This window comes from Mus caroli, unplaced genomic scaffold (genome assembly GCF_978045245.1).
Source record: "Mus caroli unplaced genomic scaffold, Mus_caroli_1 scaffold_4, whole genome shotgun sequence".
In the NCBI taxonomy this organism is placed as follows: Eukaryota; Metazoa; Chordata; class Mammalia; order Rodentia; family Muridae; genus Mus; species Mus caroli.
Genome location: NW_028227259.1, coordinates 76,144,122 through 76,288,300, shown reverse-complemented (window position 1 = coordinate 76,288,300; position 144,179 = coordinate 76,144,122). Strand labels below are relative to the sequence as shown.

Genomic DNA, 144,179 nt, shown 5'->3' with positions numbered 1-144,179 from the left:
AATCTCGTGGATGTGTGAGGAAGAGGGGATGTGCATGCGCCTGAGGAGGCCAGGAGAGGGTGCCTGATCCACTGGAGCTGGAGTTGCAGATGGATGTGGGTGCTGAGAAACAAAGTCACATGCTCATCAGAGCTCTGACATCTCCAGCCCAGGATGTTCAGGGGGCTTGTTTTTGTAGGTTGTTTTTGTTGGTGGTGGTCTTGGTGTTAGTACTAATGGTTATTTGGTTGGATGATTGGATGGTTGGTTGGTTGGATGGTTAGTTGGTTGCTTGGTTGGTTAGTTGGTTGGATTATTGGTTGCTTGGTTGGTTAGTTGGTTGGATTATTGGTTGGTTGGTTGGTTGGTCGCTTGGTTGCTTGCTTGCTTGCTTGCTTGCTTGGTTGTTTTTCTGAGCCAGTGTCTCATTATGGAAACCACATTGGCCTTGAACTCACAGAGATCCTCCTGCCTCTTCCTCATGAGTGCTATGATTAAAGGAATGCACCAGTGTGCCCAGCCCAGATGCTTAGTTTTAAAAGATTTCATCTCTACCCTAAGTATCCTGCTCTCACTCCCTTGACCAGTAATGTGTAATCACTGTAAATGGTCCCTTAGTGCCCATGGGCGTGTATCAGTCACTATAACTACCTCAGGCTGTCCCCTAGGGCCTATAGCTATGGAACAGTGAGAACAAATACAAATTCTCGGGCCCCATTCACCCTCCCACCAGGCCTGTATGCAAAGTGGTGGCACAGGTTTAAGGAGTCCTCTCTTGGAACTCAAGTTTTAACAGTGTCTGCCTAGGTGTCAATTGTTTGTTCTGTTTTGTTTTTGAAAGTTCATTTATTTATTGATTTTACACAAAAACGGTAGCTTACATATTTCTAAGGTGCAACATGGTGCTTTTATACATGACTGCATTTTATAACTAATAAATCTGAAGTTAGCTTTCACTACCTCATCTATTGTGTTTTTGAAGTGAAACTTTTCAAAACCTTTTCTTCCAGCTACTTTGAGACATAAGATATATCACTGTGAGTGTCAATCCTGCTATACCACAGAACATCTGAACGTATGCCTCACAGCTAGGTAACTTCAGACCCACTGGCCCACCCACAACGGCCACATTCCCCTTCCTGCCCCAGCCTCTGGTCACCACCATCTCACTCTCTACCACTATGTGACCCATTATTCTAGGTTCCACATGTGCTATAGTCCTGCAGTATTTCTCCCTCTGGACCTGACGTGTTTCACCAGCATCTTCCTGGTCCATCTATGTTGCTCACTGGGTGAGCATCAGTGGTGATCCCAGCTGCCATGATAGCCGATGCTTGCCAAAGCATGGATGACTTTAAAAAAGCTTTAAAACTATGTCATAAGTAATTAAAGGAGGTGAAGTCCCTCTAATCCCCTGAGAACCTAGCATCTCCCCTTTGGATTATTAGAGAGCTGTTCTAGTCCTCCTATATATAATGAATGACCTTTCCTGAATTATTCTTGGCCAATCAGGCATTTAGTCTTTACGGAGGGATGCTATAAGATGTGTCCATTAGAAACCCAAGGGCAATGCTGCTGAGGCTGGCTTTCCCTTGTCCACACTGACATTCCTCATCCTCCATCCCAATCTGAAAAGACACCTTGAAAATCTATCTATTTGCTTATCACCCATGCCCCCACCCACCCACTATACTGGAAGATCCAAAATGCAAAAGGAAATCAATGGCACACTGTCTTCTCAGCATTTGTAACAGTGCCTGGCCCCAGTGTGGGTGTAACAATAAAATAGTGCTGAAGGAGACAATGGATCCATGAGTCATTCCACAGTGGCCATGGGTAAGATCACCTCTGCCCAGCCACAGGACCAACAACAGCAGCTTTCCTGTTGTTCTTCCAATCTGTTTTTAATCTTACAAACAGGAGGCATTTTGTAACTGACCAGGTTTCCGTTGAAAGGGCTGACTTACAAATTTAGAATAAACTTTGAAGATAAGGATTTTTGCAGTTTAGAATTTTTAGTCTGTTCCCGAATCCACCCTACAGTGACCTTTGTTTCTCCAGCTGTTCTTGATCTTAGCTGAGGTCCAGTTGCTCTTTGGGGACTTGGAAGGTCAGTACGTCAGCAGCGGCAGTCAAGTCCTCTGCCCATCTTTATGCCCTATGCCCTTGGCCAAATTTTAATGTGACTTGCCTCCAGTTCATCTATAAGTGAAGATCTTGGTAATGTCTGCTCTGTGTGGTAAGGCTGAGAATACCACCGAGTCCTACTAACTGCTCAGTGCCAGCTGCCATGCCATGAATGACGACTGTGAAAGAAACTGACACATAGTGAACATAAATATATATTAATGAATATATTAATATGCCCAAGTGTTTACGGTGGCTCGCTCTAGAGGAAGAGGTTGAAAAATCGTTCCTCTCTTCTTGTATTTCCGAGTTCCAAAACCTCAAACAAAGAGCTTGTAAAACCTACAGCGAAATGGAACACATGGAGTCCAGGACATTTATAGATGAATTTAAAACGTGGGAAAGGAGCTTTTACTCCAGTCAGAGCCTGAGAACAGTCTCCAGAGCCGTCAGAATACCGCATCCCTAGTTTATCCTAGGCTGTGCAGACGGGGCATCTGAAGGGAGAGATGACTCAGCCACAGGCCGAACAAAGTTGGATGTTTCCCTCATGAACTCTTTACATCTGCATGTGGACATGAAGGACATTAATGATGGGCATACATTTCTTGTATGTCTTCTACCATGGTAAATCCTGCTATTTTAGGGTTTTAGGCTGTTTCTAAACTTCTACATTTCTTCCAATGCAGCCTAATTTAGTTTTTGTTTTATTATTTATTCTCGTGTTTATGGGTGTTTTGCCTGAGTTTATGTCTGTGTACCACATGCACAGTGTCCACGGGGGCCAGAAGAGGGTGTTGGATCCTCAGATTGGTGTAATGCATGGCTGGTTGTGAGCCCCTATTATGGATGCTGAGAGTTGAAACCAGGCCCTCCAAGCTATGGTGGTACATGCCTTTAGTCCTAACCCTCGAGAGACAAAGGCAGGTGGATCTTTGTGAGTTCTAAGGCATCCTTGTCTAAATAATGAGTTCCAGGACAGCCAAGACTAAACAGAGAAACTGTATCTTGAAGGACAGCGACGACAAAGGAAACAGTGTTCTTACCTGCTAAGCTATCTCTCCAGCCTGATTTAAAGTATATATAGGAAAATATACAGGACACACACACACAGACACATATAATATTTAAGTATATTGGAAAAGATTGGAGATAGAGCTAGAGCGCACTGATAGAGCGCTTGCCCAGCATGCATGAGGCTCCGGGTTCAACCCCTAGTAACGGAAATAATAATAATGGTAATAGAAACAACAATAGTGATAGATACAAGTAGCAAATGATTAAAAACTGCAATTATAATAAAAACCTACTTACACAAAGCATAAGACTTACTGTCTAATAGAAAGGTGGGGCAAGGTGCCAGATCAGCTCCACCTGCTCTTTCACCTCTAACCTTTAACCCTTAGCTGCAGCCCATAATAAGCTGGACCTCTAAAGCTGGCTTCAGTCGGACTTCTGATTTTTATAGGATCTGGCTAGTGCTTAGTCACAGTAGGTAGCTGAAGCAAGTGTGGTGGTTTGAATGAAGCGTTTGCCGTAAGGCTTAGGCATCTGAGCATTTGGTCCCCAGGTGGTGGCTGTTTGGGAAGGATATGGAGGTTCGGCTCTGCTGGAGGAAGTGAGTCACTAAAGGTGGGCTTGGTTTAAAGAGTCATTTTCTCTCCAACTAGTTCTGCCATGACCCTTTCTGATACAAAGGGACAGGGAAAAGGGCTGAGAGAAGATGTGGAGAGCTAAGGAAACTAAGTCGTGCACACCAAACAGCTGGGAGCCTCCAAGTGGCCGAGTTAAAAGCCTGAGCGCACCAGGTCACAGGATAAGATTGAGTTTTTCCTTTTTACAGAGCTTCAAGTGTGACGTCTATGTCAAGGAATGGCACTGTTAGGAGAAAGTAAAGAAGATGCTTGCTTCTCCTGCAGAATTTTGCATAGATTCCTCTCCCAGACATGCCTCGAGTTTGAGCTCTGGCCCCTCAGACCAGACCCGAGGCTGGGGGCATTTCTACTGTTTCCAGCTCCAGGCTAGCAGTGATTTGCTTAAGCAGTGGTAGGACATGAACATGAAAGTGCGTCTAACGAACGTCAGCAGGACTCCCCACCCTCAGTGAGAAGACAGAGATTCAGAATTCCATAAATACAGTATCTCCTCATCTCCAAACGCTGCCAACTTTATATTTCAACACCCTGAGCTGGCCAAATAATCCAACCCTCTTGGATCTCTGGTACCAGTTTGTCACTCTGCCCTAAGCATCCCCAAATCTGTGTGGTGCTCAGCTGTTCTCCAGTCAGCTTCAATGCGCGTCCCAGGGTTGTATCGCTTCTGAGATTCACTCTGGACACAGTCTCAATAGGAGTGGGAAATAAAACTAACCTCGCTGCAGACAGCTCGACATTTAACATAGTAAACATTTCAGGTCGCCCATTGATTTTTTTTTTTTTCCTGAGCTAAGATTGCTATATTTGATCTGTTTACACATAGACTCCTGATCAGGTCTGACCAGCAAAAACAGCCTGAAAACCAATGTTTTGATGGGGAAAACTCAGCCACGAGCCTTTCCCGGGGCCCCATTCTGAGCTCCCAGAACACCTGGAATGATTGTTGAGAGTCTCACATCCAGGGATTTTCATTTGCCAGTGCCTCATTCAAACTTTTAGATTACAGTCTTTCTGCCTCCATTTCTCAGTATTTTGGAAGAGGGAAGAAACACTAAGTTTCCCTACATCTGGGCCAGGACTGGCGAGCAGGAGCCCTGGGCTTCAATTCCAGTTTAGCCCTAGACAGCTGCATGACCTTGGCCAACCCTCTTCACCTCTCTAGGCCTCAATTTCCTGTAGCTGATCTCTGAATTTCCTTTCAGCTTTAAAAATTATTTTGACGATGTAATTTAATTATCCAATAAAGCCTCAGATGCCTTTCAGCTTTCCTCGGGTTTACCCAAGGGTGGAGAAAGCAGACACAGGCTTTCTTTTATTCACTGATAGCCACCAGGTGCCTGTCGTGTGCCAGGCAGGCTGTCAAAGGCTGGAGGCAGAGCTCGGGCGAGAAGGCACACACCATGTAGCAAGCCGCTTGCAGTCAGTTGGCTATCTGTGACATAGTTCCAACAAAATCAAGGCCATGTAACTCACACAGTCAGAGAAGGATCAGTTAAGGAGGTGAGACTTAATTTGGTTCCTGTAGGGCAGAGAAAAGAAATAACACCCCCTGCGGAGAAAGAGTTTTTAAACTCACTATAAAGTGTATGGACCTCAGAGAATAGCCAAAGCTTATTAGCGAAACGAGTGAAAGTAACCCAGCCTCCTGCCATTTCTGCACATATTGCTTTCTCTCCTAAGCTTCAGGCAGCTCTGCCCACTTCCTCTGCCCTGGGCTTTGCAGCAACTCAGCCAGATCACTCTCAGCTCCATGTTGAAGGGTACCTTGCACAACACCGCCTCCTCAAGACTAGAGGTAAATGCAGCTGAACTGGGCTCTAGCTAGCTTGCAAGCACTGCAACGTGTCCTTTCTCTTTGGCTACTCATCCATCTCACATCCCAGCTCCCTGCTCCCTGCTCCCTGCTTGGTGACCCTCGAGTTCACGCATCATCACAAATGAAGGCAACAGTTTGAGCACAGGACACAAAGATGTATGAGGTGCATACTCAAATATGGGATACAGATGAAACATAAAAACATATTAGAGGTGAGAGGACCACGCTCCTGAAAGCAAGGCCACTCATACTCACTGGTTAAAAGAATAAAAAGGGCCGCCGCCACTCTCCAACGCCAGTGCCGCCTCTCGCTTTGCGGAGCTCCGGCCGAAGGAGAAGGGGGGTAAGTAAGGAGGTGTCCATACCATGGCTCGTACAAAGCAGACTGTCCGCAAATCCACCAGTAGTAAAGCACCCAGGAAACAACTGGCTACAAAAGCCGCTCGCAAGAGTGCTCCCTCTACTGGAGGGGTGAAGAAACCTCATCGTTACAGGCCTGGTACTGTGGCACTCCGTGAAATCAGACGCTATCAGAAGTCCACTGAACTTCTGATCCCCTTTCAGCCTCTGGTGCGAGAAATTGCTCAGGACTTCAAAACAGATCTGCACTTCCAGAGTGCAGCTATTGGTGCTTTGCAGGAGGCAAGTGAGGCCTATCTGGTTGGCCCTTTTGAAGATACCAACCTGTGTGCTATCCATGCCAAACGTAACAAGTATGCCAAAAGATATCCAGCTAGCATGCCGCATATGCGGAGAACGTGCTTAAGAGTCCACTATGAGGGGAAACATTTCATTCTCAAAAAAATTTTTTTTTCCTCTTCTTCCTGTTATCAGTAGTTCTGAATGTTAGATATTTTTTCCATGGGGTCAAAGGTACCTAAGTATATGATTGCGAGTGAAAACATAGGAGACAGAATCAGGTATTGGCATTTTTCCACGTTCATTTGTGTGTGAATTTTTAATATAAATGCAAGATGTAAAGCATTAATGCAAGCAAAATGTTTCAGTGAACACATTTCAACAGTTCAACTTTATAACAATTATAAATAAACCTGTTAAAATTTTCTGGACAATGCCAGCATTTGGATTTTTTTAAAAATAAGTAAATTTCTTATTGACAGCAACTAAATGGTGTTTGTAGCATTTTTATCACACAGTAGATTCCATCCATTCATTATACTTTTCTAACTGAGTTGTCCTACATACAAGTACATGCTTTTAATGTTGTCAGTCTTCTGTGCTGTTCCTGTAAGTTTGCTATTAAAATACATTAAACTATTTTTAAATGGTGTAGGTGGGACTAGGTGGGATGAGGAAGTGGATCCTTGGAAATGGGGGAGGGGACACGAGAATACAATGGAAAGTGAGTATGATTAAAATGTAATTAATATATACACACACACAGGGAAACATCACAATAAACCCATTAAAAGCTTTACAATGACCTAAAAAGAAAGCCAAAATCATTTGTATGTATATATTATTATCTGTCTGTCTGTCTGTCTGTCTGTCTCTCTCTCTCTCTCATAAGAAAGAGAGAAGGAGAATTTTTAGTTGATTGACTCACTATTCTAAGAGGAGTTTGAAGCTCTCCCCAGGACATACAGTTTTCAGGTCATGTTAAATTCTATCCAGATTTTTTTAAAAAAGAAATTCTACCCAGGTTATTTATCAGCAAGCCGTTTTACATGACTTTTTTTTTTGCCAGGAACAATAAAAAGTTAGAGCCATTTCTAATTAATTTCTCAAGGACTCTTAGCTGGCAACTTGTATTAACAATGTCATATTCCACGTGCAAAAAAAAAAAAAAGTTACTTATTCCCAGTGTGAGGTGTTGTTTATCAACTCTTCCCCTGTGGTGCAAAGCCCGGGTCTTCCATACTCCGATTCTTCACCTGTAAAATGGAGCTGCGGAAAAAACAACGCAGCTGTCGTGCTGAGCAAAGGCCTCACAGGCCGCAGGGTTTGCAGTCTTTAATGCCCAATAATTACTCAGCTAAAAGAGACAAGAAAGGAGGTCATGGAGTTTCCCTGAGAGAATGAGAAACGCAGCCGTGCAGACAAATCTGCAACATGAGGCCAGATAGGGGCCCTTTCCATGTTAGTGTAGGAGGGAAACTGAAGAAATAGGGAGACTTCCCACCTTCTTGAGACAGGGTCTTCTGCTTCCAGGGCAAGTCTGTGAACCTCAGGTAGTGAAAGAGAAAGCATCAATTTGTCCTTTTGAAACATAATTGTGTTTTTATATGATAACAACAAAGCATATTTTTGTTTAGAATTTCGATATTTTATGATAAGTGGTGCTAGATATTGGATCAGAAAGAAGTATTAATTTACAACAGTAGAATTCTCACTGCAAACAAATAAACAGTCAAGGGATACAGGCTATAAGACAGAGATAACAATTTGACTACTACAAACTAGCACAACGTGCCCCTGAAGAATTGCATAAATATTATGTCACAACAAAAATAAATAAAACATACTGACTTCTTATAGAAATAAGACTTCAAAACCAGAAACTGAGTTTGCAAAGCACAGAGCTAGTGCCGTCTGGGCTCTGGGACAGCATGTTCTCAAAGGTGACTTGCCACGCCACACCACGCACCTGCATCCTCCCTCCCGCCGCCCCAACGCCGTTCAGTGAAGTTTCTACTGAGGAACATGATGCAATCTTCAGAAGCCAGAGCTTCACGTGGTATTTCTCTTCACAAAGGAGTCTCAGTGAGTTTTGTCCCCGGAGAGAGGAAAAGAGCGTCATTCTACCCAACAAGTTGTACACTCTACTGTTGTCCCAGAGGGAGGGATACAGGAAAGAGGGATTGGTAGTCCTAGGGAAAAAAAGGGCTACCGGAGAAAAGAAATCTCAGAGGAAAAAAACAAAACAAAACAAAACCCCAAATCCAGCAAGGAGTATCAACACAGACTGTGGGGCTACCTGACCCACAGCCTTTATGGACGATGCTCTCCTCATGTGCAGGACAGAGACTCTAGCTGTGGAGAGAGTCGGTTATTTGTGCTTCCGGCTCCTAAGTGTGGCTACCAGATACTCTTTTGTTTGGTTGGTTGGTTGGTTGGTTGGTTGGTTGGTTGGTTTTTTTGAGACAGGGTTTCTCTGTGTAGCCCTGGCTGTCCTGGAACTCACTCTGTAGACCAGGCTGGCCTCGAACTCAGAAATCTGCCTGCCTCTGCCTCCCGAGTGCTGGGATTAAAGGTGTGCGCCACTACTGCCGAGCCAGATACTCTGTTACTCTTGCTGACTGGCTCTGGGGCCCATGTCTGGTGGTCTATATTGATTTCCTCTGGGTTCTCTCAAACCTGGTTCCGGATTGGGCCTTCAAGTTCGAGATTTTCTTTTCAGGAGCAAAGAAGACATTCTGAAAAGGTGCAGGCCATGATGCCGCCTCAGCCAAGGAGAAGCTAGATCGGGCAGTGTGGAGGTTTTTGCTGCTGCTGCTGTTGTTGTTTGTGTAATTGTTTTCCTCTCGGTGGATGTGTCTCAACCGCAGACCAGAAGGAGGCAGGCAGGAGAACTCTTCCCCCACTGTTCTCTGAGATGGGGAAACGAGGTAACATCAACTTAGTTCCCTCACTGTTTTGTTTTTGCTTTTTTTTGGGGGGGGGGGAGGGGTTCTTTCTGTTTGTGTTGTGAGGTAATATCTCACTGTACTCCCTGTCTGGCAGCAAACCCAGATCGCCCTGCTTCAGCCTTTCAAGGGCTGAGCTCACGAGTTGAGAGAACTTCTGCCCCCTTGCCTTATCTCTTGGCTCTTCCACTTATCTTGAAAGCACTTCAGATTTCACAGAACACCAGAGAAACACCAGGACTTGAGGAAATGTTGAATTACGCAGATGGCGTTGATAAAACGGCTCTCTAAAGCCAGCTGTCTGTAGATTTGCCAAAGGTCTGATTACAGCAAATGCTTGCTGCAGATAGATCCAGCAAGGGCTCTGGACACTCCGGAGCACAGACAACCTTCTTTCAGGCAGAGCAAGGAAGCCAGGACAAGAGAGTAGCTAAGCTCAGATCCGGGTCCAGGCCTCTTGAGTAGAGGTGCAAACAATTTCCATGATCCATTTATCCAGTGGCTCTGCGAACCTAGCGATGCTTGCAATCCTAACATTTCATTAATCACATGTATGTAGATATACACATATCTATGCATATGTGTGCACATGGACACACACAAACATACTCTTAAACTGTTGTGTTTTGGCACTATATATGTCTAATCAATTATATATCGAATCTTTCATAACCACACATTGGGATGCTTTCTACAACATCAAAACATGCCCCATTCACTCATTTTAGTCAGTGATGATGTTGAAGCAATCCAAAGAAGCTCACTTCACAGTTACATCCATTAAAATTGTTCACACGTGGTTTTAGGCCTTAGAACTATGGTTAACTTAATTCTTGCCATAGAGAAAACAGGAAATTATGGACTTTTCATTTAAAAATTTATTTGCCTCACATCATTGTATTTTTGCCTTTGAAAGCCTAAGCTCTAGAACTGAATGTTTTATCTGTCGTTACACCTACCAGATAGTTCATCTTTTCTCTAAAATGTCACTTTTAAAATGATAAGCTTTTCAGAATTAGACATAAGACTGGCTAGAAGTCAAAGTGCAGACAGAATCCCCGTTGCTAAGAGCACTCTGACTGGTGCTGGCCTGTTTCTGCTCTCCTCAGTGACAGCTATATTCATCACTGTGTCTCCCACTGTGGGAAATTCATCTCTTCAGCTCCTTACAGAAAACAGACATCATTCTGTGTCACTCGTGAAGGGCCAAACATCGAGCTCACCTCATAGTTTACTGCCACCTTCCCAACTGACAGTTCTAAGGTCAGCTGCCACAAAGGAAGGGCAATGTGTGACTCGCCTCTCTCCCCTTGTCCTAGGAACCTGTATGTAAAGGTGGGTGGACCCATACCTGGAGATGATACTAAGAGCGAGTCAGTGGTCTGAGCTACCAGCAGCCTTCCCTCAGTTTGTACTGTCTACTACTGCTGCCTTTGATTCTTTAAAACTGAAAAGAAAGTTAAGACACTCCCTATCAGTGGGAGTATAGCATTCTTGAATTCTTTAGACTTCCACAAGACTTTATAGACTTCTCACTAATAAAGATACACTCTATATCAAGATTTTTTCACTGGTAACATATCAAGATTTTTCACTTGTAACGATGAACATTTGTGGCCTGTGTGTCTGTGGTCACAGAAGATATAGAACAGTCATAATTCACAAAGCTGGCTATTTGTGTGATCAGTGTTCACTTAAATTGGTCTCCCCCTGCTCATTCTTTCCCTTCTAGCATGCAGAGAGGGGCAGGATATACAGCTAGAATGTATACTTCAAATTAAAACTAGCACATAAATGTTTGTAACCACACTACTCACAATAGCTTAAAGACAGAAGAAGCAACCCAAACCCCATCAGCAAATGAATGGGCAGGTAGTTCTGTGGCACAGCCATGTGATGGAGCCTTTATTCTCCATCACATGGAAAAGGAAAAGGAACTAGGTATGGAGATGAGAAGTGCTACAGCATGGAGGAACTCAAAATGATGGCAGTAAGGGACGGAAGCTAGACACTGAAGGCTGCGTGTGTGATTCCACAGTCACAAGATATCCGGGAGCAGTAAAGACAGAGACAGAGAAAGCCCATTAGTTATCACCAGGGACTCTGAGAAAGAGGATTGCAGGAGAGACTGATTAATGGGCAGAGGGATCACATCCTTTGGGGTTATAAGACATCCTGGACCTAGATAAAGGTAATGGTTGTACAGTACTGTGAATGAACCAGCTGTGTTCTTTGCAGTGGTTAACGTTGCTGTATGAACTGTAAGTCGCAAGGGTCCACAAGCACCAGAGCACACGTGCACACACCACACACCTTCACACCATGGAGGAATGAGGAAGGTCTCAGACCCAGGGTTGCCGTGGCAGCAGATCTGTTTTCCCAGAGCCAACTACTCAGTGACTCCTTTCTCTACCAGTCATGCATTTACCTCCCCTGGCCTCAGCAGCACTGTACCTATGGCCTGACCTTCTTTGTACCTATCCAGACTACATTCCACTCTTCTCTCAGCCTGGACTAGAGAGACTGTCGGATCAATTTTGATCATTTGGGACACTTCTGAGCAGATCCACAGAGGCCACATTGGCCCATGCCTTGTTCCATGAAAATGAACCTGGAAGATGCACGTCCCTGTCCACCTTGCTCAGCGGGTCATGTGGCTTCTTTTGGTCGCACAGATGGGTCACGTCTGGAGAACATGTTGACGAGATCAGTTGCTTCTTCAGAAAAATAGACACGAGCTAAGGACTGCCAGCTCTGCACATGTTATCAGCATTGAAGGGCCTAAAATTGGTCTCTGGATGGAATGAGCTCAACAATCTTTCATGGAAACTTCCAGATGTTCCCCGAAAAGGAAGAGGAAGAATACTAAAGGGACATCTGGGTTCTGAACTGGAGATTCTCCCACCTTTATCTCTGGAAGCCCTACATAAAGCAGATCTAACCCTGAAAACCCTTTGTGAGACACCGTAAGCCCAGGGGAGGGGGATTGGAGCTAACAGAAAGCAAATGTCTTCTTTGGCAATGGCCGAGGCTGATGTCAGTTTGTTTTCCTCTCCATTGTTAGTGGAAAAGAGCTTACAAGGCAGCCCAGTGGAAATGCTCAATACAAAATGTTCTGTTTGACTTTGATCATCTGTGCTTGCTGTGATAAGCAACATATGGCAGACCCTTCACTTGAGGCCGTAGTAAATCAACAATTCAAATATCTTTTCCACAAAAGCTTACCTGCTAGGAAAGAAAATGCCAAAAGACTAAGATGGAAAGGGGAAGAAGAAGAAGAAGAAGAAGAAGAAGAAGAAGAAGAAGAAGAAGAAGAAGAAGAAGAAGAAGAAGAAGAAGAAGAAGAAGAGGAGGAGGAGGAGGAGGAGGAGGAGGAGGAGGAGGAGGAGGAGGAGGAGAAGGAGAAGGAAGGAGGAGAAGGAAGGAGGAGAAGGAAGGAGGAGAAGGAAGGAGGGGAAGGAAGGAGGAGAAGGAAGGAGGAGAAGGAAGGAGGAGAAGGAGGAGGAGGAGAAGGAGAAGGAGAAGGAGAAGGAGAAGGAGAAGGAGAAGGAGAAGGAGAAGGAGAAGGAGAAGGAGAAGGAGAAGGAGAAGGAGAAGGAGAAGGAGAAGGAGAAGGAGAAGGAGAAGGAGAAGGAGAAGGAGAAGGAGAAGGAGAAGGAGAAGGAGAAGGAGAAGGAGAAGGAGAAGGAGAAGGAGAAGGAGAAGGAGAAGAAAAGCCAGCAAGCCTATTGAACATGCTTGAAGTTACAGACTATGGTAGACTTGGTGTGTAAGCCCTGTGTCTCTGGATTTCATAGGTTTCTGGTCCACCCTTCAGCAAGGGCTGAAAAGCCTGCCCTCCTTGTTATGGGACATCTACCTCCAATTGCATGATCTACTGGGGAGGGGACAGGCTGCAGCATTTTTCCCTATCACTTGCAGCTCCACAGGACTGGACCTTCTCTCTTTGAGCCACATTTTAACCCATCTTGCATTTTCCCAACTCCCTAGCTTCAAAACCTTCATGGAAATGTCCAAGTTTCAGAATTTCCACCAGTGACCATCAACTCTGTGTATGTAGTTGAATATGCACAGAACAGCGTTCATCATTTTAGTCTTGCTACCTGTGCAGGTCCACACAACACTGAAAGTGCTAAAGCTTGTTGTGGTGAAACCCTTGCCTCCCCTACCCCCGGTCCACTTCTACATCATTGACTACTCCAGCAATTAACAGTAAGTCCCTTGGGCTCACGTCTCCTCCCTATCCCCTGATAACCACTAGTATACTTCCTATCTCTATCTTATGTGTGTCATATGAGTAGAGTCACACAGCATTTATTCCTTCATGCCTGCTTATTTCACTTAGCATATATCTTTTGGTTTCATCCGTGTTATAGCACCTATGAGAATTCATTATTCTTAAAAGCTGGCCCAGATCCCACTGTGGACCACATTTGATTTACCCATGTATCTACTCATTGTGTGGTGTGTCTTATGGTTGTATGCACACTTGCAGTGGTGTTACTGATGCTGCTGTGAGCAGCTGTTGTACATCTGTGAGTTCAAGTCCTTGTTTTGAGTTTGTTTTTGTGAGTGGAACTGCTGCTTCATACAGGGATTCCATTTAAAAATTGAGAAGCCACTGCCTTCTTCACTGTTCTAGTGTTGTGAAGAGAAACCACGACCAAGGCAACTCTTATGAAAGAAAGCATTTCACTGGGTGCTTGCTTACAGTTTCAGAGGGTTTGTTTGTGATCACTATCGTGGGAAGCAAGCAGGCATGTCAGTGGAGCAGTACCAGAGAGCTTCACATTCTAACCCAGAGGCAGCAGGCAGAAAGAAAGACACTGGGCCTGGGCACGGGCTTTTGAGACTTCAAAGCCCACCCTGGTGATACACCTCCTCCAAAGCCACACCCCCTACTTCTCAAACACTTCCACAAAGTAAAGACCAAACATTTAACATAAGAGCCTGTGGGGACCATTCTCACTCAAACCACCATAACCACCAAACTGTTGTTTTGTTTTGTTTTGGTTTTGTTTGTTTTCTTTTGGGTTGGGTTGGGTTGGGTTTGGTTTGGTTTGGTTTGGTTTGGTTTGGTAGCAGCTGCAGCATTTTGCATTCCCATCAGCGGTAACCAAAGGTTTCAAAGTTTCCATATCCTAGCCAATATTTTGTGGCTTTTTATTTGTTTCTTTGATTTTTGTAATGGCCATGTCGATGTGAAATGTGGTCTCCTGTAATTTTGACTTGCATTTCCTAACGTTGAGCTTTTTTTTTTCATCTGTGTTATCATCTGCTTGTATATTGCCTTTAAAATTTTGTCTACTCATCTTTTCTGTCCACCGTAAAACTGGATTTTTGGTGTTATTGAATTGCAAGAGCTCTTTATATATGCTAGCTATTAACTCATAGCAGACACCTGATTTCCAAGCATTTTTTCTCTTACCATGAGTTTGTCTTCACTCTCTTGATAGTATCATCTTATGTAAACTATTAAAAATTTAACGAAGCACAAGTCACCTCACCTATCTCTTATTTTCCTTTGGTACCTATGCTTTTTGCTATCAATACCAGATCTGAGAAGTGGCTTCTCCATCCTCCATCTTGCCCTCGTAGAGTTTTGGCCATGTTTACTGAGTTTAGGTCTTTGGTTCATTTTGAGTTCATTTCTGTCTGTCATGTAAGGTGAGCACCTAACCTCATTCTTTTGCGTGTGGATGTCCAGTGTTTTCAGTACTAAGTTTTTAAAAGAATGGGCAGACTGTTATTGCCTTGGATCGTCTTGGCAATTCTGTGACAGTCATTTAGTCATATGTATAAAGTTTATTACTGGACTCTCTGATTTATCCACTGACCTGGAATGTGAGGGTAGAAGGTGGGTGGATGACGGGAGCCTGGTAGGACCACACTGTTCTGACTATAGTGCCTTGGCAGTGAGCTTCCCAACTGCCTACTTGTGATTTGAGGCTATTCTGACTCTCCCGGGTTTCTAAGAGTCCCTGAGTTTATGATGTGCTTTTCTATTTCTATAAATAGCACTGGAGTTTGATAAGGGTTTCTTTGAATCAAAGATCTTCAAGGGTTCTACCCTTTTCTAAGCTAAAACTGCTATGGTCTTTCAGGAAAACCTCCAGTTCAAGAGGCTGAAAAATTCAGCCATCCGGTTTCCCTTGCCTGGGAATCCCCTTGGCTCTTCTCTTGGATGTTTGTCCCTACATCAATTTGTCTTATAGTCACAAGCCAATGATTAAAGCCAATGAACAACGCGTGCTTCTCTCTTTAAGTTTAGATACTTGGGGTGCGGGGGGGGTGGAATTAAACAAGCCTCCATCTAGAGGAAAACATTTATTTCTTACAATCTAACTGTTCCAACTAAAATTGACTATCCATTCAATTACCAGGAATGACAAAGGCAGATATGTCTCTCCTTGGTTCTAGAACTCAATAGACAAGGTGACCGAGTTACTGCAACTGACTTAAGTGAATCTGATTTTTCTCTGGTCTTAGGATGGGCTGGCTTCTTCAGGTGTTCAGGGAAAGAGGGGTTAAATGGCTGTTAGCAGAAGAGTACGAGGCCGGATGATGGGTAGCCAACTAGTAGTAGTACCCGTGACTTTCTATCCAGTACTTCTGTAAGTAGGCCAGGGATTGTGCATAATAAAATATTTAGTGTCCTTGCTAAAATAAGTCCAAGTAGTGAGGGTAAAATATTGAGAGAGAATAATAGTATGCATTTGGAGTGATCTGACTCAGTGATAGCTGTAGAGTTTGTGGAAATGCTAAGTACTTTTTAAACAGATGGACCAAGCTCTGGGGCACTCAGTTCAAACTAAGCAATATGAGGTCCCTGCTTCCTCCTAGTGATGCTGTCAACCAAGAGCTTACACAGCACTTCAGCCAGTCATAGCTATGTTCCCACCTGTTTTCTCACCTGCTCATGCTGAAGAATGTATTACAGCTGGGCATGGGGGCACACACTATAATCCCAGCACTCAGGAGGTGGAGGCAGAAGGATTATAAATTGGAAAGTAACCAAGACTACAGAGTGAGTTTGAGGCCAACTTCAGCTGCATGAATAGACCACATCTCAAACACACACACACACACACCACCACCACCACCACCACTACCACCACCACCACCACCACACACACACACACACAAACCTCTCATGACTAAAAGAATAATTCTCTTCACTTTAATTTTTTTCATTTCCTTTTTAATGCACATTTGGGACATGCAGTCTATTCTAGTACATTCTAGATTTAATGAGTCCTTAATCCATCCCTGATAGAAACAGAGGAAACAGTCATATCTGCTTGTTCCAAAAGGATCAGTCAGCCATTGTGCAGGCTCTTCCTAGAGGAATCAGTGGAGACTGAATAATCCCCTGAGAGCATCAAGCAAGATATTTTCCTACCTTCCTGAAGTAATTGATGCTTCAGAAATTTGAAGGAAATCCAAGATAATTTCTTTGAAGCATGGCAATATTTATTCCAACAGTCTGTGTGGCAGCCAAGTTCAGAGAGAAAACCAAGGTTTTGGATGGGATGTTTTTTCTGTCCTGTGGACCAGGTACCCAAGTCAGACAGTGCTACGCGCTATCATGAGTATGTTCCTGTGGGGAGGGGTGTTGACACCCTGCATAGAAAAGAAACAAAGAAAAATCTTATAATGCATCAAAAATTAAAGTAAATAGAATTATTCTTTTGGTCATGGGGGGGGGTGTTTGAGATATGATCTATTCATGTAGCTCAAGTTGGCCTCAAACTCACTCTGTAGTCTTGGTTGATTTCCAACTTATAATCCTCCTGCCTCTGCCTCCTGAATGCTGGGATTATAGTGTGAGCCCCCATGCCCAGCTATAGTATATAAAAACCGTAGTTTAGACCATTCAGATGTTACAGTGAGGTGGAGACAAGATGGGGGTGGGTGTTGGTGAGGGGGCGGATGTTGATGAGGGGGCGGGTGTAAGCAATCTAGAAGACATTGATGACCAGGGCAGTGTAAAGATGATTCCCTGAGGAGGGAAAGAAGGGACCCAAGAATGCTATTAAGTACCTTAAAATTTTAACTTTATCAATCTAAAATACCATTATTGGATTGACAAATAGCCAACTCGGTGTTTTTATCATTAACAACAACAACAATAAATCAAATTTAAATACATCAGAATCATTGCAGTAGCCCAAAACTTGGTTATGAAGACAAAGCCAATAGTCACCTTCAAGCTAAAGATCAATGTGTTTCAAACACGACCTCATTTTACTGTTACCACCACCACCACCACCACCATCATCATCATCATCATTTTGTGGGTTTTGTCATGTTTTGCCTGCATGTATGTCTGTGCATCACATGCATGCCTTCCTGGTGCCCTCAGAATTCAGAAGGCATTGGGCCACCTTGAACTGGCGTTACAGACAGTTATGAGCCACCATGTGTGTGCTGGGAACTGAAGCTGGGTCCTCTGGAAGAGCATCAGTGTCCCTAACTGGCTGAGCCATCCCTCCAGCACTGAAAGCTACTTCACTCTCAAGTTGCTGGGATGTCGAAATGAAAACCTCAGGATACTTGTTTGTTTCCTGTGAACTACAGCAAATTCCCTTGGGGTGCTACTGTACCCGCTGAAAATGTTTACCCCAAAGAAGGCCAAAAGCTTCAGTTCAGAAATTCAAACAAAAAGCGGGGATTTGTAATGTGCTCATGCAAACTAAGCTACCGAGGCTTCGGACCTTCGCCGTTTCACGTGGCCTGTGCGTGCTGTAAGCAAGTTAATATTTGTCTCCATAGCAGTCATCCTGACATTTGGATGAGTGCACCCTCCTGAAGATTGGAGGTCTGTTTCTCTAATAATTCCAGTGAGCAAATCACCGCGAAGCGATTCCAGGCAGCTCGTGCTTCCTCACATCCGCCAGCTTCCTGTGGGTGCCTGATTTATTACTGCTGTCAAGAAAACACCTCAGTTTCCAGGAAAGATGAAGGATGGCTGAGCCACCCACTGCCCGGCTGGCCAAGGTCCCAGCCACACGGCATCTGTGAAAATACAGGTGATAAAGTCCTGGCTTCCAATTCCCAGTACCAATTTTAGCTTTCGGTTTTCCCGATGTTTGTGGTGGCCGTTGTTCCTTCTAGCCTCACATTTTAAAGGTGTTATTCCAAGAATATTGAAAAAAAAAACTAATGAGCTAAGCAATTTCTCGGAAAAAAAAAACTATTTTAAAATATTATTCTAGAAAAATAATAATTCTCTAAGTACACACAATCTGGACTTAGGAAAACAAACCACATCTTAAATAGCTAAAAGCCTCTAGAAATAAGCATCTTTTATCCGGGTGGGTGAAGGCATATATACCAGGGGGAAGAAATCCACATTCAAAAGTTCTGGCCAGGCTTGTGCTGTAGCGGGCTGTGCATTCGTCAACTACTTTTGAACCAGTGGTAAGGTGCTTGCCAGAATTGCAGTGCAGGGGTGGGCTGTGGGTAGAGGACTGGGTTGAAGAAAAAAGAAGAAGAAAAGTTTACAAAAATTTTAATCTGATTAATTGTAGCTAAATAAATCTTCAGGAGTTTATTCAGAAAACATATTTTCTAGTTATTATAGCCATCAAATGTCCAGAAACTCGGAGTTTTGTTTATTTTTATTACTTACTTAATTAATTACTTTGTTTTTTTGTTTTGTTTTGTTTTGTTTTGTTTTTTTGAGACAGTTTCTTTGTGTAGCCCTGGTTGCTTATAGACTTTCTCTATAGACCAGGCTGGCCTTGAACTCAGAAATCTGCCTGCCTCTGGCTTCCCAGTGCTGGGATTAAAGGTATATATACCACCATGCCCAAGTTTGAACTTGACAGAAAAATTTCAAATTCGCATGTATGCTCAAGAATATCAAGGCATCATCTTAGTTTTGGGGGAGGGGGATTTGAAAGATTTGAGAGCATTAGGGTCCTTACCTATGCTTCTAAAATGTCCATGGGCTTGGATCTGTTACACAGAACCCCACCCTTCTCAGTCTGGTTGAGTTCCCCAAGAAGCAGACACCGGGGCAAGGGTATGGGCCCAAGTAGCTTGATTGAAACTCAATCCCAAGAAATACTGGCAGACGTGTAAGCCCAGACAAACCTCCCAGGAAAGAGGAAGCCCATACAAAGCATGTGCCTGAGCCGACTAACTCTGTTGGCAATGAGAGCGCAATATCACAGGGATTCCATAGAGGTAGACACAAGACCACCAGGGACCAAAGAAGGTGGGTAGTGTTTTCCAAGTCTCGCCCATCACTGATGGAGGACTGCTCTTGGAGCACTGCTCCCTCAGCACGTCATAAGCTTCTCCACCAGAGGATAACCCTTGTTGCCAGAGAAGCCCTCAGTCAAGGAAGAAGAGCTGCAGAAGGCAGCAACCAGGATGTTCCAGAAACATTTGTGCAGGAGACAAAAGTGGGCACCCGAGACCCACAGCCACACTCAAGGATTAATGGTTGGTTAAATTAGATTGTTATAAAGTGAGCCTGGCATTGCCCTACAGTCTTATTCTTACATGATACACACACACACATACAGAGAGAGAGACAGAGACAGAGACAGAGACAGAGACAGAGACAGAGAGACAGAGAGAGAGAGAGAGAGAGAGAGAGAGAGAGAGAGAGAAGACAGAGACAGAGAGAAAGAGAGACAGAGACAGAGACAGACAGACAGACTTCTTCCTTTTCTACCTTGAGTAGAAAATTGAATAATTCTACCTTGAGGTTCTTCCTAGGAGCCAAAAGATGCCAGTACCATCCTTTTAGATAACTTTTTTGCTTTTACAGTGTCCTGCCTTGAGTATTTTGTTACAGCAACATAAAGTAAGATAGCACTCATATTCACTCCAGGATAAAATAAGGAGCCAACAAATAAGGGCCCTGCAAAGTAGATAAAGATAAAGATGACATTATCAAGTAGAAGCAAAAAGCAGGCAGAGGCACAAGGTCACTATCTCGGTAGACTGAATTAAGAGACTTTGCCCAGTCATCAAGTCATCAACACCAGGGGTCAAAACAGAATTGAAGGTAAAATATGAGCATCCCCCGGGTAGAGGAGTTCTGCACAGGCTAGGATCTTCCTTTTGCTTAGCACGTTGGCCTCCTTATGGTAAGGACTGTCTTAGGCTTCCTACTTTGAGGCCATTGATGAGTTGGAATATGTCCAGGAAATTAACCACTGGCCTTTGAAGAAAGGATGTGGACCCGGGACTCTAGATTGGTCTCGAGTTTCTATGTTGTCATGACACTACTGCCAAGATTGTTCCTAGATAATTAAATGGTTTGGTCGTTTCCAAATAATGTAATGTCTTTCCTTTAGTTTGTACAAAGTCCCCCCCCCCCCAGAGGAGCCAGTGGTGAGAAGAGCAAACCCAGAGCTGACAGAGCCCATGCTTCTCTGGATGTATGCTGCACATCCCCGAAGGCACAAGGGCCTTCCTACTGCACCTCTAATGGAGCAATGGTGATTGGCAGAATCAGGAGTTGAAAGAGTTTTCTTTTGGTGATACCAAGAGATGTTCCCCGAGGTACTACCGTAAAACCCTCTCTCGATGCCCAAACTGACTTTGGCCTAACTTGGGGTCTGAACCAAGGAAAATGACCTCACATTCTAGTATGTTGGTGTCCCAGATGCCCCAGAGCCAGGTCTCCATTATCTAAGGGCCACACAGCTTTTCTAACCACACCAGTGCCCTCCCTTCTTAAAACACACCAAAGCAAAGATTGAGAGCCATGGAAGGCCATCTCTAGGAGTGAGGCGCACACACTCCAGTGAACCATTGTGAAAGTATGCCTTGCTTTCTCTTCCTTTAACCACAGAGTTCAGGTTCACATCCTATGCCAGAGCCATTCTCCCGGACTACTGAGGCCTTAGAATTGTGGGCCGCATATGCTTGTTTTTAAATGATTACCTTCATTCATTAATGCATGTTTATTTATTTATTCATGTCTATTTATTTATTCATATATCTGCATACATGCATCACGGATGCAATGGTGCATGTATGCAGGTCAGAGGACAGCTTGTGGCAGTTGGTTTTCTCTTTCCACCACGTGTCTCCCAAGACTCGAAATCAGGTTAGAAAGGATGGTGGCAAGTTCTTTTACCTGCGAGTGCTCTCTCACCTAGCCTAAATCTCTATTATGTTTTTTAATAAATTCCTCAGTCTTAGATCTTCTGTTATAGCAGCATCATGAGGACTGAGATTCGTACCGACAGACAAGCTTTGAACTTCACTTCATATATGAAATGTCATGATCACCGTCTCTTCCTCTTACCTGATTTGTCAAAAACTCAAATGATACAGCCAGCATACATAAAAAGGAGCACTGTGTGGCTGCAGATTCATTTTTATATCTGTATCAAGAGCACGTGCGTCCCTTGGCTTTGTAGTCTGAGTTCAGGAAGGACATGGTAACTTGATAGAGTAGGCCATTTGTCTTCCAGATGTGAAGACACCAAGGCCAGCCCAGTGTCCATGCAAATGAACCTGACTCTTCTTTATTTGGCTTGTAAAATGTGCACCCACGGGGAAGGGCTCGCTTTATTGTATGGCAAGAAACCAAAAAGGGGGAGAGTCGTCTAAATCCCACCAGAGAGCCGAGAGAGTCCCTCTCCCTGCGTAGCTTTGCTCACTGCCGACCGGGCAGGTGTGAGATCTCCTGGGGCCCGGGAGAACACCCAGAGACCCCAGGAGAGGAGGTGTAGAAACAAGAGGGATCGTGAACTCCAACATAGTCCGTTTGGGAAATAAAGTGAGTCAAACCAAGAGAGCTATTCCCTCACAAATCAAAGGAAAGCTCACAGGGAGTAGAGCAGCCTGGATGCTGGCCAAGGAAAAGGAAAGGAGGAGAGAGTCCCTACAAGCACAAATCCTCAGAAGTGAGCAGATTTATGGTCTCCAGTGGGAAGGTAGGGTGGCAGTGCTGTCCCTGTCCCTGTGAGATCATCCCTCTCCTTCCTCTCAGCGTGTTTTATAGTTGGTGTCATCTCAGCATACACATGGCTCAAAACACCAAATAAAACAACCCATATTGGAATTCAAATATTGAGTCAAACAACCTGAGGTCCCCTCCCTGCTGCAGAATCTCTGGTCACGTGCTGAACTTCATTTGTTGACCTCAAGTAGTTTGATTCTATAACGGAGAGGCCAACCGCCTGGTCTAAACAGTGAGAGCTGGTAAGTCTCTTGAGTTTCATCTCATAATTAGACCAACAGCAAGCCCCAAGACTTGGCTGCCTCACCCAATGGCAAGAGAATCCAAGAGCACCAGGAGCCCTCCCAGCCTTAAGCTTCATTCCTCATTCCAGGCTGTCACCCACTTTGACCAAGGAAGAAAGCGAAGGATATGGAAAATTGATGGAATTAGGAGTCCAACTCCAAGGTATTGTAGCTCTAGGTGGTGCTGACCGCCAGGAGCTCTCTGTCACTGGAGAGCCAAAATCTAGAAACATAGTCCTTTAGGTGGTGTCTCCTGACCTGAGAACATCATCCAAGCACACTGAAGTACACAGATAGCAGCTAGAAGCTGAGGACATCTTGGTTCTGGCTTAACGGGGGAGAGGGCTCTGCCTAGACAAGTTCTGGGTTCTGGGAAGGAATTTCTAGTAACATACTTGCCACATCCCCTGCATAGAACTCCCCCTTCCTAAATACCTCCTTCTTAACTATCTGTAATTAATTAACAATGCTGACAGCTGATGTCCCACAAGCCATTCCCACATCCGGGATACAATGCCCATTTTTTGCAGGGATACAATGGGCAACTATGAGTGTGTGACATTCCAATTGGGTCAGACTCTGGGGCTTTTGGACAGTGTTCTAACCATGGAAAGCAGAAGTGGATAGGGAACAGACAGAAGTGACAAATGTCTGCTACATCAGCTAATGGCCAAGGGCCATCTACTCTCACTCCCACTGCTCTCTGGGAAGATATTTCTGACCTCAAAATGGAAATTAACAACGGAAACAGAAGACTCCCCCCATTCACATCGAGTAGCAGGGAATTGCATGTTTGCTTGCTTTTTTGATCACCTGCAGTGTTCATGACCGTGTGTGTGTGTGTGTGTGTGTGTGTGTGTGTGTGTGTGTGATAGTCTTGTAGACTTTGTCTTAACAGCATGTTTTGGAGTGGTTCATTTAATCTAAACGAAGTAGTCTTTTTTTTTTTTTTTAATCAGATTCTGTTTTCTGTTGCTCCTCACTGAGAGCTTGCTCTCTCCTGGATGAGGCTAAGGACGTGATCCTGACCCATCTCCAAACTCGTTTCTTCTGGGGCAGCACTCATACTGTTGGTTAGGAGGCACCCTTGTGTTTTGGGTGTGTTCCTCCAGGGATTGTGTGCTCAAAGCTTTGTCCCCAGTGTAAGTGGTGTGGTGGATCCTCTAAGAGGTAAACCCAGAAGAAGGTTGGTAGGTCCTTGGGGGGCACCAATGCATGGATGAAGGCAGTTTTCTAAGGATTCCAGCTAGTTTTTTCAGGCTCAGGTGTTCATAAAAAGGTCAAGACTGGCCTGTCCCTGATCTCTGACTTCCTGTGTCACCATATGGTTTTTTTCTGACCGTGCTCCCACTGTGTGGTTGCCCTCCATATTCTGACACATTGGGGGAGGGTAGTTCACCAAAGTCAGTCAGCACCACACGGTTTGAACTTTCAGCTTCTAAAATCTGGGGTAAACAAACCTCTTTTCTCTGCATAGTATTCATCCTCAGGGATTTTGGTAGAGTGAGAGAAAGCAAGACAGTAGCCATACTCAGTACACAGCGCAGCACCTACAGACCTGGTGGTGGCAGAGCTTGCTTTGATTCAGGCAAGAGGTATGCACTATGGCGCAGTTTAAGGGTTCTGCCCTGACTGTCCTTCTCTGTGCCCCTCCTTAGAATGTACATATCCAGCAGGGTGCACCCACTCAGACCTTGACCTCCAGACTTGCTTCTTGACTACACCCCGAGGAGCCAGAGGCCCTGAATTCCTTGCCCACTGACTCAAAGGGCATTTTAAGAACATTATGTTAAACTTTCCTGTGTCCATTTCCCTGGGAGCAGACTGTTCACACCCCTAGACCTAAAGGAAGGTCAAGGGATGCTCTCTGCAGATGTGGCTGGTATTTATGTAGCAGGCTGGTGTGCTGTGGTATGGTTTGCAGAGCGACGTGCTCTAGTCTGGGTTAGGGAAGAAAGTCACCCATTAGAAAGTAAGAAGCTGAAAATTCTTGGGTTTGACTTTTTCAGCTGATTAGTAGAGTGTATTTGTCAAGAGAAAGGAACATATTTCATTTGACTGAGTATCTGATCTATAATTATTTATAGCCTTTGAATGGGGCACAGAGGGGACAGTCAGGGCAGAACCCTATGTTTCAACATAGGATACCATGTTTCCACTGTACTCAGGACACAAGCTCTGCAGTTGTTGGAAGAGGAAGCTCAGCCTTCAGTGCCAGAGGCAGGAGGGTAGCCAGTCCTCGCCAAGTCATTCCACTCCCACCAGCATGCTGTACCTACCTGGTATTTCTGCTGTCTCCCCTGCCTCTCCCATAGCAGCTGCCTTTGCCAACACTCTTTTATTTTTGCTTAAGTCACAGTTGACTTCTTTGTCTGCAACTAAGCATTTTTCCAAACGGGATAAAAAAGGGGAAAACGTCAATGGCCTGTGGATTACCAAAATGGCACATGGACTCCTCTGATACACACCCTTCCTTCCCACCAATTCTCTCTACTTAGGCTCTTGTAAAAGATTGTATTCAACTCATGGTAAGCCAGCCTTCATAATGCTTGTGTGATCCAGGGATAGGAAGCTGCTCTCTCTCTCTCTTTCCTCACGCCATGATAGGGACCCCTGTGGATTGTAACCTGCACAGCTGCAGCTCTGGGAAGGCAGTCGTATTTGGCACTTCCCTGTAAACCTTCACTGCCTAATCATAGGTCTAGGCATTCCATCTCTGGGGAGGCCCACAAGTCAGAAGTTGGGAGGATTTAGACTGAGAATGTAAAACAATTTATAAGAATACATCATGCGCTGGTAAGGGCCCTTCCACCTTAAGTCCAGCTAAGATCTTAGGCCTTGCTTCACCTTCTACAAAACACCAAGTGTACTCCAGATCTCTGCCTAAGACTTAAGATGGTCGGGAGCTATCAGTTACCTCTCCCCAACACACACACACACACACACACACACACACACACACACACACACACGCACGCACAAATACAGCGGCACTTACTTTATATAGTGGGCAGGTAGAGACCGCAATAAAAGTCACTCACTCATTCATTATTATTAATGGTTGGGTGCTGGGTAGGTTTCCACTTTCTGATGACTATACTTCCCACCTCTCTCCCCACCCCTTTAATAACACATCTTGATTACAGTTCCCCCCCTCTAATCCCCCTGCTTCCTCTCCACCTCCCCTCCCATCCCCATCTACCCCCTTTCTGTCACTCATTAGAAAACAAAGAAGTTTCTAAGGGATTATAATAAAAATAGAGTAAGATGAAATAAAAATTAACATGTAAGAATAGGGACAACACAAACAGAAGTAAAAGAGCCCAAGAAAAGGCAAAGACTCAGGTAAGGACTCGGAGACTCACTCCTTCACACACTCAGAAATCCCTTAGTATATACACACTGACGCTCGAAGCCATGATATGTACACAGAAGCCCTGTAGGGTAAGAAGAGAGAAAAATAAATTAAATAATTTTTAAAAATAAAATAAAAAAATAAGATTAAAAAAAAGCCACAAAAGGACAGTATGAGACAAGGACCCTCCAGAAATGTCACCGAGTTCGTTTACTGCTGGTCATCTCCTGCTGGACATGTGGCCTACCCTCAGGAATAGTTTATTTCTCCAGTGCGACCCCCTTGGAGAAAACTACATTTTCTTTTGCAGGTGGTTATAAATTGTAGCATTCTCCTTTCAGCTCTAGGACCCGATCTGGTGCAGACCGGAGCAGGCCTGCGCATGCTGCCTCATTCTGTGAGTTCATAGTGCATCGATCCCGTTGATTTAGAGAAGGCCCTGCTCCCTTGGTGCCCTCCATCCCCTTTAGTTCTTAGTCTCCTCCCATCTCCTCTTCCACAGGGTTTCCTGAGCCCTGAGAGAAGGGATTTGAGGGAGGCATCCCATCTGGGGCTCAGGGATCCGAGGTCTCTCACTCTCTGCATATTGTCTGGCTGTGGTCTCTATTTGTTCCCCATCTGCTGCAGGAGGAAACTTCTCTGATGATGGCTGAGCACGGCACTGATCTTTGAGTGTAGCAGGATGTCAATGGGTGTCATCTTATTGCTATGTTCTTTTAGTAGAACAGTAGCATTTGGTTTTACATTAAGTCCCTGGGCTACCTATTTTCAAGTTCTTGGTCACCCAAACAGTGTTGGGTATGTGTATTTCCTATTTTCAAAAATATTTTTTTACTTATGTAGGTAGAATTTAACAAGGGTATGTATACCTGTACACACACACACACACATACACACACACAAAGAGAAAGGGGGAGGGGGAGTAGAGGTGAGGGAGAGAGAGAGAGAACATGGAAACTAGAAAAGAAGTTAAGTCCTAACAGTGAGTATAGCATCCATCCTCAAACGATGGATTAGAGCCAGTGCATCTCTACCCCTGATGTGGCATCATCAAAATCTCTTGAGTTTCAGTTAATTGAGAACATCAGAATGGTACTCAAATTCATCCCAGTGTCACCACTGTGATTATGAGTTAATATTCCCTTCAAAAAGATCAGTAACAAAACGCTGGTTTGCTCTTGTGTAAACTGTTGGCCTGAAAGTCGTTCTGTCCTGTGGGACTTTTTTGAGCTCCTTGGACGTGCTGTGAGCGTGCACTAGTTGATCTTTCCACAGAAGAGCCCTCGTGCCAGGGCTCACACTCGAGTTGGCAGTGGACTTGAAAGTTGAACCTCATTTTTCCTTCCATTCAAACTTCAGGGATGTCCTCACAGCCTTCTCACTTTGTCTCCTGTTGTTTGAAAGAGGGTGATTGCTTGACCAAAATTAATAATAATTAATAATTTGCAGTGGAAATTTATTATTATAGGAACTTTTCAGCTTCAATTTGCCTCAATGCATACAGGGAGGCAAAGTCAGGGTCCCATGTAAACTAATGCTTTGTTCAAAAGAAATCTTGATATCAGACTTTATATTGTGGACCCTATAGGCATTCCCCATTTGGCATCCACTGCGAGGAGAAGGAGAAGAGAGAGAAGAGATGGCTTCAGTGGGCAAAGCACTGACTGCAAAATCGTGAACACCTGAGTTTAGATCCTAGCACCCACTTAAAGCCAGGCATGGGAGCAAATATCTGTACCCCAGCACTGGTGAGGGGACACAGGCCGGTTCTGGGGACTCACTCGGCAGCCATCCTACCCAGTCAGTGAGCTCCAGGTTCAATTCTCAATCTTTTGAGAACCTGCCTCAAAAAAAAATTAAAAAATAAGATTGGGGTGACAGAAGTAGACATTGCCATAGACTTCTGGCTTCCACGTGTGCACGTACACATGCATAGGCAAGTGAACACACACACACACACAGAGAGAGAGAGAGAGAGAGAGAGAGAGAGAGAGAGAGAGAAGTAAAAAGGGGTTTTCTGAAAAGGATGAGCCCCACGGTGGCAAACGTAAGACAAAGCAATTTGTGTCTCTTTAAACAGTCAGAGCTCCACGTCAGAGCCATGGGGATCCTGGTTAAGAGAGAGAGTATTTGGCAACAGAGACATCTGGATGAAAACACCAGTCTCATGTTCTTTGCCCATGTCAGACTTTGTAAACAGCATTTCATCCTTCTGTGTCCTGATTCCTTCTCTTATAAAATGAGAATCATACTAGGGCATTTTAATAGTTCTCTTGTTTTGTGCTTTTCCATTTACCGTATTGCACTTGGAAACATTGGGAGTACAGTTCTCAATAAACACTAGCCTTTAATACTCCTCTGAGTGATATCAGCTTCCTGCCATACAACAAGGAACATGGACCAGATTTACTTTCCTGACTGGAATTACTTAAAAACTGGACCAAAAGAAAATCATGAAAGCAAGTTCTTCAAGCTAACAAAACCCAGGTTGAAAAGGACAACAATAACTGTAACATAAGAAACAAACAGAGTGAACCAGAACTTCTCCCTACAGAGGACAGAGCTGGGGACCCAGGCCCAATGTGCAGGAGACAAAAGCTAAAGACAGGAGAAGACAGAGACTCTAGAGTTCTGGAGCCAAATATCAGGAAAGTGCTAAAATTAATCCTAAACAAGCCATGGGCCTCCTAAGAAAGACAAAGAGTACCAGACTGCCAAGTAACTTAACATAATAGTTAATGATATCATAAACCTGTAACCAGACTTGCGAGAAATTCAACAGGGAACACATGGTTTGCTAATATTTTAGGACTATTCAAAGGATAATGAGGGGATATTGACAAGAACTTTATGTCAATCAATCCAACAACTAGAACAAAATAAATTCTCAATGCTATATATGGGAAGTACTCTGAAGAACTTTATATCCAATATAACATTTTTATTTGTAGTTCCAAAACATTTCATAAGGAAACTGCAGCGCCAGATGACCTCAACGGGGAGTTTGCCTAAAGAATATGAATGTAATGCTTCTTGGTTGGTAGTAGGAGTCTATCATTTCTGTATTACTAAACCCAGACATAAGAAAATAGTTAACTATTACTATCTTTCATGACTACAGAGGTAAAAAATCCCAAACAAACCTTTAGGAAGTCTAAACTATATAGGGAAAGGATAATAGAAGATGACTGAACAATGTGTTTTATCCAGGGATGAAAATTGGTTTGACATTCAAAATTATCAAAAATAATTCCCCATTTTTATAAATAGAGGGAAAGTATAGGGTTGTCTCAACAGATGAAAAATACTATGTTTAACGAAATTCAACATGAACACCCACTTATTAACTGAGACTCAACAAACTAGAAGTTTATGGAAACTTCTAAAACATTTACAAAAGTCCACAGCCAACATCAAACTTTCCCAAGATGCATAGTCTCGGGTTTGTACCCAACTGTTGTACTGAATTGGCCAACTAAAAGAAATACCTACCATCCTGATGGAAAATAAAGTCCATAAAACTTACTAGTCACAGATAGTTCGATCATGAAGTGCTATAAGCTGTGCTGACTTCCTAAGAAGAAAGTTACCAATACACATGCGTACTATGAGGAGGAGTGATCATGCCAAATGTTGACAAAAAAATATGGAGCATCTGGAATGCATAATGGTATAGCACCTTGCAGAAGAATTCTTGGAGTTTCCACTATTTAGTCATTGTGTGTCCCTAAAGCAAATGTCCACAAAAAAATCTAAACTGTAGTATATCCACACGATTTGGCCATCAAGTGGACTGCACTGTTGAAACACGTTATGCATTTAATCTCAAAATAGTTATGCTGAGCAAAAGAACCCACACACCACCAGCACCTATGGTATGATTCTGTTACTATAAGATGCCAGAAAGAACAAATAAGTTTATAGTAGTAGGAAGCAAATGAGGGTTTTGACTGGAAGGATGGGTATGAGGGAAGGATTATAAAGAATGGGGAAACTTCAGGAGCCTTAGAGGAATCGCCACTGTCTTGATTTTGATGGTAGTCTCATGCGAGGGTACATGTGCCCCCCCCAAAAAAAATCAAACTGTATGCTTTAAGCGAGTAGAGTTTTCTTAAGGATTCAAGTTTATTCATGGATGGACTCAGTCCGGGTACTCAATGAGAGCTAAGCAGTTAACATGTGGTGCAGATAACCAATAGGGTGATCTGGGAAAAAAGAATGGGAGAGAATCCCATTATTATCAGAGAAAGTGAGTGTAACTGGATTATATTATGGAGTTAAACCTGAATCAAGGAGATTGGCCTCCAGTACATTATGTAAGATTAAATACACTAGAGCAGAAAGGCATGCTCTCTCTCTCTCTCTCTCTCTCTCTCTCTCTCTCTCTCTCTCTCTCTCCCTTTCTCTCTCCCTCTCTCTTCCTCTCTCCCTCTCCATCTCCCCCTCCCCTCCCCCCTCTCATTTGTAGAAACTTAAAAACTTTAAACACTGGGAAGGGTACACAAATTAGGATGGGGGCACAGAGACTGTGTTTGATCAGTGCCTACTGTGTGCATGGATAGAGCCATCCCCCGCGCCTCATTAAAATGATCAACTAATGCTTGTTAATAAACAGTTACAAAAAGAAGAGTCACTACTTAAAAGACCTTTTTAAAAGCCTAAAGTTGTTTGTTTGTTTTTTTTTTAAAGTGTGCCTGGTAAAAAGATATCTATATCTTTTATCCATGATCAAAGTTCTTTAATTAATTAAATTTGTTTTCTGGCGATTCCATACATTCTGTTTCCTCTCTCTCCTGACTCTCTCATATCGCTCTCCTTCCCCTGTCACCCCTCCTCACTACAGGTCCTTTTACCATGCTCTGTCATTTTGTTTTGGTTTGCACTGACTTTAACTAGGACCATCTGTGTGGCCACGAGTATAGAACTATACTTTCAGAAGTGGACTTGCTGATGGATAAACTACTGAAAAAGAGTAACTCTTTCTTTCTTAGAAGCCATCAATATCAAATTACTCAGCCAGGAGAGGTAGGACCCCATGAGCTCCCTCCTGCTCCATGATTGTTGATAGGCCCTGTCTTTCACAAGCCCACACAGGCTACTACAGCCTATGAGACCAGGTTTTTGATGGCTGTGTTGTGCCTGGAAGACAGCATTTCCCTGACTTCGGACTCATTCTTTCTGTTTCCTTTTGCATGATAGTCCCTGAGCCTTAGAAGAGACCCCCACCCCCATCCCCCAGGTTTACAGTACCAGCTATGCACTCCCTTCAGTAAATCAGGCCTCAAATCTAATTTGAGAGCTTAGGGATATCCCCATAACGGCTGTGCCACTATTATGCCAGTGGGCACATCTTGCTTGACAGGTAAGAATTGAAGTTCGTAAGGTTCACAACTGGTTAAGACCGTTGATGCCCTATCTCCCAAGCAACCTGTATTGCTTTTCTGACACGATGAAAGCTACCCATCCGAAAGAAATTAGTTCCAGTTTGATTTCACTCTATCTTGAGACTGAAGGGGGGGGGAGGTTGTCATCTAATTCTGATGGGCAATTAAAAATAGCAATAGTCTTTGGTGTTTGGCGGTCTATGGTTCTTCCTTGATCAACAGCTCACAAGGGGAGTATTCTGCACCTGGCACTGGTAATTTTGTCTAAAGAACAGTGGCTTTTCAAAAAAAATATTTATTTTATTTTATATATATGAATATTTTCCCTGTGTGCATATATGTGTATACCACATGCATGCCTGGTGCCATGGATCCAACAAAACTGGAGTTGTAAAAAGATGCAAGCTGCCTTGATGGTGCTGGGAATTGAAAGCAAGTCCTCTAGAGGAACAGCCGGTCCTCCCAACCACTAAGTCATGACTCCAGCTCCAAACAGTGGCTTTCAACAACAGCATTATTTAGCCATCAGAGCTCTCTCCCTTCTAACTACTTTTAAAAGTGTGTGTGTGTGTGTGTGTGTGTGTGTGTACATGATGGAAAAACCTTTCAGCATGCTCAAAGAAAATTAAATGTAACGACCATTCCCGTATCCCAGAAGCCTGACCTTAAGGGACCTTGGCTTTCATTCTGATGAGCAGCAAATGAAGAAGCCCAGGCTCCCAGACACTGGAAACCTACACTAAGTGTTTATTCAAAGACACCCATTCGTTTTGGATGCTAGCTTTGGTCTCTGCCATTTAAATGAAATTAAAATTTTATTCTACATGCATGTGGATGAGAGGAATCACCCTGTATTCAACTTTGCTGAGGTACTCACAGGATATTCCAGAAGGGTAGATGAATCAGAAAACAGCGAGACAAATGGCAGATGGGAACAAGGACAGCATTTTAACGACAGTTCAGTTTTTGAAGCCTCTGCCCAAGAACTCAGAGAATCAAGAGTTCCTGCTGATACTGGCTACATGATGCTCATTCGGGAATCTGGAGCGGAGACCGTCCACACAACCTCAAGGCCTCTCCAGCAACACCAGCACGGTAAGCGTGATAAACGTTAAAGGCGCTCTCTCATTCTATGCCCTCTAACTTTTTAGGTATCTGTTGAATCTTTTTATTTCAGTTCATTTTCCAGTGTATCCTGCTGAATTTTCTGTCTTATGGTAACTGTATAACATGGATGCCAAAGCTTTAGTAATTTCATACTGAAAATTAAAATTTATTGTCCCTATATTCCTATACAGACAACGAAATAGTCTTCAAGACATTTGAAACACATACATCCGTTTCTCTCTTCTCCCTCCTCCCCTCCTTCCCTCCATCATCCCTGTTTTCCTTTTTTCTAGCACAGCATTAAACAGTGATTGTCAAAAGTCCCTGGCAGACAAATAAAAGAAACTAAAAGTTGTTGTTTAAATTACAGTCATTGTTTTACACATGTGAAAAATGAGGGACTGTACTCGAACTCCTTAGATGAGGAAAGAAAGACTATTAAAAACATCACACACCACACACATAAAGGGGATATTAAATCTCATTTATATTCAAAGAAATCAGTAGACTCTATCTGAAAAACGCTCGCCCGTGGTTGCCTGCCTCACTGGGACCATCTGAGCCTTCAAAGAATCTTAGACAATAGTAGATGAACAGCCTCCCAAATGTCATTTAAAATACGTACTTATATACCTATATATTCATATGTTACTTAATGATCCAGAGCATAGATCCATTTTTGTCTGGGGTTTAATTTCCTCTGGGTTGCCTTGATCTGTCTAATTAATTTCAAGCAACTGTAGCCCATAAACATGCGCGCACTGAGTAGATTTGGCAGGGAGTAAATAGAATGTGTGCTTTCTTCTTCATCCACTTAATCAAAGCTGTTATTTGCTATTTGTTTCTTTGTTCGTCTGGATCATAAATCTTTCTTATTGGAAAGCCACGCATGACCTAGAGACTTTCAATCCAGAATGATGTCCTGGCGATTAGTAATCAAAAGTGAAAACCAGACGTCCTGGTTATTGTGGCCTTAAGTTTGCGGAGCTCCTTGTTTGCAATGGAAAGGGAACCCTGGAGCAGTCCACTCCGTGCTGACACCTGCGATTTTGATTCTCCGTGTGGATCCAGTGGAGGTTGCTACATTTCTAAAGATATCCCTAAATTAAGTTCTGTGATGGTCCATTCTGGACAGAACAGTGTGTTATGGGACACATCATGGCTTTCCCAGCAAGATGGGTTTTGTTGGTTGGTTCTGTCTTACTTCCTTTTTCGGGAGGAAGTTGCATTGACGGATGGTGGATATGAAGGGGCAGGGAGATGAATGGAATTGGGTTGTATGATATGAAATTCACGAAGAATAGATAAAAAGTTTTAAAAAAAAGAACCATTAGAATTTAAATGAAAGCATGCCTGTACCTCATAGAGGATATCAGTGAAGACATTTCTGTGTGCTTCGTATGAGAACACTAAGAATTTTATGGGTGTTAATGAATTGGAACCTTGAATAAAACCACTACAAGGTAAGTATTGTAATAAACTTGCTAGCTGGAGAAACTGAAATACAAAGCAGATCATGTGATTCCCTGGAAACGCTATTAACTGTGGAGACAGAAGCAGAGGGCAGACTGTCGGTGTAAGACCTGTCACGCTAAGACACTGGGACTCACTTACAGAAAGCCCCAAATGGCCTGGCTTCTCCAGTGCAGCTCCTACCCTGCCCCCCAAAACTTAGATAGCTGTGCTTGCTTTGTGACTCCATTTCGCTCACTTGCCCCCTCCCCAAGTTCCAGACTCTAAACAACAGGTATGCTATAGGCATTTTAGTTAACAAAATGTATAGGATGCCCGTTTCTTTGAACTATGAAATGTGCCACCCGCAGCCTCCCCGTGCCCTGAAGAATTACCCTCAACTCCCCTGGGAGACTCCACATTACCTTCGGTGCCTTTGGTGGGTAGGGGCTGGGGGTGGGTGAGTGAGTGAGGGTTTCTGGATCATTTCCTCTTTCATACATTTGCAAACCCAACTCTCTTTTTACTTCTTATTTAAGGTGGGCTCAGTTCCCCCGGCTGCTCTAAAATGCATTTGCCTCATAAAACATGCCCTAGAGACTTCTAATTATTTTGCCTTCTGTCAGGAATGGGAAACTGGCTTCTGAAGACGAGTGTTTTTAGGCAGAGATGGTAATAAAATCTGGCGGTCAGAATCTATGGACAGAAACAAAGAAGGCAGAAAGGGATTCCCATCTTGTAGGTCGAGGTAGTAACCAGAGGCCAAAGCATCGATGGCCTTGGCCATTTCTTCAAAGTGCTTTTAAAGGAAAGGTGATGCATAGCTCCCGCTCGGGAAGAGAGCTACCCCACTTGACAGAAAGTGCTGGGATGGACTGCCAGTCTAGGTCCAAAAAAGGCAAGAAGGATGTAACCAGGTAAAAGGAGCACCTACTGTGTGCTAGGTATTGTGCCAAATCTAGAGAAGCACGGTGTCTGTCCTTCCTTCACGGCGCTGAGGTTTGTGAGAAGCCGGTTGCACTTACAAAACCATCAGTAGGAACGGCATACAATGAGTTCTACCATGAAGCTGTAGTCCTAGTTTTGAGGAAGTTCCTCCATTTCAACAGCAAGAGAGACTTGCTGTTTGCCTAGGGAGCCGTTAGCAAGGAACTCTTTGCTTCTTTCCAGTGTGTTCCGTAAACAGTTGCCCATGTCCTTGTGAGGCTGCCATGCAGTTACTGCACACCGCATCCGGGTTCTCCCCAGATAGAGTCCTGAGAGACAGCGTTTCCAGAGTCCTGAACAAATAGGAGAGCAGAGTCTCCCTAAGTCCTGGGCTAAGCACGATGCTGTGATGTGCAAGCACGCCCCCTTCTGGTCATCAGCACGAATCATCCAGAGACCTGCTCACCTTAACAACTGAATGAATGGGTGGGTGGCTTTGTGCCCAGCTTCAAGTGGACGCGTGCCTCCCAGCAACATCGGGAGCCTCACAGTAGAGGAAGCCTCAGAAGCTCAGTCCAAAGCATCAGCAACGTAGAGGGCAAACCTACACGGGCGTTTTTATCTTCTGTGTGTGAATCTGGATTGTCAACTTGAGAATCTATTTTGATGTAAGGTAAAGAACCCTTCAGGTGTTTCTCCGGTGTGCACCCGAAGTGCTAGGTCTCCTCATCTCAGCCCAATTCCACAAAAGGATACACGCTATGTCACACCCAGCAGCCGGGCCAGCAGAGATTGGATTTTGGCTTTTAAGACAAAGCGGGAGCTATCCATCTCTCCCCCACTTTAAAGGATTGTTCTCCGCCACACTCAAAGTCTCGTATGGCTGCTGCATTAAGACGGCCTCGCAATTCAGAATGCAGGAGAATCTGCCTGCAGCTCACAGGCCAGCTAGTCCAGCGGTTGAAGAGGAACAGAAACAGCAAGAGACCCTTCTTCAACACAGTGCTGACTCCAGAAAGCTGATCTTTGGCACACAAACACACCATATACACACAGTTGCAATAATAAACTTTTTTTAAAGGTTTGAAAATTCTTGATCTGACTCTCCCTTTTAAAAAATTATATGATTCAATTCCCACCCACCCTGCCTTGACTCGGAGCCAGTGACTAACTATGAGATCTACAGCAAGGCAAGTTCAAATTCAGGGAAGAGGGCAAGGACCTCCAGTGTCACTTACCCAGAATTCCTCTCTCCCTCCCTCCCTCCCCCTCTTCACACTGTCTTTTCCCTTCTTCCTTACTCTTCCTAACTCACTTTTTTCTCCTTTTTTTTCCCCTGGGGTTCTATTACTTAGTTTTCCTATTTTATCTCTTTCAGTTTGCAGATGGAACTCCCAGTCTCATCCGTGTTAGGGATGCACCTAAACACTGAGCGCTGTCATAGCTAATTTTTTAAGATTTACTTTTTTATTTTAAAGTGGGGAGGGGGCAGTGGTGTGTGTGTGTGTGTGTGTGTGTGTGTGTGTGTGTGTGTGTTACACACAAATTTGAATGCTGTTGCCTATGGAGGCCAGAAGAGGGCGCCAGATCCCTTGGAGCTGGAGTTCCAGGTGGTAGTGAGCCATAGCGTGAATACAGAGAACCAAACCAAAGTCTAGCCTCTGAGAGAGAAGCAATTGCTTTTAACTGTGGAACAACCTCTCCAGCCCTGTCACTGCGACTCTTTAACAAGCACTGACTAATTTAAAATGGAGTGAATCTTAAAAGCATAATTTTTGGATATTTGTTTTAAATTTGCGTGCAATTATTGAAGCTTAGGAAAAAGCACTCTTTAATAACTTCTTTAGGAAGCCACCACGTCTCCCCTGGCTTTTCCTGCCTTCAGAGGAGGCCAGCACCCTCCTAACCTCCCATGCTCAGGTCCCTAAGGACTCTAGCCACAAAGTGGTCGGCTCACCTGTGTGCAGGTCTCCCAGAGCCTCATTCACTTGCGTGCAAGTTTTACACTTTTCGTTCCGCCCACCCACCAACTGCCCTTTCACTTACTCACTGTGTGAGTGAAACTATCTCACATTTTAATCTTAGGGATGCTACAAGCAGTGACAGCCTCGAGATCATGCAGCAGTTTGTATTTTTTTTAATGCACCTTAAATATAAAACGTTGAGGTATAGCTTCTCGGCCTTTTGGCTAAGATCAAGTGTAAAATGTTGAGGTAAAAATCTTGCATTCAAATCAAATCACCTAATGCAATATTTTGCAAAAAAAAAAAAAAAAAAAAAAAAAAAAAAAAGGGGCAGTTCAGTCGCTCAGGAACCAGTCTCTGTGCCTCTTCTCTCTGCCAGGAGTCGTTAATTAAAAAAAACTAAGCGTGGGTTATGGTGAGTTTGTTATTTCTGGCTCAGGTGATGTGAGGGGTGGATGTTGAAGTCCCAGGTGCCAAAAGTGATTTATAGGCCCGCCCCCCGCTAGACACCAGATGGAAGCATGTGTGAGAGAATCCATTTCAGTTCTCTTTCTCTCTCTCTCTGTCTCTCTCGGTCTCTGTCTGTCTCTCTGCATATGCGCACACGCTTGTGGGGTGGGGGGCACTAGGGGCAAGGTTTTTGTTTTGGTTTCTGACCGTACCATGTTGCCACCATTCACAGCCCAGTCATTACCCCTACAGCTCCGACCTGAAGTGGAAATATTTATGGTTGCTAACAGCACTTCTATGAGATGTGAGACAGCCTGTGCTCCATGAGACAGATCCTCAAGTGGCCAGAATGGCCTCCCCCGGCTCCCTGATATACGTCAGTGCGTGACAGAACGGCTTCAAGTGTGTAGGAGAATTATAATTTACAGTGGTTACTGCTAAGGAGCCTCTAAAGCTGTGTGGAAGACTGGAATATAAAAGGAAGTGTCTTTCTTTTTCCTACAGAGAATCTTCTTGGAGCTTTTCTTACTGGTTTGCGTAGCAGCTTTCCAAGAAGAGTTACGGTCTCCAGCATTCCTCTGCATTATCTAACTATGAAGCATTTTCTTACGGGACGTCCTACCAGATCTGTTCTCCATGGATACACTTTGGAAAATATTCTAAAAAAAAAAAAAAACATTGACAGTGTAACATCAGCCAAGCCTGTACGACTCAGGAAAAGAAAGGCAGAAGGTGTCTCTTTTCTATTTGGCCTGAACCCTGGCGAGCAGAAAGCCTTCCTGTGGCGGGCTCCTTGGTGTCCGTGAAATGGAATTCCATTAAGAATGAGACAGGCTCAAGCAGAACCAGGACAAACAGAGCGGGAGGTGCTAAGAGACAGCACGTCCCCTTCCACGGGAAATGGAGTTTTAATTCCTCAGCAAGCATATCTTAGATACTGCCCTCAAGAGGGGACAGAGAGACAGCGTGTGGTGTCTGGGGCAGAGGTAGGGTCAACGCTCATGTACATTCAACAACTGATGGTATGTGGGACCTTTCCCTTAGATCATCAGATGTCCTACACTGAGCCCAGCGTGATGAAGAAGCCAAACATTTTCCTACAACTAAAAATATAAGCCATAGAGCGACGTGGAAAGTTTTCAACCCGTTTCTTCATAATGTGGGTGGGTTTTTTTTTCTTAATACTTTTCCAGTAAAGTTGCTCAGTGTTTCTCCACAGACGTCAATAGCAGCCCAGGGGCAGCTGGTGAGAACCTTGGCAAGCAGACCGTGAGCAGGAGTGTTCCTCCACCAGACGTCACAAAACGTCTAGAGCACAGTTCAGCAAAATGTGTGCTCATTCCCAGGTGGTTGCTCCCCCTGTTTCTTACAACAAAAGCTATAAGCCGTGTCTGAGTTTCTTGGGTTTCATAAACTGTAGTAAACAGAATCCATTTCTTTGCCTTCTTCCAATCCAATTGAGCAACTGAGATCACTGCTCTCGATACCATGGAATAATAACAGATTATTATTGTTGGCGTGCATTTTCAGGACCTGTGACAGGTTTATAAGTCACTGTCACGAAAGCTCCCATGCTTTAAGGTCAAAGTGTACTTGAGTGCCTACCAGAGTGATTTTTTTACTCCCTTTGTTTTTCTGGATTAAAATCCTAAACGTTAGTGAATTTCAAGCTTAAAAATCCAAACTCATGATAAAAAGATTTGATGAAAAGAAAAAAGTTTCTACCAGGTGGTGGTGGCGGCACATGCATTTAATCCTAGCACTCAGGAGGCAGAAGCAGGTGGATCTCGGAGTTCAAGGCTAGCCTGATCTATAGATCAAGTTCCAGAATAGCTAAAGCTACACAGAGAACCACCCCCCTCCAAAAACAAAGCAGAAGAGGAGAGGGGAGGGGAGGGGAGGGGAGGGGAGGGAAGGGGAGGGGAGGGGAGGGGAGAAAAGAAGGGGGGGAAGGGAGGGGAGGGGAGAAAAGAAGGGAGGAGGGGAGGGAGAGGGAGAGGGAGAGGGAGAGGGAGAGGGAGAGGGAGAGGGAGAGGGAGAGGGAGAGGGAGAGGGAGAGGCCCCTATGTAAATCTCAAAAGAAGAGATGAGACATCTCTGTTATCCTCTTGGTAGATTATCTGAACAAAGATGGCTACAACTAAACCCAGGCCTCTCTCAGTGTGATCCCCGCACCCAGAACCCTCACAGTGCACTGCACCTCCCGTCATCAGGAGGTGTGTTCTGTTTCTCCAGTCGGTGCACCTGGGCTGGGCTTAATTCCTGGGATGTGTAAGAACTTGCAGTGTTCTGGACTTTGCAAAGAAGCCATGTCTTTGTTCCTCACAAACAATGCAGGGTAGATTTGAAGCGATAACTAACTTTGTCATCTTCATCACCAACAATCACCTTAACGGCTTGTTTTTTACACAAACCCTCCCACCCTGACTTCTTGTTACTAATAGTTTGCATTATGGTAGTAGCTTTGGTACAGGTATTGCTCTAATAGTGAACTGTATCGATGACTACAGTGCATAGTTACATTGGAGTCCACTGGGTTTGACACTGGGTGGGCTTTACCAACTGTGTCCATCCTTACAATATTAACATGGCGCTCTGCCTGTTACCCTTATCCTCCTTCTAATCCCCAGCAGGCGCTGATCAGAGGTATCTCACTCCCAGAAGAAGCTGCTCTGCTCTCCTGCTCAGCCTGTCGAGAGAGAACGGAGATTGGTTAAGCTACGCTAAATGCGTAGAGGACAAACAGTAAGCACAGAGACCAGGAGACGCCTTTCCAAGATCTCCCTTTAAGACCTGGATTCTTTTTTAGTTAACTTTTTAATTCATGAACTCACTAATAGAGCTCACTCTTAGAATTTCATACACAAATGTACTACATTTGATCATTTTTACCTCTCCTTATCTCTCCCCAACTTTTCCCATGCCCCTCACTTTCATCTTCTCCTCTCAGATTCATGACCTATTCTTCTACAACTATTATTGTATTATACACACACATTTAGTCTAATTAGTTTACTCATATGCTCACATGCAAAGTTAGGGCTGACCACTTAGTCTTGACTGCCTTTCTCTCTCTCTCTCTCTCTCTCTCACACACACACACACACACACACACACATGCCATCTCTCAGAACAGAAGCTATTGACTTCTGTAGCTTTTCGTTGTTTTCATTTTTATTTTCAGTTATGAGGGAAGATGGGCATGTGCATGCGAGTGAGTGTATTTTTCCTGCGGAAACCAAAGATCCCTCTGGAGCTGAAGTCCCAGGTGTTTGTGAGCCACCTGATGCCGGTGCTGGGGATCAAACTCAGGTCCTCTGGAAGAGCTTAATTCCACAGGTTAAAGTGTGCTCTGCACTGATGAGCCATCTTCCCAGCTCCCAGCCTTTAGCTTTTCAATTAAAGGTGGGGCCTTGTGAACTGGTTCCCTATCTGTGTTGGTTTAGTACTACATTATGCAGACAACCATGTTGTTAAGAGACTGTGAGTGCACCCTTGTCACATCCAGAACACATGTTCTTGCAAGAGTGCACCTGGATCTTTGTAAGGGACAAAGTGGCAAGTCATGGATTATGTGGTGACTAAGGGCTGGAGAAGACCGTGGAGTCCCGGGATACACGGGCAAATGAAGGAAGAATGAGATCAAGAGAAATCAAGGACATTAAGACAGAAGAGCTGGTACAGTTAGGTGACAAGAAGCTGGGATGGAGAGATGGCTTAAAGTTTAAGACACTGGCTGCTCTTCCAGAGGTCCTGAGTTCAATTCCCAGCAACCACATGGTAGCTCACAACCACCTTTAATGAGATCTGGTGCCCTCTTCTGGTCTTCAGACATACAGGCATATTTATTATGCTGTATGCATAATAAATAAATCTTTGAGGGAAAAAAAAAAAAAAGGTGACAAGAAACCCAGGCATCCCACAGAGCAGATGAGACACTTGAGAAAGCTTCCTGTCTGAGCAACCCTGATGAATAAAATGATTTAATATTAAATTCTGTACTGATGGTTTTACAGCACAGTGAGACAAAACTCCTTGAGAGGACCAACAGAAGCCCTTGACCAAAGTGCTACCACAGGCAGAGGAGAAAGTGAAATTCTTCATGTGAGGTGAGTGCTGGTCTTTATTTGATGTTTGGTCCAGCTGCTCCCATCTCCATCCTAAGAGTTCAGGAGACCCCGGGTGACATCCAAGTTACATAACCATTGGGTTCAATCAAGAAATTTCAACTGAAATCTCCCAGCTGGCTCCTTTTAACCTGTCCCAGGCAATTGCAAACAAACCACATATTTGACCCTGGATGAGGGACAGGATGAACAGACAGAGTGAATGTGGGCCGTGGTGGGTGTATATTTTCCCAGCTGCTTTTGCAATTGGAAAAACTTGTAATTCAAGATTTGCATGGTAGTTATATCAGAGACAAAATCCACTTGTGCCTTCTAGATGAGGATGAAGACCACGAATCCTCTGTCTGTACATACATCATCAGAGTAGAGGACATTTGAATCTCAAGCTCTTGCCGCTAAGGACTACTTATTACATATTTTTAATCAGCATGACACTGATATTGATGAATTTTCATAATTCATAATGTAAATTTTATTATTAAGCCATTATGGGAGTTAGGAACTTTGTTCAACGTTGAGTAGTCTAAGATATGGGGAAAAAAATGGATTAATGACATAAGAATTCATATCAAAGAGACCTGAAGATTGATCAGCCTTCCAGGGATGATGTCATGATTCCAGGAAGTACCTACATCTCTTCTATAGTCCTGCTCTATCCTCAGCTGTGGCTTGCATCTTTAGTGGGGTCACTTCTTCGAAGGCTGCTGGAAATTCAGCCAAGACGAAGGAGGAAGGAGGGGAAGGGAAAGGCTTATCTGTCCCTTTTACTGAACCTTTGTTAGAAATCTTTCTCCCAGTTCTGGTACAGATCCCTGGCCAGAGCACAGACATCAGGCTGCAGCCACAGCAAGGGAGACTCCAACATAGACTTGCCATCAGGATAAATTTGAGAAAAGCAGAACGGAAGGCAACTTGCTCTTGCCATGACCTGTGGCTCCTGATTCCTTTTCTGCTAGCACTTTTCCCATCTTCCATTTTATTGATGTTATTCAATTAGTACCAGATACTTTTTTATCTAAAATGTATAAGGATGTATTAAGGAAGTCTAGAAGCAGGTAAGGTGCTTATTTAGCATGCATGAGGACCTGGATTTGATCCCCACATGGGACTGAACATGATTGCGTGAGCCTGCAGTTCCAACACTGGGGAGCAGGTAGGAGGATCAGTAGTTCAAAGTTACATACTGAGTTCAAGCCAGCCTGTGCTACATGTGACCCTGTTGCAGAAAAACAAAATTAAAGTTTTAAATTCTCAGCGAAGACCTAATCACCCCCACCCCACATTTTAGACTATCAATTTCAACAAGATTATAGTTTGTGTCATTGTAAAAATGCTTTTGAGCACATTATCTCTAGTAAAGTTGAGTTTTCTATTATCAAATATTGAACTTTAAAACTATCTTTAAAAAGACACTCTCCAGTGTATTCCATTCATAGTTTGGATGTTGAAAATCTATCGAAAGTCCATGTGTCGAAGGTTTCATCCAATAGATGGTACTGTAAGGAAGTGCTGTGTGACTTTAGGAAGGGGAATTTGTTGAAGGTTGTTAGGTCTTTGGAGGGTGCCTTCAAAGTAGACTATTGAACCTCAGCCACTTCCTTTGTTCTTCTCTTTGATTTGTTGTTGTTGTTCTTGTTCTTGTTGTTGTTGGTTTGGTTGATTGATTGGTTGATTAGTTGGTTGGTTTGTTGTTTGGTTGGTTTGGTTGGTTGGTTTGGTTGGTTGGTTGGTTGGTTGGGTTGGTTGGTTGGTTGGTTGGTTGATTGGTTGGTTGGTTGGTTGGTTGTTGGTTTACTTTGTTGGTTGATTTGGTTGGTTGGTTGGTTTGGTTGGTTTGGTTGGTTGGTTGGTTGGTTGGGTTGGGTTGGATGGTTGGTTGATTAGTTGGTTGGTTGGTTGGTTTCCTGACCATGGCATGAGTAGTTCACTCTGCCACATTCTCCTCCCCATTGCCACCCAGCACTCAACCTGAGACTCAAACCATCTGTCTGTCTCTTCTTGAGATGGAACCTCCAAAAGATGAGCCAAAATAAACCTTTGTTCTCTGTAAGTTAATTACCTCAGGTATTTGGTTACAGAGGCAGAGAGCTAACAAACAAACACACCATATGTAGCAAAAGAGTGAAAATAACATTTCATGTGTCAAGAAAGACTAATCACACATTAATAACACCAAAACATCAGCCAAGGTGCCAGCAGAACCCCTAAAGAGACACTGCAGAAGCATGACTTATGCACCCTAAATGATAGACACACAGACTCATGATGCCCAGTATATACTCACTTCAGAACCATCTTGAAGAAGAGTTGAAAGAAGAAGGATGTAAAATACTAGGAAATTATTCTCTCAGACACTGGATCAAATATAAGTTTAACCCATGGGTGTAAACTGCATTAGGGTCAATCTGCTCCCCACCAATAGGATTGACAAGTCCCTGGAAGCACACTCATCAGTTCTATGCCAATAGAGATACTTTCTTATTCCTCTAATTTCTTTCTTCTCTCTAATCAGAGAGAAGTCATTTGTGGATTTTCCAGGACTCGAAATTCTAATAAACAAAAGCGTCCACACACCCTGCTTACTTCTGTAACAGTTCTCTTGGTGCTTCACATAAGGTGCTTCTAGTTGACTTTTCTATCCCCATTGTACAAACCATAAATGAAGGGGTCTTCTGAGTAATAACATAGGAAGTGACAAGACCAGAAGGAAGGATTTAATGACTTTAGCCAGTTCTCTGTGCACAAAGCAAGTGAATGTTACAGGTCCACATGCTTCCACCAAGGATTGCAAAGCCAGCCTGTGGCAGACAATAGGTGCTGCTCTCTAGGGACACTTTCACCCCCATTCCTCAAAAGACTAAATCATCATCAGGCCAAGCCTGTCTGCCTCTGTGACCCAGTCTTCTCCACAAACATCCATGATGCCCTGCTAAAGCTTCAGACCCAATTCCCTGTGCCATTTCATGCCAAGAATACTTCCTTGGCTGTTTCCTCCATCCCACAAAGCGTCCCTGTGGCTGCAGTGATGTGAGTCAACTAGAATCAACTCTTGAAAAGACACATACCGACCTGACCGATGACAATGTTCATTGTTCTTTCTTGCTATTTACTGGAAACCCATATTCAAACCCTTATTGAAGCCAAATGGTTGCTGACCCAGCCACATTATCATCCAAAACAGCATTTGTCATTTCCCAAATGAGTTACAAGCCAAGTTCAGGTTCACAGGAAGCCCCCAAGGTTAGACAGTGTTTCCAAGGTTCCAAGATATGAGTTGTGTTCCCTTTAAGGTGGACTGGAAATCTAGACTTGAAATGATGGTTTCTAAGCCCACTCCTCTTAGCCTGTGGGCTCCAGCTGCTCCAGTTTCATTAGGGTGACTTCTCAAAGCCTTCAGATCTTATTTCACATCAGGCTAAGTCTGGTCTTGATTAAAGTTGTGGTGAGAGCACATGGCAGTCCTAGAGGTGGAGGCTGGATAACAAGCCCCTGCAGGTTCATTCCAGGGGTTGGGGGGGGGGGGGGAGTCCATGAGCTGCCCGTGAGTTCTGCAAGTTAGGCTCCACATAAAACGCAAGCTTGTGCCCTGCCTGTGCTCATATATTCAAGTTAATTAAATTTTTAATTATTAAAAATGAGAGCAGCTAGGCAAAGGATTTACCAAACAAAGTATTAAAGTATGAATACTGTTCAGAGTCTGCTGTAATCTATTTTAATAGGAAAATGAACGTGGGGGCGGGGTGCTGTGTCTATTCCTATTTTGCTAGACTTTTATATTAGCAGAGTGGGAAGCCTTCAGTGTTTGACTTCCATTGGACTAGACAAAGTGTTTGTGATCAGAAATACTCCCATTTGATGTCGAAACTGCCTGTGCAGGAAGAAATGGAGTCTTACTGCCTATTATCAGGGCCCCAGGCCAGAACAAATCAGAAATTATGCCAGTTATTTGGCTCATGCAGGATGGGGATTCTGCAAAAATAGTCTCATTGCAGAAAAAAAGAGGCGGTGCATTGATTTTTTTTTTTTTTTTTTTTTTTTTTTGGTACGTAGTGCTTGTGAGTTCTTCATGGCAAAAACAAAAGCAGAAACTCCTTACCTCATAGTTCTGAGTTTTTCTTCCTATCTTATAACCTTGCAAAGTATTTCAAAATGGTGATAGGATACAGCGAGATGCTCCTGGCATGGTTGGCTGAGGGGAATGTTTGCTTTATTTTAAAATATACATTATTATTTTTTTTGCTTGTATGTGTGCATGTGCGTGTATGCATTCGAGTGTGTGTGTGCACGCACACATGCATCTGTGTTTATGCGCATAGAGCTACCTACAGAAGTCAAAAGAAGGCGTTAGATTCCCCAGGAGCTGAAGTTACACTTAGTTCTGAGCCCCACATGGTGAGGGCTGGGAACCAAACTCCAATCAACAAGAGTGACAAGCACTCCTAACTGCTGAGCCATCTCTCCAGCCCCTGTTTGTTTTCATTTTAATCAACTTGACAATTATCCAGTTTTATGAGTACAATGTGATGTTTTAATACAAATACATTGTATAATGATCAACTCTAACAAATAAACATATTTATTGCTTCAAATACTTATCATTTCTTTGTGGTGAAACAGCCAAACTACTGTAATACTGTCTGGCAACTTTAAGGCTGCTTTCAAAGAGTCTGCTCTCTTTCCACTAAGACAAAACAAAACATAAAGTCCTTATGCACAATTCTCATTACCTTTCAAAAAATTGTTTCAGTGCATCTGTTAGGAAAACCCGTGTGGTCACATTCTGCACTCTCTACCTGTTCTTCCATCAGTAAGACAAGGTGCTGACCCAAGGTTAAAATTATGGGGTTCCTAGAATGCCCATGATGGTCCATGGTCAGGAATGGCAAGCCAGAAAAATGTGGTGACTCAGAGACATGGGGATGGAGGGAGGAGGGGAGAGGGAGGGAGGGAGAGAGAGAGAGAGAGAGAGAGAGGAAGAAAGAACTAGGAATGGCAGGGGCTTTTTGATCCTCAAAGCCTACTCCCAGTGACACACTCCCTCCAACAAGGCCACACCTCCTAATCCTAATCCCTCCCAAACCATCCTAACAGTTGGAGACCACGTATTCAAACACAGGAGTCTGTAGGGGCCATTCTCATTCAAACCACCTCAGTAAATTTCTGAGAATTCAATGTTCTTGAATTCACAAAGGAGTCCTGGGCAGAGCCAGGCATCTGTCTTAAACCCAAGATCTGAGAAGGAGCCCAAAGATCAAAGCATCTGATCCTGGTACCCAAAGAGCAAAGGGTTGGTTCCTGTTCAATAATGGAGTTGTGCATGGCTCTAGGAGCTAAGGGTGGAGTATGAGACCAGAGAAAGTGGACAGATCGGCTGCTGTCTCAGAGGCAGAGGCCAGTGTTCGCATCTTTGGTTCTACCAGTGTCTACCACTCTTCTCCACTGACATAGTTTAAATATGGTTGAAGTGTGCCCCCCAATGATCCGTATACCAGAGATTGGCCTGAAGCACAGTGGCACTGAGGTAGTAGAAGCTCTAATATCAGGACCCAGTGGAAGACATTTGCTCATGACAGCTTGCATCATCATGAGTGGCTTAGTGTTGTCTCACAGGAGTCAAACAGGTCTTGGGAGACTGGGAGTATTTTTTTGTGAAAATGTATATCCCCTTGAGTCCCTTTATGGAATATACCATCCACCACTGTCACATGCTCTCTCATCAATGTGAGGCAATCCACCATAAATCCCTCACCAAAGTCTACTAGATGCCGGTGTCATATGCTTGCTTAGCTATCAGAATTGTAAATAAACAGACCTCTTTATTAGGTGCCTAGCCTCTGGTGTTCTAGTATCACAAAGCTACAACATGCACCTGTTTCTCACAGCTCTTTCTCTCCTCCCCACTTCAAATATATTCCTCTTACTGACTCCTCCGTAAGCCTTTGCTTTCACTCTCTGCCTTTCAGCACACAAGGGGAGGAACTCCCACCTGCTAGTAGGAAACCTTATTAGAGTCAAAAGAGTCTTCCCGGCTAGCGGAAAACACCAAAAGAGAGGCAAAATTAAAAACACTAAAAAGAACTCCAATTGACAGTATGTGCAAGATGATGCCCTGAAGGAAGTCAATGTAGGTTAATGCTGGTCTTCTGTCTCTTTCCTCTTGGTTTGCTATATCTACCAGAGCCCTTGGTACCCTCAGCCCCTACACAAATGGAGGCATGGTCCTGTGGATGAGGCCGCTCCTCATTCAAGGATATGACCTAGGAAACAACAATAGAAGCTCTTGAAACTGGAGATTCTGGGTCTCAGAGTAAAATCTCTCACCCAGCTGAGATGTAGAAAGACCCTAAAACAGAAACCTACCAACCTGTGTGCAGGATTGCCTGAGAACAAAATGCCACCAAATCTCTGACATCCTGGGAGGATTTGTCACCCTCTCGAAAGGATATTGGCATGCCGCCGTGTCTGAAGCTTCCGACCTGACAGTTTACAGCTGGAAGGGATCATGGCACCCCATGTCTAAAGTTGGCATCCACTCCACTCAAAAGCTACTCTGGAAGGCATGGGTGGCTTCAAGAATCATGGCTGACCAGACTCTGAACCTTCCCTATTAGACACACAAGCTTTATACTAGGATACCTCACACATTCAAGGCAAAATCATCCAAAGCAGTCTCCAGCTTGTGTCATACCAGAGTCTGAGGTGGGCAGTGAGCTTGCATACTTTCAAAGAAAGGACCAACTCCCATCTTGCTTAGGCTGGTCCTGAGAAGTGCTGGTCTAAGTCGGGAGGGGGCCATCCCTGGAAACAGGCAATACTTTCATCTCAGCGCACCCTACTATCTCAAGTTACTGGGAAGCCCACATTCTCTGGGGAGCTCAGGCAGTCTGCTGTTCTTAAAGGTCTGAATGAGGGAAAGTGATGAAGTCATACCCAGCTGGCTTCCCTCAAAAAAGCTCAGAGAGTGCTCTGTTGAACATCACACTATCCCTGGTCCTCCCTCCATGTTTGCTGTGCCTCCCTCTGGGCTCTGGGACATCAGAGTTCAAAGGTCTATAGTCAGGCAGAGCCCTGGGGCTGAAGCTGACACTCCAGGCAAGACTGTGGGACACTGGGAACAAAATGGAACAAGATCGCTGACCCTGGTGTCTGCTGACTGTGTCTACACATGCACATTTAAAGGGGACAAAGGAAACACAAGACCCAAGGCAATTGTTTGGAGTTTCTGACAATAAGAAATGGGCCTCTCACCTATGGGGGATCTTGGAAAAAAGCCACAGAGGGTGTGAGGAGAGCACAAGTGGACAGCTTGTTATAAAGGGCTCAGCAGACCGACTGGAGTCATGCCCTGTTCCCATGAATGTATTTCTTGTGTAAAGGCTTCGGGAAAAACCTAAGGTGCAAACACACACACACATGCACATGCACACACACATCAGTCATATCCCTTTATCTGAACACTTGAGAGGCAGAGACAGGTGGTTATCTGTGAGTTTAAGGCCAGCCTAGTTTACATAATGAGTTCCAAGTCAGCCAGTGCCCAGGGTCACTTAGCCTCTATATTGAAAGAGAGAAAGGAAGAAGGAAAGAAAGAAAGAAAGAAAGAAAGAAAGAAAGAAAGAAAGAAAGAAAGAAAGAAAGAAAGAAAGAAAGAAAGAAAGAAAGAGGGGTGGGGGAAGGAGGGAAGAAGGAAGGAAGGAAGGAGAGAAAGGGAGAGAGAGGGAAGAAAAGAGAGGGAGAGAGCAAAGGGGGAGAGTAGAGAGAGGGAGAGAGAAGGGACAGGGAGAGACAGACAGACAGACAAACAGAGAAGAAAACAGAAATTGGTTTATATAAGTCTGTCTAAGAGCTTGAGGGAGTACAACAAAATTCTAATGTTTACCTTGCCCTAAAATTACTAAACTACTTCTATCTTTCTTTTTAAACTACGTGTAAGTATACCAAGTGGATGCCTGGTATCTATAGAAGCCAGAAGAAATCGTCAGACCCCCCTGGAAGAGGAATTAAAGGCGGTTGTAGGCCACCTCGTGGATGCTGGGAATAGAACCCAGACCCTTTGCAAGGTCAGCCAGTGCTCCAAATTGCTAAGCCCTCTCTCCAGTGCCTCTATTTTCAAACATTAAAAATCAAAATAGAAAGATGTCCCAACCGGTAAAAAGGACACATGCTCCACTATGTTCATAGCAGCCCTATTTATAATAGCCAGAAGCTGGAAAGAACCCAGATGTCCCTCAACAGAGGAATGGATACAGAAATTATGGTACATTTACACAATGGAGTACTACTCAGCTATTAAAAAGAATGAATTTATGAAATTCCTAGCCAAATGGATGGACCTGGAGGGCATCATCTTGAGTGAAGTAACACAATCACAAAAGAACTCACACAATATGTATTCACTGATAAGTGGATATTAGCCCAAAACTTAGGATACCCAAGATATAAGATACAATTTGCTAAATGCATGAAACTCAAGAAGAATGAAGACCAAAGTGTGGACACTGTGCACCTTCTTAGAATTGGGAACAAAACACCCAGGGAAGGAGTTACAGAGACAAAGTTTGTAGCTGTGATGAAAGGATGGACCATTTAGAGACTGCCGTATCCAGGGATCCATCCCATAATCAGCTTCTAAACGCTGACACCATTGCATACACTAGCAAGATTTTGCTGAAAGGACCCAAATATAGCTGTCTCTTGTGAGACGATGCCGGGGCCTAGCAAACACAGGAGTGGATGTTCACAGTCAGCTATTGGATATATCACAGGGCTCCCAATGGAGAAGCTAGAGAAAGTACCCAAGGAGCTAAAGGGATCTGCAACCCTATTGTTGGAACAACATGATGTACTAACCAGAACCCCGGAGCTCTTGTCTCTAGCTGCATATGTATCGAAAGATGGCCTAGTCGGCCATCAATGGAAAGAGAGGCCCATTGGACTTGCAAACTTTATATGCCCCAATATAGGGGAATGCCAGGGCCAAAAGAATGGGAATGGGTGGGTAGGGAAGTGGGGGGCGGTATGGGGGACTTTTGGGATAGCATTGGAAATGTAATTGAGGAAAATATGTAATAAAAATATTAAAAATTAAAAAAAAATCAAAATAGAAGCTTGCTGGGGGTTCAGTAGTTGGTATTATGCATGAATCCTACGTTTGTGGAAAGGAAAAAGGAAGGCTTCTTTGTTTTTTGTTGGGAGCCATTAAGACAACACAATTGTCCTGATCTCTGAATTGGGCCGCTCCCCCCGAGAAGAAAAGGGGGTCAAAAGTGGGCCACCGACACACCGATTCTGAGAACAACCACAGAATGTTCCAGCCCTAAGTCATCTCCGATGTCCTGACCACACCCTGATACCACCAAGTTCCTGCTTCCCCGTGTAGCTGCCAAAAGAAAAAATTTCTATTGTCCCCCTCCCACTGATAAGTACTTCTCCTTTTGCTTGTATTGCCCCACCCCTCCCGCTGATAAGTATCTGTACTTCCCCTTTTGCTTGTGCATTTAAACCTTGGGCTTGGCTAATACATTGGGGTCTTGATGCAATTCAGAACGTTTCCTTGTTGTTATTTGCACAAGACCCTTGTCTCTCTCTACCCCCCATTTGGTTCTTAGGAGAAGGTCCCCTCGAGACCCTTGAATAACTGGACCTGCTGGACGGGTCAGTTTCTCACAGCTTTACTGCCAACATTGGCATATTTAGAAGTTAGTGACTATATTTAAATGCATTTAATTCTCTGAGAAAGGGGATCTTAACAGAGAGGTGGCTTAGTGGGACCTCTCCAAACAAAATCTCAGACTGCAGAGTGCTAGTGTTGGGTTAATTTTGCTTAAGGCAGCTCTTCAACATAGTCAAAAGGATACACATTTCAGGACACTCAGCCAAAGAATGTACAGTAGAGCTAGTCCAGCAGTTAGCCAGGCTCCACTATCTGTCAGTATCTGTCTTTCGGTCTTTCCAACACAAGATGTTCTCTTTCAATGTGAGTGAAGATATTTTATTCAAAAAAGAGCCTCTGGCTGCTGAATTCCTTCAGTTTGACTCGCTGCTCCCTTGAAAGATTAAGCACACTATTTTTAGAGCAGCCAGCAATGTCAGACTGACAGTTCACCTCCATGATCAGGGTAGGACCTGAATCACCTTCAGGAACAAGGTGGTAGTGGGCTGGCAGGATCCGTGCCTACCCACAGCTGTACAGGAACTGATCTAGGTTACACACAAAACACACACACACACACACTTTGGTTTCACAACAGAGACAAGTTACAGATACATGTGATTTCATCTGGAATGAGGAAAAAAATTCACTTCTTAGGTTGAATTTTGTTTCCAGCAGGATTTAATGAACAGACACAAATCACAATAGGTATCTACCAGCCAAGTTGAGCTGGTTTGGAGACAACTCGGTAATTCAGAGCTTGGAAAATGCATTCCCACAATCCCCTAAGATACTGCCACAGCTCATCATATTCCCTTGTTTCTTGATTCTGCGTTAAAACATCATTATTACTGAGCTATTGGCATTTAAAGCAACAGCTTGAATTACCTCGTTTGAAGTCAAATGCTAATCCGTTACACTTTTCCTAAAGAAGCCAAAAGAGAGAGAGAGAGACAGAAGAGAAGAAAGTAGGAGGAGAGGAGGAAGAGGAAGAGAGAGAGGAAGAGAGGGAGGTAGGGAGGGGAAGGGAGGAAAGGAGAGAGAGGGAGGAAGGGAGGGAGGGAGAGAGAGGGGAGAGGGAGGCGAGAGGGAGGAGAGAGAATGAATCCTATTGAAGAATTTGGCTAACTGGGGGAGGGGAGCACACATGTTCTCTTCTTAGATGAGGCTTACCAAGAACTTTAAAGATGTCATTTAAATCAATCTTGAAGCCTCCTCCTCTTGCCCAGATTCACTGCAGGCCATTGGGTGCTGCATAGTTCCAGGGTACACTGTTCTCAGAATGGCCTGTCTCAAGCAATAATGCTACTACAGCTCTGACAGTTTGGTTGTAGGTTCTTCTCAGCAAGAACCTTCATTCCCAGTATAGATCAGCTGTGTCTCTAAGCAGACGGGTGAGGACAATTTTGCTTTCTCAATTGCAGTAAGACTTCTTTTTTGAAGATGATATTTTTATTAATACTTTGAGAATTTGTACACGCAAACAATGTGTTTTGATTATATTTACCCTAGCTCATCCACCTAACTCCTCCCAGATCTAGTCCCAATTTTCTCCAATTCTGTCCCAAGGTCATATCCTGTTTCCTCTTAAACAATCCACCAAGTATAGTTTGTGTTGCTCATATCCTTATATACTCGGTTGTGGGGCCAATTCGCTGGATTGTGATCAGTCTACCAGAGCCACACCCCTGAAAATAAAAGGATTTTCCCTGCACTAGAAGCTATCAACTGTCGATAACTCTATGAGCCCTCCCTATCAATGCTAGATGTTGCCTGGCTTGCTCTTGTGCATATTTTTGCAGGAAACCATAACTGCTGTAAGCCAGCTCTACATCTATTTGTGTGTATATGTGCCTTCCTGAGCGTGTGTGCACCATGTATATGCAGATGCCTTTAGAGGAGAGAACAGAGCATCAGATCCTCTGCAACTGGTGTTAAGGTGGTCATTAGTCATGGTGTGAATGCTGAGAATGCAGCCCAAGTTCTCTGCTAGACAGGAAGAGAAAAAGCTGACATCCTAAGCCGTTCATTGCATTCATCTCAGTAAGAACTCCAGGTTGGTGATGTTAGATTGAAATTTTAAGAGAGAGAGAGAGAGAGAGAGAGAGAGAATAGACAAATAGATAATAGATGATAGACAAATAGATAATAGATGATTGATAGACTGGATAGATGATAGGTAGGTAGGTAGATAGATAGATAGATAGATAGATAGATAGATAGATAGATAGATAGATAGATAGATAGATGGATAGACAGATAGATAAACAATTAGACAGACAGACTGACAGACTGATAGACAGACATAGTTGATAGATGGATAGATATGATTAATGAATAGATGATAGACTATTGACCGATGATAAACTAATAAATGATAGATAATAGATAGATAAATGATTGATAGATGATAGATGAGATAGGTAGGTAGGTAGATAGATAGATAGATAGATAGATAGATAGATAGATAGATAGCCAAACAAGAATTACTCCCACCTTCACCTCCTGTGCTTAAGAAATTGCTTCTTGAGCCTTAAGAGGATAAAGCATATACATCCTTTATGGGGTTCTATGACATAGTTGTTTAGATTTTCTGACACTACATTTTTATTCCAACCATTCATTATCAATGCAAGATGTTTTCCAAGTTTACAGTGAGCAGTTAAGCTAGGTATGACGTTGTAGATACTATCTGAAGACTAATATATTTTATTTTTGAACCATTACCAACAGCAAGCATGCTCATCTCATTTCCTAAGCAATATTGCCATCTAGTGCCTTCTCTCAGACGTTTCCCAGGGAAATTCTGGGTCCCAGGCCTGAGTTTCCCTGGGAAATGCTGCTCGCTTGGACTTCTTCCAACTGTGGTGGCAGCTACTTAGGGAAGGGGAGGTCACACCAGGAAGTATTATGACTTTGATAAATCCAATGCCATCCCCTGTTACATTCTCACCACCGGATAGTCAATAGAGAAAGGTTGAATTCAAACATTGAAAAGAGCTGTTGTTTCTAGCTAACATTGTTTAGAGAATTAGTAACCCAGCCAAGCCTCTCAAAAGTTGTCGCACTCAAATGAGGGTTACATGTGACTCTTTCTTTAGAATCTAACTTTGCTTTGATGGTGGCAAATTATATTGGGCTTTGAAAGAAGTGGAGATGGGGGCTGCATTGTTCATTGGGGGAAAAGCAAGTATATTTCTGACAGTTCTGGGATCACTGATACTTTTTCAAAGTAGAAGTCCAAACTGTTCTATGGCATGTCTGAGGGAATTCCAGTCATGGCGGGCCACCCGTGGGGTCTGATGTCACCTTCTCTCCTTTGGGATTTTCCTCTAGAGACAATGGAGGAATAAGCCTGGGTCATCCAGGAACTCTTCACTCCCCTTGGCCTGTGACAGCGACTATCCAGCTGTACTCGTGGGGAGTCATGATCCTAGCTATGACCCCAGCTTTCAATTACACGTGCTGAGCCCAGATCTCTGCGATGTAAGGGAGTAAAGCAATACAGTTTTCTCAACAACAAAATGTATCCAACACCAAGGACAAGAAAATATTGACATATATATGGGAAATAAAATGAGCATTCTCCCCTAGCCTCTTTTATCGACAATCTAGATGTGTGGCCAATGATTTGCCTTATGTTCTAGGTACACATGCAGATAAGGATTAAATATGCTGTTTTCAATGGCTTGCATATTTCTGGATGGAAACAAGTAGTTGAGCACATGCAGTCTTTAGGTCACACAGCATTCACTGTTGGGAAAGTTCCAGGGATTGCATTAGGCCTCTGGTATCCTGTTCAAGGGTTATTAAAGCCCGATCTTTGGCCAATATTTCCAAGCCTGTCTTTTTGTGCTGATGCAAATGCCCCAGAGCCTATTACTAGGCTTGACAGGAAACCCACAGATGCATCTTTGATGTGCATACCAAGTATTTTTGTCAACAATTTGGGAAATACTAGCTAATATTCTCATTGAGTTCACTGAGCTAAGATTTACCATAGTTCAGATTTATTGTACATCTAATTTATTTTTTAATTGTTTTTAACAGCCTAACTATTTAAAGTCAAAATCATTTGAAAGTTCAGTAAAAATGAATGCATTGTATGAATCAGGGTATATGTGAATCTTCATGTGAAATGTCATTTGCTGTCTTCAGATCCACTCATACTTCGAGGTTAGATGCTTATATGTAAGGGGAATGCATTGGGTGCCAAAGAGATGAGAACAACTGAAACCAGGAAAAGGGAGAAATTCAAAGAGAAGCAAGAAGAAATTAGAAATGAAGATGTAAAGATATAAGGTAAGGGATTTAAAGAAAGACATACACACTGGATACATTCTGGTATCAGCATTGGAAACGGAGGCAATTTTATCTTATAATACAAATACAATATACAATATTATGTAATATTGTATCTTATAAAACAAAGATAAGCATGTATAAAACACACAAGAGATTCCCAGTTTGTAACTTTTATTGGGTACCCCCGGTTGTACATCCTTTACTACTGTAATAAAATACTAGAGACAGATTATTTATACTACAAAAAAAAGCTTTATTATAGCTTAAAGTCCTGGATAGCTGGGACACAGCGAGATGGTCTTATTGCTAACAGAGTCTACAGACAGCACAGAGCTCCACACAGCAGAAAATACTGAATACATGTGTTTATATATCTCTTCTGCAGCCACCAGGACTGAATCATGCCCTAATGACACTACCACACAGAGCCCCACAGTGGGAGTCAAATTTCCCCAGGCATCACCTTTCAGTATGCACAACCCCTTAGCTCTGTCAGAATCTCTCCAACAACTGAAAGTTGTGCACTATGCTGTGTCAACAGCAAAAGCCTCTTGAATGATAATGAAGGGAACTTGCTCCATCCTGCCTCACACTCACGACCCACAGGACAGGACCAATGCTGACATCTACTGGTCTATGGCAAAAATCTACAACTTCCCTGATCTAAAGAGACAGAAGTATCACGGGAATGTAATGCCTTGGTCCCAATGTTCCAACAAAAGAAATGAGTTACTAAAGGACCTGATTTATCGTGTGACAACCGAGGTACTTCGACAATTGTCCAATGACTGGGTCGCCTTTCTAGATCATTTTACAGCGCGTTTTAACACATCATTTCATTGCTAAAATTCTGAAAGCACTATAAGTCAATTTGTAATTAAATCTGCAATATACACACTTGTCAGTCACCCAGTAGAAGGAAACAGATGCCCAGGGTGACAATGTGCAAGTGTGGCCGTGCTAACCTCTGCTGGGAAGCTTTTCAAATGTGAAGTTGTCCACTCACAGTTTGTTTGAAATGGGAAAGCTGGTTCCCATCTTACTCTCAAGGCCTCTGCTCATTTGTGGATTAAGGCTAAGCTGTCATTCTAAATATCTTTTTTTTCATGTGGTTCCTGGGCTCGTAGGTCCATGAGCTAATGCACTTTGTAAATGCTAGATTCTTTAAGATTCTGTAACATCTCTACCCTTAATTATATGTATGAAACAAGTCAAAGCAATACCACTAAGAAGTCTTCCACCAACTCCACAGCCCTACAGAGTGATCTCAGCATCACTCTGCCCACAATGGCATAGATGTATGACATGCCTAGAGACGAATTAGAACGGTCAGCAAATGCCCTACTGCAACTTAAACATCCAATGGTGGAGCAACCAGCTGAGCTAATGGGGCGTGTCCTTTGAGCTTCCTTCTTAGAATGGCTTCCTTAGCAATCTCAGGATTCTAGCATAGAGTTCTATTCTCTGGTATATTTGACCATACTATTCTATCTACTCTTCCCTTTTGTAGCACTCCACTTCCACTGTGTGTGTGTGTGTGTGTGTGTGTGTGATGTGTGCATGTGGATGTGGGTGCATGTATCTATGAGTTGAATGTGGAGGCTGGATGTCTTCCTCAATCTGTCTCCACCTTATTTTTGAGACACTCCCCCCCCCACCCCCGCTGACCTGAGCTCAACTGTTTCTTAGGCAGGCTGACCAGGAACTTCTGTTGTGGGCCTGTCTCTACCCTCCCAGCACTGGAGTGAGAAATGGAATGAACTGCCATGCTCAGTCTTACAAGTGCTAGGATCCAAACTCAGATCTTTACATGTGCACAGGAGCTGTCTCCCAGCTGCCCCATCTTGTTTAATCGAGAGATCCTTGCCTGGTAATATTTTTGAATCCTTCAATTGTCAGGTAACATTTTCCTTGCTATATTACTGGGCCTTACTGTGTGTTTTGCTTTCTACTTGTTGAAACAAGGCCATCCTATATAGCTCAGGCTGACCAGAACAAACTTGCCCAGGCTGGCCTTAAACTTTTGGCAACCCTCCTGCCACAAGCCTGACTTTCATCAGCTCCATGTTTTTATGTGTCCATATCTGTTCTTTATGACAAGAAAGTCACCAAGGAATACAGCTAGACTGGACATTAAACTCCATGAGAACCAACCCTTTCTCTACCTATCTATCATATAGTGCAAAATCTGAGAAATGCATGTATTCCCTGCAAACAAAGCAAGAAACACAGAACCAGCAGTGTGTGCCAATAGAAACAGAAGAAATGAGAAGGTCCTTGCTCTAAAGCAAAAGACATTGGAACAAGACTATTGAGCACAGCTGAACACAGAAGTCCCTTACAGAAGCCGCAGAAATCCCGGTCCTAGCTATTGTGGGAGCCACTGCAGTAATGTAAGTAATGAAAAGCTAAGCAGGTTCCACAGGAGGGATCCTGAACAGGTGAGAGGGGCATCGAATAAGAACGTACAGCCAGCAGCCATACTTCCCCATGGAGCTGAACCCATCCCAGGTCAGCCTGCCACAGGATACAGCCAGTATTTACTTGAATGTGTGAACATGGGGGGCACCACCGAATCTAGAAGAAAGAACTCTATTGTGATTTTATCAGATGCCAAATAATAACACAGAAACTCACCTTGACTCAGAGTACAAAACAAGAGCTTTCCAGCTTTAGACACCCAGACACCCACGGGCCATGAGAACAGGCCAGCCTTCTTTGGGTTTAGGGATGCTTTCCAAAAGATACTTTAACTGTTTGGCTTTCCCTGTGTGTCTATAGTTCAAATTTGATGCTTGGAAATAACAAGTGACCCCATGGGATTTGGAGTAAATAACTATTTTTTTCTGTATGGGATGCTATTGCAGGTTTAATATGCACTCGCTTGTTCAGCTGTAGCTCTCTAAGTCGGGTGATACTGGTCTTTACTTGAAATGTTTTCAAGAATAGCCCAGCATCTCAGAAAGTCACCTCTAAGGGCGATATGATGTTTCCTGTGCTAATGTGTAGCACTAGCTTGTGACTTCACTTGTGGATGATCCAGCACTTAATTTTACCTTCAAGGATTGTCCTTGCCCTTTTTTACTAAAAAAGTTTTATTAAAAATTGCTTACAGTCAGTATACTTAGTCCACTGTTAAATCCATATGGCCATATAGGTTACACTAACTTTAGTCAATATTCCAAAATATCCAGAGTAAATGCTTTGCTATGTGAAGTGATGAGTCTGTTAAAATTAAGAGGATGCTTGCTTTTACCCAGTCTGTTCTTTCTATAATGAAACTGAGCTCAGAGAGGTCAAGTAACTTGCTCAAGTCTACACACCGAGACAAGGGCCAATGGGCAACAAAGGTTACCAGGGTACAAAGCGTTCCTTTCAGCACATGGCCTAACATCAAAGAGATCATGGCAAAACACACACACACACACACACATACACACAGGAGTCAAGGAGCAGAGAATAAGGGAGGCTCTCTACTCCTGCCCTCCAGCATAGGAGAAGATGCTCTCTCCAGCTTAGAGAGGTTGGGTTTTGTGTTTGTTTGTTCCACCCAAAAAGCACCGGGTGCTGTTTGCACTCTGACCTTAGACTAGCAAGCCTGTGGTGTGTGTGCAAGACCGGCCTGAAAGTGAAATAAGAAACCCTAGTGATCTGGAGAGAGGAGTGGTCCGCTCCTGCCTTGACTATGTGCCCCGGAGTACACCACAGTCAAGCAGTGAGAAGAAATAAACTCCATTGGAAAATCGGTAAATCTAAGAAGGAACGAAGCATCCACACTTTGGTCTTCCTTCTTCTTGAGTTTCATGAGTTTTGCAAATTGTATCGTGGGTATTCTAAGTTTCTGAGCTAATATCCACTAACCAGTGAGTGCATACCATGTAACTGTCTCCTGTGAGGCTATGCCAGTGCCTGGCAAATACAGAAGTGGATGCTCACAGTCATCTATTGGATGGAGCACAGGGTCCCCAATGAAGGAGCTAGAGAAAGTACCCAAGGAGCTGAAGGGGTTTGCAGTTCTATAGGAGGAAAACCAATATGAACTAACCAGTACCCACAGAGCTCGTGTCTCTAACTGCATATGTAGCAGAGGATGGCCTGGTCGGCCATCAATGGGAGGAGAGGCCCTTGGTCTTGTGAAGATTCTATGTACAGGGGAACGCCAGGGCCAGGAAGTGGGAGAGGGGAGGTTGGGGAGCAGGGGTAAGAGGGAGGGGATAGGGGATTTTTAAAGAGGAAACTAAGAAAGGGGATAGCATCTGAAATGTAAATGAAGAAAATATCTGATAAAAAAATGTGAGCAAAAAAAAAATCAGTAAATCAAACCCCTCTTTGGGGGCCCTGAATGCATGCATTTTCTCTAGTCAGAGGGCTTTTGTGAGAGGTCTTCTATTATAACTAGATAATAGAAGTGGAGGGATGGTTCAGGCAAGCTTTCTGCTTAACAGTGCATTAAAACTTTGGTTAGGAGATAAACATCACACGATTAACACCAGTCTCAAGCTGACGCCTGGCTGCAGTCGCGCTCTGCAGGAAACTCGCCCATGGCCCCTGTGCTAATGCATCTTTTATTGCTCCACACTGATTGATCTGTAGTGTGTTGCCAGTCTATGAGCTATTTAGTTTGTTAATTGATTAAGCCCGCATGTTACTTAATTAAGTTTGCTAATTGATTGTATATCTTACAAGAAAAGATGTAAGGGGGAATACGGGGGGAGGGGGTGTTAGTTCTCGGACCCTTGAAGACATAGCTTTCAAATCTGAACTGATTAAATGAGGGAGAGAGAGAGAGAGAGAGAGAGAGAGAGAGAGAGAGAGAGAGAGAGAGAGAGAGAGAATAGAGAGAGAGAATATAAAACAGAGAACCTATGAGCTTTCTCAAAGAGAGAAGCAAGCTAATTAGTTCTATCCTTTTAAATTAATCTTATTACTGTCTCCATTTGCCCTAAGTAAGTGGTACTGGAATAACTATGTCTGCCTTTGAACCCTTAAGAGGGGATCAGAACACCAACTAAAAGCTTTCCCGGAAGCTCAAATCTGATATTAGCAATGGGAGTGTTAATGACCTATCTGTAAACTAAAACCTCTCATCCTTTCTTTGAGTCTCAGCTGGAAAATAACTTCTGGTTTTGCTCCTAGAGTTGCTATGAAAGAGCCCCCGGTACTTCGGGAGGGAAGTCCATATCTTTTATGGACGATATTCAAATTAATATGATCCTATATACCTATATAATCGGGTTTTTTATGAAATTAATGGAATTTGCTCCTATAAAATAAGATGAACTGCGATGTACCCAGAGTTACAAAGGCACTGAACGCTCTATGCCAAGTGACACACAGAATTGTCTTTTCATTTCATGTTAAGCGAGGTCGGAGGCAGACAAGGCAGGTGGGTGGGTGCTCGGAGGAAGCTGGCTGTTCCAACGGTGGCAAAGGAACGTGGCTGGTGGATTCAGTACCCTAGGGAGAAAAACGGACAGCTTGTTACTGTGGTCACCTTCTACTCATTCTTCAGATCTGCCTAACTGAAAAGAAATAACCCATTGTGGGTCACCACAGTTAAACCTCTCCACGGAGGTTGCTCTTTCTGTACCTCATGAGACCAGCCCAAGCACAATCGATGAGAGGGCCCAGAGAGGAAATGAACTGTGTGAATTGGAGAGGAAAGATATTCCCCAGGAATTACCATTTTGCTCCAAAATGTGGCATATGCCAGAGAATATTTAAAAAGTAGAAAGCTTGCTCAGCCTTAATCGTCCCACTTACTTGCAAATGTACATCTTATTGGAGAAGGGCTTCGACTTCGAGATACCTAGAAATGTAAACGAGAGATGTAGATGATACAAGCTCAGAGGGTGGGTTACCCAGACATGGTTAATTCTTACAAGTCGTCAATTGGTTGCTCTGAGAGGCTGAATGGCCTGAGTCTTCCTAGGCTTGTGAAGTAAATGCAGATCTGATTTGGTTTAAATTATAGTGTTGGTTGAAAGTTGGGTTCAATGGCTTAAGAGAAATTTTTAACATAAAAACTAAAAATATGATAGTTTCAATGGCTTAATAGAAGAGAGACTTTTAACATAATTAACTAATAAGAGCTAAAATTATGCCATTAAGCTCAAAGATTTTTTTATAAAACTTTGCCATGTGTCCAAATCCCATCCGACTAAGGAAGGCTCTGGGAAGCCAAGAAAAAATGATTTTCAAATCTCACCTTCACTAAGCAAAAACTACACCACACTGAAACTTCAGGCCTGATACCAGCTACCTGCCTCTTTCCTGTCCTGTCCTCTCAAACATATTTGGTAAAAAGATGCTGTTCAAGATGGACTGGGTTCTGTGGAAACTGAGGTCTTATTTAAGCTGGAAAGACAGACCCGTCAGTTTACATTTCATCTTGTAGGTGCCTAGCTATGAAGGGAGAGACAGTTGGTCAGAGAGGAAGAGTGGGCTCTGTTTCATTGTTGAGAATGTATTTTATATCCTCATCTCTACTTGAAGCTATGTTCTCTCTGAGCAAAGGATGAAACAGAGAAGGGCATGCAGACACATCTCAGGACTCAGTGCAGGGGACACTCCCCTTGAATAAAACTTTTACTGAGAGTCCAGAGTTCAAGCCTCCAGGGCCTAGGGAACCATCTGCTAACTCTAATATGTAAACCACCCTCTCCTCTGATACACAGTCTCCTCTTGGGATGGGGAGAGATCCCATCAGGATGTTCTTAAGGCTTGCTTTTTATATATGAGGTTACTAAGTGCATGAGCCCTTTTATAACCTACTATACATACTTATTCATGAATATGTGTGATTGTATTTTGTAAAAATCCCCAAGAGCAAGAGGACTGTGTCCGTTTTGTAGCTTTTCCTCTTCCCTAGCATATCTGATGTGGTTTTCTCCCTCTGTGACATCTGTGCATCCTAAAAGACCTAACCAAATGCCAGATTCTGTGAGCTGCTCTCTCAGCACCCCCAGGTCTTTGCATAGTAGACTATACTACACCATGTCAACCCATGGATCTCTCAAGTTGACCTGCGTCAGGACCCTCTTTCAGAACGAGGCCCAACACACATATAAATAACAATGGACACTTGAAGGAATAGGAGATCGGTACCATGGTCCAGCCCCACATTTATCAGACATTGGCTGGAATGTCATTTGGCGAGTTAATGAACAGTGACAGGCCACTGTGATGTTTTTAGGGATGCAAATACTGTGAGTTTTCAAAAATAATTTTTACATTATCTTTCAAATTTAAATAGAAGATTAGTAATCTTTCCAAGGATTAATATACAAAGAAACTAATTTTGTCTTTCCTACTTGGAATCTGGGGACAAATTAATACCTTAACTGCCATTTAGAAAATATTTCAGTCTAGGCTCTTTATGTAATTCCTCCAAAATCATGTGTGGATTTCTAAAGGAACTAGGAACCTCTGTTCAGATCTGTGACTCCAATGTCCCATGTCCACATGTTGAACTGATATCTAACACCATGCTCAAGGATGAAAAGAATAAAATTCATAGATAAAGTCTATTACTTCTTGAAATAACAAAATAGGAAAATTGAAAAAAACCAAACCAAAACCCAAGCACTTCTGTTTCTTTCCAGAATGCTAAACCTCTTAGCCATAATGGTGTAAAAACAAGTAATAAAATCACGCAGGTCATATCAAGGCAACAGTTTCTCTTTCTACTTATGGTTTTGCAATCGTCCCTTTCATAGGAAAGTATCATCGTACAAGGTTTTCTGCGGGAATGGCTACGCAGGAATGTACCGTGCTTATTCCAAAATGATTACGAGGACAAATGGGGCTTAAGCTCCTGCTACGGCATCGCATTACTGGTCGCACGGAACTCCACTGCAAAAAAAAAGAAAGAAAGAGAAAGAGACAGAGAGAGACTCACCAGTCTGTGAGAGCAGACATGGCTTACTGCAGGCTTTAATGTCGGGACAGTCCTCCCCCCCCCCCCGACCACCACCACCAGTGTGAACAATGTTCCTTTTCTTTCCTGCAACACCCAATATTTGCCAAGAACGGCTACAGTAAAATCCCATTATAATGAACTCAAGGCTACCCCTGTTCTGCTGCTCGCTAAGTGTTTCTCTGAGTAAGCTGTTAGATATCGTGTTTGGCTTTGGGCTCGAGTGGGTGGTACGTTCAGTCTAGATCTCTACCACCTCGATGCCACACTGAGGTCATATCTATTACAGAAGAAAGAAATCTCACTGAACTCAGTAAGAGGCTTCTGTTGACCAGCTACTGAGTCCCTATGGAGAAGACTCTACATCAAATTCATGTGCTGTTTTTAACTGTGAATCAATAAAAAGATCTTGTGGGTGACACACTTGACAAGAGGAGAGGTCAGTAGACAGTAACTACCTGACGTGAGAGTAAAAAGTGTCACCGAGTCCCCTCCCTCACTTCCAAACTGCACTCCATTAGTAAAAAAAAAAAAAAAAAAAAAAAAAAAAAAAAAAAACCTAACAGAGAATAAGACAAGTTATAAGAATAAGTTATAAGGACAAGAATCCTGTTTTGTGAAAATACTCATTGTACAGCACATGTTGTCAGATAGACAAGATTCAGTTTTGATAGGCTCACCTTTTGAAGCATGAAACATTTTTAATGGAGATAGTTTTCACTACAGTGGGATTTTAACCCAAGTTTGTTTGTTTTGAATAAACTGCCCTGTCCTCTATTATGAGCAGCCTCAAAGCAACTCCCTCTCCCCCGGTTCAGAAAACAGGAACAGAATCCACCACCCTGGCTTTGTTCTGGGCAAAGGGGGTCACCTTGGAATATATGTGATTCTGTCTATGAAAGGCTGAGGTAAATACTATGTCATGGCACGTGCATAGCCAAGGTTTTGTGACCATGTATCTCAGCATGCCAACCCCCTCCCACACACTCACACATGTGTGCATGGGCATATATAAACACAAACACACTCACACACAGTAATACACACCACACACATTCACAGACACACCACACACACATACATAAACACACACACACACCACCAGCACCACCACCACCACCACAGACTCCATTTGGGAGGCTGTTAAATTTTTCAAGATGTTCAAACCATCTGTATGTAAGAGCTACAGGAAGCACCCTTCCAAAGCCAAATGGCTTTCATCCCACTTCCTCTGTCCCATTTTCCTTTCTCTACACATCATACCAAGGAGAAAAAAAAACAGAATAAATGTATAATTTCCCCCAAGTGGAGAATTACGATGTCAATATATCTCTAAGATGGAGGAGCTAAATGAGCCACAGTCAGCTCCATCTTCAACAGCAGCAATGATGGCACTGCCAGAGGAATTACAAAGGATTATGGGACCATCCAAAAACAAGCAGCTGTTTCTCTTTCTCCTTTGTATGAAATCTTATCAAACAACTCTATCGACTTCTTTTATAGAATCTTTGGGTTTATAAATGTTCTCGAACTTGTGAGACAAACACTCAGGATGAACTGTCACTATACAAGGCCACCGTACAAAAGCCCCTCTTTTGGTGACAGCTTCTCCCTTCATAATGACACAGTCATTCTCCATGAGAGCAGGCCACACGTGATAAAAGACCAAGGGAGCAGTAAAGTCCGAGTCATAGCTGCGGCGGTACCTGTGGGAACACAAAGAGACCAAAGATAGTAAGAAGATGTGTTCCATAGTAGGGGCCAAACCCAGAGCAGAGTGCATGCAGGGCAAGCGTCTGACACTGGACTATGGCCACCAGCAGGAAGTTAAGGGTTTGGTAGCATAACTAGGGAAAAGCCAACTGAAATGTCCATTTTTGACTACACCTCGATTTAGACAGTGATCAGATACTCATTCCTTGGTTTAAGAGATGGCATGTGTTCTCAGGATGTTCTATTTCTCATGCTGGGCAATATTTCTCACACTATCTCTGAGGACAAAACAGAAGAAATCTGAAGAAATGTTTAAATAGATAAATTGAAATGTGACTAGGCAGTCCTATCCAACGAGGGATAGTTAACAGATCAATGACCCCCATCCACACACCTCTCGATTTTTGTATGTGTGTAGACATTTTGTTGCATACATGATGTCTGGGCTCTCTGTCCCTGCAGTTCCTGGGGAGATCAGATCCCCTGAAACTAGAAGAGCAGCCTGTTCTCTTAACTCCCAAGTCATCTCAATAGCCCTCGCCCCCAATCTGATGGCACAAATCTACCTATCTGTCAGTGATTTGGTTAAAATATAGAAAACCTACTCAAAGGCAGGCAGAGAAAAAAAAACCCACAGGTGACAATAGCCAATAAAACAGCTCAATAGGCTGGAGCAAGCGTCCAAGTGTAAGAAGATAATGTGCATGAAAAATGAGGGTGTGGCAGAGGATGGAAAGTATGTTAAACATGAAAACAGGGGAAATATATGTTTTAGTCAAGGCACAAACAGCAAACAATAATAGCAAGCTTAGTTTTGCTTGAAATGAGCCAACGGTGTGTTCTAAGGCTAATAAAAAAAAGAACTTCTATAACTTCACTAATTTCATAGCTAGGGATAACTAGGGATGAGAGAGAGTCCCTCTCCACTGCCCACTTCAGCTGAGGTGCCTACATTCAACTCTTTGACCCTTCCATTAAAAAGGAAACCCAGCAGAGTGTGGTGCCCACGCCAAGGATCAGAACTTGTCAAGGAGTCTCCAGACCATTTCACATGAAAAAGTATGGTGTCATGAGGCCAAGAAAGGGATTTGGGTTGTTGCTTCCTGAGAAAGGATGTCGGGCACCAAAGCTTTGGTGTGTTCTGTGACTCCCTAAAGCACACTGTCCCCTTGTATCCACGGGGGATTGCTTCAGGACCCAACAGACACCATGGCCCACAGATGTTTACATGCTTTACATAAAATGGTCTCATAGGCTGGATGTGTGGTGTACACATGCAATTTTAACACTAGAGAGGCTGAGGCAGAAGGGTTAGGCTTAAAGTCAATCTGAACTAAGTAATGGGCTCCAGGCTAGTTTGAGCTACATAGTAAGACTGTTTATAAATAAGTGTATAATGTATACACACATACATACATACATATATAATATTGTTACATTTTCTAAAACCTATGGACTTCCTCCTGTATACTTTAACTCACACCTAGATTACTTGCAATGCCTGATACAATACAAATAAGATATGACAATTATTCTATACTAAGGAATGACAAAGAAAAACAGCTTATATGTATTCAGATTTTTCCCTGATATTTTTAACCCCTGGTTGGTTGGCTCAGCAGATGGGGACCTTTAAACATGGAGAGACAACACTGGAATCAAATTCAACTGTAGTTAGGAACTCTAACTTCAACTGCCCAGCCATCAGGCACACAAGACAGTAGTTTTCCTCTGGTTAAAGGCATGTGATGGAGAGGCCCAACGGTGGTCTACAGAACATGCAGAATGCACAAACCAAAATGGTGAGTATCTGAGTGATAATATCCATATTCTAAAGAAGAAAGAAATAAAGATAGAAAGTGTTAAGGATTTCTGTAGAGAAAAGAACTCAACTTCAGGGCCATGTTCAAACATTCAGTTCTCCCAGAATGGATAAAGGCTGGGAACAAAGAAACTTGAAAGAAACTAGAGCTTATCAAGGGAGTATGATATGTTCTACCAACCAGAGAGTCCATTCCTGTTATGAGAGAAACATGTATGGTTTCTCTCATCAGCAAGCTTGCAAGAATGTTGGGCAGCTACCTACCCTGAGCTATGGCTCAGACAAAGACCCAGAGTTCATATTTTCTAAGCACTCACTAAATGCCTGACATCATCCTAAGTGCTCCATCTGAGTTATCTTAGCCAGCCCTCTACAGTCCTGGGGAAGAGGCATTAGTATCCCCCGCCCCACTGCCTTGAAAGAGAAGAAAACTGAAGGACAGAAAAATAAAGATCTATGTCCGATATCACGCAGCCAACAAGTGGAGCCAGGATTTCAAGCTAGGCAGCTTGCGGCCAGAGCTGGCCTTCTTCACTAGCTTGGCCTTTCCTCCTGGATAGCTGGTAATCTTGAGTGACAGCTAAGATCTTGCCAGAACTCAATGAATGCTTCGGATTATTTCAGCCTCGAATTTACTAGAGGAATGCTCACCATGTGAAATTTGGAAGACTCTAATGGTTCTAGACAAGAGTCCAGAGTCTCCTTTTGTACACATCAGCATGCAGGAGTGTGCCTGGTGTTTGTGAACCTCAGCCTCCTGAGCCCTGAGCTAGAACCACCTCAGAAAATAGTGGAATGTGGTGCAGATGTGTGCATTTCTAGCAAATGCCTGGACTGTATACACCACACGTTAAGAGACCTGGTCTAAATCAAGCAATAAGAACTGTTCTCTCTGTCAACCTTTGACTTCCACAGGAGCATCCATCTGCACACATGCACACATGCATTAAATAAAATAAAATTTTAAAACTGTGTTGTATTCACAGAACATGAATTTCCTTATCAAACAGTGCTCCAGCCAGGCTCCAGGTATCTCTTGAGCTCTCCACAAAGCTAATATGTTTGGTGAAGAACGAGCCCAAGATGAGGGTCCAGATGATGATACAGAGAAACTCATAGCAGGGGAGTGACTATTGATTTCTCTACCCAAGGCTCTTTCCCCTTCATCTTCCTAGGGATCAGAGACAGTGAGCATCTTTCAGCACCTGTGTTCCTGTGTCTCTTACTTGCAATCGTTAAAGATTTCTCCATCTGCCCCGAATGCGATATCGAGGGGTGGTTCTAAGGACTGCATAGCAAAAGCAATGCAGCAAATCTCCTGGATGAAGTCAGTGAGGAGGCAGAAGTCAACTTCAGGAGGGAATGAGATCTTGGGGTTGACGTTCATGGCACGGATCACATCCTGGAAAACAGAAGATAGCGTCAGTCGGCTGCAGATATGTGACAGGAAGCTCCAGCATCCAGAGGATCCCAACATCAATTGGAATGGGATGGGCATTGGAGAAGAGTGTTGCGAGTCAATCCAGGAAAGAGGGCAGTGCGTTACAGAAGGATGCTGCTGCTCGCTTGTAGGGAAAGAAGAGAGAGGACATAGCAGAAATGACAACCTAACAGCAAGAAAGTAGCTCTTAACGACTAAAGGAAGAGGCTCATGGTGTTTCTTTATTAGTTCATGAGGGAGGGGTACACGTCCATGTGTGCACATATGCATGCAGGCACATGTGGGGTTCAGAGGTTAATGACGGATGTCTTGCTGGATCGTTCAAACTTATTTTTTTAAGCCAGGATCTCTCCTTGAACCTGGAGCACACTGGCCAGCCAAGGAGTCCCAGAGATCTACCTATCTCTCACTTCTGATGCTGTGACTACAGAAGGGTGCCACCTCACCCAGATTTTATGTGTGTGCCTGGAATGTGAACTTGGGACTTCATGCTTCGGTGACAGGCATTTTACAAGCTGAGCTATCTCCTCTCCTTGCTTTTCTTTTGTGAGTAAATGTATGAGACGCCAGTCCCAAAACTCTGGCTAGTCCCTCCCTACAGCCTCCCTACACTGTAAGATGAGCAAAATAGCTTGCTTGTGATTAAGTGCTTACTACGCATCAAGACTCAGTGCTAAACAAATGGCCCACCTCCTTTCATTGACCCTGCCCAGTAATTCTGAGGGACAAAGATCTCTATGCTTCCTTTCAGAGATTAGAAAGCCAGAGCTTTAAATTCCTGTGGAAGGAGACAAAGCAGCCACGTGGCAAAGTCAAGATAATTTCCCAGAGCCCTTTCTCTTAATCACTAAGACAGTTCAGGACTGGAGAGATGGTCTGGTAATTAGGAGCACTGGCCACTCTTCTCAAGGACCCAGGTTCAATTGCCAGCACCCCCATGACAGTTCACAGCTTTCCTCAACTTCCATGGACTCTGGCATCCTCATACAGATATAATACGTGCAGGCAAATGTACATAAGATAAAAATAAATAAACTATGTTTAAAAAGAACAAAGATAAATCGACTCCCAACCGCAAAGACCCACCTAAAGGATATGACTATGGAGCTCAGAACATTTTTCTGTGAGATGTCTACGTAAGAGTCTAAAGGAGTGACCCAGTGAATAAAGCACCTGCTTGCAGGCATGAGGACCCATGTTCCAATCCCAACCCACGCATAAATTCAGGGTGGCCATGGCAACCTGTCTTGGTACTAAAGAAGCAGAGACTGGGGAGTCCCCAAGACAGCCTGGCTAGTACCCCAATCAGCAAGCTCACATTCAACAAGAGACTTGCCTTAGTAGTTAAAGTGGAGCATAATCAAAGGAGACACCCAGTGTCAACAGCTGGCCTCTACAGATGTGTGCACACCCTCACAGATACATGCAACACACAAACACATACCACACTTGCAGATACATGCACAAAAGAAAAAAGAAAGCAGCCAACAGGGACCAGTGCTTCAAGGTAGATTGAATGTTTTCCTCTTCCGCTGCATACAAGTAATATCAAACCTATAGATGGATGGATTCCCGAGTTATCAGTATTCAGTATGTCCTCATCAGTCACATGTCCCTCCTCACAAGAGACGGAAGACTTACATTGACACTGCTTTGAGAGTCATACAGGTCCAGGTGACAAACAATGTATTCAGAGACTGTGGTCTCAAAGTCAGTATTAGAACCCACGTTCGATGGCGACAGCATCTTCCTCACCCGGATCTTGAAATGCCTGAATGCCATTTTAGCTACATGAAATGCCTCCTGCACAGGAAAACACAGCAGGTTAATCGGATGTGGAGAGGAGAAGAAAAGGCCCAGAGAAAGGACCCAGGAAGAGTTCAAAATGCACCACCATGGCAGTGTTTAGACAACTAAACGCAGTTGGTCAAACGTGGCTTTGACCTGTGCGGTAATACGACTGCCCATTTTTAAAAGTATGTAGAAATATACATGACAATCCACTAATTGTAAGACAAGGGATCCTTGTGTTGGTAACTCTGAGGGCCATGAACAGGACAATGCAGACCCAAGGATGTAAGTCCTGTATATACTACGCATCACCACCACCTCCAGACCCAAGGATGTAAGTCCTATATATACTACACATCACCACCACCACCACCACCTCCGCCCCTGCCCCTCCCCACAGCAATGTAGTGGTGCTGGCCAAGACATCAAGAGAAAACAATTCATCCCAGATTCCTGTTACAAACTCGGTAAGCCTTTATCTCATACCTGTTATGCAGTATTTACTGGTAGAACTTGGTATCTCAAGGAAAACATGGTCTCTAAACTCATACAGCTTTAACCAAATTAATAAGGGACCCTGAGTTACAGAAATCAGGCTCTTATGAAATGCTGAATTTACCATTCAGGGTTAGGCTTCACTGGCTACCATCTCTCTCACTCAATATTTTTACCACACCCCTTTAAAAGTATAAAACCATTCTTCATGCTTAGTTCTTAGGCACAAGCCAGATGCTTTAGGAACAAGCCAGATGTGGCCCATACTTGGCTGTTGCTTGACATAGATGAATAAAGCCAGGATTTCTAATATGTCTGCTCTCATATTAACACAATGTTTTGTTTAGTTTAGTTTAATTTAGTTTAGTTTAGTTTTGTTTTGTTTTCATGTTTATTCTTATAATGGGATCTTCAGATGCCATCCTCCCATAGGACAAATGTATTCACTTTGGAAACCAAGGATTATATTTTAAGTCTCTTTTAAATTTGTGAAAATCGAATAGCTGACAACGTTTACCAGCTTTAGTGACTCAGGAATAACTTAAGTTGAAGAGTGGGCTAACTTATCCTCTAGTTTCCCAAGACTGGCAGAAGACCAATAAGTAATAATCATTTAAAGCAGTAGCCCTACTGTGTGCTCGTGTAGTCATATCCCGTAAAAGGCATGCTATCCATCAATTTAACATGGACACATTTGATATAGTCTTGTGTGATGAATAGGGCAATAGATGTCTGAGCAACATAAGCGTTAATATATGTATACAATATTTTTAACAGTCATGAAAAACCAAATAGCTCCCAAATATATATATAATGGAAGAATGGGAGGAAAAGAAGGGAGATACGAAACTGATGGGGAGACGGGAATCCTCCCTCCACAGTGATTTCAGGATGCACCAGCCTTTTAAGGTTGCACCGTTCACTTTGTGATCTCCCACCGCCTCAAGGACTGCAGATGTCGCATTTACCACTGTGGCGATGTAAATGATCCGCTGCACCGTCTCTGCCCTGTCGATGCAACGCCTCAGCAAGCACTGAGCATCCAGACGGGCTTGGGAATAGGCGTCGCTGAATCGGGACAGGAGAGCAGCTTTGCGAGCCACGCTGGACATTTTGGAACGGTTTGGGGACGGGCTTCTGATCTTGGCCACTGTGGTGCAGGGGCTATTGGACCGACTGTGGCTGCGGCTGCGACTGTGGCTGTGGCTACGGCTGCGACCACGACGGTGGCTGCGGGTGCCTGTGCTAGGAGATGGGCTCCTGGCAGACCTGTGGTTGTGGAGTAACAAGAATCAGCAGGGCAAGACCGATTCCTTCTTCCCTTCTTCCTGGACTTCTTAAACAAGTATTCTTCTCCACACATATTTCACAAACGCTAGCACCATACAACCTCATACATGGGGGGGGGGGGGGGCGGTGTCTGGCGGGATTATCTCTCCACTAGGCCTGTGGAAGGCAGGAGGACTGCATTTTTGTCTCCAAAGACTTCAAAGGCCCCCAGAAATCAGAAACAATACATCATATTTACCCAGTGAATTAGAATTCACAAAGCCCTTTCCTTGAGAATACCTCAATTTATATTTTTAGTCACCCTGTGTCTCTAGCTTTGAGTGTTAGTCATTTCTCAAAGGGGAAACCAGAAACCCTCGATGACCATCTAGAGGCAACTCCTGCAGCAAGGGCCAAAGTTAGCACTGAAGTCAGATGCTAGGGTTTCTTGAACTAACACAGCATCCAAGAACTTCCGGGACCTTGTGATTGAACCTGGACTGCTATCAAGACAAGTCAGAACTCTCTGCCATTTTTTTTCTGGATAGAAAGATGCAGTTCCAGAAGGCCACCCCTTTACAAATGGGAGCTTCCCAGGCCACCGGGGGCTTGATTCCACTCTCGTACTCTCTGGCTGTGCAGACTTACTACTAACTCAGAAAGAAAAAAAAAAATCAGAAGGAATGAAAGGGTCCACAAGAGTTTGTCAGACCTTCCCTGGAGACCACTTTTCTCAGCAGACAGGACAGCTATCTCTTCCTTCAGATTTTGCAGATGTTTCTCATAGTTGGACACCACGTCTTGGGGCCGTTGGTCCTGAGTTCGTTTGGTTGATCGATGATCACTTTTTAAGGCCTCAGAGCGACGGTTCTCCGAGGTTTTGTGGCGGGCGTCCTCCTGAGCTTGGAGAGATTTGAGCCTAACAAAGAGGGAAAGGTAGACGTGAGAAGGAAAGGAAATAGAAGAGAGGGAAGGGAATATGTTTTCTACAAAGTGGGGGAGGGGAACAAAAAAAAAGGAAGAAAGAGAAGGAAGAGAACAACTGTCTCCAGTCAGCGTGTCATCGTCACATAGGTAAACAAACTCTCTAGGAAATATGTGTGAACGCGTACAATAAGCAAAGAACGAAATTGCAGAGACAGGGACCCTACCCACTTCTACAGCTTACTGGGGATTGGGGGGAAGCTTCCTAAAGAAAGGCTATTCCTGTGGGTCCCCTGAGGACATAGGAGTGTTTCACAGGGAGACTCATCTTTGTTGACCAAAACTCCAAAATCCATTGACCTTCAAAACTTAGGCCAACAACACTGGGATGAGGCCTTCTTCCCACCAGCTCATTTCTTGAACAGAGTGTGAAGGGAGATTATGCAAGACTAGCTGGAGTTACGGACTTACTGGAGCATGAAGATAAAAATGTTACAAATAAAATCAGCATCCACATTAAGATCCAAAGAGGTGCGACCACTGTATAACAGAAGCAAAAGCCCTGAGGACCTGTAGTGACAAAACTGACCACTGAGGAAGAGGGGAGAAAAGAGCAGGGACTGGTTTGGATGGAGAGAAGTCAGAAGCACTGAGGCATTTAAAGGTGCATGAGAAACAACAGACAGCTGGGTGATATCACTCACAAATTCAAGATGGTGTGTCAACCAGGATGTAAGAGGTCAAAATGAGGGGCCAGGGAGGAAAGAAGTAGGAACCACAACAGCATCCTGGTAAGCCTACAGAGTGTTCTAGAACAAACTAACCCTGGGACATGTATGGAGACTAAATTAAGCTAAAATATGTGTGGCAATCATCAAAAGGTGCATATGTGTGTGCATATAAATATACCTCCGACTTGTTCCTTTGGAGGTAGGAGGGGGACATCAAAGTTAAGATTCAAGGGAATCAAAATTAAGAGAAGATAAAGGACTCGTGCTCAATGTTCCTCTGTAAAAATAATCAATAGGAACTTTAGGAACTAGTCTGGAGTCTAAATTAAGATTTAACAAAAGTTTATCCCAATGTTGCATGCATTGTTGAAAGTTAGTACCCAAGAAAGTGTCCAACATGGGGGGAAAAAAAAGACTAAAACAATTGAAAATGATAAACCTATTTGAAACTGTCTTCAGCATTACTTTTTTCTCAGTGATCAAACAAAATAATGTAAAATAAAAATGTAGAGTCCAAACCCATAGAGCCTCCACACTGCTCTTTGGTGTTTTGAAATATTGTTTGTAAGAAAGAGCAAGTAGAGAACCATAAGATCCACCAAAGTGGTGGGGCTTCAGGTTCCTGGGTACTATGCTACACTTTAGAAATTTCTCACAGTCAGTAAGACATGCTTGTAGTGGGAAAAATATTCATAAAAGCCCTGCCTCGTTTGCAGGGGGGGGAATTTTCATATTGTAATAAATGACTGAAAAGCTAAAGTCAATGTCTCAGTAGCAGCTGCAAGAATTCTATAGGGTTGTTTTCTTTTTTTCTTACTGCTTTTTTAGCTGGTTTATCTCCTCCTCTGCAGCCAGGAGGGATATGGTTGATCCGTTCTTGGCTCCTTCAAGACTCTTTCCACTTTCAGCCAGACTGTAAGAAAAATCAGTAACTAAAAATCTTTCCAAATTGGCAGAGGGATAGGTTTTTCTAGGGAACTTCTGACCTGTGTTATAAATTTCCCTTAAACAACATCAGATTCTCAGTCCTCAGACCATTGCAAACAGTCTGATGGACTGGGACAGAAACATGCTATCATCCCTTGCTTGGTCAAACACAGAGTACAGAGCTAGTCGCTAAAAGCCTGTGGTATCTATCAGCATCACATGTTGAAGGATAGATAAATGCTCAACTCATCTATGTCATCTCCTCTTCCCATCCAGTCCCCAGGTAGCTTCTCTGTGTAAGATCTCCATTTTATACGGTATACCAGTTCCTATTCTTGCTGTTTTTCATTATGGGGCTGTCGCAGGATTTCCCCTGTCTAATTACAGTAGGGCAGCGGGAGGCCTGCGATTGGACAGGGAAAAGGGAGGCGGAGCTAAGAGTTGCAGAGACAGAGAGCATCTCCGGACAGAGAAGGAGGAAGGCCAACATGGAAGCAGACTTGAACCAGCGCGGCTTTAACCAGCCACAGGTACTTATGATATCATAAAAGTTAGAATATCGGGATAATTTGTCTAATCTAAGTGGGCAACTTTTATCACTATCAATTGGTTCTGAAATTATTGTATTGGCATCTTGTGTATTGATACATAAATCTGATTGGTTAATTATAAACTTCAAGAGTTTTGTTTCTACCAGGTAGATGGGTGTTGTGGCGGCTAACCGTGGGATGGACGGTTGTTGAGTGGCAACAAGAGGTACTTGGGAGCTCTGGTCCTGCAGACCGGTAGAGACAGAGCCAGCTGGGCCGCAGCGGGGCGAGAGTTGCCGGCACATGTGCGGTAACGTGCTAGGCATTTTTTTTTTTAATATTTCCCGCAACACGGGGCTGCATTTATTTTTCTAGTACGTTTTCAACATAAAAATAGGCACTCATCCATTATGGTGATTAATTCTTGTGTCCAACCTGACTGTATTAAGAAACACTTTGGTGAAGTACACGTTTCGAGGTATGTTTATGAAGATATTTTCAGAGAAGATTAACTAGAAAGGGGAGAGAATGACCTTTAACAGAGTCAGGAGTGTCCTGTGGGCTAACTAAAGGTGGGGAAAGAGAGCCACTGAAGGCCAGCACTCTCCTCTCTCTACTTCCTGATCTGTGAAGACATGAACAAGCAGCCGCCAAATGCCTCCCATGCCTTATCCTTCCATCATGCCTTCCTGTCTGTGATGGACTGTAACGCCCTAAAGCATGAGCCAATATAAACATTTTCCACTAAGTTTCATCTTTTCGGGTGCACTGGTTAGTTTATGTCACCTTGCCAAAAGCCAGAGTCATTTGGGAAGACAGAACTTCCATTGAGAATATACTCCCACCAGGTTGCTCTTTGATGGCCCTGCTTACTGCAGGCAGTGCCACCCTTAGGCAGGTAGGTGCTATAGAAAGCAGGCTGAGCAAGCTATGAGGAGCAAGCCAATAAGAACCATTCCTCCATGGCCTCTGTATCAGCTCCTGCTGTTAGGTACCGTGTGTGTTCCTGTCCTGACTTCCCTAGATGATGGACTTCAAGTTGTAAGATGAAATAAACCCTTTCCTCCCAGCCAACAAGAAATCCTGGGTATGTTAATACAAATTCATTTGAAAGGAGAATGCAAGAGAAGACAAGACTTTCAAGACAAGGCCCCACAAAAAAACAGCTGAACGTGAGAGTGCTTTCATTTTCTGCTGAGTTCAGCTGAGAAGGCACCATGGCTCAAGGGTGCAGGTTACATCTCAAGGTGGTGGGAGAATTTGGTGTTAGCCACATGGTGCTGGTTTGGTTTGGTACTGGTATGGCAGGCATGCAAGATGCAAGAATGAGCAAGGCATAGAGGTTTATACCAAGGATCCAGAAAACCAGTGAGAGCAGGCAATGTGTATATATCAAGGTTGGTCTGTCTGCGTGAAGCTCCGGAGTGCACTGTGCACAAAACTGTGAAGGTGCAGCTCACATTGCAGTGAAGACCCCAGAATATGAGAGATGCCAGAAAAATGGGGCTACCTTCTTAAAACCACGGGAACCTAGATGATCCCTCAAGAATGCCAGATGCCACACATGGAGCCTCAGAGTTTGGTTTGGAATCGCTAGGTCTGCCTTGCTTCTATCTGGTCTTCCTTTTTTTTTTTTCCTATACTTCAGCTCATACCCTTAAGGAATGAGTCTGTTTACTGTGTCACTATCTACTGAAGTCATTGGACTTGCTTCTTTGTTTTATATGGGTCAATGAAATTCCTTGAGTCTCAGAGAACACTTTGAACTCGGGCTTCTGAACAATTCCAGAACTCTTAAGACTCCAGGGACTCTTAGAGAAGAACTGAATGAATTTTGCACTTTGAGAGCATCTTGAGACCATGGAAGCCAGGATAAAACATTATGATTTCAAGTGGTGAGCTTGGGCATCAGGCTGGCTAGAGTTGGATTGGTGATGGTTGGTTTTTAAAATTCTCTTTTTCTACAAATGTGTGAGCACCCGTGCATGTCCCCATGCATGTGTGGAGGTCACAGGACAACTTGTGAAAGTCATTTCAGTCCTTCTACAATGATTCCAGGTATGGAGCTTAGGTTATCGGGCTTGTCAGAAAACACTCTCTAACTACTGAGCCATCTTGCCAGTCTCATGACACTTAAATTTAATGTCAACTTGATAGACTGAGAAGCATCCAAGGTATCGCTCTTTTAGGAGCTTGTCTGCGAAGGTGCTTCCAGAGTCCATCAACTAAGAGAGGAAGATACTCTCTAATGTGGGCACCACCACCAAACACTCCTGGGGAACAGAGGAAAAGGAAAAAGCCAGCACCACACCAACATTCCTCTTTTTCTGCTTCAGTCTCCCAGTATATGAGCAAGCAGTGTTCTGCTTCCACAGGCAGGAGGTGATCCTGCCACGCTGATTCCCTGCCACGGTGGAATGCACCTCCTTGCCTCCGAACCACCTTGCCTCCATGACATTGCATTTTGTTAGCTATTTGGTCACAGCAAGGAGAAAAGTAGTTCACACACCCACATAGCCCGTGGATCTGTGCCACTGATTTCCACCACTTTCTAAGCACAATGTTCTAAATAGCTTGGTCCGAATTAGTATCCAGGGCCTTCTTGTCTTCCATCAAGCCACATCCTCTTTCTCTGACTAGAGAATTTACATTTAGTGAGTAAAAGTGAGCTACACAACATCGGCGGAAGAACAGTGGTTCTCTATGGAGCTGCCCTGGTATAGGAAGGCATCCCGAGTTCACAGAGGGTCCGTGACATCTCTGACTTACCTTCAGACAGAGAGAGATACATTCTTGAGCTAGAAACTGTTTTAGTCAGGTTAATGTATTTTATTTAAATGATTTGTGGCGGATTATTTCTTTTTCGTTTTTTTTTTTCTTTTCTTTTTTTTTTCTTTTTAGCAAATTTCTGAGATAAAGGATACTCAGACTCCATGTTTTGGGAGATCTTAAATAACAGAATAAGAACCAAAGAAGTGTTTAAACAAAACTAAGCAAGATAAGAACATGTCTGGAAGGGAAACTAGTCACTCAGAAGTGATCAAGAAAATGAGGCTCGAGAAAATGACAGGTGTGTGGGTGTGCGAGGTTTCAAAAGCCCAAGCCAATCCCAGTGTCTCTCTCACTTCCTGCCGCCTGTGAATCCAGATGTGGAACTCTTAGGTACTTTTCCAGCACCATGCCTACCTGTGTGTCGCCATGTTCTCCACTACGATGACCATGGACTAAACCTCTGAAACTGTAAACCAACCCTACTTTCCCTTATAACAGTTCACAGCTATACAGTACTGGCTAAGACAACCCAGTTTCCTGGTCCTGTCACTCATTAAGAGTGGTGCGAGACCCATTCAACTCACAAAAGGGAAGTAGGAAATCCCAGCCCCATCTTTACTGGCAGACATCAAGACTCAACCAATTCTCGAAGCTTTCCTTTATAATTAGAGAGAACATAGAACCTTCGTCACTTGAAGCAACTGCCAGCTAACAGAACCAGACAAGCCCCAATTCAGAAGCCAGCCGTAAGACACTAGTGCCCAGAGGGGAACAAGGCCACAAGGACCACAGGGCAATACAAGACCCCAAGTGGCACACCTTCAGGATGCCCAAGAATAGAGCAGGGAGAGAGTCCCATAAGAGGCAAGCCATCTCAGAAGGGAAATGGCTCTTGGAACTTAGTAGACACTTTATACAAAGAGGATTATAATAAACAAGATAAACCCATGCCACCTATAAATGGGGGATGGAGGGGTCAGCTAACATGGGTCGAAACCCATCAGAGTCCTTTGGAGGGACTCAGCTTTGGTGTGTGTACATTTGCCTGCTGCATAGATGTATGTAGAGGTATAAGCTCACAAAAGCATGTCTGTCTGGATCAAGTGTGTCAAAATGCGGACAGAGTGAACTAACATGACTTTTGCACCTTTACATTTCTATTTCTACATATTTGAGAAGAAAATTTTTATTGTTTTTTTTTTCACGTAGAAAGAAAAAAATGGGAATTTCATCAGAGAAAAAGATGGAGAGAGACACACTATTCCACCCCTGACTTCCTCGCTGTCCTGTCTATGGTAGGAATGAAATGGACGCTGGGGATTGAGTTTTTTTTGGGTTTTGTTGCTGTTTTAGTTAAGCATGTTGAATGGTGTCTCATATAAATTGCTTACCTTCTTCGAATTCAGACCCAAAGTGTGAAATTTCTTTGCAGTGATTCCAGAAGCTTATCCTGACACTGTTATTTCTGCTGCCTGGCATTGCTTAACTTTATTATATTGTATATTAGATTATATATATTATATGTAATATATAATAGCTAGTTATTCCAAGATATAAATGTTCCCTTAAAAGAGGATTATAGATAGACACTGTGATGATCATTGTTTATCATCTCGGCAGGATCTAAGAGATAAATCATATGAATGGTGGTATATGCGTTTGTATCTTATCTCTATCTCTTGGGAGGCAGAGGTAGATGGATCTCTGAGTTTAAGGCCAGCCTTGGTCTACATCTTGTCAAAAAAAAAAAAAAAACCCACAAAAACCTAGGATGTAAGGCATGCCTGTGAGGGATTATCTAGATTAGGGTGAGCTGAAGAGGGAAGAAGTAACCACCAGACTAAATGGAACGGGAGACGGGAGCTGTGCCCAGCGTTCATCTCTGCTGCTTAACTGTGGGTGCAGAGTGAGCAACTGCTCTCTGATTCAGCCACCAGGCCTCCTCTGCTGACATGGACTGTACTCCTCAAACTGAGCTGAAATAAACCCATTCTCCCTTACACTGCTTAAGCTGGTTCTTGTTAGATATTCTATCTCAGCACAGAGAACAGTAACTGGTAAGGTGTCTCTGTCCCACTTACAGTTCCCAACTGTCCACTTTGCTTCACCTTTTCCCCTTAATCCTCCTCCTTCTGCACACTCTCTGATGACTAACAGATTGGTATCTAATGATCTTTATTTAAAATATGAGCTGTCAAGGAAACAATACAGACAGACATGAAGAAGAGACACTGTGTATGTGTCTATGTCTATGTATGTATATGTATATATATATATATATATATACACACATGCACATGAACTTATTTGCAAACACCCACATTTTACATAACCCATTGTTCTCTTTCCACACTTAAAAAGTAATTAATTTTAGAACAATTCTGTTTGAAAAAAAGATAACTTGCATTCCTCTTACTCGTCTTGAACCTGGGTTGGTTGAGTCTCTAAGAACGATTCATTGTCTGATTGATGTTGGTCCTGATCCAGAGAATTGTCTCTGTTTTTACTTCTAAGTTGGAAATCCTGGGAAGAAAAAGAAAGTAATACAGACATTGAAAAATGACAGGGACCAGAACATTGTGCTAAGCGAAAGAAGCCATCCACAAAAGAGCATGGCTCCTTTTGTGTGAACTTCCACAGCAGAAACCCTCAGTCCAGAATGACAGAAACCAGAACAGTGGCTGCTTCGAAGGTGGCACAGGGCAAGCTAGGAACGGGGCGGGGGTGACAAAGGGGACACTGATGATTTACAGATCAGTCCAGGAATGAGTTTTGTGTGTGTTCCTTGTTCAAAACGCATCTGCTGTGGGCTTTGCTGAATATAAATTACAACTTGATTTTAAATGAGGTCTTTAAAACACCATTCTATACCATCTCTAGGCCCAGAATAGAAAAAAAGAGTTTGAAGCACAGTCCTAACCTCTGTACCCAGAATAACACCCACAGGAAATAAAACTTTCCTCAAAAAATATTAACAACTGGTATCTCTAGGTAGAGAGAAATCTTACCAAGTGCCAGGTTCTCTGCAAAAAGAGAGGTCTGTTTTGTTTCTGTATACCTACCACATGTTTAAAAATTGGGAACCTACCATTAAATTGGCAAAATTATTGTCCCCTTTTGGCCAGTAAGTATATGTAAACATAAAAATTTACAACTTTCCCAAGATGTGCATAGAGTATGGGTTTCTCTCCAGTTTGGCTCAATCCTTCAGCTACTGCTTCTTGGTCAGAACAGACCACTTTAACTACTTCCGTTTTTTAGAAGGAATCTATACAAGCCCATTTAAACATTTGGAAGCAAAACTACTCCCCACCATGGGATACAGTATAGCTATCCTGTCTCTCTCAAGAGTACACAGGTTGGAAGCTTGAGCCCTGGTGTAGCCAGGTGATACTTAGGACCTGATGGGAAAAGCAATTAGAACATGGAAGGCCAGACATTCTCACGGGACTCTGGCTGGTTCCCAAGAGAGTTATTGAAGGAACGAGCCTACCTCTTCCCACGTTTTGGTTTCCTGTCTTGCCATGTGATCACTCCCTTCCATACACACTGCCACCAGTGTAAGGCTGTCTCCTGTGGGATGCTCCCTGGAGTCCGCACGGTGCTGCTTGGTCTTTCAGACTCCGAGAGTGTAAAGGAAATACACTTAATTGTGTACATCAGCCACCCTGGAGGAGCTTGTTGTCACAATAGGAAACGTAATAGGACAGATACCTTAATTACAATGTATACTGTCTTTCCAGTGTGGGAAGTTTAGATGATGTCTAAAAGCTAACACTGACCATTGAAAGTTACCAGTGAGGACCCAGTGAGGACACTTTGCTTGGTTGTCCCATCTTGAAAGTTTCAGTTTCATTGTGCTGTGTGGTCCTTGGGCATCCCTACCTGTGTAGCACACATCTCAGACTCAGCCGTTTTCCCCATGTTGACAGAACTGAAGGAAGTCTGCAGCAAGGGCAAGAGGCGACACTTGATTGTCTCCACGCCTTCATTATTTCCCCCTAAGAGAATGAAAAGGAAAGATCAGTAGGGGTTGATGGGGAGAGATCTCAGCCAGAGGACACACACACACACACACTTAGAGCAAACAGAAGAGGATAAGGGTGGGGGAAGCAGAAGCTGCTCTCACCTTCTTGGGCTGTCACTGTGAGGATCCCAAAGAGCTGTGCCTGCACTTTAGCAACTTGTTCGATGAGTTCGATGCAATAATTTAGATTTTGATCACAGGAGTTTGTCTGTAATGTCGAAACAGAAGATATCAGTACAGTATGGTTTCCGGAACCCACTGCAAATAGGCAAGAGCCTGTGTGATCCAGGGGCTACCAAGTTCTGACAGGCTCTGACAGAGACAGCTGGGTACCACCAAAATATAGTGCCCTGGACACATGACCAGGATTGAACTGTGTGGCCCACACAGCTTTAGAACTGAATTCAATTCATGGTCTGGAAAGTGATGTGTACTATGACCAGGTCTGACAGAGAAAAATCTCCCCAGAAATCTTGTTTATAGATTCCAGATCTGTCCATTAAATGCAGTGGAAGCATGGTAAATCTCTAAGGGGAGAGAGGAGTGTGGACCCTCAAGACACGCCCTCCACAAACACTGGCACTGAACTGACAACTGGCCATGAAGGCTGTTTTGTGGGTGTGTGAGCCACTGAGGTTTGAGGAATTATGTTCATAGCAATGATTCTACTGAGTAGAATTCTGAAAGAAAAAAAATAAATCCCCTTATGAACTGAAGACACCGTTTACACCACAATACACACTGCTGACTTGTCTGCTTCACCGATTAATTCGTCGTGTGCTTAAAATGGAGTTTCTAACATTATATGCAGAGTCTACAACTCCTCCTTTAACATCAAGAAGATACTCTGCTAGGCAAGGGATGCAGTGGGGAGCAAGACAAAAGGAAGCCCACATCTACCAGCTGAAAACCAATGGCAGGGAGTAGGAGGGGCATCAAGTCCACTGAAGAGCCGCCATCTTGGAAAGCTAGGGAAAGTTCTGAAGTCTGTGAATGAAATAAGACAACTAGAGAGTTTGGTGAGGAACAGGGGGCCATATTGGATAAGGCATCCTTTCAGGAGTAACCAAGAAACACTAGAAGGCCATGTGGGCCTCTTAGTTTATATTCAGCTTTGATCATTATTTAATGTTCACAGCTAAACCTCAAACTGATGCCAACACTGGAAAAAAGGAACAGAACCACAAGCAAGCAATAAATCCTGTGGGTTCAAACTACATAGATTTATGTCAGAAGTTATCCAAACTTGCTGAATGGGCCTATTTTCCCATATGGAAGAAATGGTAATGCCCTGCAGTGTGTTAGGAAAAAGAATCTAAACAAACTATACCCAGCTCTTCAAGAAGCAGAAGGCAGCTGTGAGATGGTATGTAGCATTGAAAGGAGTTGGGGCTTAGGAATCAGGCAACCCTGGGCTCCAATCCCGTTCTCCACTGATAAAATGAGTTATTTTAAGAAAGAACATTTAAACGAGATGCTCTGCATCCTCAGATTTAGGAAGCAATGAACTTTCTCAGCCTTCTTCAAGCATAGATCTTAAGTTACAAGTGTGTCCGTGGCATCCCACTACCTACTTACATGCTGTGCCTGGTATCCAAAGGAGAGTTTGTGTACACACCTCAAATATTCAACCAGGATATCCCAAGACATGCTACAACATGCCCAGCTCCCCACGCAGAGCATTGCATAATTACACATTCTCAAGACAGCCCCACCATCTGATAAACAGAGAAAAGGTAGGAATTAAAATGCACTCTGTCCAGAGCACAGAGTCTCCAGATTCATCCATTCATAAGTCCCAGACTCCTAGTCTACCTAGAGCCTTGGACTAGCAGCCCCCCAACCCCCCGTGCCAAAGTTACTTTTAAAATTAAGCATGTTGACTTGGATGAACTCAGCAGCTGGTGAAGTGAATGGAGAATGAGAGGCAAATGGCCATCCCAGACTAGACCAATCAAGTGTTCTGTGTAGGCAGAAACAAGGGGCTGAACGAAAGCAGCTCTGGAGATGAGGAAGGGAAAGAGAAATGGGGTGAGGAGGAGAAGGGGAGACAAGGGAGGGCATTTCAAAAGACAGAGCAGCAAGCAACAGTAAGGGTATATCACGAGAATGTGCCTCCTTTATTCAAAGACAGACAGCCTGAACTGGCCACAAGAAGGTTCTGGGTTTGGTCCACTTAATGAAAACACCAACAGGGCAAACAAGGGCCTGACAAGGTCACGGGTGCTCCTTGCTTTACAAAACTCATTGAAGAGACAGATCTTGTAGATTTCACGTCATACTGAGTCTAGAGGAGAGGTAGAGTGTGTACAACAGCGACTGGGTGTTGGGATGGAGTAGGAGAGTAAGTCTGAAGGGGAGGTCAGGTTGACAGATGTTGAAGGATGTAGCCATGGACTCCATCATTAACCATATCTATATCAACCAAGATCCCATTGATGCTTAGCATTACATAAGGGCAATGAGTTTGGCCTTGGCGGTTCAGGGTCCCAGCAGGACCCTCAGATGGAAACAGAAATGTCTTATGAGAGTCTCTAGCTGAGCCTCTATTCCCTCTCAACACATATACTTTACAGGATGATCCTTAAAATAATCCAATACCTTGGCTACCTTTACCATCGGAGACTCAACAAAGCAGGAAAGTGAAGTTAGGTCATTTGAAGGGAGGATAGCTCACCTGGGCACAAGCTCAGCATTTGAGAGATGCTTCCTACCACAACTCGAGAGGCAGGATTGGGGGTGTGGCTTTCGATGGGAGAGAGTGGAAGCCCATGGAAGTGAGCTCACAGGGAAAAAACAAGATGGGGAGAGCACACTCAGGTCAAGAAGGAGGACCATCTTGCTGGGTCAGAAGTGGGGTGAGGAAAAAAGGACAGTAAAGAGCAAAACTGATGGTGAGAAAGAAGAAGAAGAAGAAGAAGAAGAAGAAGAAGAAGAAGAAGAAGAAGAAGAAGAAGAAGAAGAAGAAGAAGAAGAAGAAGAAGAAGAGGAGGAGGAGGAGGAAGAAGAGGAAGAAGAGGAAGAAGAGGAAGAGGGAGGAGGAGGAGGAGGAGGAGGAAAAGATGAAGACAGAGAAGCTGAGGGTGGTTCTGAAAAAGGAAGAGGTCTCCACTATGGTGTATCATGTACTTGCCCTCTCTGCCACTCCTCAGCTGCCTGACAATAAGACTGGAGCCATAGCACTATGGTTATATGACATTTCTCTTACTAGCACCCCTATACAATATAGTGGTCCCACAGCATCATTCAGTTTGGGTAAGTCTACATTGCAGAGCTCAACCGAGCTATCCTCCCTTCAAATGACTTGGCTCACAGAGTCAGCCAAGGATGCCTTTCTCAAAAGGTACTCTCATCATTAAGTGAAGCATAACCATGTGTCTGGCAAAAAAGGACAATGAAGGAGAGCAATGTGTCTTTGGAGAGCAGTACAAGTTTGCTTCCTTCCCTTGCAGCCCTTCTAAGTGGCACATAAGATACCTGCTACGTTCTCACAAGGTGAACAGAACCAGAGATGAAGAGCACCCCTGGGTCTGTTCAAAAGAAACATTTTCACACTGGGACCTTGAGATTGGAAGACTTGTTCATTCCTAAGCTTGACCTGACAGTAAAGCGGTAGCAAGAAAGATAATGTTCTCTACAAGTTTAGTGCTTAGATTGCCTCCTGAAGACCGTGTTAGTCTACTGACTAGGGAGTGGATACAATGGGAAGGGAGTCTGTTGGAATACACCATAGCAACATTGACAGACGTCAACCACAAATTCTATACCAAACATAAGGCACACCTCAGTAAATTCTCCTTTTGTGTGGTGATATTTAATACCATGTTTTTAACACTTATCTTTAATGTAAGAGAAGAGCAATACGGAGAGAACTCATCTTATATTACCAGCTTTCCCGTCAGCCTCACTCATAAATTATATGTCCCAATCTTTCTTGGGGCTAGGGCCCCGTTGAGAGAATGTGTGCCTGCCATGCAAAAAGCCCTGCCTCTATCACTAGCAGCTCATAAACAGTGCATAATGGCTCACACTTGTAATCCCAGGGCATGAGTGGGGAAAACAGGCACATTAGAAATTCAAGTTCATTTCTAGCTACATAATTAACTTTGAGGCCAGCCTGGGCTACATGTCCTTTTATTAAAACAAACAAACAAACAAAAAACAAATTTTCTGAATTATAATGTCCTTGTATGTATTATTTTACTTTTAAAAATATTGTTTATACCAAGATATGGTGGTGTATGCCTGTAAACTCAACACACTCAAGAGGCTGAGGCAGAGTGATTGCAAGTTAGAGGCTAACCCAGGATATAACAAGACCCTGTCTCACAAAACAAAACAAAACAAAACAAAACAAAACAAAACAAAACAAAACAAAACAAAACAAAACAAAACAACTGGTCATCTATCCTATCTTGAGGATATGCTATAAAGGATAGCATATTTACCATTTGCTACTATAATTATAGAACACACTTCTTCAGAGTCAAGACTTGGCAGAAATAACTCAGGTTAACTCCTTAGTCCACAGAACTTTGAGGGAAAATGGAAGTATCTCAGAAGGAGGAGGGATTCAGGCCAGGGCTGACCTACTGGAGGTACTCTAACATAAGGTGAATTTCACATGACATCTTCAAGCAGCAATTGTCATTAGAATTCAGGTCTGCACATAAGGTGATTCATGCCTTTTACAGAAGTGGCCTATAAAATATACAGATGTACCATAATTTTCAGGTGGTTAAACTACATGCTCTCACATGAACCTTAAGGGTCATTCTTGATGTCTTTCATCTTGTCTGCTTAATATGTCAGGCTGATTCATTCGAACATTCTGTTGCCTCAAGTATCACCACAAGTTCCAAACCCTTTTTCTAGAGATTCCCATTTCCCCATCATAAGACAACTAGAACGGCCTGTATACACCTAACCCTAAGTGGTTTTCTTTCTGCATTATGCTCTCAGAGTCCCTTTATGGCCCTCAAACAAAGGTTGAACTCCCAAAGACACCCCTCAAAGCCCTCTGGCATCTGCCCCCAACCCTCCACCTTCTCAGCTTCATCAGGTGTCGATCCTCCCAGCCCCCACCAATCCTAAATCTTGCACATGAGGCTTCCTCTACCCTTCCTTCTCTTCTGCAGATTGAGACTCATCATTAAGATTCAGCTCTATTAGGGATGGACAGATGGCTTCACTGGCTGCTCTAGTGAAGACCCTGGTTTGGTTCTCAGCACTTACAGGACAGCTCACAGCCATTTCTAACTCTGGTTTCAAGGGACCTGGTGTCCTCTTCTGATCTCTGCAAGCACTGCACAGGTGATAGATACACAGGCAAAACACCCATGCACATAAAATAAATGTTTTTAATTAAAAATATAGCTTCCAGTGCTAATAATCCCCACATCTAGTACAGACAGGCACACCAAATGCTCTGAAAAGAAAAGAAGCCTGTCGAAGAACACAGTGGTGAGTGCAATGGTGGGGCTCCCCAAATCAAGATGAAGAGGACCAGAGAAGGAACCTCATGCAGCAAAGCTAACTCAGGCATTAGCCCAAGTCATCCTTAGTTGGGAAAACCTGAAAGTGTGCATTGTGCTTAGAATTAATCTGAGCCATTTACGTACTTTCTTTTAACGTTTCCCACTGGAGGATGGCTTTAACTGTGTTCATGATTCTAAAGGATTATACATGGCTTGTTTTTTTTCTTAAGTTAATTCTAGCTAAGCCAATAGGAATAGACACTGCAAAATTAACCTTCCAAACCAACACAGTTTACAGCTTTTTAATAAATATAGTCTTCTACAACTAACATTATTAACAACTAGAGTTTGCTGTAGGGAATATACATCTAAAGGTTTAAGTCGAAATTCCCTGGTACTAATAAAAACCTCTTTGGGGGATTACAGGACTGTCCTTAGCAACGGATCCAAATCGAAACTACACATAACAAGATATGGGATACGTTCAGATGTAAATTCAGAAACAAGATGATCTAGATTATTTAAAAATGAGACCTAGAAAGTAAGTTTACATATTGTTTAATCCAATCCCAACAATGGAACAGATAAGGTGCTAAGACCCAGAGTGGCTAGGAAACGTTATTTGGCTAGTTGTAGCCACATAGAGATGGAGAACCTAACCGTCTCTGTGCTGACTGCTCCCCGCCTGGGTAAAACTCAGAGCCTCCTCTTGAAGACACCCAAAGTTCATCAAAGAGACCCAAGTTCAACATGCAGCTGTTGAAACACCGCTGAAGTGGCATTCATGAAGTTTGGAGTGTGCTTCTGAGTGTGACAGTATGCGGGTGACACAGTAATTTCTTACAAAAGCCTTGCCAGCACCTCCTGGAAGTTGCCCTGCTACCCTAATAGCCATGCTGACCAGCGGGCAAACAAAAAGTGCAACCTTTACAAGTGTCCCTTTTCCTTAATAGCACCCAGGTGTACGGAAAGTTCACTCCGGGAATCCCTAAAAAGGCAAGGAGGGGGAATGGGAGTGGCTGGCAGCTCTAAGCTACCCTTCTGTTGCTAGGGCCGCGGGTGTCCAAGGTTACCGAATACTGGTTAGCGCTCTAAGGCTAGAGTCACCCCACCACCGACAGAGGTGGGATTTTCTTCTTTGACCTGGGTAGGAGTCTGAGATCCCCGTTAGGGTCCCAAGAGCGGTGGGGTTGTGAGCCCTAGGATCTCCCACCCTGACTCACGTTGTAGTCATTCACCCAGTAGGTGACTTTATCCTGCAGTGCTTGTAAAGATTCGCTTTTGGCCAGCTTCTTCAGGCTTTCTGCCATCGCGCGCTTTTTCGCGCTTCCGACTCGGGGAGATCTAGTAGTAGAGGGGATGAGGGAGTGGGTGGCTTAGGCTGGACGACTGGGTGATGTAGCTTAAGGGTGTTATCTTCCACACAGGCTCAGAACGCGGCTGGAGTGTCCATCCTCCCGCTCGGGTCGGACCGGGCAGGTCCCCCCTGCCCGGCGCGCTGTTCTGGCTCCCCCGCAGCGGCCTGCCGACCAGGCCATAAATACCCCGGCGATTATTAAACAAACCTTGACGTGGCGGCCGGCTGCCAGGGACCCGCGGCTAGCGTCGGAGCAACGCCCCGCCCCCCACTCCTCGCTCTGAGCCGGGGGACCTTGGGGACCCACCCCTACCGCGACCTCCTCCCACCCCCACCCCCCACCCCCCACCCCCCCGCCGTGGCGTAACGAAGGCACAGAAGCTGTCGAAACTCCGGCTTGTGCTAAGCTCTGGAGGACATCCAGACCCTGGGGTGGGGGGTGGGGGACTGCTGTTGGACCCTGCTCTGGGAAACCGCAGGACACCTAACTTGGGGCTGCACCCTGCTCTGGGAGGCAGTGCGTGCGTAGGAAAGCAAGTTAACTTGGTGAAAATTTTGAGTAGACTTTTTGGCAACCACTTCCTTGGCCCTTTCTTTATTCCTCCACCCATAGTGCCTTTAATTCTCCATTTGTGAAATTAGGACTCCAATGTCCGTTTTTACTACTTTCATTTTGGGCTTTGTGCCCTCCTCCTCCTCCGTGGGTCTGTCCGTTGGTTTGTACTGTACAGAAAGACACACAGCTACTGGGCGGGATCCTCGCCCCGACTTCCAGGTCTTCCTCAGCGTGGGGAGGTGCAAGCCTGTGTTGTGTGGGAAGTGGGGGTGGGCGGGTGCCATGACACTCGTGTCTTACTGTTCGCTGTGTCAGGGACTTGTATTGCTGTTCAGAGGAAATCTAGCCTCTGTTCCATTTGCACGAAAATGCTTTTAAAAACAGAGTTGCCACAATGCTAGGATTTCCCAGTCCGAGAAGTGGTTGTCATGCAAGCTTGAGGTCCTGAGTGGATCCACGGGAGACATGGGGAGGTTTTGGGGAGTTGTTTTGCTTGCTTGGGGTTTTTTGTTTGTTTGTTTGTTTATTTTAAATCCGGGCTCTGAGACAGGAGATTCCCTGGGACTGCTGGCCACTTGGTCTAGATGATTCCTGAGCTCTCGGTTCAGGCAGAGATCCTGTATCAAGAAAATAAGGTGAAGAGATTAAAACAATATCTGGCCTCCACACAAGTACAGAGAGAAAGGGGGAAGGGGAGGGGAGGGGAAGAGAGAGGAGGGAAGGGGGAGGAGAGGAAGGGGAGGGGAAGAAAGAGGAGAGGGGGGAGGGGAGGGGGAGGAGAGGGGAGGTGAAGGAATGAAAGGGGAGGGAGGGGAAGGAGAGGAGAGGAGGAGAGGAGAGGGGAGGGAGGGAGAGGGGAGGGGGAGAGGGGGGAGGGGAAGGGAGAAAATTATGGTAAAAGCAGAATAATACAAGATAAAATCCTGAATATCAAATGGGTGTCATAGTGAACTGGTATAATTCCAGTTAAACTAAGACTGCTGTGAGAATTAGAGACATCGCAAGCACACAGCACCCTCCAAATGCGTCAGAAGGGGAAAAACTTCAAAACATCATTAGACCTGACTAACACTACCCTTGTGGTTAATTCTGTGAATTGGTTCTCATTTTTAAAAATCATTTATTTACTTATTTATATATTTATGCTCCATATTTTATACCCCTCCCGGTCCACCCTTTGACTGTCCCACATCCCACACTTCCTCCCCAACCCCCTGTCTCCACAAAGACTGTTCCTACCCTCTCCCTCCCCAACCCCACCAGACCTCTAAACTCCCTGGTGCCTCCAGTCTCTTGGGGGTTAGGTACATCTTCTCTGACCAAACCGGGACCCAGCAGTCCTCTGCTGTATATGTGTTGGGGGCCTCATATCAGCTAGTATATGCTGCCTGTTTGGTGGTCCAGTGTTTGAGAGATATTGGGCATCCAGGTTAGTTGAGACTGCTGGTCCTCCTTACAGGGTCACCCTCCTCCTCAGCTTCTTCCAGCTTTACCTTAATTCAACCACAGGGCTCAGCAGCTTCTGTCCATTGATTGGTTAGGTGCAAATATCTGCCTCTGACTCTTTTGGCTGCTTGTTGGGTTTTTCAGAGGGCAGTTATGCTGGGTCGGAGGGATGGCTCAGAGGTTAAGAGCATTGGCTGTTCTTGACGAGGACCTGAGTTTGGTTCCCTACACATGTTTGGTGGTTCATAACTGTAACTCCAGTCCTAGGGGGTCTAACAGCCTCTTCTGACCTCCACCAGCACCAGGCATGCAGGTGGTACATATACATATCTGCAGGGAAAACATTCATACACGTATAATATCAAATCTTAGAAAACAACAGCAGCCAAAAGACACATTGGCAATGGAGAACAAGTGGGTGACCTGTCAGTAACACCTCAGCAACAAGGAATCCAAGGAGAGGAGACCCATTTTCAGACAGTCAAGGTCCATCCGACTTAAGAAAAATCCATTATTAAAGTACCTATGTGGAGACATGTTAAAAAAAAAAAAAAGCAAGGTGGGGCTTCTTATCTGCTTAGAATCTGGAGTGCCAGGCAGCTCTGGAAGACATTTAATAAGTTCCATTATTGTGAGTGATTGAGACTGACACAAGATTAGAAACAGAGAACCTCGTAGCGCTAATCAGCGTATGGGGGCTTTGAAGAGAATGTGACATTTGGTGGGTTCTTGGGGGACACAAAGGAGTATAGCTGTCAGAGAAAAAGGAAACGACTTGAGCATCGTGAATAGTGAGGCACAGGAACCCAGGAGCAGTCAAAAGCCTTATTGTCAAAGTTGATAAATGGGACCAGAGCCAAGCTATCACCCAGACACCGCCGATTCTCAAACCTGTGGGTTGTAATTTATATAGTCTTCCTGACTAAAATGCAGGTTCGTCCCAGTGATAGAGCCAGGCAGTTTTAGCAGTTGGGGAAGAAGACAGGACCACATAGATACAGCTTATATCCGAAATCAGGCATGAGAGAGGGGGAAGGTTGGGAGACATTTGCTGTGTGTCAGAGTATTTAACTCCACAGCCAGCCAGCCATCCGAAGTAGGCGAAGCAGGGAAGTTGAGCAAAATGACCCAGCACCTGGAGAGAAAAAGCTGAATCAGACATCTCCCTTGGGTGGCCTAGGGTACTTTGTAGAAACTACTCATGATCTGAGAAGTTCTTGAACTTAGGACGCTACTCATTCTATTGTTTTCAACTTAATCGGTGCAGAGAGCAACCAACGTGCACCTGAGTGTCTCCTGGTGCTCACTGTGAGTCAAGTTAGGTTCCTAAGGACCTAATATAGTCTCCAATATTATATGGACAATCTGCCTCTAATGCCTCAAAGAAAGTGCCAGACTTGACTTCACAGTCTTCCGGAGGAGTTGAGGGGGAAGAGACTAGTTTGATTTAAGCTACCTAAAGTTTTCCACTTGATCTGCACCCAAGTCTCACCCACCAGTACACTCAAAGACATCTCTCCCTTGCAATTTGTCACAGCTCAGGACAGTACAGTATCCCAAGACAAGACGGGGAGTTGATGTAAGGTAAAGGCATGTTTTGGATTTTGAGGGCGTCCTTTCGGAAGAACTTGAGGATGCCCCAGAGATCCCTGCCACACCCATGCAACCCGCGGGCGACTCACGGTCGCGAAGGACCGCCCTGCAAGGATGTGAACCTACACAGACTCTTGTCCACTCTGGATTTCTTTCGGGGGAGTGGCGAGGGCGTGGCAGGGCGTGGCCATCGACGGTGTGAGCCCCACCCCAGTGCCAGAGCGCAAGCGCGGGCTGCGGCGGGCCAAGATGGCGGCAGCGGCGGCGGCGGCGGCGGCAACCGAGCAGGTCTGTGAGCCCGCTGCGGCCGGCCGAGGGATTGGGAAGCCGGGTGGCCGGGGCGACCCCACAGAGGGCGGGGACGAGGGAGGGCGCGAGGGCTGGGGCGGAGCGAGGCGGCAGGGCGGGGCCGCAGGGCGGGAGCTGTCCGCAGCCAAGATGCTGGCGAAGGCCGGGCTGGACCCTGGGCAGCGGCTCCCGGCCGGCCGGAGAGCGGAGCTGTCCCTCTGCGGGAGTGACACGGGTCATGGCCTGCGGAGCCTGCGCCTGGACGTGCCTCTCCGCAGCCAGAAACCATGCGGATAAAAATAACGTCAGCCGGGGCCGGGAGGCTGCCCGATGCCAGCCAAGTGGTGGTCAGCTGTTGCCTGGCGTGGATCATGGCCAGGTCTTGCTTCTGCCATTCCCCGCCCACTGTGGTTTCTCGGAGATTCAGACACTAATATAAAACTGACCCGTGACTAGTGGGTTTAAGATTACTTTTTAAGAAATGCGTTATCAAGTGTTTCCTGGTCTTCGTTGTGAGCCTAGAATAGTTTAAAGGCTTCCCTTCAGATATCAAGCTGTAACTTAAGCATGCACATATGTGTGTGTGCACGGGTGAAGTGTGTGAACACATGCTCGTGCAAGTAGTTGCCAAAGTGACTTATTATAATAAAAAGCTATTTTTGTAGTCACTTCTTTACTGTTGTTTCCCTTTGCAAATAACCAGTAAGCTGGTTTCTCTTTTAAAAAAAGTTTCATTTCTTCGAAATCACTGCGGGGAGAAAGTGAACGAGTGAAGTTGATGATATGCAACGGGGGAATAGTTTATTAAGTGGCTAACATTTTAGGGACAGACCTATTAAATATTGGAGGACTCATTCTAGGGGGTATGAAAAACAGACCTGAAATCTGCTAAACAAGCACCGAAGTCCGCTGTGACAATAGGCAAGTGGACTTGTTGGGAATGAAGCCATTCCTTGGTTTTCCTAGTTTACCCCTTACAGCCTCTGGGTTAGAGGGGTCTCAGCTCTTCTGTGCATGCATCTTGATGCTCTGAGGTTCTATTCTACTGAAAAGTTACAGTGGTGTGCGCACTTGGCTACCCTAACCAGAGCAGGCCTGCCTGAAGAGAGCTAAGGAGAAACAAGCATTGGGCTTAATGGTCAGCTTCCCTCAACTTTGTAATTCGAACATGAAAGGTTGCTTTTGTATTTGGGAATCCCACTATCTTTGTAATCTATTCTGTTTGGGAGTCATCGTAGGCCCCACTGTGTCAGTCACTGGGTCCTGGCAGTTCTTCCCCTTAAAGGTTCTCCCCAGCTTCATCAACAAAGGAAGATGTTGGTATCTTCTTCCCCAGCTCCTCTATGCTAGGTCTCAGTTGGAGCTTGAGTTTGCTTCAATGTAAATGTCTTCGGAAGGGGCTGGCAAGATGGCTTAGTGATAAAGGTGATAGCCACCAAGTCTGACAACTTAGTCCCTGAGTTAAGTCCCGAGAACCATCATGGTGAAATGAGAGGCCCAACTCCCAAAGGTTGTCCTTTGACCTCCACATGCATATATCATGGTGTATGTGCCCCTCACACACTAGATAAAAGAAAGAAACGCAGAAGAGAAGGAGGAAGAGATTGGGGAAGGAGGATGGAGAGGAGATGGAGGAAGAAGGAGGAGAAAAATTAGGAGGAGAATTAGGGAGGAAGAGGAAGATGAGGGGACCACCAGCAGCAGCAGCACAGCAGTTGCAGAGCCACTGCCCCAGGAAAAAGTTCATCTACGTACGGTGACACTTTTGCCGGTTACCACATCTTCTACTTCACATGTCCCTCCATGTGTCTCTCTAGCCCACCCTAGTTTATCTCCTCATTACCTCAAACCTCCATCGCCACATTATGGGCAGGAGCCTGCCGACCTCGTAAAGTGTTCACCTAGTGTTCAACATGCCAAAACACACAGTAACCTCCAGTGACGCCCAGTTAAACAGAACATAAACTTAGAAGAGCCTGCACCGAGAAGCACCTGAAAAACTGTTCAACATCCTTAATCATCAGGGAAATGTAAATCAAAACAACTCTGAGATTCCACCTCACACCAGTCAGAATGGCTAAGATCAAAAATTCAGGTGACAGCAGATGCTGGCGAGGATGTGGAGAAAGAGAAACACTCCTCCATTGTTGGTGGGATTGCAAGCTTGTACAACCACTCTGGAAATCAGTCTGGCGGTTTCTCAGAAAATTGGACATAGTACTACCGGAGGATCCAGCAATACCTCTCCTGGGCATATATCCAGAAGATGTCCCAATCGGTAAGAAGAACACATGCTCCACTATGTTCATAGCAGCCTTATTTATAATAGCCAGAAGCTGGAAAGAACCCAGATACCCCTCAACAGAGGAATGGATACAGAAAATATGGTACATTTACACAATGGAGTACTACTCAGCTATTAAAAAGAATGAATTTATGAAATTCCTAAGCAAACAGATGGACCTGGAGGGCATCATTCTGAGTGAGGTAACACAATCACAAAGGAACTCACACAATATGTACTCACTGATAAGTGGATATTAGCCCAAAACTTAGGATACCCAAGATATAAGATACAATTTGCTAAACGCATGAAACTTAAGAAGAATGAAGACCAAAGTGTGGACACTGTGCCCCTTCTTAGAATTGAGAACAAAACACCCATGGAAGGAGTTACAGAGACAAAGTTTGGAGCTGTAACGAAAGGATGGACCATCTAGAGACTGCTATATCCAGGGATCCATCCCATAATCAGCTTCCAAACGCTGACACCATTGCATACACTAGCAAGATTTTGCTGAAAGGACCCAGATATAGCTGTCTCTTGTGAGACTATGCCGGGGCCTAGCAAACACAGAAGTGGATGCTCACAGTCAGCTATTGGATGGATCACAGGGCTCCCAATGGAGGAGCTAGAGAAAGTACCCAAGGAGCTAAAGGGATCTGCAACCCTATAGGTGGAACAACATTATAAACTAACCAGTACCCCGGAGCTCTTGACTCTAGCTGCATATGTATCAAAAGATGGCCTAGTCGGCCATCACTAGAAAGAGAGGCCCATTGGACTTGCCAACTTTATATGCCCCAGTACAGGGGAATGCCAGGGCCAAAAAAGTGGGAATGGGTGGGTAGGGAATTAGGGGGGAGGGTATGGGGGACTTTGGGATAGCATTGGAAATGTAATTGAGGAAAATATATAATAAAAAAATATTAAAAATAAAAAAAAGAAAGTCCATGGTGAAATAAAAAAAAAAAAAGAAAGAAAGAAAGAGCCTGCACCCCGCTGAGAACTGGCTCAGCCTAGCTCTTCCTTCCACTCTCTCCCAGTGTTGCCATATCTGACCCGCCCACTCCTCTCATTTTCCCACCAACTCCAGGGTGTCCCCACTCTCCCGTTTGAACTCTGGGGCATGGGCACCCTGACATGATAGGTTGCATATGCCTTGTAACACAATGCAGATCCATAATGTGTACAGCAAAGGATCGTGTCCTCCTCTCTCACATCCAGCTTCTTGTGTCAGTGCTTAAGTATGATGGTTCTTCGTACATTGTCTTCTACAATAAGTGCATAGCCTCGGAGCTCTGAAAAACGCGTGGAACTTGGGCAATAACCATTCCTGCTGGTCCCTTTGTGTTTCTATTACATAACACGTTTGCTTAATGACCCTTATGGTCAAGATCGGAAGTTCTCAAGTTTTGTTTTTTTATCCCAGACTCTATATATCCTCTTAACTATCTGTTGGTATTTACCATACTAGAAACTAACCTGAGAAGTTGTAAAAACAGAGGAATGCCTGAGCAAATACTTCATTAACTCTTAGAGTGATGACGTCACTGTAAACGATGACATGGCCTCTGGAGACACCAGCGTTCATTCAAAAGAGTGGGGGAGTAGAAAAACAAATCTTATTGTTGTTTTTTAAAATGTGTCTGACATTTCAGACCCTGAAGAGAATTCAGTTGACATCCCTCCTAAACATACATCCTTGTGCAACTGCCCCTGAACACATGGAAAATTACTGATCTAGAATGATATAGGCTTTAACCCATTGAGTGATAAGTAGCAATCTCTGTCAATCATTGCAAAAATCACGTAAGTAAAAAAATATATGAGTAAAAATCTAACAAATCATTAGTAAAGATGGTATCAACTGCAATGTGTGTATACATGTGTGTGCATGTGTGTATGCACTCATTAGTAAAGATAATATTGTCCACTGAAATGTGTATGCATCAACTCTGCCCAGAAGTGCGCTGTACCCACATTGACAGTAGGATGACCAAAGGCAGAGAGAAAGTGTGCTATATGACAGTAACACTGAAACCTGCAATTCAGTGTGACTTGCAACTTATTGATGGGACATCTACCAACAACCAGTTCAGCTTTTCTTTAATTGTGAATTTGAATTTAATAAACTCATGAAAAGGAGACTAGAGCTGTTGCATTCTGTTTTGTTTGTAGCAAGGGTCCAACGGGCCAGTGAAGAAATCCATGCGGGAGAAGGCTGTGGAGCGGAGGAATGTTAACAAAGAGCACAACAGCAATTTCAAAGCTGGGTATATCCCAATCGATGAGGACCGGCTCCATAAGACTGGGCTGAGGGGGAGAAAGGGCAACTTAGCCATCTGCGTGATCGTCCTCCTGTTTATCCTGGCCGTCATCAATCTACTCGTGAGTATGTGACACACTGTCCTCTCTCTGGAGGTACCTTGGAAGAAATTTTCATCTTTTTGCCATGAGGGCATAGATTCTGCTTACATACTCTATTTTGGGACAGTCCTATCTTCTGCTCATGTGCTGTGTTTTGGGACAGTCTGTCATCTCCTGCTTATCTATATGTGTTTTTTTATCTCTTGTTGGACTTGAGTTAGTGCTTGAACATAAAAAAACCTAATAGGCTTCTCTCTCCAGTCCCACAAAAAATAAGTAAATAAAGCTGAAAAAACTAGTAAGATATATCCATATATTAATCTCATCTAGAAAAACCTTGATTTTTTTCCTTTAAAGCCTTTTAATAAAGGCTATGTAAAGTCAGTGGAAGAAAACTTCATCGTGACTTCATTGCCCTTTCTCACTGAGGCCCTAGCCTGTGCCTTCCCCTGGATGGTTAATGATTTGAAGAAGTGGCTTTTTACTATGACGTTGTAACTCTGGTGGTTAACCCTGGAACCTCTGGCACCAGCTTCTCCATGAATGATACCGTCTGTTAAAAGAGAGCCGGTCATCCATCTCTCTCTCTCTCTCTCTCTCTCTCTCTCTCTCTCTCTCTGTGTGTGTGTGTGTGTGTGTGTGTGTGTCTGTGTGTGTGTGTGTGTGTGTTCTTGAGAAGGCCTTGTTTTCTTCCAAAACATTTGTGCCTAACCCCCCACTGAGGTTAGAGCTGTCACACAGTTTAAAGAAACCATAAATAGCTTTCCTGGTCATTCTAAATTTATTGTGCCTTATACATTTGCTTTATTGTAGACTTCTGGCAAGGATGGCTGAATTAAGGCATTTCAATCCCCTTCTCTAAAGTAACAGTGTCAGGAAACAGAGTTATATTTGAAGGGAGTGAGAAGTAGCCGAAATCCTAAGGCATAATTTATGAAGACAAAAGAAGAGGGAGAATGGCAGAGAACGTATCAGGAGGGAATGTGTGTGTGTGTGTGTGTGTGTGTGTGTGTGAAGGGTCACAACCTGTATTGGTAAAGTGCCTTACAGAAGCCAGAGGACAAGGGCCTTACCAGTCAGAATCAAAAGGATGATTGAAATAGACTCATTGTGCGAAAAATCTGGAGTTCGTGAAGTTCCCAGAGCCTCGTTCCCAGCTAAGCAGACTCTCCGTCTAACCACAGCTAAACCATCTATATCCAAACACCCTGGACTGCTGCATGAGTGAGCTTCCATCCTGAAAGCGGGCAGCCTGACTGAGCACAGAGCTCACTCCCTCCAGTCCTTTACCTTCATCCTCCGCCTCCAGCTGCCTCAAGCAGGCCAGAGATGGAGGACCCCTCCCTCCCAGGAGAGGGAGAATACCATGTGACAGTGACACTTGACAGGGCCAGTAAAAAGCCTACTTTCACCCGGGCGTGGTGGCTCACACCTTTAATCCCAGCACTCAGGAGGCAGAGGTAGAGGCAGGCGGATTTCTGAATTCAAGGCCAGCCTGGTCTACAAAGTGAGTTCCAGAACAGCCAGGGCTATACAGAGAAACCCTGGCTCGAAAAACAAAAACAAAAACAAAAACAAAAACAAAAAAAAAGCCTACTTTCCTTCCTGGGAAGCCTGTAGGTCATGGGCCCCATACCAGGTGTCCTCTGTGACCCTGCAAGCCTGGAACCCAGTGCTTGTGAGTTGGAAGCAGGAGGATCCAGAGTTCAAGGCTGGCCTCCACCACATAGGGCATGAAAGGCCAGCCTGCAGTGCATGGGATCCCATCTCAGGAAGCTACAATACAAAGAACTCCTTAAAACTAAAACCAGCTTCTTTGGAGAAAAATTATATTCCATCCATGAAACAAAAGTGACATGACATTCAAATGGCATTATTCAATTAAATAATGAAGAAGTCATTGAAATTCACTTATGCTGCTGCTGGTTTCCAACACCTGCATGGCAGCTTACAACCGAAAAGTTCCAAAAGATGTGATGCCCTCTTCTGGCCTCTGAGGGCACTGCATGCATGGGGTGCACAAGAATACATGCAGGCAGAAGACCCATACACACAAAAAATAAACAAACCTTTAAAAAGTGACATATACACATACACGGATGGGTGAGTAGGTGCTGGACAAATAAAAGAAAGCTCTTCCACAGAGTCCTACAAAGTTAAAGCATCGTTCTGGAAGCAGTCTAATAAATGGAGATTCAGAAAATGAGAGCAGAGAAAGCATCGAAGGAGAGAAATCAGATAAAGTGATTTTAAGGACATTCTCCAAAGCCCAGTGTCATGGCAACAATCTTCTAATTCCAGCTCTCAGGGGGCAGAGGCAGAGGGCAGAGGCAGGGGGCAGAACTCTGTGAGTTCAAAGCCAGCCTGTTCTAGAGAGTGAATTCCAGGACAGCCAGGGCTAGAGTGAGACCCTGTCCCAGCCTTAAAAAAAGAAAGGGGTGGGGAGAGAAAAGAAAAACGAAAAAATCCCCTAGAAAATTTGAAACCAGTCTGGGCTCAGTATGATACATTTTAAAAGAGAAGGCAGCAGAAGGAAGAAGAGACAAACAGACAGACCACGCTATCACTGTAAAATTTAAGGAAATTGTAAATAAAGAATCTATTTAAAACTTTTCTAGAGAGGTGATAAACGTGTTTTACGGGAAGAATTAAAGCACAGAGTGGTCCTGGACCTATTGTGAGCATTGGGAAGAGCAAGGCAGTGAAGCCGTGGCCTGCAGAGGTCAGAGGTCAGGTCTCAGGAACACGTCTCTGGCCAGATTGTCTCACATACATGAGGGACAGTATAGGCTGTCTTACCATACGCATGCGCCAAACCTTTTTCCTTCTAAGTAAGCCTCTATGGTACCAAAAGAAAGCCCTAAGGTTGGAACCTCAGAGGCGCAGATACAGGGAAGTGGCCGTCTCATGTGTGAGAAAGCACTGGAGAAAGGAAAGCTCACAGGTCCATCGTGTGGGTGGCCCAGAGACTGGCCAGTCCCTGGCGGAGCAAAAAGACCAGGTCCAGGAGAAGTAACTAGAGGAGAAAGCAGAACTGACCTCGTCTGAGTAGCTTGAGTTGCAGAACATTTATTTTACTGAGAGAGTTGCAGAAATATACAAGTGTTTGAGATTTAGTTCAATTTATCAAATAAAAGAAAATATTGAACTAGGAAGACAAATATTTAAAAAAAAAAGAATTAGAGTATGGTGTTTGGTATGATGGTGAATAATTCTAACATGGTCATAATCAGTAAATGCTGAACATAGATTTGACGGAACGTGTCTGGAGTTGATAGAGAAAAGACATAATGGTGAGCCCAGATTCCCATCTGCTAAAATAGAAAGACAGAGAAAGCCTTACTCGGTAAAGGAAGAAACACAATCTACCTTATGGATGAATATGGAGACAGAGTCTAGATGGAATAGCTTAAATTGCTGAGCCTGGTTGGTTGTCCTTGGGGAACCAATGAGGGGAGAAGAGGAAACAGTGACGTGACGCTGCCATTTATGATGGGCCTTCTGGCATGCCTGGCTCTCGACTGTGTGCTTAGGGTCTTGATAAAAACATCCTCTAAGAAGACCACCAGGTAGTGTGTCCATCTCACTGATTAAACATGTCCGGAGACCTCACACACTCGGAGAGCGCTGCTGGTGGCTTCCGGGTGTGTCTGGTGTGTGCCTCGTAAGAGCAGACATGCCTGTCTTTCAGATTACACTTGTCATCTGGGCGGTGATCCGCATTGGGCCAAATGGATGTGACAGCATGGAGTTCCACGAGAGCGGTCTGCTGAGGTTCAAGCAAGTGTCCGACATGGGCGTCATCCACCCGCTTTATAAGAGCACAGTGGGAGGACGGCGGAATGAAAACCTGGTCATCACTGGCAACAACCAGCCAGTAAGTTTCCACACCAGGGGCAGTGTGTGGAGGAGGAGGGCATGGATGGCAGTTCTCATGAGATCCTACAGCTGAAAGCTGGAAATTGGTGTCTTCTCTTTTAAAATATGCATTAACACAGAAACTTATCCATTGTCATAAGTACTAGACATTCAGTAATATTGTTGGCTTTATAACCTTGCTAGAGTTAGGTACACAACATTCCAGATCTTTTTCCAGGAGAAGCACTCACTGGTGTAAGAATTTGTAGGTCACTGTTTTCTCTTCAGATGACAAAGCCATTGTAAAAGCTGCCTCCCAGGTCAGGAAGCCCAGGTTCCGGGAATCAGGAAGAGAAATGCTACTCGGTGGCAGACAAGGCCCGGTGCTGCTAAAACACAGCACTTAGCCCAATGAAACCTCCAGGGTGTTCCATACCTCCGCCGTGACTGTCTTAGGGCCCAGCCGTGTTCCCTGTGACCTGTGCTGTTATACAGGGGGTCATGTGTGAGCAAAGGACTGTACAGACCTGCATTTTAAAGCTGTATATCATGCAGAGTCTTGCAGAGCTGCACCAGAACAGGTGCAGCTAAAGGAATCTGAGGTTTGGCTTTCACTGTCGCTTCAGATTCTGTCCTTACTGCTCTGTAGTTCTCTTAAACCCAATAGTCTCCATCACTTTGTCTGTCGCATCCTTTGAGAACAGACTCACAATGAAGCACTTTTCCCCAAGATTGTCTTCCAGCAAGGGACGACCAAGCTGAGTGTTGAAAAGAACAAGACCTCCATCACCAGCGACATCGGGATGCAGTTTTTTGACCCAAGGACACACAATATCCTGTTCAGCACGGACTATGAGACTCACGAGTTTCAGCTGCCAAGTGGGGTGAAAAGTTTGAACGTTCAGAAAGCGTCGACTGAAAGGGTCCGGTTCATTCTTTTCTCAATGCTAACGGGGGGTTTGTCAGCAGCTTCTCCCAGGGGGAGGACTTAGGCCACCTGAAAAACCTGACTTCCAGACCACTGGAGGGCTGCAGCCCTGGCCTTAGCCTGCACGCACACTAATAAGTCCTCTCTTTGTGTTAATCCCCACAATTATAAGCCTGCCTTGCATAGTCCAGAGTTGAGACACCCCCTTCTCTATGATAACGATTCTCTCATTACCCACAAGCTCTCCTTAGCATGTGCTTTCATTTTTAGATTACCAGCAATGCTACCAGTGACTTAAACATCAAAGTTGACGGGCGTGCAATTGTGCGAGGCAACGAAGGCGTGTTCATCATGGGCAAAACCATTGAATTTCACATGGGAGGAGATGTGGAGTTAAAGGCTGTGAGTATTTTTTTTTCCTGTGTGAATTTAAGATAATTAATTTTGGAATAGTATATAATTACATGTGGAGTAGTGTGTGGGAAATGATTTTTTTCATGATGAGACGTTCAAAATGGATTGTGAAATAAAAGAAAATTATAAAATAATTTATAAGATATTTCATTTCTTTCAGAGCATGTGCAGTTTATAAAATCTGGAAGACTAGAGTAAAATAATAATGTTTAGCTAAGAGTGGTAGAATAACAGGTGATTTGATTTGTAAGTGTGCTTGTTTGCATTTTTCTGTTATTTTAAAAGGAGAAAAGCCATAACCCGAGCAGCCCATCTGATAGAGAATTCTAGGAGATCAAACTGTGTGTCCCTGACATAGCTGCTGTTGTTCCACTGTAGGTTATTCCTGTTCGTTTCCAAGCTTTGTGACCAAAGCTGTAAGAAGACTACTTGAATGGGGTCACATGCTTTTATCTGACCCCTGTTAGCTGTGAGGGAGAAAGTCTGTCATCACTGTGACAGTTACCCCAGCTTCACAGGTCTCCCCAAAGCTTCAGTCAGTCTCCTACTTCACACAGAGCAGCTGCAGCCTGCACCCTGCTTCCTGGCCTGGAGTTTCAGCTAGAATGGAGCAATGAAGTTACCTGCTTGCCCCTGGGCACCTTGCTCATCTTTGCTTCCCTAGGGCTGAGGAAATTTGTGCTACCAAAGAGCATATGGCACTAGCAGCCTTAAACCTGAGCACTTAGAAGTCATTCTCCCATTTCAAAATAAGCTCAGTATTGTCATTCTTAGAAATAATAAATCTTAGGAAGGAAAGTAGGTGTTTCACTTTGACAGTTCTCCAGCGTGTTTAATCCCATCTCTGGATGATAAGATGAGCATAAGCTATAACTCCTGCCAAAGGCACCACAGCCTCCCTGAGGAGGTTTCCACGGCTCTGTGGTAGGGCACTCTCTGAGGAATGACAAGCAGCCGCGCCTGAGGCTTGCAGTTGACACTGAAGGTCAGAGAAGGGAGATCTGAGGCCTTTGTGTAGAGAACGAGTGTGAGTTACCCGAATCTTTCATTCTGCCCTCCAGGAAACTCTTGCCCCACTCTGCCTTGTCAGTGTGACAGGTCATGAAATAGTCTGAAGTATTCATACCTACTAATTTCTAATTTTTATTGAAAAATGCTCAGCTTTGTAAGTCAGTTGATATGGATCATTCGAGTGTAAGCTAATCATTAGCAATAATTTTGCCACACTACTTCCTAAATGTTAAGTTTCACTTTTATTTTAATTGGCATGTAATATTCTTACTTCTGTGGAACACTGTATGTTTCGATGTATGTGCACATGATCAAATTAGAATAGGCAGCATGCACATTATCTCAGATATCTCCCAATGCTCTTAGATGAAGAACATTCAAACCAACCTTTCCTGACTCTTAGTACACAAATACTGTTAACACTGTGTACTGAATGCGCTTTAAGAAATATTTTCAAGAAAGTAAAACTAAATGACCACAAGATGGCAGCATGGAAACAAAATCTGAAACAGCCCTCACCGCTGCATCTCCCACATGCAACTTTCAGAATAATATTGAGTGCTTTGTTCTGAAAATTTGCATGTTCTGCCAGTAAAATCCATGCTGGTATTCCAAAATAAATAAACTCTGAAATATGAAATGGTTCTATTCTAAATGTTCCAGGCAAACGCCTGTACATAGCAGTGACCATTCTGCCCCTCTGATAGTCTTAAGCCCCTCCCTAAAGTGAGGACCCCCATGCTTAAAACCTCTGCATTGGCTTTTCCTGTTCAGTAGGGTTCTCTAGTCCAGCTGCCTGCCTCCTTTCCCCACTTCCACACCCACAGGCATCTGAACTCCTCAAGTGTGACATCCTGATGTCCTGGCTCCTTGGCAGATGTGCATTTCTATCTGTGCTCTGCCCAGCAGCCACTGGCAAAGCTCAGCTCCACCTGCAGGGCCCTGCAGCCCCCCCCCCCCCTCCCGGCTGCTTCTCACCAATGCAGCATCTGTGCGCAGGCTATTGCACTGCCTAGACTGTTGGAGCAGCCTGCTGGCTCCCCTTTGCTGTTCGTCCATTAGATACCAGCTGCTTCTCTACCCAGAAACTTGTAGCCACCAACATTTTCTATGAGATGGAGTCTCACCTGTACCATAGGCTGGCCTGGGTTCAAATCCTCCTGCCTCTCAAGTGCTGAATCAGAATACTGGGATATAGATTTGTGCCACAGCGCCTGCTTCAGACCTTTTAAAAAGACCCATCGCTATCGCCCTCTAAGTGAGCTTCCAGATAAAGCCCTAAGTCTATCGCCCCAGCCTTATAGGTCTGCCCCCACTATTTCTTCGTCTCAAATCCTACTGTGCCCCTTTCCCTTAGCCTCTGAGCTTCCTATACCCTGAACCTACATAAGACACACCCTCACTGTGGCCTCCATTGGAGTGTCTTCCGTAGTGACCCACATGCCCCACTCACTCACACCTCCACTTCTGTTGGGATGCGACCTTATCAGGAAGACTGTCTCTGGCACCTTGTGTAAACTTCAGTCCTCAGCCACCCACCCTCTGTTCACCCTGCTTGTCTTCCCTTGTAGCATTTATGCCCCCGCATGCCCTAGAATTTCCTGTGCTGACTTATTATCTGCCTCCCTCCAGTGAACAGCACTCTATAGGAACAAACATGGCTGCCTCCCTCCAGTGAACAGCACTCTATAGGAACAAACTTGGCTGTTGAGCCGCGTGTTCACTGTCATCTCCCCAGTACCTAGGGTGGCTGTCTGGCAGGTGACAGCATTTAGTAATTACTTGTTAAATGGGAGAGAAGAAAGGGGTGGGGGGAGACAAGAAGAAACTTACTAGTCTCTTGGGAGGCTGAGATGGCTCCGTTGGAGAAGTGCCTCCAAACAAGCATGGAGACCTGAGTTCAGAACCATCACACACCCAAGTAAAAAGCCACGCATGACTGTGCCTCGAGCCTGTAATCCTGGTGCTAAGGCTGTAGAGGCAGACGGATCAGACAGAGTAGCTGACTTGCTGAGCTCCAAGTCCAGTGAGAGAGACAGAGACAGAGACAGAGACAGAGACAGAGACAGAGACAGACCTTGCAATAAGGAGTATAATAGCCACTGACAAAGGCATACATGTTCAACCTCTGAGCTCCATGTGTGCACACGCTCACACAAATGCTCACGCTCACACATACACACACGGTCTTAAGAGTGTACAGATGAGAATGATTCTGTAGCTATGAGTTTAAATAAGGAACCCTCAGTTTTTCTGAAGGCCTAGTCTGATAAACTACATAGTTTTAATATTTAATTGAATTTCTACTAACTAAATTTAATTTCCTATAAGAGAAAAATACTCTTTTCCCTCAACCAATATCAACATCAGTCAGTAAGTAAAAATTCTCTGGAGTCAAAAAGTGAAACTTACCCAAGACTTTGTGCACAGGCTGTGATTTTGACTCGTGCTGGCGTGCTGTGTTGCAGGTTTGTGGATGTACAGTATGGGCTGACTGAGCGAGGGGTGGCCTTTGAATCCTTGTGTGTATTGTGACTTTGCTGTGCCACAGTTGTTTTGATCGTGGTTTTACTCCCTGACTGCCAACTCCTCCTCCTGCTCGTTCCTAAGTCCTGTCTAGTTTAGTGTCTCTCTTCCGTGCCCGCTGGTGGATGTGACTGAACCATGTTACTGTTCCCATAGGAAAACAGCATCATCCTCAACGGCACGGTGATGGTCAGCCCAACGCGCCTGCCCAGTTCCTCCAGCGGGGACCAGTCGGGGAGTGGTGACTGGGTGCGCTACAAGCTCTGCATGTGTGCAGATGGCACGCTCTTCAAAGTACAAGTAACAGGTCACAACATGGGCTGCCAGGTCTCAGACAACCCTTGTGGGAACACTCATTAGACGGTGCTTCCGCAGGGCTCAGCGCGCTCAGATCTAACCTGACCTTCCCCTTTTTAAGAATGCATGTGAACCATGTTTGTACAGCGTTTGCCATAACTTGTAATTATTTTACCTGGGGAGCACCACTGTGTCTATTATGTACTCTCCATATTTAAGGGATTTTGAGTGCCTACATTCTAATACATTTTAGTAAGTTGCACTGATACTCAAACAACAGTTCTCTAAAACAATTATGAGAAATTAATAAAATAAAATTAATCTTTGAAGTGTTTTTAACATTCTACTATCTCTTGTCCTAGAGGACAAAGGGCTCAAGTGGTTGAGACACTCCATCAGTAAGCCTTGGTCATTCTAAAGGGAGAGATCCACTAGAGATGTTTGGAGGGACAGGGACACTGTCTTTGGCTTTTAAAGGGGAAGGCACAGATTTTTAATGCATTAACCCAAAGCCACATTTTCACAAACAAGTCATTAAAGAGCTTTCCATATATTATCTTGTAAGAAACTATGCTTCCTTAGTTTTGCACTAAAGAAAATACTGTCATGGTATGTTTACTTGAAATAATGATACATGTAAGTATTTACAGTGTGTGGACGATAAACGCAATCACAGTTCTCACTCGCGTGAGCATCAGAAGCCATCATCATCAGGCCTCTTCTTGCTGAGCACTGTCCTGGGCTCTGTACACTTGATCTCTCTGACTCCCACTGCACCTCTCTAAGCAAGGGCTTCGATCCCAGCTTTACCCACCAGGAAACTGAAGGTCAGGGAGGTTCAGGATGCTGCCCCATACTATACAGGGTTGGGAGTCAAGTACAATTCCAACCCAGGTAAACCTGATTCCAAATGTGTCTCTGCCTTTTTTACTATCTACACTGAATTTTCAACTATTAAAAACTCTCAAAGGATGGGCAAAACCTAATCCTAATTCACCTAACAGTAAAAAGCCAAGCATGTGTGCTGCTCTAGTTAAAATGCCAATGCTAGAAAAACGACCAATCACTGTCAGACTTTAAACTCTCTTGAGCCAGTTCTAAGATGTCTTTCAATAGACAGATCTGCTTCGTCTGCTTATCATGTGAGAGTACCTGAATGAGTTATAGAGAAGCTGGCATACTTTTCCCTAAACCCTAGGGAAGCTCAGTGGAAAGGAGGGAAGCTTAGGCCTCAGTAGATCCTGCTGTCCAGAGGTTGTTCCTCCTGTGTCCTATACCAGCATCACCCTTTAAAAGAATTCTGTGTGTGCCTAGAAATTAATATACACGAGAATAAAGGGTGCTAACTCGAGAGATGACGCAGGTTATTTTAGCTAGGTATAAAACCTTGATCTCTGCTCCTCACCTCAGTCTCATTTTAATTAATTGCAGCCCTCAAGCCAGTTGATTCTTATAGCACAGTTTATAATTGATTTAAAAGGAATTTCTTGGTATTACTAAGAAACATGGGATTGGGGATGAAGAATAATGCATAGCTCCAAAGTAGACAGTAGGGAGGCACCGTGGGCCTAGCTACAGAGAAGGGTGTTGGTAATCTGTCATGGTCACTTAGAACTGTGCGGATAAGAAATCAGTACATAAAACAATTCGTGTTCAATGTTGTCACAATTCTGTCAAATGAGAAAACGGAATACCTTATAGACTGTGAACTCAGGCTAAGGTGAGAGTTGACTGGAGACCTGACACTAAGTGCAGATTTTAGATGTAAAGAAAGAGAGCAATTTATACCTCTGGATATATTCAAGTATTGTTTAATAACTAAATAATGCTCAGAAAAATCACACTTGGAATTCTCATTTCCATGCTCAGTGTATTTTTAAATTGTACATTTGTTTCATGTTCTATTTAAATTTGTTTTGAGAATTTCTTTAAATAAATATTTTTACTAAATCCACAGAACCCTATATTACAAAGTATTATTTACTAAATACAATTCATGAGAAAAAAAAAAGTGTATTTTTATGTCTGTGGGAAACACTTGTGTTTTGATACATCCCCATTGAGCACTTTGAAGTTTGAGCATATCCTGCTGCTCTGTAAAGCGCGTGGTTACTAGGTATGCTATTTTAGACTGCATTTTGGGTAGACCCTCTTGACACACTGACCTGAAAGCTCTGCTGAGAAATGGAGCTTGGTGCACAGTGAAGCAGCACTGTTAAATCTGGCCACCAGGGGGCGTGTGCCTTCTCATGTGTTCATTTCTTCGGGTTTGAACATAGCACACTGAGAGGACTTACTGCAGCCCTGGGGAAGGTAGGTGCAGGAGGGACCCAGGGAGGAAAGCAAACACACATTTAACAGACAGTATTCGAGAGGTGAATATCAATGCAAAGAGATAGAAGAAATAAAAATAAGACCCCTTCCAGACTGTCCAGTGAGAGGTTGGGGGGTGGGGAGATACACAACACAAAGCAGAGCTACCTGCCGACTCGGCAACCTTTTAAAATATGCTTCGGTGGCAGTCTTCTTGCACTGTGACAGAAGCAAAATAAACGTTGTGTGATAGTTTTGGTGATGAAAGGTAGAATTTCTACCTGGTTTGGATGAGTGGTTTGTGGGGTTTTTTTGTTTTTTGTTTTTTTGTTTTTTTAAAGGAGTTAAAAAAAAAAAAAAAACTTGTTTTTAACTTGATGAGGAGGAGACCACTAAAGTGCTGGTCATGGTAATCTTTTGAACGACATCAAGAGGGGCAAAGGTTACAAGTTATGCCACTCAAAAATATACCTATGTATTTCAAATTGATGACCTCTCTTTACAATAAAGCTCTGTGAACTTGGCTGTCAGTTTCTTCGTGACTTTATTAATGAGCATCTACATTAACACAAACACACAGATTCTAAATATGGCTGGAGACGGGAGCATCGAGACCTGCTTATGCGACCTCTCTGCAGTCAGAGGTAGAAAGGCGCCCAATCTCAGTTTAGATACTCACCTTCTGGGCCTTAGAAGAAGGCTTCTCCCCGAGTGGCTGAGGAAAGGGTGTGGACTCAGTAAGGGAGGAGCCCAGAGATGAAAGGGTTGGGCTGGCTGCAGAGCTGGGTAAGGTGGGAGGAGTCTCAAGGGCACATATTTAAAATCCTCCCCTGGCTGGCTCAGCTGGAGACAGACCAGTTAGAAACTACCTAAGGACCCTCAGGTAGGCCCCAGGAAGGGCTTCTATCCACCGTTTCCCCTTTCTTTTTCCAATTTCTTAGAGAAGAATTCATCTTCATCTTTTCTCTACTTCCGTTTTTCCTGTTACCTTCTCTGTCTCACTCTGACTACACGTTCTCCAATTATTTCTACTTCCTCACACTTCAACCCGAACGAGTCTCAAAAGTCAATTTCTACTTAATTACCTGTACTTTCCTCTGGAGTTCTCCCGTTTGTGGGGTTTGGTGGTGGTGGTGGTGGTGGTGGGTGGTTGGTTGGTTTGGGCTTTTGGGTTTTTGTTTTTGTTTGTTTGTTTGTTTTCTGGGTTTGGTTTTGTTTTGGTTTTTGGTTTTTTGGTTTTTACCTCACATAGACATTTGTACGTAATATAATGTTTCTTTTCATCTCAGACATAAAATTATACTAATCTGCCTGTTTTTAATGTAAATCTATTCACGTATCAATCTCTTCACCTTGAAAAAGGCCAGACTATAAAAACCTTTCATTTATATCCCATTTTTAAGATGTATGTTTGAACCCCATTTTTTTCTTCAGTGTTGAAAGAATGTGCATAAGTATGATCGCTGTAATTTTTTTGCTACTATTACATTAGCTTGACATCCAGTTGTATGCACAATGATTGCAGCGTTAGCGTCAAAATAAATCTCTCTCTGACCAAGAAAATGAATTCAGCTTTTGGTATTGCGTAAGGGGTATACTATGATTTACTCCTTGCCGTAGGTAGGGCACCTTTGCAGTTTATGTACCTAAATTTAGATGCCCTCTGAGAGATGGGAGAGTTGACCTTGCATGAAACAAAAGTTTAGAAGTTGCAGTGAGAATGTCCTTCATTCTGTGCATTCATTCATGCAGAAAGCATAGCCAGTGACAGGCTCCAGAGCCTTAACTCTAGGAGGCACACGGCGGGAGTGGGGGCAAGCTACTTGCTCTCCTTTCGCTTTTGTGCTAACAATGTGTGATGGCATTGACATCCTGTCAAGCTGAGTGGAACTGAATACATTCACTCAATAGTTACTGAAAATATCGGGAAAGCAAAGGCAAAGAAAGCATTGGCTACTGTGAGAAAGACAGGTTCAGACCCTACAAATTGAGATGAGACTTGACGGATGTGCACTCTTCAGACTGTAGAGGGGAGTGGCATTGACCATGGATTAGAGGCAGATGCAAAACTCATTTTACTGTAAGGTAGACACATGCATCCCTAGCCCAGGCCACAGCTCGCCATTGCCCTGCAAGAGGAGCTCATCAAGGTAGCTGTGGTATGGAAAGTTCTGAATGCCTACCTTGGGAATTTGGACTGTAGGCAATTAAAGAGACACTTAAAATTTTCGAAGGAGAAAAATGCATATGGAAAATAATGTTGGGGGGAGAATGATCCCTGGACTTACCTATGATGGAGAGGAACGTGGGCAGGAGGGCAGGAAGCTCAGCAGAGCTATTCTAGTATTTCAGATGTGACAGTGAGACCAGGCAGGAATGTGTGATTTGTGGCTGAGAAAAATTGTTTGTATTCTTTCTTTGTCTTTGCAGGGTTTAGCGTAGAGCAAATCTCACAAATCCATTTCCCCCCACCTCTTGCAGGTGCTTTCCTGCATGCATACTGCCTTTGTAACATGTGCACACTGCTTTCAAAACCTACAGTTGCTTCCCAAGAGTGGGGGGGTGGGGGGGTAAAGACTCACTGTTTCTATATTTTATGATACCTCATGGCTTGGGTGCAGAACGCCCTTTTCATGACCATTTTTATTTACCTTCTGTACATTTTAAAAGGGTTTAAAATTGTGTGAAAAGTAGCAAAAGCCATAAACATAAAGTTTGTGGCTCTAGTCAGGAAAGACTCCAGTGCCTGGTCTGTGATTGCACTTTCTGTTCGTTTGTTGAGGTTCCTGCTTTAGTGAGACTGCAGTCATTCATGGTATAAACCACATGACGGTGTTCTAGATAAGCATAGCAGACTTTGCCCGATGCTGGTGACACAGAGCTGAGGCTTTTGCAGGAGGAAGTTGGACTCACTAGAGAGCAGACCACAGGCTGGAGTATACTGGGAAGGCAGAGGAGGTAAGGCTTTGGTCAATGTGGATTTCATGAAGACAGAGGGAGGTCTTTCCATTAAACGTGCACCGTGTCATCTTAGTCTACAGTTACACCTTTCGGGTAGTTTCTTTTCAGAACCCAGTTTCTAAGAACTCAAATGTTCACTTCGGTTGATAATTAAGCATGTTTTCTAAATCTTCAATTAGAGAGTCAATTTCCTGCTTTTGATTTGCTGTTTCCTTTTACGCGTTATTTTGAACGGTCTGATTTGCTTATCTTTTTCCAGGCATTATGAGAGACTTCTACGTCAGCGTTACTCTCCTAGTTACAGGTCTTTGCTTTGTGGAAACAGTGACAAACCCATCAAGAAAAAGCAGTATTTCCTTCAATCCTGAGTACCAGAGGAATGAGGATCGTCTGGCAAACTGGTCTTCTATCAGGCACGTGTCACAGAACACAGACGCCATGGATAGAAGTGTCTACTTTTTTAGAGTTCTCTTCCAGCCTCACACACAAAAAGAACAGCACGTAAAACCTCCGGACCGCACTCACCATCGCATATCGAAAGTGACCCTCGGCCCTCTCGTGCATTTACGGGCTTTGGAGACACTAAACCTCAGCAACAATGCTATCCACTCCCTCTCGCTGGATCTGCCCCTGCCTCCTTCCTCGCACCAAAAGCGCCACGGAGGCCACTCCCACAGCCGGCTCCCCAGGCTAAAGGTGCTGATCCTTCAAAGGAATCAACTCAGTGGTACTCCTAAAGGTGAGCAATGTGAAAGGATACAGGAGACAGAGAAAGAATATGTGGGGCACGGGTGTTTTATGTCAACAAGAGTTCTGTATTTATGTTCAGTTTCAAGGGAGCGGCTGAAAAAGCAGAGCGGCGACCGAGCAAATACAATAAAGGCGAGAGGCACCGCCTACCAGAGCGGAACTTTCAATTAGTGCCGCATAATGTCCCACTTTTCCACTCGAATTAATAGTGTGTGAGTTTGTCAAGAAACACCCGGGCGTATCTAGATGCTGGATCTCTGATATTTTAGGTTTTGGCAGTTGCTTGTTTGTTTGTTTGTTTGATGAGCTAGAGTCTCACTCTGTAGCCCAGGATGGCCTGGAACTCCCTATGTAGACCAGAGATCTGCCTGCCTCTGCTTCCCAAGTGCTGGGATAAGCATGAGTACCGCCACGCCTGGCTACACATTATTTATCTTGTTTGCTATATACATTTACTAATATGTGCAAGCAGTGAGAAATCATGAATACAGGTATTTTTAATATATAATATAATTTAAATTAAACATGTTACCATATTTACAATTTTTTTTCTTTTTAAAACGTATCTTGCCTTTTTAGTTGTCCTCCAAATGTTAGATCAGGAATATCTCAATATTATATAGTTGCATGTAAAACTTCCTAGTATGAAACCAAAACCAGAATTTCTTGCTGCAGCTTAACCTGGGCCCTGGAGATGCGCCCTTCAGGTTTCTGGAACAAGGGAGTTTCTGATTCAGAGCCCCAAGGAGGGTCTTTTCAGGGGTACAGAAAACAGCCTCACACCAGCCCTCCTCTTCCCATCCCAAGGCCTGCTCCTCAGCTGGGGCAGAATTTTAGAGAACATCCCCCATCAGACTTTCAGTCTGGAGAAAAGCCTTCCCTTTGTGCTTCTTCAAAGCCCTTTGAGAAAAACCCTGGCGATTCCCTTCTCTGAGGTTCGGTACTCCTCTGCCTCAGCTTTCCCTGGGACTAACTATAGCACAGCCCTGCTGTCTCCTGGAGTGGAGAGAAAAAGGAACTGGGGGCAGGGGCGCAGGAGAGGGGAGATAGCTCACAGGATCAGTGAAAAGAAAGATCTGTCTCTCCCTCCTGGGGACAGTGTGTTCTCCAGGGAGCTGGGACCAATATAATTTCACTTCAAGGCCAAAGGTCCAGGATAGAGATGGGCTTCTTCCTTGTGAGGTTAAACTTCTGGCTTCAAGAATAGAAGAGAGGAAACGGTAAACTTGTAGAGAAAACAACAGAAAAACAAAGCAAGTCACTCCTGCCTCTGGAATTCTGTTAGAACTCTGGCAAATGATGCCTTCAAGACAGGAAGGATTCGGACACCGCACAGGTAATGTGTGGCTCTGACTGGACATTAGTCATTTTATCCTGTCCATTCGTGATGTGAGCTCACGGCCTGCAGTCCACATACACTTGAAGTTTGCCCCAGATTGGTGCCCTGCAACACCCCTTGCGGATCTCTGATTCTGACTAGGGTAGGCCACACAACCTTGAATCCCATCTCCGAGGGGAGGAGTTAGTGAGAGGTGCCGCTTGGGGTGTGTCCCAACTTCGGACCTGCCCTTTTCTCTTGCTTTTCTGCTCATAGGTCTAATGATAGCGTCTAGATAATGCAGATGTTCCCTGGTCTACAATCACCATAAACCCATCACAGGTCACAAATACCGCAAGTCAAAATGCATTTATATACACCTCTTGGAGTTCCAATAGTAAATGACTCCCACCAAAGGCCCATGTGTTTGAACACTTGGGTCCTTCGGTGACACTGATTGAGAAGGTCACAGAAATTTTTAAAGAAAACAAAAATCTTGCTGAAGGAAGCACATCACTGGGGCGGGGTTTAGGCCCCTTGCCTTTCTTTCTCGGTTTCAAAGCTTGGATGCAAGGTATTCAGCCAGCTGCCTGCTCCAGCGCCACCCTGCCTGTGGCCACGCCCCCTCCCCCAGCCTCGGTGAGCTCCGGTCCTGTGGAACTGTGAGCCAAATCCCTTTTATCCTTACGTTGGTTTTACTAAGATAGTTTATCACAGCAACAGAAAAGAAACTAACCAGGTACATTATCCACCAGGCATTGATGCTTGGCCCGCCTTCCCTTAGACCTTCTCAGGACACTTACATTAGCAGGTAGCTTGAAGAAAGCCATGGAACACAAAGTCCGTTTTCTGATAAAACGTTGGGTAGCTATCTCATGTAACATCGAACACAATACTGAATGTGTGAACCAGTGGTCGTGGGGCACCATTGTAAATAATAATAACAATAATAATAATAATATAAAGTATCTCAATGCATCATAAATCAAAAGCGCCATAAGCTTTATTCAAATTGTTAAGGTTCAGTGTAAAGGGATCCTTCGTGCCTCTGCCATGTAATAAGTCACACTCAGTACGTGGCAGCAATTAAGAGACGTAAAGATAGTTTGGAAAGCTGAAAATGATCTGCAAATATTAGGTTTTATTGCTCTCTTGGCACAGATTGAAAACAACAGCACACTTAGAAATAAATGATTCATTTGCTTCTCTCTAAACCTCCAACTGTCTCTTAAAATGTTCAGTAGTTATTGTCATGGATGGGATCCATAATCCACTCTAATTCATGAGCAGAGTGCTGTGTGTGTCGACTTAGCTGTGCTTTACTGGTCCCGAGCAGTAATAAATGAGAAACGCTGCAGAAGGCAGCTCTCAAGCAACTAGCCATGTAGCGTACGCGGCTTCATAATTTGTGACCTGTGTCTTTAAATAGTGCCTGTTTATGTGACACTCAGAAAAGCCCATTATTATAAAGTTACAGCATCACACTGATTAATCTAGTGTCAGGTAATCTTGCTGAGTCAGCTATGATGCCACCAATAAGCTTTATATTGAGGAAGCACCCTGATCAGGTGCTGGTCAATACAACAGAGAAGCCAGACATTAATTTAACCTTAATGATACTTCTACCTACCATTCATAACTTACGAATAGCTTAACTTAATTAACTTTTTAAAAGTTAAGTAATAACATTTAATAGCCTGAAAATCAGCATGCTGGGTTTTATATGACTCTAACACAATGCCTGAGATGAACAACTTACAAAGAAGAAAGTTTTAGGTCACAGTTTGCAGCCCATGACAGCTGGTTCTGTTGCTCTGGGACCTGTTTTGAGCATCAGGACAGAAGCCCTTGGTAGAAGCGTCTGACTTCCTGGCATCGGGCAGTGAGGGAGCACGAGAACTCCACGTTAGCAGTCCCATCAGGGGCATGTCCCCAGTGGCCTCAAACCCCAGGTGAGCACCATCTCATCAAGGTTCCCCTTCCTTTCAGTAGCTCTGAGCTGGGGACTAAGCCTGTAACAATGTCGTCTTGGGCCACATACCCAGGCCACAGCAATGGTACTTTAGAGCTTTAAAGCAATGGGGTCAGCCTCTAAGTCCTTCACTAAGTGGTATTTTCAAAGCTGTACAGAGTGAAGATGCTGGGGCAAACGCCTTTCTGTGGTTCCAGGGAGGCTGACAGGTCAGACTGGTGTCCTTACGTTAGCTCCCCACCCCCACCCCAAGTTTCTGAAACCAGAGGGCTGCAGTGAGATAAGAGCTGACATTAGAAATGAACAGAATTGAGCAAGAAAGAAAATGCAGTGTCTTATAAAACAAGAGCCTTCTGTATTCTTTTACCCACAGGATTTGGATTATAGACATATAAATAACCGTTGTTCTCAAAATCAATTCAGTTTCTAAAGACATAAAATATATGGACAACATTAAGCTAAGAGGACAAGACTTTGTGTCTCTTATACACCTTGATCACAACAAGGGAGAACCTACTGAATAAAATGCCTCACCTTGGATCATTTTAGACACTACTCCAGTTTTTAGTACTTGGAACATGAAGCCATAATGTCAGAATGGCCTTGTGCTAGGTTATCTCATGAGCACTTGGAAAGGCATGCAGAAGTTCATAGTTCAAAGACACTGAGGTGGTGGCTAGACTCCAGTCTCCACCCCTTTACTTACTGACCTGAATATAATTTCCAGGAAAGAGTAGGACTGTCTCTGGCTACTTAGATGCTGGATGATTCAATTCCATTCCTTCCTAGCCTAGGTAATCATCAGAATGAAGTTCTGTAGTTAATTCCATTTCCTCAAAGTCACTTCTGAGTTTTCTTCTCAGCATCAAATGTTCCTCTCTGAAAACATGGAATCTAACTGTGGCAGGATGTCCCAGGGCCAGCCAGCACAGCACAGCTTTGTTCACTGTCCTACCCATCATCAGAGGCTCAAATAAGGAACACATTTTTCCCCACTTAGAAATGCACCCTGGAAACATAGATGGGCTACTCTAATCGCCTAACTCCGTCTTGGGAGACCTTACTCAGACAAGATCATTTGTAAAAATCATAGCAGTACCTTAACAAAACAAAATTTGAATCTCCTAAAGTGGGAAGAGGTTCCTGATACTAAATCCCATGTCACAAGAAACTTACCCTTCTTGGGAACTCTTGGGTTGGCTTTATAAGGGAAGTTGAATTAAATGTCTTACTACATTCTGTTTACTTAGTGACCATAAACAACTCACTTAACATAAGAAAGTCTTATCTCTGAGTATGAAGTGTATACACGGTCATAAAGATCACAGACACTGTGAAAAGACCGGAATACAGAGTGACATCATATAAAATAGCTTAGCACTGTTTGCTCCCTATTTTTTTTTTTTTAGTATGGAATAGAGTTTATTTAGGGCATGGGGGAGTTGAGGGGATAGTGGAGACAGAGAGAGAGAGAGAGAGAGAGAGAGAGAGAGAGAGAGAGAGAGAGAGAGAGAGAGAGAGAGGGAGGGAGAGAAGGAGGGAGGGAGAGGGAGAGGCAGAGGGAGGGAGAGGGGGAGGGGGAGGGGGAGAGGGGGGGAAGAGGGAGAGAGAGGGGAAAAGAGGAAGAGAGAGGGAGAGAGGGGGAGAGAGAGGGGGAGAGAGGGAGGGAGAGAGGGGGAGAGGGGGGAAGAGGGGAAGAGGGGAAGAGGGGGGAAGAAGGAAAGGGAGAGGGGAGGGGGAGGGGAGGGGGAGGGGAAGAGGGGAGAATGTAGAGAAGTAGAGGAGGCCAGCCATGAACACATAGAAAGGGGGGAGGAAGAGGGGAAGAGAGCCAGAGAGTGTTTGCTCCCTCTGGCACTAATGGATGGATAGCCCTGTAGCTCTTACTGTGGGGCTCACCCCAGTCTCTTCTGTCCTTGTTGCTTCTTTGATTTCAGGTACAGTAGAATATTAAAAGTCATTCAGACGATCCGCAGATGTTCAAGATCTGTGCGCAATTCAGGGTACTTCTCAGCTGCCATGTTGCCGTGTTCACGTTTGTGTGGGCCTGCATAGTGTTAGAGGCCCCTACCCTTGCTTGTTCGAAGCATTCTTGTGCTCTGAATGGTAAGCCATTCTGACCTGGGAAGCAAGCCGTCTCCCCTCTCCAGATAGGACAGAGCCATCACTACAGTGTCGCTTCTCCACACCCTTTGTGCTCTCTGCCTTCCCCTTCATCTCACCAGCCCCCCAACTCGAGCAAAGGCTGGTTTCCCTCCTGCATTGTAAGCTCACATTTATATGGATGGAGTCATACAGTACAGGTGGAGCAGCACAATAGCTGGGCAGCTGTCTACTACCCTTTATGATATCAGATTTTACTTTCCTATTGATAACCCCAGAGCTATTACTTACCAGTTCCATCTGGACTGCCCTTGGGCAGCCCTCGGGGCCATGCTATCTTGACTCTTCTCCTTCCTCTCATCACCTTCTTCTTCTTTGTGGTCCCAAGCCCAGGAAACCTAACCCTCACCTATGTTTCTTCTGCCCAGTTATTGGCTGTGGGAATCTTTATTCACCAATCAGGATTAACTAGGGACAGGGTCACAGGGGCTATATGCAGACTCCAGGTCTTGGGGGCCTGTATTTAACATTCAATAGACAGTAAAAGACAAAGCCTAAACATACTTTGCATTTTATTTTTGTTCCCCTGAGACCTTTGATACATAATATATAGTTCTGTATGACACTGGACAGTGGCAGAGTCATGGCTTCCAATCAGCCTCTTGATGGTGAGGGTAAATAGCCAGTGACCCTGTGCACTGCATATTAAGCTGTTAGTGTTTATAATATTAATAATTTAATATTTTGTTTGGTAGGTTAGTTATATTAAAGTCACTTTGACATCATATTTTTAGCCTATGATGGGTTTATTGAAATGGATGATCATTATACATCACGGAGCATCTGTGTGTACTTTTGTTTCAGTCCAGCACCTTTATTTCAGTGTAATTATCTTGGTGGCTACTCATGTTATCATAAATAGTAAATTCTTGTTATTTTTTTATTGATGAGTAAAAGTTGATCATTGACCTGTTGGCAGATAGGCAACGATGGGGGAGGGGCTAAACACTGCAATGAAGTTGGGTGGAGAGAGATAAACTACTAGATAGACACTCATCGAAAGAAAGGGAAAGTATTCATGTGTGTGTGTGTCTGTGTGTGAGATATAGATATAGATAGATAGATAGATTCTGGGTATTTTCCTCTATTGCTTTCCATCTTAATATGTTATGTGTATATGCATGAGGTATGCATGTGTCTATGTGAATGCATGCTTGTACTATGTGTGAGCACACATAAGTATGCAGGTATATGCGCATGTATGTGTATGCATGTGAAGGCCCGAGTTTGCCACTGAGTGTTGTTCTAGTTTTATTTTGTTGCTTTGATAAAAAAAACAAAAAACAAAAAAACAAAAACAAAACAACAACAACAACAAAAACCTACCAAAAGTGACCTAAGAAAGAGAGGTCATTTGGCTTAAACTTCCAAGTCACAGTCCAACACTGAAGACGTCTGGTAGAAACACAGGGCAGTAATCCGAATGCAGACACCACGGAGGAATGAATGCTGCCGGCTTCAAGGCTTGTCCTTAGCTAGCTTCCTTACATGAGCAAAAATCACCTACCCAGAAATGGTGCTGCCAAGAATGGTCTGGCCTATCCTATAACATCAAGATAATCCTTCACAGACCTGTCCACACACCAACCTGATCAGACAGGTAACCAATTCAAACCCTCCTAGGATGTGTCAAGTGGGCAGCTAATGCTAAGTATGACAAGTGACTTCCTTGAAGGATCTCCACCTTCCACTATAAGGCAAGGTCTTTCACTGAACCTGTGTGTGTGTGTGGTCTGTTTTGGCTAGTGTACCTAGCCAGCCTGCTCCAGAAATTCTGACTATCCCCTAGTCACTGAGTTTGTAGGTGGCCTACCACCACCACCTGACTTCTTTTATATGAGGGCCAAACTCTGGTCTTCATGGTTATATGATAAATACTCTACCCACTGAGCCGTATTTCCAGCCCTCCACCTTATTTTTTGAGTCTGTGTCTCTCACGTAACCTAGAGCTCACCATCTTGGCTAGATGCGATGGCCAGAAGCTCCCAGAACGCACATGTCTCTGCCTCTTTGCAGTGGGGTTCCAGGCTCACACTACCATGCACGGCTGTCATGAGAGTGCTGAGAGTCTGAACCTGGGTTCTCACGCTTTCACAGAAGCTCTTTATCCCCCGAGCCACCTCCCAGCTCAGAGAAGTCACAGTGATTCCAGACAAAAGCCTCAGAATGAGAAAAATTATCAGGATAAAGAAGAGTACTACAGAGTGATAAGGAGGCTAATTCTTTAACGATAATAATAACCTGTAATAATCCTACATAAATGTTCTTAATAATGAAACATATGGATACTTGGGGGGGACATAGTTCAACATTTCCTCATCAATAAATCAAGGAGACAAGCTATCAGTAAGACTCTAGCTGAAGTGATAGTCTAATCAAAACGTTTGATCCACTTGGCATATATAAAATGATCCATCCAGAACTAGAGTGATAGCTCATAGGTTAAGGGCCCTGTTGTTCTCACAGAAGACCTAAGTTCAATTCCCAGCACCTGCAATGGCAGCTCATAACCATCTATAACTCCAGTCCCAGGGGACCCAACATCATCTTCTGACATCCACGGGCATCAGAAATGCACATGATGTACATAGACACACACATACACATACACAGAGGCAGGCAAAAAAAAAATCATGCACATAAAATAATAAAATAAGACAGCAGTTGGTATCAGAGACCCTGAGGTATTGCCCTGATCATGCTGTTTTTTGAAGGAATATGGAAGACTTTAGGACTTTGTGGACATTCTAAATGGGGCTAATCCTATTCTAAATGGACAACCCTAGCAAGAACACAGAAGACAGGGCTAGGGGAAACTGTGGGAGCCCAGCTCAAGACGTTTCAGAAGGGAAGAGTGTTAGTAAGCAGCTTAGAGACCATTGTGATATTTTGGCAAATATGTGGCTACTTTTTGCCCTTGTCCAATAAATAAATAAATAAATAAATAAATAAGAATCTGCCTTAGGCTAAACCGCAGCATTTTGGATTAATGGCCTTGGCAGAAAAGACTTCAAGACAGCCTAGTATTGACTGTGTCGCATGGTTACTAGTGGTGACTCTTATGCAGATCTGCAGTGAAAAGGAGCGCATGGGACAAGGAGAAATGCAAAACGTACACTTTAAGGAGAAAGAGAGCACCAGGAAAGGTAACAGAGCTCGATCCATGCTCAAGGAGATCAAAAGTTCAGAGAAAACCCTGATGCTGAATGGAGTAAAGGAAGTGGTGGCCTCGGAGCAAGACCCTACCCAGCTTAGCTTTCAAGTTATGAAAAAGAATTAAAGGAAAGTTTCAGCAGTAAAGCTGACCATCCACACAGCAGGAAGCTGCTGCAGATGTCATTGAACAAGGGGCCACGTTCCAGCCCCAGCAAGCAGCAGAACTTATTAGCTTTGGCCATGTGGTTCTGGCTTTAAGAGTCAGGGATACAGAAAGAAGTTATGGAATCTCCCTCTGCAGCTAAGGAAAGCTGCTAAAGCCAGGCGGGCGTCAGGGGTGTCCCTGCACGGAGGCCCAGGGATGAGATTAGGTGAGGCTGTGAAAACAAAACCTTGGTTTCCTTGGAGACCCCAAGATGTTGGAGATGCCAGAGTCGTGGGATACACGCTGAGAGCTGCTAACAGGGAGTGGAAATAGCCCGAGAGAAAGCAGTATGTTGCAGTCAACAAAGATAAGAGAAGTTAGCGATCTGAGGAGCCCTTGACATCAGACACAGACATGCTGAGTTTGGAGTTTGCCGGGCTGGTTTCGGGTCTTGCTTTGGTCCAGTATTTCCTCACTGTGTTTCCCCCCGCCCCCCTCTCCTTAGGAATGGTGATGTGCCATTGAATCCTGTGCCATTGAATGCTAGAAGTGTGTAATCTGACTTTTCATTTTGATTTGACAGGGGTTAAGAGATTGCCATGACTCTCAGAAGAGATTTCGAATTTTGAACTTTCAAACAGTACTGAGACTGTGACAGACTATGGAGATTTTGAAGTTGGACAGAATGCAGTTTTTCATTATGATAAGACTATAATCCCACGGGGACCTAGGAGTAGAATGTGGTAGGTTGAATAAGAATGGCCCTTAGGCTCATCTATTTGAATGCTGGATCTGCAGGGAGTGGCTCTATTTGAAAGGATTAGAAGGTGCAGTCCTGTTGGAGGAAGTGTGCCAGTGGAAGTGGGATTTGAGGTTTAAAAAGCCCATGCCAGACCCAAGTCCTTTCTGACTGTAGATCTGGATGTAGAGCAATCAGCCACTTCTCTAGCGTTGTTCTGGCGTTCACACTGCTCTACTCCCTGCCATGATAATGAAAGACTAAACTTCTGGAACTAGAAGCCAGCCTCCAATTAAATGCTTTCTTTTATAAGCATTTCTTTTTTATGTTGCCTTGAGCATGATGTATCTTCACAGCAATAGAACAGTAAGACACCAGTGAGTTCTTAAAGAATCCTGTCTTCTCCCCTTTTTACACTCAAGTTCTTTCGGTATCTGCTCATGCCGGTTTTGTTTTTGTGCGCAGTTTTGAGGCACAGATACAAGGACATGAATAGTTAAGAGATCCGAGTTTTGACCCAGACCCTTCTACCCTGTCACTGGAAAAGTTCTTGCCTTGGTGTTTTGTTTGTAAATAGCAAGAAACCCTGGGACTCCATAAACATTGAAAGTGAAAGATTTTTGAAGTGCTTAGAGTATAAACAAGTGCCCAATTAGCTGGGCTGTGGTGGCTGGCACACGCCTTTAATCCTATCACTCAGGAGGCAGAGGCAGGTGGACCTCTGAGGTTGAGGCCAGCCTGGTCTACAGAGTGAGTTCCAGGACAGCCAGAGCTACCCAGAAAAACCCTGTCTTGAAAAAGAAAAAAAGAGTGCACAGTTAACAGGACCTTCAAATAATTTTTTTCCTGTCCTTCACAGCTCTTCCTCTCCTTAGCTTTTAGAAACTTATTCAGATCAGTTAAGCATTGGGATATTTTAGGAAGCATGAATTCACATTTCTAAATAGGCCAGACAAGCACAAGAAATGTCAGAGAACCTGTGGTGCTCTTCCCAACGCTGCCTTACATGCCCCTCCCAGTCCCATATGTTTGCACATTTAAATATGGAGGAATATCCTCTGCACGAAGAAATGTGTTCTCTTTAAAGGTTGTGTTCAACTCTAGAGGTTGTTGACAACTAGCCTTCCTTCTCAGTTCAAATGCCTCTTGGCACTTGTAATAGAGCAGAGAAAGAGAGCTGAGTGAAGAATTGGGAAGAGTTGGGAGAAGGGACACTGGTGTCCCTTCACAGAGGGCACTACACAGGGACTCCAGGCACAGACGTTTACAAAGTAATGAACTATTTCACACACATGTGTGCTAAGTAATACCAGCTTTGGCTCTCTCGTCACTTTTTGATATAGTTTTCTTGACCAATTCTCTCTCTCTCTCTCTCTCTCTCTCTCTCTCTCTCTCTCTCTCTCTCTCTCTCTCTCTCTCCCTCCCTCCCTCCCTCCCTCTCCCTCGCTCTCCCTCTCTCTCTCTCTCTCTCTCTCTCTCTCTCTCTCTCTCTCTCAAGTTCAAAGAAACGATAGCTTTCTACAAGCTCATGCCCCATCTAAAGCAGGCAGCCTTCAATCAGTTCCAGCCTAGTGTCTTACACAAGCCAGAATTCCTAATCTTTCCAGAGAAGCCAGAGACAAAGATTTTGTACTGACTCCTTAATGTTAGCTAGATACTTTTGGATCTCTGTGTAAGCCAAACACTATATCCCAAGCATCACAAGAGTTCACTTCATTCTGCTCAGGGAAGATTTGAACATGTGATAGTCAGGAGGACAAGCAGTCAATTGTATAGAGGTGTGGTAGACGATGAACCATTCTGTCTAACAAATAATGTTTCTTGTCTACATGTCTTATTCCACCATACTAAGCTTCCAGGGTAAGGATTTGTCATCAGTACCAAGAGCCTCCATCATAATCTTTTGATACATTTATTAATTTAAAGTTCTCTTGTTTAATCTATGCAACTCAATTGAACATATGACTGCATGGTACAGACATTTTTGTCGTGAGAATGCTAAAACTTTGGTTTCTTTAAAAAAGAGAACTATTATAAGGATATGTTTTTGTTTTGATCCCAAGTGTGGGGATATGGGACTGCTTCAGACCGTTGGTAGCAGCTGACTATGATTTGCTTTGTGCTCTAACAGAGCACAGAGGTGTGGTTTGCCAGCTGCCAATAGTTTCTGTGATTGTGTGATGTTTGGAATACTGGGAACTTTTGAGAAGGTATAGAAATTCTAGGGCTCATATAGATGGAGTTGTTGGTTGTTGGTTGTGGGTAGGTTTGGTTGCAGCTTGTAATTTATTAGTCATGCTCAAAGAAGAAACAAGAACAAAAAAGTTAGATTCACAGATAAATCTCTCTCTCTCTCCTATCCTTCTTTCTCTGCTCGTTAAAAGATTGCAGTGAAACTGGGGAGAGGGATAAAGAGTGGAGAAAAAAAAGAACCCACAAAGTAGCAAAGCCCAGCTACATATTTCAGTTATGTTACCCTCTCTCTTCATAATCAGCCTTGTCATCAATACCATGTAGACAGTAGACAGGAAATAAACCCTCTGGAACTGAACCAACTTGATCTGCTACACAGACGTTAAAGACTGCTGTTTGAGAACAGTGCTGAAGAAAATGTGAAATTACAAGCCCCCTTCCTGGGAGACAGGAATTAAGTTTGTAAGGCTGCTGTGACTGGCACCTCGTTCTCTGTCTAACTTCTCAGTGCCAACCGGAACTTCTATATACTTCCCAGAACAGAGTGAAACAGGAAGGCGGACGCTAGACCTCCGTCTGATTCTTGTGCTGGAAAGCAAAGCCCACCTGCAATCTCTTTGCCTTAAAAAAAAATCTAAGAATAGTTAAGGATAGCTATAATACCAATGATACCCAGTTATGAGAATGGATGTGGTTAAAAACAAAGATGTGCATGTGTGGGACGTGGAAGTACAATCAGAACCGGTGGTGAGAATTTTGGTTTGTTTAAAACCCAGGTATGTTCTGTGAATATGTTCTTGTTTTAATCCTAGTGTGGGATAAGAGGCTGCTTCAGAGCAGGTGCTTGCGATTAGTCTCGTGCACTAGCAGGGGTGTGATTTTTGCCAGCTACAGATCGTTGAATTCTAGGGATTCTGGAGAGGCTATAAATGGGAGAGCCTGTGGAGTCTGCTGCCCCTCTGATCACGGTCTCTGCTGCTGGAGTTTGTCGAGTGCTCCTGAGCGAAGAGCTGAGAGGGAGAAGTGGGGGAATCTCAATGAAGACTGGAGTGGCCCCAAGAAACTCCAAATCGCTAATCAGCAGGAAGTAGTCTAGAGAGTTCCACGCCCCCTTTCCCCTCTAACATTCTCCCTCTCCTAGCTAGCGTTGGAGGATTGGAAGGGACTAGGGTGAGATAAAGGTTGGAAAGGAGGTAGCGGTATAAGAACTAATAAAATAGCTTTAAAAAAATAGCCCCTATAAGAACTCTGCAATAGAACAAATGGGAGAAACGGGGAGGAATGGGAGGGTGAATATTCAACATACAGTATACACTTGCACAAAATATATTCCTATATAATACAGGACCATGCAGAATGAATATATACAATGAGAATCTTTTATTTTTAAAAAGCTTTAAAAACTGAATAAGGGAATTTCAAAATTGGAAGAATTCATTTTTATAGCACTAAAGCCTCTAAATCACTTTTCCCTGTCCTAACACGGGGATATCATTCGGTTTTACTCACAGTTAACCAAATTAACAAACATCTGTTAATTGCCTCACTTAATCATGGTTTGATTTTTTTAAAAAATTGATTCTTAGTTAAAAAGAGCACACACTAGACTACTGAAACAACTTAGCAGGTTAAAAAAAAAAGGTGCCTGCAGCCAAACCTGATGGTCTGAGTTCAATCCTGGGGCCCCCATGGTGGAAGAAGAGAATAACTCCTGATAGTTATCCTCTACCCTCTGCGCATGCACCGCACCACGAGCATACAAATACACAACAGATAAATAATAAGTACATTGTGATAAAAATAGCACATGATCATTTGAAAGAAAGAACCAAGGAACATAAAGCTGAAAGAGCTTTTTCCATATCCCTCTTCCACTCCCTCAGGCATCTTACACCAGACTGTAATGAGTATTAATAATTTGATTCACCTCCTTATTTCTGCCTACTCAAAATACATACCTGCATATGCTTGTAATGTGTTTCCCACCAGGAACATTTTGATGATAGCCTATACTACTTTGACTTCGGTTTTTTTTCCCCTTCTTGTTCAATAAGTTCACATGCTAATTGGCCCTGGTCTCTCTTAAGACCACTTGTTTTTTTTCACAGTGTTACACTCTGACAACTTCCCACTCGAGAGCCATTAATATCTCCAGTTTTCACTGCACGCCACGCAGCAGCAAATAGCAGCAGTTTAGGTTTTAATCTGCGTTTCCTTTTCGCAGGACTGTGGAAGCTGAAGTCATTGCGGAGTCTGGATCTGTCATTCAACAGGATAGTTCACATTGGGCTGTCTGATTTTCATGGCTGCCTGCAGCTGGAGAGCATCTATTTAAAGAGCAACAAGATCTGCACGATTCACCCCGAAGCCTTCAAAGGGCTCAAAAAATTACAGGTTCTAAATTCTATCTTACAACCGTCTTAGCTATACAGGGTTGTGGTTAACTAGATTTGAGGGCTGTTTCCTTTTAAGAGTGTCTCAGTGTGCAGGGGTGCCGGCTGTTAAAGTGTGCTATTTAAGACCTCCTGGAACAACTGAAGTCTACTGCTCAAAAAAATTAAAGATCTCAACAATGGACATGAACTTAATAAGAATTCTCAGCCAGGAGTCACATACTAGGCTGAATATGACTGAGTTGATAAGGCACCTGCCTAGAGTACAGTGGGCTCTAGGTTCACTCTCCAGCACACAGTATAATCAGGGGTTGGGGCAGAAGCAGGAGGATCATTACGATCAAGATCATTCTCAGCTACATACCAAGTTCAAGGCCAGTAGGTGTAGAAGAGACATCGTCTAAAAGAAAGAAAGGAAGGAAGGAAGGAAGGAAGGAAGGAAGAAAGATTGTTATATTATTTACCAAATCAAAATCAAATTAAATTCAACTCCAAGTTTCCATTGACCAATTGGCAAGGAATTAATTGTGTCCTTTAGGAGTTTGAAGGCAGCCTGGTCTACATAGGGAGTTCCAGGCCAGCCAGGCTCACAGAATGAGACACCATCTTAAACAAGCAAACAAAGCAACAACAACACCTGCCTGGGTTGCTCCCGGACTCTTGCACAAACTGAGGGGCACTCACTGCCTGGAATCCAGCCTAGACTCACAACCTCATCCCAAGCAAGTTCCTTAGTCTCCCATCTGTCTAGTGGCTCCCTGTCAGAATGAGCTTCACTGTGTATGAAGCCCTTAAAACACCACCTGGTGACTTCAGCTGTTCTCTAACACACAGATCTAACAGTGTTGCTCCTCTCGCTTAGAACCCTTCCAAGACTTTACAGCCAGGGCCTGACCCCTGCCTGCCTCTCCAGCCTTATTTCAAGCTGCTGTCCCCTTGTACATTGCTGTCCTACCTGCTTGCACTTAGGGTCTCTCCTACCCCGACTTACTCCTCCTCTTTACCCAGGAGAGCTAGGGCTATGAGTCCTTCCAGCTTTGGTTGAATGTCACTTCCTTGGGGAGTTTTTCCTTAGTCTTTTTTCAGAAACCTTCACCGTGGCTGCATGGTTAGTTGTTCCTGCCTAGCCTCCTCCCCACCAACACCGAAGGGTAATCACATACCTACAGAGCACATGTTATACCTGATTTTGTTTCCTAGAACTAAGCTGGGTGCATTTTAAAACACCTGTTGAATAAACAGAGGGATGGTTACTGGGAGATACTCCCGTGTAGCTGTCTTAGTTGTCTATTGATGTATCGCCATTTACCACAGCTTTGGAGCTAACACTGCACATGTAGATCACCTGGCAAAGCCTTTGGGGCAGGGATTCAGACACAGCTTAGCTGGGGAGCCTCAACCTTATGGTCACTCAAGAGCCGTCACTGGTGTCACCACTGAAAGCCTGGTGGAGAACAGCCACCTAAGCAAGGTGGACAGGATTGGTTTCCCTCTTGGGAGGTTGGACTGAGGGCTCAGCTCCTTATCAGCTGTTGGGTGAAGTCTGCCCTCAGGTTTCTGCCCTGAAGTGTTCTCCACCAGGCTGCCCACGATACACCATCTTTCTTTGGAGGTGGTCATCTCTGACATTCTCTGTCCTCTGTTTTATGGATTGTCATCGTGACAGCAGCATCCCATCGCTGCTGCTGGAGATGATTGGCTAGAAACCGAATCAAACCTTCCACCCACACTGGAGGGAAGACATTTCTTAAAAGCCTGAATAACAGAACCATGGAAGTTATTAGAGCAGAAAAGCCCCCACTTCACTTGGCTGTGCCCTCCACTCATTTGATCGTGCTCCCTACTCATTTGGATGTGCTCCCTACGTCAATGACTGGCAGGTTGTAAAGGAGCCATAACTGGTGTGTACTGGTTATGGGCACATCTATAAGTGGAATTTGTCCTGTGTGTTCCCTCCTGTATATTTTATTGTGCTTTATGAGTCTTCGAAGCTTGAGGTTTAAAAAAATTTAGCATAAGCAAGTTATAAATCAGCTCTGAGCATGTTAGGGGTGAGGGGTGGGGTAGCCATAATCCACAACTCGCCAGAACTGGGAATCCTCCCCCAGCCCTGGGCTTGGCTTTCCCTTCTGTGTGGTTGGCAATAGCTCCAAATACTGGCGGTGGACCGTGATGAAGATGTTTGGTACCAGGAATCTGCATATCACAGTGGTTGGCCTCTCCCCTCCGGAAGATGAATTCCACATCTGCCCTGTTATGTGCGTCTTCCTGTGGGGGTACCTTCCCAGAAGCCAAATAGATTTTCCAAAACATAAATCCATCAGCATACTTCAATGGGATGAAATAAGTCTCACTGACGTTTCAAATTAGCTTTTCTTTTCTTAATCTTATCTTGCTCTTCTTCGACACAGTGATTTGTGCTGTAGTACGCTGCCCACTCTCCCGCCTTCCCGGAATACATGTACCTTTCAAATGCTGCAGGGTGGTGATTTCTTTTCCTAAGTTATAATTCCATTTTCATCTTTTCTCAGAAATTACTCTTTCTGAATTATTTTTTTTTTAATATTTTTATTACATATTTTCCTCAATTACATTTCCAATACTATCCCAAAAGTCCCCCATAGCGCCCCCCACTTCCCTACCCACCCATTCCCATTCTTTTGGCCCTGGCATTCCCCTATATTGGGGCATATAAAGTTTGCAAGTCCAATGGGCCTCTCTTTCCATTGATGGCCGACTAGGCCATCTTTCGATACATATGCAGCTAGAGACAAGAGCTCCAGGGTTCTGGTTAGTACATCATGTTGTTCCAACAATAGGGTTGCAGATCCCTTTAGCTCCTTGGGTACTTTCTCTAGCTTCTCCATTGGGAGCCCTGTGATACATCCAATAGCTGACTGTGAACATCCACTCCTGTGTTTGCTAGGCCCCGGCATCGTCTCACAAGAGACAGCTATATTTGGGTCTTTTCAGCAAAATCTTGCTAGTGTATGCAATGGTGTCAGCGTTTAGAAGCTGATTATGGGACGGATCCCTGGATACAGCAGTCTCTAAATGGTCCATCCTTTCATCACAGCTACGAACTTTGTCTCTGTAACTCCTTCCCTGGGTGTTTTGTTCCCAATTCTAAGAAGGTGCACAGTGTCCACACTTTGGTCTTCATTCTTCTTGAGTTTCATGCGTTTATCAAATTGTATCTTATATCTTGGGTATCCTAAGTTTTGGGCTAATATCCACTTATCAATGAATACATATTGTGTGAGTTCTTTTGTGATTGTGTTACTTCACTCAAGATGATGCCCTCCAGGTCCATCCATTTGGCTAGGAATTTCATAAATTCATTCTTTTTAATAGCTGAGTAGTACTCCATTGTGTAAATGTACCATAATTTCTGTATCCATTCCTCTGTTGAGGGACATCTGGGTTCTTTCCAGCTTCTGGCTATTATAAATAGGGCTGCTATGAACATAGTGGAGCATGTGTCCTTTTTACCGGTTGGGACATCTTCTGGATATATGCCCAGGAGAGGTATTGCTGGATCCTCCGGTAGTACTATGTCCAATTTTCTGAGGAACCGCCAGACTGATTTCCAGAGTGGTTGTACAAGCTTGCAATCCCACCAACAATGGAGGAGTGTTCCTCTTTCTCCACATCCTCGCCAGCATCTGCTGTCACCTGAATTTTTGATCTTAGCCATTCTGACTGGTGTGAGGTGGAATCTCAGGGTTGTTTTGATTTGCATTTCCCTGATGATTAAGGATGCTGAACATTTTTTCAGGTGCTTCTCTGCCATTCGGTATTCCTCAGGTGAGAATTCTTTGTTCAGTTCTGAGCCCCATTTTTTAATGGGGTTATTTGACTTTCTGGAGTCCACCTTCTTGAGTTCTTTATATATATTGGATATTAGTCCCTTATCTGATTTAGGATAGGTGAAGATCCTTTCCCAATCTGTTGGTGGTTTTTTTGTCTTATTGATGGTGTCTTTAGCCTTGCAGAAGCTTTGTAGTTTCATGAGGTCCCACTTGTCAATTCTCGATCTTACAGCACAAGCCATTACTGTTCTATTCAGGAATTTTTCCCCTGTGCCCATATCTTCAAGGCTTTTCCCCACTTTCTCCTCTATAAGTTTCAGTGTCTCTGGTTTTATGTGAAGTTCCTTGATCCACTTAGACTTGACCTTAGTACAAGGAGATAGGAATGGATCGATTCGCATTCTTCTACATGTTAACAACCAGTTGTGCCAGCACCATTTGTTGAAAATGCTGTCTTTCTTCCACTGGATGTTTTTAGCTCCCTTGTCGAAGATCAAGTGACCGTAGGTGTGTGGGTTCATTTCTGGGTCTTCAATTCTATTCCATTGGTCTATTTGTCTGTCACTATACCAGTACCATGCAGTTTTTATCACAATTGCTCTGTAGTAGAGCTTTAGGTCCGGCATGGTGATTCCACCAGAGGTTCTTTTATCCTTGAGAAGAGTTTTTGCTATCCTAGGTTTTTTGTTATTCCAGATGAATTTGCAGATTGCACTTTCTAATTCGTTGAAGAATTGAGTTGGAATTTTGATGGGGATTGCATTGAATCTGTAGATTGCTTTTGGCAAGATAGCCATTTTTACAATGTTGATCCTGCCAATCCATGAGCATGGGAGATCTTTCCATCTTCTGAGATCTTCTATAATTTCTTTCTTCAGAGACTTGAAGTTTTTATTATACAGATCTTTCACTTCCTTAGTTAGAGTCACGCCAAGATATTTTATATTATTTGTGACTATTGAGAAGGGTGTTGTTCCCTAATTTCTTTCTCAGCCTGTTTATTCTTTGTGTAGAGAAAGGCCATTGATTTGTTTGAGTTAATTTTATATCCAGCTACTTCACCGAAGCTGTTTATCAGGCTTAGGAGTTCTCTGGTGGAATTTTTAGGGTCACTTATATATACTATCATATCATCTGCAAAAAGTGATATTTTGACTTCATCTTTTCCAATTTGTATCCCTTTGATCTCCTTTTGTTGTCGAATTGCTCTGGCTAGGACTTCAAGTACAATGTTGAATAGGTATGGAGAAAGTGGACAGCCTTGTCTAGTCCCTGATTTTAGAGGGATTGCTTCAAGCTTCTCACCATTTACTTTGATGTTGGCTACTGGTTTGCTGTAGATTGCTTTTATCATGTTTAGGTATGGGCCTTGAATTCCTGATCTTTCCAAGACTTTTATCATGAATGGGTGTTGGATCTTGTCAAATGCTTTTTCCGCATCTAAGGAGATGACCATGTGGTTTTTGTCTTTGAGTTTGTTTATATACTGGATTACATTGATGGATTTCCGTATATTGAACCATCCCTGCATCCCTGGGATGAAACCTACTTGGTCAGGATGGATGATTGTTTTGATGTGTTCTTGGATTCGGTTAGCAAGAACTTTATTGAGTATTTTTGCATCAATATTCATAAGGGATATTGGTCTGAAGTTTTCTATCTTTGTTGGGTCTTTTTGTGGTTTAGGTATCAGAGTAATTGTGGCTTCATAGAATGAGTTGGGTAGAGTACCTTCTGTTTCTATTTTGTGGAATAGTTTGTGAAGAACTGGGATTAGATCTTCTTTGAAGGTCTGATAGAACTCTGCACTAAACCCATCTGGTCCTGGGCTTTTTTTAGTTGGGAGACTATTAATGACTGCTTCTATTTCTTTGGGGGATATAGGGCTGTTTAGATCATTAACCTGATCTTGATTCAACTTTGGTACCTGGTATCTGTCTAGGAACTTCTCCATTTCATCCAGGTTCTCCAGTTTTGTTGAGTATAGCCTTTGGTAGAAGGATCTGATGGTGTTTTGGATGTCTTCAGGATCTGTTGTTATGTCTCCTTTTTCATTTCTGATTTTGTTAATTAGGATGCTTTCCCTGTGCCCTCTAGTGAGTCTGGCTAAGGGTTTATCTATCTTGTTGATTTTCTCAAAGAACCAGCTCCTTGATTGGTTGATTCTTTGAATAGTTTTTCTTGTTTCCACTTGGTTGATTTCACCCCTGAGTTTGATTATTTCCTGCCGTCTACTCCTCTTGGGTGAATTTGCTTCCTTTTGTTCTAGTGCTTTTAGGTGTGTTGTCAAGCTGCTAATGTGTGCTCTTTCTAGTTTCCTTTTGGAGTCACTCAGAGCTATGAGTTTTCCTCTTAGAAATGCTTTCATTGCGTCCCATAAGTTTAGGTATGTTGTGGCTTCATTTTCATTGAACTCTAAAAAGTCCTTAATTTCTTTCTTTATTCCTTCCTTGACCAAGGTATCATTGAGAAGAGTGTTGTTCAGTTTCCACGTGAAGGTTGGCTTTCTATTATTTATTTTGTTATTGAAGATCAGCCTTAGTCCATGGTGATCTGATAGGATGCATGGGACAATTTCAATATTTTTATATCTGTTGAGGCCTGCTTTGTGACCAATTATGTGGTCAGTTTTGGAGAAGGTACCATGAGGTGCTGAGAAGAAGGTATATCCTTTTGTTTTAGGATAGAATGTTCTGTAGATATCTGCCAGATCCATTTGATTCATAATTTCTCTTAGTTTCACTGTGTCCCTGTTTAGTTTCTGTTTCCGTGATCTGTCCATTGGTGAAAGTGGTGTGTTGAAGTCTCCCACTATTATTGTATGAGGTGCAATGTGTGCTTTGAGCTTTACTAAAGTTTCTTTAATGAATGTGGCTGCCTTTGTATTTGGAGCATAGATATTCAGGATTGATAGTTCCTCTTGGAGGATTTTACCTTTGATGAGTATGAAGTGTCCCTCCCTGTCTTTTTTAATGACTTTGGGTTGGAAGTCAATCTTATCAGATATTAGAATGGCTACTCCAGCTTGTTTCTTCATGCCATTTGCTTGGAAAATTGTTTTCCAGCCTTTCATTCTGAGGTAGTGTCTATCCTTTTCTCTGAGATGAGTTTCCTGTAAGCAGCAAAATGTTGGGTCTTGTTTGTGTAGCCAGTTTGTTAGTCTATGTCTTTTTATCGGGGAGTTGAGTCCATTGATATTAAGAGATATTAAGGAAAAGTAATTGTTGTTTCCTGTTATTTTTGTTGTTAAAGTTGGCATTTTGTTCTTGTGGCTGTCTTCTTTTAGGTTTGTTGAGGGATTACCTTCTTGTTGTTTCTAGGGCGTGGTTCCTGTCCTTGTATTGGTTTTTTTCTGTTATTATCCTTTGAAGGGCTGGATTCGTGGAGAGATAATGTGTGAATTTGGTTTTGTCGTGGAATACTTTGGTTTCTCCATCTATGTTAATTGAGAGTTTGGCTGGGTATAGTAGCCTGGGCTGGAATTTGTGTTCTTTTAGTGTCTGTATAACATCCGTCCAGGATCTTCTGGCTTTCATAGTCTCTGGTGAAAAATCTGGTGTAATTCTGATAGGCTTGCCTTTATATGTTACTTGGCCTTTTTCTCTTACTGCTTTTAGTATTCTATCTTTATTTAGAGCATTTGTTGCTCTGATTATTATGTGTCGGGAGGTATTTCTTTTCTGGTCCAGTCTATTTGGAGTTCTGTAGGCTTCTTGTATGTTCATGGGCATCTCTTTCTTTAGATTTGGGAAGTTTTCTTCTATAATTTTGTTGAAGATGTTTGCTGGTCCTTTGAGTTGAAAATCTTCATTCTCATCCACTCCTATTATCCGTAGGTTTGGTCTTCTCATTGTGTCCTGTATTTCTTGGATGTTTTGAGTTAGGATCTTTTTGCATTTTACATTTTCCTTGATTGTTGTGCCGATGTTCTCTATGGAATCTTCTGCACCTGAGATTCTCTCTTCCATCTCTTGTATTCTGTTGCTGATGCTCGTATCTATGGTTCCAGATTTCTTTCCTAGGGTTTCTATCTCCAGTGTTGCCTCATTTTGGGTTTTCTTTATTGTGTCTACTTCCCTTTTTAGGTCTAGTATGGTTTTGTTCATTTCCATCATCTGTTTGGATGTGTTTTCCTGTTTTTCTGTAAGGACTTCTACCTGTTTGATTATGTTATCGTGTTTTTCTTTAAGGATTTGTAACTCTTTAGCAGTGTTCTCCTGCAATTCTTTAAGGGATTTTTGTGCTTCCTCTTTATTGTCTTCTGCCTGTTTAGCAGTGTTCTCCTGCATTTCTTTAAGTGTGTTATTAAAGTCCTTCTTGAAGTCCTCTATCATCATCAGGAGATATGCTTTTAAATCTGTGTCTAGCTTTTCCGGTGTGTTGGGGTGCCCTGGACTGGGCGAAGTGGGGGTGCTGGGTTCTGATGATGGTGAGTGGTCTTGGTTTCTGTTAGTAAGATTATTACGTTTACCTTTCGCCATCTGGTAATCTCTGGGGTTAGTTGTTATCGTTGTCACTGTTTAAAGATTGGAGCAGAAGCTGTGTTCCACTCACCAGCAGTCTCTAAATCCTGCGGCGGGGGTCGTGGGTAGCTGACGGTACCCCGGTGCTGGTCCAGCCGGAAGAGGCCTGTGGTCCTACTCAGGCCGTTTTTCTGCTTCCCTAACTAATGCAGTCTCTGGTCCCGCGTGCAATTGGATTGGAGCAGAAGCTGTGTTCCACTCTCCAGAAGTCTTAAGATCCTGTGGTGGGTGTTGTGGGTAGCTGGTGAGTGTCAGCCGACCCTGCGCCCCAGCTGCCCCTGTGCTTTTCTGACCGGAAGAGGGTTGTGGCCCTATGTAGGCTGGATTTCTCTCTCCCCAACCAGAGCAGTCTCAGGTCCCACGTGATTGGACTGGAGCAGAAGCTGTGTTCCACTCACCAGCAGTCCCAAAATCCTGCGGCGGGGTCGTGGGTAGCTGGCGGGTGTCAGGCAACCCTGCGCTCCCGCTACCCCGGCGCTGATCCGGCCGGATGAGGCCTGTGGCCCTACTCAGGCCGGTTTCTGCTTCCCTAACTAATGCAGTCTCTGGTCCCACGTGCAATTGGATTGGAGCAGAAGCTGTGTTCCACTCTCCAGAAGTCTTAAGATCCTGTGGTGGGTGTTGTGGGTAGCTGGTGAATGTCAGCCGACCCTGCGCCCCAGCTGCCCCTGTGCTTTTCTGACTGGAAGAGGGTTGTGGCCCTATGTAGGCCGGATTTCTCTCTCCCCAACCAGAGCAGTCTCAGGTCCCACGTGATTGGACTGGAGCAGAAGCTGTGTTCCACTCACCAGCAGTCCCAAAATCCTGCGGCGGGGGTCGTGGGTAGCTGGCGGGTGTCAGGCAACCCTGCGCTCCCGCTACCCCGGAGCTGATCCAGCCGGATGAGGCCTGTGGTCCTACTCAGGCCGGTTTCTGCTTCCCTAACTAATGCAGTCTCAGGTCCCGCGCAATTGGATTGGAGCAGAAGCTGTGCTCCGCTCACCAGAAGTCTTAGGATCCTGTGGCGGGTGTTGTGGGTAGCTGGCGAGTGTCAGCAGACCCTGCGCCCCAGCTGCCCCGGTGCTTTTCTGACCGGAAGAGGGTTGTGGCCCTATGTAGGCCGGATTTCTCTCTCCCCAACCAGAGCAGTCTCAGGTCCCGCGTGATTGGACTGGAACAGAAGCTGTGTTCCACTCACCAGCAGTCCCAAAATCCTGCGGCGGGGGTCGTGGGTAGCTGGCGGGTGTCAGGCAACCCTGTGCTCCCGCTACCCCGGTGCTGATCCGGCCGGATGAGGCCTGTGGCCCTACTCAGGCCGGTTTCTGCTTCCCTAACTAATGCAGTCTCAGGTCCCGCGCAATTGGATTGGAGCAGAAGCTGTGTTCCACTCACCAGCAGTCCCAAAATCCTGCGGCGGGGGTCGTGGGTAGCTGGCGGGTGTCAGGCAACCCTGCGCTCCCGCTACCCCGGCGCTGATCCAGCCGGATGAGGCCTGTGGTCCTACTCCTCTTTCTGAATTATTTTGTTCATTTCCTTTCCTCCAGACTGGCTTTCAGTGCCCTGATTTGTAATTTTAAGAGAGAGAGAGAGAGAGAGAGAGAGAGAGAGAGAGAGAGAGAGAGAGAGAGAGAGAAATACTAAGATGCAAATATACACTAAGAAGAAAATGTGTGCTCACAGAACATGATGACTCTGTGATGCTGAGACCAGGCACCCACAAGAGGAGCTTCTGACCCTGGGCAATGCCAGGCCCACGCAAAGTGCATTTCCTCCTCGTCCTGACCCCCTGCCTCCCATTTTCAGGAGCCTTCCAGGAGCGCCAAGACCGCATAGCTGCTCAGCACAGGAAAATCACCCTCATTGCGTTCCTGAGAAACTCAACTCTATTTCTAGTGACTTGGGCTTTCCTCATCTCAAGGATTGGTATAACCTGAGACACCTATTTAAAAACTGGCCTTGGTCAAGGGCCGAGGGAAGAGGATTGGCATGAGCTCAAAGCCAGCCTGGATCGGATAGTGAATTGTTGGATCGTTCTTGGTGCACGGGAGAGAAATTTGTTGACCTTGGCACAATACAGCCCGTCTAGTTGTCACACCTGTCCTCTTTTGTTAAAGCAAGGCTGGCATTTTTCTGTTTTCTGGTCTTCTGTTCATCTGTCACCACTTGAGAGTCTCCAAATGTCTCCTTCAGACGAATGTGGTCACTCAGAGAAGGTTGTTTTGACGTAAAGACACACAGCTACGAGGTCAGAAAACATTGAAACTTTGTCCTCTAATCCTGCGGCATCTCCTCTCGTTGTTGTTTTTTGAGACAGAGTCTTACGTAGCTCAGGATGGTCTCAGACTACGTAACCTCTGTCTTCTGATCCTCCTGTCTGTACCTCCTCGGTGCTGGGATTACATGTATGTACTACCACCTAAGGCTTATAACTTTCATTCTTTACTGAGTGCCTGTGCTAATCCAGACCCCTATACTGACTACATTCTGTGTGGAATACACTGTGTGGCTTAGCTTCTTCCTCTGTGGGATAGGGGAACTGTGGAAGCTGTTGGGAGACTCTGAGGTGATACATATAAAGCCTTCAGCAGAATGCTTGGCATACAACACACCAGTATAGCACTAGCCACTGTCATACCTAACATGACTTTCTCTGCTATGTCATGCACTGCAGTGTCCAGCTTCAACCCACCCTGCCCTGCCACTTGAGCCACTGACTCACTTCTGTCCCCTGGTTCTGCACACATCTGTAACTCTGCAGGAGAAACGAGTCATCTTGCAGATACTGAACAGCCAGACACAAATGCAAAAAGAGCCATGTGCTCCTACCTGAGATAGTAAATGAACCACAGTTCTCCTGGGTTCCACGGCCTCTTCAATAATAGTCCTCTGCTATTTCCAAGATGATGGTGTTTTGAGAAATTCTTGGCCTGGATGCTACTCTGAACAGTAATAGCATGTGAGTTTGAGTTTTAACATAGGTAATAACTCATAAGACACAAAGATGATGAAATGTCCAGATGTCTGGAGAACTTTTACAAGCATCTAACGCATGCAGCAATGCTGGGAGGTGGGCTCCCAGAAAGCAAACGAGTGTCAAGACCGCAGAGGCTGTGGACAGAGCAGGGTTTTCAGCCCAGTCTCCACTGACTTCTCTACTAGGTCTGAATTCATATTGCTTTTGCCTTTATACACATAGCCGCATCTCTGTATAACTCCACGCGCACGCGCGCGCGCGTGTGTGTGTGTGTGTGTGTGTGTGTGTGTGTGTGTGTGTGTATGTCTTGTGTCCAGACTGACCTAATTTGTTTCTTTTCAAGCAGGTGGTAGACCTCAGAAGCAATGCACTGACCACTCTGGTACCGATTGTGACCATCGCTCTAGAATTGCCCCACCTGGAACTTGGCTTGGCTGATAACCAGTGGCAGTGTAGTGAGAGCAATGCCAACTTCCAAAACATCACCTCTGCATCCTGGAGGGAAATATGGAAAGCCATCTGCAACATGTCTGTGGGTAAGTGAGAGGCATCTCTTTTTCTTCATTTCTGAAATGGTTTCATTTTGACCTGAAGAGTGAATACAAGAAGGCAGTCTCCTTAGACAGTCTCTAGAAAAGGCAAGGATGCTGGTACCTACCTGCCTTGGTCATCTTTCTATTCCTCTGAAGAGACACCATGACCACAGCAACTCTTATAATGGAAAACATTTGACTGGGGTTGCCTCTGTGCTATAGTCTGCTCGTAGGAAAGGGATGAGGACCAGATCAAATGTAATTTTACCTTTGAAATCTCCGTGTGTGTCTTCTGTACACAGAGGTCACACTGTAGAGGTTAGCAAGCATTTTGGAATAATGTTTCAGACTTTACAGGCATTTCTTTAAAGCCAGGCGTGGTGGACTAAACCACAGTTCCGAGGTTTAGTCTATTATCATTAAGGTGGGAACCTTGTTAGTGTGCAGACAGACATGGTGCTGGGGAAGTTGCTGAGAGATCTATACCTGGACCGGCAGGCAGCAGGAACAGAATGCGACACTATTGAGACCTCAATAGATGCGACTTGAGCATCTGAGACCTCAAATCCTGCCCCCAGTGACATACTTCCTTCCACAAGGACATACCTCCTAATAGTGCCACTCCCTATGAGTCTATGGGAACCATTTTCTTTCAAACCACCACACCACCCTCAGCCAGCACAGAACTGGGTCACAGGACAATCACTTCACTGTTTCCCTTAGCTTCTGATGGTTTTCTTCACATGGTCAAAGACACATACAAATGAATCAGTTCTCTAGCTAGAAAAGAAATTTTGCCTAGAAGCTTCCAAAATATCACAAGTTCATCCCAATTTTTTTTAAAGATTTATTTATTGATTATATGTAAGTACACTGTAGCTGTCTTCAGACACTCCAGAAGAGGGAGTCAGATCTCATTACGGATGGTTGTGAGCCACCATGTGGTTGCTGGGATTTGAACTCCGGACCTTCGGAAGAGCAGTCGGGTGCTCTTACCCACTGAGCCATCTCACCAGCCCTCATCCCAATTCTTAATGATTGATTAAAGAAATGCCTTTAAAGTCTGAAACATTATTCCAAATGCTTGCTAACCTCTATAGTGTGACCTCTGTGTACAGAACACACGCACGGAGATTTCAAAAGTAAAGTTACATTTGATCTGGTCCTCATCCCTTCCCCATGAGCAGATTATACCTTGGAGGTGGGACGAACTGGGAAGGGTTTATCCCACTACTACACTATCTCTTCTGAAAACGATTTATGGGGAAAAAAACTAAGCCTTATCTCTGACCAATTTGCATCTATCATTAAAGCAGACTCTAGGCCATAGCTCCCAAGTTAGAAGACATTCATGAAGAGCAGAGGGGCTGATCAGCCAGGACTGGCATTCTGAGTACAGAAGACACAGTTGAATCTTTTACTGTTTACCAGAACTAGAGAACAGTTACAATACTGATACTACTACAAGCCTATAACAACTAAGGCACTAGACTAAGGCAAGGGCAATAAAGTTAATAGAATGTTCTAGCAAATGCAAAGTAGTTGAGGGCATGGAGGGAGAAGAAGCCATGTGTTAGCCCTCTCATCCTCCTTCTACCTCTATGGGCATCAGTGAGTCAGGAAGCCAGAAACAACCTCCTGGGCCTGTGAGTAGCCAGGTTATGTCTCACAGTCTTACAAAAATGTATGCAGAGCCCTATGCACACTGTGACCTTTGAACAGGAATGAATGAGTGAATGAACACATGAATGAATAAAATTGCTTTTCATCTGATATATGCTTGAAAAGATAGCTAGATAAAGGTTGAGGAGGGTTCACAGACATTCTGAAAGCCTGGGAGTTATTCCAACATCTCGTCAGTGTGTTTTTCTATTTCCCTCTCACAGAGAACAAAAGGCCAAATGCGGAGACTCCCCAGATCAGAATTTCCAGGGATACACACCCTCTTCTATCTCCTCCAAGTGACTTGAAAAGCCTCATCCAGAGCAAGGCAGAGAGGCCCCAGGCAGGGATGGACATGCACCTTTCCGCTCTGGAGAAGGAGGCAAAGGATGGCTATGGTGATCTCAAAGGGATGTGGCCACAGTCTCCGATAGAACTCAGAGACTCCCAGGATGGACAGGTCACTGACAGAAAGGATGACAAGCCCCCAGCCCTTGAGCTGGCCATCTGCCTGTCAGTGTTCATCACGTTTGTGGTGGCTTTCTGCCTGGGGGCTTTTGCAAGGCCCTACATCGACAGGTTACGGCAACAGAGATGCTCGAATAAAAGGCCTGGCTCTGATAATGCCTACTCGAACGAGGGCTTCCATGGCGACATTGAAGGTGCTCAATGCATGAAGCACCAAGGGACAGATCTATACCAAACTACCCACCACCTACATCTTTCTGAGAACCAGAACCCTTCCTGGGTGACAGAACCAATCCCACACAGTGCTGTCCAATCAGAGCAGATGCTGGGAAGCAATGGAACAGACCCTGGTCATCAGCAGAGCCCAGAGCAACTCAAGGACAGCAGTGAGTCAAGAAGCGGAGATGGCATCGCGCTTCCAAGTGGCCATGGAGCCCATCCTGCGCTCCATGGCCTTCCAACCGCCGATGCTCACAAGCTGATTTCACCAGTGCAGCATCACCCTGATGTTCTTGAAGAAGCACATTATGACACAGTGGCCCAGGAATATTCTCTCATTGACAATGTGATGGATAGGTCTTCCATCACTGGCCCTCTGGGAACTTTCCCCAGCTCTGTCGAGAGTAGGCAGGATGAACTGCACCCATCACAGCCAAGAGATGTTGTGGCTTCCTTCTCCAAAACTCTAGCACATGCAAACACTCAGGAGGCTGAGGAGAGTATGGAAAAAGGGTGCCCTGAACCTTTGGGAGCCATGGACTCACATATGGGACCTTCTGAGGAAAGGCAAGTGAGCAATTCCATTAGGGAGCTGGCCACACAGCCGCCAAGCTTCCAGGAGGTTGATGCTGAGGAGAGACTTTCCCATGTCTACAGCAAGGTCCTACACAATGACCCACCCTCCGTTAGGCCAAGATGGGGCAGTGGCCATTATGTCATCCCTGCTACTGAGGAGCCTGTGGAGAGAGATGCTCCTTTTGACCCTCATTATGACTTGGTGACCAACTACGAGTCTGATTCCGATGAGGGTTCTTTGTTTACCCTTAGTTCTGAAGGTTCTGAAGACACAAGGAGCTTGGCTGAGGAACGGGCATCTGTGGAGAAAGATGGGACCAGCCAGCCCCTCCCGAGCAGGAACTTGGGGGAATACAAGGACAGTGTGACAGCAGCAGAAAGTGTTGAGGACCTCACGTCGCAAAGGATTGCAGAGAAATGTGAAGCACAGGAAGCTCACCTTAGAAACACTCTCATTTCTGGTCCAGACTCTTGTGTGTGTGAGATGAATCAGGAAAATGACTCTAGTTCCCTTGACCCTGAGAATAGAGCAACATGGCCCCAACTCCCAGGACATAAGCTATCACATCATGAGACTCTGGGCACATATGGTGACATAGGACCCCAGCCTGAGACAGTAGACTGGCACTACTCCCTTAGAGACCTGGAATCCCCAAATGTAGATAGCTCACCATCACCACCATATTCTGATGAAGATCTCCCAGGTCCTGAGGAGTGTGCCCGCAAAGAGAAGTAAGCACTGGTAAATGGTAACCTTCCAAGGCTGGGGACAGAGCTCTGTTGGTAGAGCATTTGCTCGCCATGCACAAACCCCTGGGTTCAAACCACAGCACTGTATAAATTGGGCACATTGGCACATTCTGTCAGCCCAGCCCTTGTGGAGGCAAGGGTAGGAAACAGGCATGAGACTGAAACAGCTTTTGTGGGGTAGATGATGGAATGCTCTGACAAATGTGGGCTCTATTGCTCCAAGCATCAGCTCGTGAGAGATGTCAGTTCTACCATGACAAGACCCAGTCTCCCACTCAGATTCCAGGATCACATCCTCAACCGCAGTTGCTTGAATCTGCGCTGTCATCCTGGAACCTAAAAGTCATAATTTCTCTTCACAAATATGAGCTCCAAAATTCACTTTTTTTAGTCAACACTGTCACAGTGTCAACCTAGTAAACCTGTTCACAGATTGTAGTCTTGACTTCTCTTTTATTTCCTACATCTGCAGAGCCTCTCGTCCAGTGGTTCTCAACCTTCCTACTGCCATGACCCTTTAATACAGTTCCTCATGTTATGGTGTGCTGCGGACTGGCTTCAGTCGGCCCCTCTCAATCTGCAGGAGAAATCAGGGTTCGGGTTACAGGTGGGCAGGAGTTGGTGAGAAAAGGGTGACAAACAGACAGGGACACAAGGGGGTGTGGTATCTGAATGTAATTTGTCAAAGCAAGCACCAGACTTTTAATACAGAAGAAAATAGGGAAGTTAGGTGACACCTCAGTCAAGGTAGAATGAGGTTACTGGATGCTTAATGACTCTTACACAAAACAGAGGAATGCAAACATAAAGGCTAGCAGGAACTAGGCAATAAAGCAACTGAGACAAAGTCAGCTCTATCTAAGGTCAGCCATATTCTTAGAAGCCAGGTGTGAGGTCTTTACACTCCCAGGGCAAGGGCTTTCACACCCAAGCCATAGTTCTAATTAGGGAGTTCCGCTCTAGCTAACCTTCTCATGAATAATGCAAATATTCTAGCTCCTCCTCAAACCACAGCCCAATCTACTTCCTAAATCACTGTACATTCCTGTATATGGGAATGACTCAGCCTTTATTCTAAGTGGTTGTGTGAGGGGACTTTCTAGTAATAAGTAGTCTGCCATACATAACTATAATAAGAATTCTAAACTTACTTTGCTAAGCTTGCCCTGAGATTTCTAACTCTATGTAGTAGATATTGATGCCTGATTTCTTTCACTATCTCTCTTACAATACTAGAGGCAATTCTGAATGTCACTGAATACGCAACATTCTTACTGAATTCCAAGCCCAGGGTTGACGCAAGGACTACCTAGGGCATTGGTGAAGGCCGGGAAGCAAAGTTCAATTTTGCTTAGGTATTTGTCAAGTCATTGCTTGGAGACTCCTATAATAAAACAATACTGAAAGAAAGCAGACAAATCCATACTCTGACTAACACAAGAACAAAATTGGAGCATATGTGCTATGGGATGCCACGGTTCCAGGAGGCTAAGTTCCCATGAACTTTTCACCTCAGGACTGAGTCCAGGTTTCTAGGCCTGTCACACAAGTCACTACTAGAGTGGATGTAGCAGTGGTGACCCCCAACTGTAAACTTAGATTTTGAAAAATTTAATTAGGGTTCTTAAATACTTCAACCTCCCTTCTGGCCCACTAACCAGAGGTAGTGGAGAAAGAAGACTAATAGGAAAAGGGGATTGTGGACCTGTTTAGAAGTAGTTCTTTGGGACAATTCCAATCTTTGTTGTCAGGATATCAGCAATCCAGTCCAATATCAAGTGCACACGAGAATCAGCAGCAGCAGCAGCAGCTCGATCTGGCAGAAATTGCAAAGCTCTGTAGAAGCAGCAGGAGTCAGCAGAAGCAGCAAGAATCAGCTGGAATACCACGAGAAGCTCTTCGGCATGTAGCAATGCAAGAACATCCTCTCACTGTCTGCGGAGTTATATTTATGTTCTTTCTAAACATCACCCACCTTCTCAAGTGTCTACTCCAGCAAAACATCAAATGTTCTCTCACAAGACAGATTCCGGAAAGACATAACGTGACAAAACTGAGTTTCCAATGAAACAAGAAATTTCCACTTCACCCAACCATAAAATTAGTTATTGCTTCATAACTATAATTTTGCCACCATTATAAGTCATAATGTAAATATCTGATATGCTGGATTTTTTTTTTTGATATTGAACCCCTGTGAAAGGGCATTCAACACCCGTGAAGGGGTCGCGACCCACAGGTTGAGAACCACTGTTTTGTGTTTTGGCAGGCACAAGTGTGCTGTATAGAGTTCTCGGCTGTCTGTGTGAGGACACAGTTGGCATGCAGTCTGGATCCAAGCTAGACAATTTGCATCAAATTAGGGTTTGCATGGAAGATGAAAAGTCATGGAGTTTGGAGGAGGGGCCCGGAGAGCCTCCCAGTCCACCTGCTAGTCCTCCAGGATCTAACTCCTCAGCAACTCTTGCAAAGGCTCAGGCCTTGACTCTCCTGTCTTTTCCCTCAGCTCCCACTCCTTTGTGAGAGTTCTCAGGTCTCTGGGCTTTAGCCATCACACCCTCTCTGCTAGCATTTCCTACTTCTGTAACTCTAGCTCTGAAGTCTGTTCAAGGTTTTCTACTCATATCCAGGTGCCTAGCCAATTACACACACTGAATTGTCTCACCCCCAGTCACGATCAACTCTGGTCCTTCATGTCCTCGTTGTTCCA

At 44.1% G+C, this 144,179-nt stretch overlaps 3 protein-coding genes and 1 pseudogene across 6 annotated transcripts; 3 read left to right on the top strand and 1 right to left on the bottom strand.

Annotated features, from left to right (window-relative positions):
• The first annotated feature begins 5,901 nt into the window (after positions 1 to 5,901).
• On the top strand, positions 5,902 to 6,343 carry LOC110294019 (histone H3.3A-like; annotated as a pseudogene).
• Positions 6,344 to 59,948: 53,605 nt separating this feature from the next.
• Positions 59,949 to 88,479, bottom strand: Spata18 (spermatogenesis associated 18). Of its 4 annotated transcripts, none has more exons than XR_015046942.1 (13): positions 88,169 to 88,479; positions 81,571 to 81,676; positions 81,327 to 81,442; positions 79,858 to 79,964; positions 74,030 to 74,125; positions 72,270 to 72,476; positions 71,257 to 71,557; positions 69,644 to 69,805; positions 67,788 to 67,963; positions 64,559 to 64,732; positions 62,843 to 62,962; positions 60,872 to 60,917; positions 59,949 to 60,565 (listed from the first exon to the last, which is right to left on the bottom strand). XR_015046942.1 is itself a non-coding variant. In XM_021163255.3 (13 exons), the coding sequence occupies exons 1-13, from the start codon at positions 88,253 to 88,255 to the stop codon at positions 60,558 to 60,560; spliced, it is 1,656 nt and encodes a 551-aa protein (XP_021018914.1). In that variant the 5' UTR covers positions 88,256 to 88,479; the 3' UTR covers positions 59,952 to 60,557. The 4 variants fall into 4 exon arrangements, 2 of the variants coding, with proteins under 2 accessions (XP_021018914.1, XP_021018915.1); XR_015046941.1 differs by having other exon boundaries at positions 59,950 to 60,565; positions 62,879 to 62,962; XM_021163255.3 differs by having other exon boundaries at positions 59,952 to 60,565; positions 64,609 to 64,732.
• Positions 88,480 to 92,105: 3,626 nt separating this feature from the next.
• Sgcb (sarcoglycan beta) lies at positions 92,106 to 108,702 on the top strand. The gene is made up of 6 exons (XM_021163259.3): positions 92,106 to 92,185; positions 96,648 to 96,857; positions 100,528 to 100,713; positions 101,426 to 101,617; positions 101,893 to 102,024; positions 105,730 to 108,702. The coding sequence occupies exons 1-6, from the start codon at positions 92,147 to 92,149 to the stop codon at positions 105,931 to 105,933; spliced, it is 963 nt and encodes a 320-aa protein (XP_021018918.1). The 5' UTR covers positions 92,106 to 92,146; the 3' UTR covers positions 105,934 to 108,702.
• Positions 108,703 to 109,041: 339 nt separating this feature from the next.
• Positions 109,042 to 143,552, top strand: Lrrc66 (leucine rich repeat containing 66). The gene is given in 6 exon segments (XM_021163931.2): positions 109,042 to 109,066; positions 111,404 to 111,883; positions 125,805 to 125,974; positions 137,608 to 137,797; positions 139,681 to 141,443; positions 141,445 to 143,552. Coding segments are annotated over 5 exon segments (2,619 nt in total). The 5' UTR covers positions 109,042 to 109,066; positions 111,404 to 111,408; the 3' UTR covers positions 141,466 to 143,552.
• The last annotated feature ends 627 nt before the right edge of the window (positions 143,553 to 144,179 follow it).

Excerpts from the sequence above, each read along its gene's own strand:
- Spata18 (XM_021163255.3), bottom strand. The coding sequence starts at position 88,255 with ATGGCAGAAAGCCTGAAGAAGCTGGCCAAAAGCGAATCTTTACAAGCA. Across the intron at positions 64,733-67,787 it reads GAAATCTTTAACGATTGCAA|GTACCGCCGCAGCTATGACT; the intron begins GTAAGAGACACA and ends GTGTTCCCACAG. Across the intron at positions 62,963-64,608 it reads TCACCAAAAGAGGGGCTTTT|TGGAGTTCCGTGCGACCAGT; the intron begins GTACGGTGGCCT and ends TTTTTTTTGCAG.
- Sgcb (XM_021163259.3), top strand. The coding sequence starts at position 92,147 with ATGGCGGCAGCGGCGGCGGCGGCGGCGGCAACCGAGCAG. Across the intron at positions 96,858-100,527 it reads TGGCCGTCATCAATCTACTC|ATTACACTTGTCATCTGGGC; the intron begins GTGAGTATGTGA and ends CCTGTCTTTCAG. Across the intron at positions 100,714-101,425 it reads TCACTGGCAACAACCAGCCA|ATTGTCTTCCAGCAAGGGAC; the intron begins GTAAGTTTCCAC and ends CTTTTCCCCAAG.